The sequence below is a fragment of the Pempheris klunzingeri genome, chromosome 14 (genome assembly GCF_042242105.1).
Source record: "Pempheris klunzingeri isolate RE-2024b chromosome 14, fPemKlu1.hap1, whole genome shotgun sequence".
NCBI lineage: Eukaryota > Metazoa > Chordata > Actinopteri > Acropomatiformes > Pempheridae > Pempheris > Pempheris klunzingeri.
Window position 1 is genome coordinate 11,671,807 of NC_092025.1, and position 144,179 is coordinate 11,815,985.

At 40.7% G+C, this 144,179-nt stretch overlaps 2 protein-coding genes across 2 annotated transcripts; both read left to right on the plus strand.

The window, feature by feature from the left end:
• Positions 1–27,192: 27,192 nt before the first annotated feature.
• nrxn2a (neurexin 2a) lies at positions 27,193–114,123 on the plus strand. Its single transcript, XM_070843142.1, has 21 exons — positions 27,193–27,901; positions 28,918–28,938; positions 34,405–34,434; positions 34,675–34,686; positions 39,854–40,155; positions 45,574–45,735; positions 50,253–50,682; positions 51,372–51,755; positions 52,631–52,834; positions 56,171–56,197; positions 60,592–60,711; positions 60,800–61,181; positions 62,912–63,102; positions 63,768–63,941; positions 64,875–64,994; positions 98,727–98,908; positions 105,099–105,270; positions 108,285–108,374; positions 109,741–110,069; positions 112,020–112,104; positions 113,321–114,123. The coding sequence occupies exons 1-21, from the start codon at positions 27,199–27,201 to the stop codon at positions 114,121–114,123; spliced, it is 4,923 nt and encodes a 1,640-aa protein (XP_070699243.1). The 5' UTR covers positions 27,193–27,198.
• Positions 114,124–121,266: 7,143 nt separating this feature from the next.
• On the plus strand, positions 121,267–143,890 carry LOC139212798 (pecanex-like protein 3). Its single transcript, XM_070843330.1, has 35 exons — positions 121,267–121,746; positions 122,797–122,999; positions 123,090–123,195; positions 123,400–123,439; positions 123,618–123,713; positions 124,179–125,927; positions 129,301–129,430; positions 129,733–129,902; positions 130,471–130,528; positions 130,648–130,789; positions 130,940–131,097; positions 131,383–131,536; positions 132,325–132,357; positions 132,483–132,654; positions 132,827–132,937; positions 133,064–133,155; positions 133,252–133,361; positions 133,831–133,936; positions 134,033–134,125; positions 134,240–134,390; positions 134,930–135,074; positions 135,466–135,643; positions 135,898–136,006; positions 136,260–136,389; positions 136,499–136,557; positions 136,655–136,870; positions 137,352–137,605; positions 137,995–138,225; positions 138,720–138,823; positions 138,928–139,075; positions 139,176–139,406; positions 139,582–139,856; positions 139,950–140,119; positions 140,506–140,912; positions 142,086–143,890. Exons 1-35 carry the CDS (start codon positions 121,594–121,596, stop codon positions 142,239–142,241), a joined length of 6,840 nt encoding a protein of 2,279 aa, XP_070699431.1. The 5' UTR covers positions 121,267–121,593; the 3' UTR covers positions 142,242–143,890.
• The last annotated feature ends 289 nt before the right edge of the window (positions 143,891–144,179 follow it).

Consider the following 144,179-nt stretch of genomic DNA (forward strand, 5'->3'; position numbering starts at 1 on the left):
TTTCTCATCATACGGATGTTGCTCAATATTTTATTGCAATTGTGGATATGTATCTCTCTGCGCAACAGATGAGCACCTCTATTTCCTCTTGCAGGCCGCAGAGCTTCATTCTGTCTTAGACCAGAACAAAAATCAATAATTGCTCTAGACAGGTCACTGAAACACACATACACACAACTGTTTGGCAAGATGTTTTGGGGCCGAAATACTGCTGATGCTCACTATAAAAGCTTGTATTGGATAGAATATGACTGTATCCCAAAGGGAGGGGCAAAAGGATGATACCTGGGAGACTAAACATAATCATGTATCAGTGCATTAAAGTAAAACACACTTTTCTGTTCTATTTTTTTATTCTCTTTGCAATTTTTGATGTATTATAAGAAAATAGCTCAGCTTTGCAGGTCTCACCTTCTGAAAAGCACCTCTGACACACAATAGTCTACAGCTAGGCTAGCGGCTCTGTGAAGCTGTACTTCAGGACAGCGGTGCTTTGAACTGAACACCAATATCAGCATGCTGATGCTTAGCAGATGTAATGGTTACCATCTTCAGCACCATAGCTTAGAACACTTGCGAATCAGCAGTAAAATCTATGTATGGTGGAGGTTGATGGGAATGTTACTTGTCATTATGTCACTGCAAGTATTTGGACAAGTTGAATTTTTGATCTGATGGTGAAAAAAAATGAGGAAAAAAGAAAAATGAGAAGATCCCCAAAGTTGTCACAATAATTCCTCTTGGAAACACTAAATGTGTGTAGCCTACCATCTGGGCACCATGAACATCTGTACAAATGGTCATGGCGATCAATAGGTGTCAAGGCATTTCACCACCAATACAAAAATGGCAGCATCTTGACAGTGCAAGAGGAAGATTCAGAGGATAACTGTAGTCATTAGGATTCATCCTTTGGGGATGAATATCTGCGCAAATTCTAATATCAATCTATCCCAGGGGTGTCCAAACTACGGCCCGTGGTCCAATTTTCATTGGCCCGCAGAAAATTCTAAAAATGTATTGGAACACGGTCCACACATGGAACCTGCGCTGGACTGTGTTGTACTTCTTAGTCTCACCGCTAGGTGGAGTAACTGTCTTGAACGAGGCAGCTTCTCTATAAAATAAGTAATAGAAGAAGAAATTTGCTACAGGTGACCCAAAATGGCAGAATTAAGGAACGTAAGAGAGCAAGTGAGTGTAGAAAGTTTCAGACGCGGTGTGCGATGAGAGCACAGCTGATAACTAATGACGATCACTTTTGCATTATGGAGGAGCTGCTTGATGTTAGCAGTCTAAAGAGCAACACGACGGGTGAGGATGTTTTTGAAGCTGTGCCAGGTGCAGTTGGCATGATGGGACTTAAATGGGACGAGCTGTGTGGAGGTATGAAGGATGGGGCTCCAGCTGGGACAGGCGAGCGCAAAGGAATGGCCTCTACGGTGTCCGGCTAGGGGCAAGAAAGTGGAGGTAAGGCTGTTAATTCTCTGCAACTAATGGATAGATTCTATCCATTAGAATCATATTTAACCATATTTAATTTGGGTAAAAGTGGTTGACCGACTAGCAAACAGACAGACTCTCCATAAAACCATGAAACCACAGTGCTCACAAGGCTGAAAATGAGGCGACAGATGGCCAGAATTGACTGAGACCGCCTCACTTTTAAATGAAGATGAGTCTCTCAGGAGAAAGTTTTACTGTTCCTATGTAGTTTATGGATTGTTTTGAATAACAACTTGCTGAGCAAATCGACGAAAATACAGCAGAGATGGTGAGTGTATAATTCATGCTAAGTCACGTGAGCTGAATTGAAATCCATCCAATTAACACAGGATGTCAGCTTTTTGCTCAGAGTGTTTAACACATTTGTACCCACAACATGCTGTACGTGTGATGACTAAATCAAATCAAGTCTTTGATAGCTTACAGTTTGAAGGCTTTTTTTTTTTTTTTTTTCCCTCATTATGACTATTAACAACTAGCTGAGAGAGGAAACATTTCGCTTAACACAATCAAACTCAGACTTACAAATCAGAGCATGTAGTGTAACTGCATAACATAATCCTTGTTAGTCAAACCATGTACTCTGCACTGCCAAATAGTAACTCAGAGCCAACAATCACAGCTGAATCTTCGTACAGATATTGAAATGCAAGAGGCTGAGGAGAGATGCTGAAGCTAAGATAAGATGACGACAAGACAGGAAATTCACACCCACTTGATCTCTGTGCCAACTACCGGCAAACCATCCGTGGACATTTAACCTCTTAATTGTACATGAACTGTATTCTTCAGAGGAGAGTTTAAAACAACCAGCTCTCTGATGAGGACATTGTTTGGATTTCAGTGCTCCGTCTCTGCTATGTGACTGGCAGGCAGATGTGCTGTGGTTTTGGGATGGTTTGCTAAATTTCTAATTTATTAATTATAACCAAATAGGATGTATTAGCCCATTCTATCACATAAATAATGAGCTAAACTTTGAGCAACAGGCCATGATGAGAGATGTATCACAGATGAGCAGCATGTGTCACATGCAACAGTAGCTACGTAGAATATTAGTGGAACTGGTAAGCAGCACTGCCATCATGTCAGCTGTTTAAAGTTATTTTAAGCACAAGGATGAAAACAATATGCAAATGTATTATCAACAGCTCTGTTGTAGAAGAGGCAGGTTGCTTTATCAATATTGGTATCAGACATTAAAAAGCGATATGGAGCCATCCCTATTTTTAATATAAATATGTATTCATGTATGTAGCGTATACATGAATTACAGTCTGGATTGGTTACAGTCTGTCATTAGTGTATACTGTATGAAATCACATATTTACTGTATACATTTGGGATGCATGAAGTAGCCTATGGCGGAATAATAACTCAGCCACTGTTATTGAGACATTAATCTCAAACACTACTTGGTACATAAATTCATAGGTTTTTGTACACATATGAAAAAAATCTCCCAAAGTCCTCTATCATATTAGAATGAAAACCATGACTTCCCATCAGTGTTAAAATATAAACACTGGCATAGTGTTGATTTTTAGAAGTGAAGATTTTATGTAGCTGTAAAAGTATTCAACCCCATTTACTCATTCAGGCTGAATTGTTTTGCAGGCAAAAACATTTCAGAACATAAATAATTTATACGCCGTCCTCAGATTCGAGATTGCTTTGATTTTATCTCCCTTGCAAGGAAGGCTTAGACCCACACCGGTTCACCTTAACAAGCTTTTAAGGGGTTTGTATCAGTGAGTCACCTGTCACTGATTAGTAAAATATTCACTGATTTCACAGCAGATCCTACACAACAACATCGGTTCATGCACAGACCTTATATAGGACGGGGAGTGTAAAATCAGAGTTTTGAAAAGATAATATGATGTTTCTGGATGGTTTAGGACCCAAATAGAGCTCCGCTCATCTTTTACCACATGAATTCACTCAGGGTTGTTGATCAGGTCATCTGGAAGAGGTCTGTTAAGACCATACATAGAAAAACATCTTAGTTATTAACCTGTAGAATCATCCAGATACAGATACGCACATTTTTCCAGCATTACCAGAATAAAAGGTTTATGTTCTCCATGCAGCACCAGTCTTTTGTCCAACGTTTCTTTTTAAAATTTGTTTCCATCCATTTTGTTATATGTGTGTTAAATGTCTTATTTTTCACTTTATGCATTATGGAAAGCCTTTTGATTTGCTTTTTGGAATGAAATGCAGCCCTCTGTGTACAGTAAATAACCATTACTTGCTTCATGAATAACTTAGAGTTGAAGCATTAAGGGACCTTTCAGTGAGACACCCCCATCACAGACTGAGGGGGTGTCGAACAGAGAGGATTTCCCGTTTTACATGGAAGGGTTTCCCATTTCACATTCTCAACCGCTTTTTCCTGTAATTTGGTACATAAATGTGTCCCCACTCCCATGCCATTATTGTGATAGGGGAGATCGGGGGGTGGCTGCAGCACTTAAGGTTTCTGCCTTTGTACCTCTTGGGGCCATTTCAAATGGCAGACAGTTAAATTACAGATTAAGTTTCACTTAGATACCGTGCAAAGGTTTTAGGCAGGTGTGAAGAAATGCTATAAAGCAAGAACGCTTTCAAAAAGATAAAATTTTATTGTTTCTTTATCAATTTACAAAATACAAAGTGAGCGAACAGAAGAAAAATCAAATCAATGTTTGGTGTGACCACCCTTCGCCTTCAAAACAGCATCAATTACTCTAGATGCACACAGTTTGAGGGAACTCAGCAGGAAGGTTGTTCCAGTCATCTTGGAGAACTAGCCGCAGATCTTCTGTGGAGGTCGGCTGCCTCAGATCCTTCTGTCTCTTCATGTGATACCAGACAGACTGGATAATGTTGAGATCATGAGATCGGGACTCTGTGAGGGGGGCACACCATCACTTTCTGGACTCCTTGCTCTTCTTTACACTAAGATAGTTCCTAATGACATTGGATGCATGTTTGGGGTCGTGGTCCTGCAGCAGAATAAATTTGGGGCCAATCAGGGTCGGGGCAACCCTAATGGTTTTGCATGACGGACAAGTATCTGCCTGTTTTTCTCAGCACTGAAGACACCATTAATTCTGATCAAATTCCCAATTCCATTTGCAGAAATGCAGCCCAAAACTTGCAAGGACCACCAGCTTCACTGTTGCCTGCAGACACTCATTGTACCGCTCTGCAGCCCTTCAGAGAACAAACTGCCTTCTGCTACAGACAAATATTTCAAATTTTTCTCTGGACAGAGATAAAATTTGAAACATTTGACACCTGCTGCCATTTTTCTGCACCCCAGTTCTTGTTTTTGTATGCATGGTAGAGTAACATGGCCATATTTCCACATCGGAGGTTTGACGTTTTTGGCCAGACTCTCCAGATAGTAGATGGTTTCTGCTGGTTCTGAGCTGATGGTGGACTGGTGGACATGTTCTGATTTCAAAAGGAAGTAAGCATAATGTGTCATCATTTCATCTGCTGGCCGACCTCTGCTTCTACGGTCCTCAACGTTGCCCGTTTCTTTGTGCTTCTTCATGAGAGCTTGAACAGCACATCTTGAAACCCCAGTCTGCTCTGAAGTCTTTACCTGGGAGAGACCTCGCTGATGCAGTATAACCACATGTTCCACAGCTTCACGTTGCTGCTCCTCACCCAGTTTTAAGCCTCCTACAGCTGTTTCTGTTTCAGTTAATGACTGTGTTTCAACCTACATATGAAACTGATGATCATTAGCACCTGTTTGGTATAATTGGTTAATCATACACCTGAGTATGATCCTATAAAATCCCTGACTCTGTGCAAGTTTACCTAAAAGGATTGATGCTGTTTTGAAAGCAAAGGGTGGTGATTTAGATTTTTCTTCTTTTCGCTCACTTTGCATTTTGCAAATCGCTAAAAATAAACAATTAAATGTTATATCTCTGAAAGCATTCCTACTTTACAGCATTTCTTCACATCTGCCTTGTGCACAGTACCGTATATGTCATGTTCATTGCAAGAATTTGGGAGAATGTTCCAATAAACTATAAAATTGATGTGATTTTTGTTGAACTTCACATAAAACTTGAAACTCGAAATCATGAAAATCTTCCGAGATAAAACTTCCAATTAGTCAAAGTGAACGCGGCAGGCCACTGTGGGGAATTTAACAGCAACATGAGTCATTGAAGAAGAAGAATAGATTTGTTTCAGAAACGTGGTGCGGGTTCTGAGCAGCATCCCAGCAGCTGGTGACTCCTGCTTTCCTGCCTTGCTCATGGACATCAAATCATCAGCATAAAGGCAGAACCTGGTGGGGCGGATGATGGGGACCCGAACCTGTGTCACCACTGGGTCCCCCATCCTGTAAAATGAGATGCCACTCCTGTGCTGAGATGCTCCTTCTCCTGTGATCCTTGGGATGGAAAAATAAGAAAAGAAATAAAGAAATAATACACCTGCTTGACAACCACGGGTGATGAATCTGTGGTTAAACGCCATTTAATCCTCCATGGCAACGCTGCTGTTAGTTTGATGGGGAGCAGGATTGGTCAACAGCAGCTGACCGCGCCCTCAACCCATATAAGCTACCTACCAAACTATTACCATCCAGTGTCGGGGGGGAATGACGGCTCTGCTGCCGCTGCTGCTGCCGCTGCTGCTGCTGCTCTCGGTGCGGCGGAGGAGAGAAAGCATCTTTGTCTGTACGGAGGAGCTCCGGGCTTCCCTGGCTGCCTGCCTCCATCGACACAGCAACATCTAAAAGATAAGAAGACCATCCTCTCTGAAGACAGAGGTCGCATATTCATCTGCCGCATTCATCTCTGCTCAATTCAGGATCTTTCTTTTTTTTTTTCTTTCTTTCTTTTTTTTTTTATCTTCTTCTTCTTCTTGTGAACCACCTCTTTTGTGCTTGTGTTTGCCTGGCTGGAATAATCGAACCCCTCGCTGTCTCCATGTGTCGGATCGCCGGATGATACACAGGTAAATGACACCGCACACCTCCCACACAGAAGCGACCCCATGCACGGCTATTGTAATTAGGTTTAAAGCGTGCTGCGGTAGAAAGCTCCGGGATAAGCCTCTCTATCCGCGTCTGTGTGCCTTTTTTTTTCTTTTTTTTTTTTTTTTTTTTCAATGTCAGTGAATTGTTTGTGTTCCAATCTGGGGATGCTGGGCTGCTGCTCACCAATAATTAACACTTCTCGTGAGGTGCCTTTTTTTTTTTTTTGGAGATTTCACTTAATGTAGCCGGAGAAAATCACGTTACAAGGCAGCCGTCTTTGTTATCAGTGTTTTCAGACAGTTGAGGTGGGTGGAGGAGAGATATGGTTTCCAAATTCAACACGGTTGCGGATGAGGTCGCCTAATTGCGTGCCGGAAGACATGTCCTGTGGATGGGCTACAGCACATGCAGTGGTGGCTCTCCCTTAGAATAAAAGGCTGCAGCCCCGGCAGAAATATGGAAACGAGCTACATAACGTATTATTTGATGTTGCCAGATGCCACATGCTGGGCTGGCTTGGTATTTAATTTTATATTTATATATATTTATATATATATAAGTGAAGTTAAGGTGGTCTTTGAGTCATGCAGCATGCTGGGCCCCTGTCTCCGAACTGCTTGAGGTAGCCTATTTATTATTGAGAGGGATTTCATGTTCTGTGGCGAAGGATTGGGCAGTTTAAAGATAGGAAGGAGAGAGGCAGACAGAGAGGGAAACCGTAGGCTAGTTGAGTCAAGCAGCTGCCACATCATCCGCAACAAAGGGAGCTCCACCGTCAGCTCTGGATATTATCCTCAAATATTAGGGAGGATGGAGGGGGTGTGTGTGTGTGTGTGTGTGTGTGTGTGAGGGGGGTGAGTTGTGAGCAGGAGAGAAAAGGTTTCTTACCTGGGTGATAAGATGATGTTTGTTATAACCTGTATCCACGCCCCCATAGGAAGCTGCTGCCTCCACACAGCACATTATGTGGCACCAGTTCAGCAGGGTTGCCCACTGAGGAGGTGGTGTGGTTGGAATTAAAGCTTCCACAATACAGGATGTTTTTATAAAGACACAAATATCAGTCAGTCCTCCACAGTAATTTGCACCGTTGCATATCATAAGAGGATGAATTTGAGTGAACAGAGAGAGACAGTTTACTTAATCATTGCTTATTGCTCCTGGACCTTTCATATCATACTTTTATTTAAGGGTGTGTTTGTTTTATATTTCGCTTGAAATGGCACAATTGGCCTCAATGATCGGATGATTTTTTCATCAGGAGGCTGCCCAACGTTCAGAGCTACACACCTCATAAACATACTGCTGCCCTTCCTGCACCACCTCCAAACCTATTTGCTTTGCAAATTTTACTCCAACAGTAACACGAGGCATTTTGTTACTCAGTTCTTCGAGTAGGGAAACTGAAATCTTTTGTATGTATCCACAGAACAGGCAAGGGCGCCACTGTCTCAGATTTCCTGTTCAGCCGAGTTAGGTGACCACCTCTGCTGGGCTACTGTTGCACGCTATCCTGGTTTCAGCACCTCATTTGTGGACAGCACAGGAGTGTTGCGTCTCAGATCCGTTGCACGTTCTCTCATTACCACATGCTGTTTGGCTGCACTCTTAAATCCCCGCGGGTTGAGCTGACAGTCTCATTTAAATGCTTTTGCATTCTTTAGTAAGCCACTTGGTTTCCCTAAATGTGAGCCGAATTGACAGCAAGGAAGTCGTGGCTCAAAACATGAACAACCAACATATGCAGTGCTGAGCGTGACTTTTAGTGCATATGGTGTTGTTATGGTGATATTTCTAGGCAGCAATACAACGGCAGGGTGTGTCACAGTCTTGGCATTTTGTTTTCTTTTTGTTATACTGCATTTTATGTTCCCTCGGCCGTGCTTCATTTATAAGTGCAGCTCAATACAATTCACATGTTTATTTTTATGTCTTATTAGCTCTATTTTGACACAGGGAATGGAATTGCCAAGAATTTACTCACCACTCAGTATTTTTGGTGCCTTCAGTGACATCTTTACCACTCATTGCAATGATCTGACTCACAAGACATCTGTCTCGATTGCTGCTGCCATTAAGATTTAAAGGTTTGGGTAGGGTTAGCATTTTATAAAAGAAAATGGTGTCACCACTGCTACATCAATTAAAACAATACAGCCAGTTATAATGTCAAATAATATTACAATTCATTTGAGTGCTTTTAATAGAATTATTATAGAATTAAGCTGCATGGTACATCATGTTACTTACCATTCAGCTTAATGATTGAAAGTCTTTATGCCATTATGCCTTAAAGCTGCACTTATGTGACTTTAACATTAGCATGGCAGCTGCTGAGAATGAAAATGAAATGATATTTGGAATTAAGACTTCCCGCACAAAGCACCAGCCAGTATGCAAAGAGAGATGGATGATTAGATGACATGAAGGAGGAGACTGCTTGAAATAACGACAGGGCAGATTTGGGATGGTGTGTGTCTATGTGTGTCACAGCTCAATAGCTTCAGCATGGGTACTCGGGAAGTGGAAGGTTACAGATATTGTGTGGCATTGCGAATCGTGTCGCTTCCTCTCTATCATACCCCATCAAGGTCATATCCACAGACTGAAAGTGGTGGCCCTGGCCTTTTCCACTCCTGGCTCTGGCAGAGGAATGGGGCCTGCGGACCACTGCTGCTTCTAATCAGGGCTGACGCGTGACTCAGTTGCATGCCAGCTGCACAGCCAAACAGGGATTATGTCCCTGGATGGTGAAGACAAAAAAAAAAAAAAGGTCATTGTTGAGATCTTTGTCTCTCTACACCTTTGGCAAATTTGGGTTATTTAATTATTTGTGCATTATTTCTAATGAAAACGAAATATTAGGTAACTGGAATCCTGCACACAATACAAAGGCATACAGCTGGAGGCCTTATAGTCAGAGTTGTGACACCAGCAGCACACTCTTGGTTAAGTTGCAATCTGGGTCATTGTGCCACTTGCTTTTAAGAGTCGCTGGAAGGTTGTAAAACAGTGTTAAAGTCCTCATATGAACATTTCTAAAAATAAAAAAAAACATGCACACGCAGTGACAACCTATTGGGAAGGCTTGATTGACATTGTTATATACCTGTGAAATAATAGTCAGTGAAATTGCCGGTTATTTCCACCGCAGGTTGTACAGTAGGTGGAATGGGAGGGAAGGTGCTCTATAATTTTCTTTAAGTTGAATGCTTCTCAAGATTCAGCAAAGATACACTGGAGAGCCTTTCATACCGGGAGACACGGTGACAAAAATGTTTTTGAAAAGCTCAGATGTGGTTTATTAAATATGTGCATGACAAAAATGTACCAGATGAAATTATAGCTTGAGCCAGTGCACCCAATATGAAGAATGAATGAATCTGTGAAGTTTTTTTTGTATCTCCCTTTACCTGCATTTTTCATTGATGCATTGCTGCTCTACTGAAAATATCCTTTAGGTTGTTTCAGTGGGGCCAGGACAGTTCAGGATGTTGAATGAGGAGAAGCTCAAGCCTGTGATATTATTGGTTATGAGGTCAAGATCTAGCTCACATATGATAAGTCAGGGAGCAGCACATCTGGCCTCTTTCTTTCAGGAATATTGATGCAGCTGCTGCTTAACTGACAGCGTAACTGAAAAGCTTGTTTGTGTACAACAGAAACAAATAATTTCTCACGCAATTTACAGCAGACACAGCTTTTATATCGGATGGCTAAGGTTGACACCACAGTCTCCAATTAGCTTCTGGACTTCATTAAGATGCTATTGTAGACCAGTTATAACAACGAATGAAAGAAAGAAATGAAGTAATGCAAGGATTCATAATCACACATTTTAACATTGCACAGTTCGACCAAAATAGCATACAGAGTAATGAGTTCTTAGAGTGCAGATAAAAGCCCCTGAAGGTGATATTTATTCACTATTAGCAGTTTAAAAAAGCAGGTTTGTCTCTCTTTTCCATTCAGGTGTCTTTTGCACATTCAGAAGTGTTGCATTACATTGCAAATGCAAGAATTTCAACTCATCTATTGTTGTTACTGTGTGACAGAATGAGAAAAGGAAGCTGAAACTGCACTGTTAACCGAAATGTGCCCAGGCAGCATAATCAGCGCCCTTAGAGATATAAAACACAATATCACCCTGTCAGGATATACATTATGCAGTTATAGTGCTCAGATGACGGCAACGCAATGAGGCCCATATCTGCTACACAGAGCTGATACGGAAAATCCAGAGGTTCTAATGAATAACAACTGCTCTGTTTGCTCTAGTTACTGTATCATTTTGAATCTGCATTTTAGTGTCAGTGCAAGTAGCGCTGGGCAATGTGATACAGGACTGCATATTGTCTGGAAGTAACACAGTAACACTGTGATATGCTGTCTGTGTGTTCTCCTCATCGAAAAGGCTAAGCTACAGTTAAGTGGTCCAATATTGGGGAGCTTAGATGACCCTGACATTTCCTGAAATTTAAATGCTTTACTGTATACTGCAGTGTATACAACAGGGTGGATTAACGCTGCACTTTATCTGTGCATACGGCAATTTCTTCTGCTAAAACACTGGTGATGTGAGGAAGGTCAAACATTCAACTTGGCTGACTGTCAGCCTGATAATCCGCTCTATCGACATCACCTCAGCAGCCACTAACTTTGAAATTAAAATAATCCTGTCTGTGCTTTGGCCAGTTGAAATGTTTTGATTGAACTTGCATCAGATCTGTTGCCAGAGACTTCTGACGCCGCTGCCGAGGTCTTACACTATCTTAGTTGCAGATCGCTCAATGAATCTTTCTCTTTCATTCCAGACATTACTCTCACTGGCACAGGCGTTCATCTTTTTCGAGGTAATATCCACAGGACTCTTGCACAGAAGGCTTGTGAATAGGTCATGATGAAAGCTAGCTGGTGTGTTGGGCAAAGCAAGAGCGGAAAACCTGGTCAGCCATTGTAAACTGCATTATACTGTAAGCGCTGAGGTTAAAGGAGGGCAGCCCGGTGAGATTTCACTTCCCCTTCCTTATCGTGTCACATTAAGGCGGATGGCAGATTTACGTGCATGCAATTGATCAGTGAGTGGCATACCAGGCTGGGCGTGATTCAAGAGATTTTTAGCAGCTGCCTGGCTGTCCATCCATCACACTGATCTCTGCTGTGCTTGAACTAGGCCTGTCACACTTAGATGGCCAACTGACTGCAGCATGGGGGATGGTGTGGTAAACACTGGGACAGTCATTTATTTCAATTCACTGTGTGTCTGCAGGCACCTCTCATGGGGAACAGATTCATGCTAATTTGTTATAGTATGCATCGGAAATCTCATCTAATACTGTGTTGCAAAATCAATCTTATCCTTGCCCGAGGCTGCTTCATCTATAAAGGCGTTTCTCGGGTGTCCTACCTGTGTGAGGAGGCTCCATGCCGTATCAATGTCAGCATTCATTGGGTCTTAGTGGAGCTCTCTGATCCTGGCCAAGAAGCTGTTACCCAAGATTAACCCAGGATGTTCTGTTGCATAGCTGCTGAAGAGGGGATGTGTGTGTGTCTGTGTGTGTGTCTGTATGTATGTATGTGTGTGTGTGTGTGTGTGTGTATGTGTCTGTATGTATGTGTGTGTGTGTGTCTGTGTGTGTGTGTATATGTCTGTGAAAAGAAGAGAATCAGCGAGTAGGATGCTTGCTTGCACCCACTCTTGGTTTTGTCTGGTGGCATCCTCCTCAGGATGAGATGTGACAGCACTGGATGATCTAATCATGGATGTCATAGCATAGCTGCTTATTAACTGAGATTTCAAGGGCAAACATTTCCATCATTAGTAGTATGCTGTATGAATGGGCGAGCTCTATGAGCAAGTGCAGTGCTGAGTGATGCCTCCTGGTAATGTCACTTAAGCACAGGAGGGACTAGTTGTCTCATTAAATTTTTTGTGCATATATTTTAGGAAGTGTCTTTATGAGAAGCTAATTTATACAACATGCATTGATATGTGGTGTTATAGCCGAGGACGAAATCTCAGCAGCAACTGGAGTCTTCTTGGAGAGTTGGCAGGGAAGGAACTGTCATTTATGGTTAAAATCACTGCGGTTGCTTTAATGATGGTTATGTTTTAGAGTAGATGAATATTGGGAGTCCTGAAGAGGCAGTCTGAAAGATGTGCAAATTTATGAAATTTCACAGTTACAGAGGGGCTTCATTGATCTTTGATATTTGTCCTGTAAATGTTAACTCCTTGACTGTATATTCTCTTAGATAGATACACCACATATATATATTTTTTTTCACCAAGCAGTTTTTCATCTTTTAAAAGTGCCCTAGTGAGATGTTATCCCACGCTGACCGTGCGCTCACTGGTGTCAACTGACTAAATAATGTTGTCAATGTTTTAATTTTATCATTATAAATCATTTATTTTATTTGTTGTTATTCTATTTTCTTATTTCTACCGTTTACTGTCTACTGATGTTGATCTGATCACCTGCTTAGTCAGGAAGCATTTTGCTAAAATATCAAGCGCAGTAAGAGGTTACACTATATCATCAAAATTTAAAATGCATTTATGAGGCTAAAACATTTTCCCACTCATTTCCCCTTTGGCTTACCTATGTGTGATTGACAGCGTCTGACTAAATGGCGCTCCACGCCATCCTCTACCTGTCCACAAACATCACTCACGCCATTATGTGCTGAAACAGAGTAGAGTGGGTGGCTTATGGACAACTTCAGTCTTTCTTTTTAAAAAATAAAACAAAAAAAAAAAAAAACGACAAATAGTTCTATTTAGTGGCAGTTATGTTCTGTATGTAATCACCTTCCTTAATCAGTGAAGTATGAGTGAGTTGATTTAATGTTAGCGGTAGATACGCCAGGGCTAAGCTCTGTCTAATGGTGTTTGGGAGCCTTTGTGCCTCAGCTGAGCCCTATATAGCCACAACCCAACCTTCCCCTCCAAGTGTGATAAGGGTGGTGCTCTGATCCTGCTGGATTGGATGGAAACGGTGATTATAGCAGGTACATTTTGCAGCGTGTAAACGTATAAGCTGGTTGATGCTTGCTGTCTTGTCATTTAAATCATATTTTTGCTGTGGGAACCCAACCAAATTCTATCTGAGGAAGGCATTTCAAATGGTATTACAGCTATAGCTATGTAGCAGGCAGATGTGCATGCATTTTATCCTTTACTACGCCTACAGTACATTTACATTTATTTAATGAGGGTTGTGTGCACAGTACCATGTTTATGCTTGTAGCTAGTGTTATGTAGTTAGCTACCTAATTACCTGGCTTGCTGGTTTGTGAAAATGTCAGCTGTTACAATGCCCTGTGCCACTGAGAAAATGGAAAACTCCTGTTCTGTTGACATGCACTCCCTGTATGGCCTGCATACCGCTCCAGAAAGTAGATAGATACTTTAAATTGGTTGCTCTGTCTGAGTGGTTCGAGCCACTGCACCATATCTGCTCATATTTATCACAGTTAAATCTACAGGTGCAGTAAAAACACTGTTTTGCGCTGGACGCCTGTATCTGTGAGAGCTCTCTCAGCAAGACAAATTGTCAGTTTGTGAAGAAAAATAACACACACACACACACACACACACACACACACACACACACATATCTGCAGCACGACCATGGCTGCGAATGTTACCACAGGGTTTACACAGTTGTTACTGTTTGTCATGTACAATTAAAATCCACATTTTAAAAAGGCTACTTTCACGTCACTGATAAAAACAATTTGCGCAGCACACAGTGGGATTAGAGTGCAGGTGCAAAGATCTCATTTTCAGCACTGCAGCTATTAGAAGGGTTATATGTCTCTCTGTATGCCACATATAAATATTAGGATTTAAGCTGATGCAGAGATTTGCATTAACGGTCAAGAAGAGGATCAAGTGGATAATGAAGATTAGGATAATGATGGCTCTGATGATGATGGAAACTATGCGTCTGACACAGGGGTGATGACGCTGCTGAGGCAGCTGTTGTTATCTCTTGCAGCTGAAGTAAAATGCATTCAAAGTCTGTGAAGATATTATGCAGAAGAAATCACAACTTGAAGCAAATGTTTTACAGTTGGGTACGCTTTGAAGTGTATCTCATACTTGAGTTTGGTGCCAATACTAAAATTAGAAATTTTACAATCTTCATTTTGAAATTTAAATATGTTTTTTTGACAAAACCCTTTTTACTGAATTAAAAAAAAGTCCAAAAGTTATCATCTGACGCTAAACAACAAAATGAACAAGCGTGTTTTGCAAAAACCACAAGGGGCTATACAAGAGTAGTGCTGTCAATCAATTAAAAGAATTAATCGCTCAGTGCTGTGATTAAACATGATTTATTGCTTCTTTTCCCCTGGGAGTGAAGCTTGAGATGATGGATATTTAAAAGTAAAAAATCACTGAAATAATGTAGAATCCACATTAGATAATTATTTTTTTATTTCATATTCTTTATTGTTTGATAGCATCTTTTTTTAACTCTGAGCACAGATTTTCTGCTATGAACTGCAGATTTCAGATAAAACCATCAAGGCCATCAAAACTGACTGTAAGCTTAAAAGGCAGATTTCTTATATGCATTTACAGACATAATAGCAAAAACCCAGGCCTTTATGTCAAGGTTAAATTTCAAAACCATCAAGGCCATTAAAATTAGAAATCAGCTTAGAGGACAAGCATGTGCAAATGCAACACCTCCATAACATATGCCGTCTAATTTACAAAGAAAGACGGAGACAAACCACAGTGAGACCTGTAAGGCTGCAGTTCTGTCTACTGTCTGGTTGTCCCACAGACTTCTGAGTGTGCAAGTTCTGGAGCGCTAGGCCCAGTTCACAGACACAGTGAGGGAAACAAGCAGGGATGCACAGGAGACACAATGTGAACAGAAAACACAAGGAACGCTGGAGGCATGGGCGTGACTGTGACAACAGGTTTCGTGTGTGCCAGCAATGAAGCCAAAAAAAACCCAAAAAACAAATTAAAAATGTAGCAAAGTTTGAAGAAACTACAACTGCTGCATCTGGATGTGTCGTGGTGTGTTGGCTTGACAACAGCAGCGCAGCGACGGATGCAGCGGCTATAATCTGTCTTTCAACTTTACTGCTGAAATACGTATCGCCTGTGTCAGAAATACACGTAAAGGCATCGGAAAAAGAAGCATGGGGTTTTGGATTCAGAGCAGCGACGATCGCAGCTGCGAAGCAGAAGGTAAATAACGCGAAACCAGCTGAATTAATCGCATAAGTTTTTAGCACATTAAGTATTTCAATTAATTAGAAAATTACAGCGCTAATATTAAAGCCACTACAAACTCATTTCATTCAATAAGCAGATGCAGAAACACTGTCCACGGAGAAGGACAGAGCCATGGTAACAAGGCTTTTATCCTCTATTCAGCAATAACAATGGCCAGCTGCAAAACCTCATACTTTAATATTGACACCACTTAGGAGTAAATGAACTCAGCCAGCTCCTTCACCCCACCTGCCCATGAAGACACATTTACAGCAAAGAAAAATGAAATTTCATCTATTAGTAATTAAAGTTTCAAGTCTCACACCAACCACTGACATGAGTGCATGTCCATAATAAAAGAATGAGTTATTTACAATGAAGTTGTCTCCAAAAAAAGAACTGAGGAAAGGAAAGTAGAAGGAATAAAATGTAAGATTCATAAAGCCAAGAAAAGAAGAGAGTGTTGTTTGCAGCATGACATACATTTGAAGTCGGAACACTGCAATGTGGAAAAATATGGATCTCACCACTAGCATTGAGACCTGATAACTGTGAGTCAGACATCCACAGGATTCATGAAACGATGTACGTATGTTTCCGTTATGACATCCACAAGGTAATCAGGCTTTCCTTCATGTCGGGTGCAAAGGCGGTGGTGTTTACTACATGAACAACAATGCACAACAGAATGTACATGACACAAGTCAAGGTGGCACATGTGAAGAGTAGCAGCATCATCGTAGTGTTTCGTGCGCACACTGCTAGGAGGAAAACTGTATCAGATAATTGGATGACACTGAATTAAAAGCTGGCAGTGTTCGAAGTGCCAGCTGGCACTTGTGTGGCAGGTAATAAAGTGGAAAGGATCTCCCTTTAAGAATGTGCCCAGCAAATACATGCACCTGTATAAATAAATAGGCTTATTAGCCTTCTTGTTCATAGTTAGACGAGAAGGTTAATACGACACTCAATATCTGCATGAAATATGAAGCTGCAGCCAGGAGATGATTAGCTTAGCTTAGCATAAAGACTGCTAGTAGCCTGGCTCAAAGATTTTAAAAACGATGTCATCAAACAATGGCAATGCAAATAATCTGTAACGTCCTCTGACTTTTGGATGATGGAAGAGGTAAAGACCAAGGACCAAAGTCAAAGACGTCCTCAATTTTAAACCACAAAGTTACAGAAGTGAATATATCTCAGTCCAAAACATCTTTAACAAAGCATTTGTAATGTGGAGGTGCTGTTACCTAACAATGCCGTGAATGCTTGTCATTCTGTTCTATGTTTGCTTCCACTATACCGTCATGCTCGTCTTCTCCAACCATAAATCACCATCTTTCTAAAGTGCTTAGGAATTAAGCTGTGCTGCAAACAAACTGGCACATGATCATACAAACACAGTCAGGCAGCTTGACTTTTAATGTTAAATGATGTGGTCTTCTCCACAGAACTCCTAACCTGTAGTAGTGAGAGAGAAAAAAGAGGAAAGAATTGGGTCAACAAACAACATCCTTGACAAATTTCTGCTCGGCACAATCACAAATAACCTCGACTGACTGTTGTAAACAAATATTGAAAATTACTTTACACTGACCTTTGAAAGGATATAGACCTGCTATTCACCATGAAATCAAGTGTGGTTCAAGCCAAGATGTATTAAACCAGTGGAAATTCGTGAGACATTTGCTGTGCTTTTATCTGAAGAGCTGCGATAAAACCCACCGTATTAAAGAGATTATAGTGGCTGTATTTAAAGATATCTCAAAAATAATATTAACTTCATTTTTAGGGGTGGAAGTGTCTGTCTGTTTGTTGTTCAGTCCAACCACCACTTTGCTCCAGACTGAAATACCTAAACAGTTGTTGGATAGATTGCCATGAAATTTTGTACAGACATCTGTGGTCCCCAGAGGATGATTCCTACTGACTTTGGTGATTCCCCTGACCTTTCTGGTCGTGCCACCATGAGGTTGACATTTGTAGTTTTGAATGAAATGTCTCAGCCATTGCATGACTTGCCATGAAATTTGGTTCAGACATTCACCCACACCTCAGGTTGAATTTTAATCACGTTGCTGATCCTTTAACTTTTCATTTAGCTCCATCAATTAATTTGTCCCATGCTTTGGTTTTTGACTAAATACCTGCAATATAAAATCCTTTACAGTACCACTAGCCCCAGCTCTGCATTATGCTTAATTACTGTAGCAAATGTCTGCATGCTAACACCAAACTAGGATGATGAACGTGACGAACATAATTCCTGCTACATCAGCAGTTAGCATTGTGCTCAAAGTACCACTGTCTCTATGTACAGCTTCACAGAGCCACTAGCATGGCAGCAGACTCTTGTTATGACATTACCAGAATTAAATTATATATATATATATAATATATATATAAAGATGCTTTTGCCCCCCTCAATTTACATTCAGTATACAAACATTATTATTGACAAAGAGGAGATCCTGATGATGGAATAAACTGCCATCAGCATAGTCTTCGTTCTTTGTACCTCTTATTTCCTCTGCGTTACCTCCAGGTAGGAGCAGAGTGCAGGTGAGGGAGGGACTCTCTGCTTCGATATGCATCCTTTGCATTCACATTCAAAAATATTCAAATCTATTGATCAGCCTGAAAAACTAGTAAATACTTAATCATATCTACTGACCTTGCAAATACAGTGGATGGTGGACGATCACACACACACACACACACACTCACACACACACACAGCATGCTCCGCTCAGTAAACAGGCATGTAATCAAAATGCAGACATCACAGGCAGTGAGAACATATCAAAATACCAGGTGTAACTTGAAAGGGTGCAATTGTAACATTTATCATCCAAACTGCTTTTCTGGATTTTGATCACATTTTAAAACCCAGGCGCAAAGACACTTTTGTTGCTTTATCTTAGCGCTGTTAACATCTGACTTTTTTAGGTGGAAAAAATCTCACCTTACAAAGACTACAATATTTCACAGCTTCATGACATCTCCCCTTTTATTTTCAGTTCAATTACAATTGCAGCTAGAATTTTTGTATCACTCAAAGAAAACAGGGGATGCTGTGTCCTCCAGGTTCAGTTAAAATTCCCCAAATCTTTGGTGCCATTTGAAATGAGACAGCCTGCCCAATCTATTATGATTTATTCAGCCTTGAAATGTAGATTTCAAAAGAAGTGGATCCTGAAATGGACACAGCTTATAATAATGTAACCGACAGATCAGTCAAATGAGTTGTGTTGTATTGTGTGTGTGTGTGTATATATATATATATATATATATACACACACACATACATACATACATATACACACACACACACATATATATAAATATATATAGATATAGATAGATAGATATACATCTATATATATACATCTCTCTCTCTCTATATATATAGATATAGATATATAGATATAGAGAGATATAGATATATAGATATAGATATATAGATATATATGTATAGATATAGATATAGATATACACATATAATTCATTACACTGCATTTTGTTAATTTTGTGACCAAACTGAAAAACATTGTTTTCTACATTGTGATCGAGATCTTGTTTGTATGCTCATAACACAAGTTCAGCTGTAATTTATGGAAATTTACAGCCCATATATATATATATTTTTGTTATTATAAATGGTAGGTTGAGAATAAGAGGTTGAATGTCTCACACTTCGTTTGCATCCTAAGATAATTAAGTTCAAGAGAACCCCTTTTCCAGGCTGGTTAAGATTCACTTGGCATTGAGAACACACAGACAGAATTCATTCCAGCCTAAAACCCGGCAACAAGAGCTCACTGAGGCTGCTTTTATAGGCGCCCAGTAAACAGTAAGAAGCTTCAGCTGGGCCAGACTGAGGTAGCAGCTTGTTAGAGTGATCCCACACAGCTGAGCAGCCTTCTGTAGCTTTGCCCTGCATACTGCAGGGTGGAGGGCGGGTGCTGTCCTTGTAACTGTGCTGTAGGTCCCCAGGCACTATCAGTGTCTGAGTGACAACCCCATGCTGCCTTTCGCTCGCTTATGTTTGCGTGCATACCCTATTTATATATAGTCTACATTCAATGCTGCAGAATTTTTAATTCAACTGACCAGAAGCTTCTTACTTTATTTTATTTCCATTGTCCATGTATGGCATATGTTATTGTAAATGCTTTATATTATATTTATATCAAGAAGAGCAGTTTGAAACCCTTAAAGATATAGGCAGTATTTTAACAGTAATTGCTGTAATCATCAATCAATCTGCTGGTTGTTTTCTCAATTAATAATTTTGTCTTTAAATATCAAGAAATGGTGAAAAAATACAGATCACTGTTATACAACAATAACAATAATGATCATGACAATAAGAAAAATTACTTAAAAGAATAATCGATCATCATAATAGGCCTAGTTGTAGCAGCTCCAGAGTATTTATGAAGTGAGGTTGTGCTGTTTACAATCAGAACCTTTGTTCAAATCAATCTGATACTCCTTCAGAAATATTTTTAATTCACTCAGGCTGCTATATTCCTCCTAATTCCTCTGACCAATAGACAAATTATCACATGCATGTGTAAACTCCTGCTGGTTGTGTGACGTCGTGTGACGACTGAATATGGCGGTGTAAGAGGAACAAGAGGGTGGAGAAGAGTGCAGTACTCAGGGAAGACATATTGGGCACCTCCCTGGCACACATACTGTGACCTGCCAGTGAGATAGTGGATTATTCAGAACACATTTACGACATCAAACTGCTTAAACTCTGTGTTGGTGCTCATGGTTTTAACTTGATGGGCTTTTACAATTTCATGTCTGTCTGTCTGTATATCTCTATGTGCTATGTGCACACAATTCGACATAATGAAAAAGGATACTCAGTCACTTTCAAAGGTGGTTGGAAAGATTATTAGCATTCGTGCTGTACTTCATTACAATTTCTGCAAAGTCCGAACTATGCAAATCTCAAGTTAAATTGACAGTTTTTCCTTTGAAAGTCGAAATGCTGACATGCTGTGGAGTTAAGGTTTGGTGGAGAGCTCCACTCTCTTTGTCTGCTATGCATCAGTGCTCCTCGGTGTGCTGACCCAGGGTCTCCTATGGTCCCTCTGGAGGAGGACAAGCTGAAAACACCCAAGTGATTACAGAGTTACTCAGCTACATTCATGATGACTATCATTGGGTTTGTTATTTTAAATATTCATGACCAACTATCTTTGTACTCTACGTCTGCCCATAGAGCTGGAAAACGTGGATGTAATTAAGAGAGCTGAATGAACCCTATGTGTACTGTCTACTGGGGAACAAAGATTGAACATGAAGATGTAAATACACAATGAAGTGATCTGAAGGCAGAATACGTTTTTAACGGCTATCATCAATCCTTAATTACTAGCAGGACTCTTACATGCCCCTATACCTTATTCTCTCTAGAAATAAACGCATCTGTGTCTTTGGGCTATTTGATGAAGTCAATTCCCAGTTACACTCTGTAATTACTATAACGTGCAACTATACAGGTGCATAAATGATTAATCAAGAGACAGCACACAAAGAAAAAGGATTTTGTCATCAGCTCTCCGGTTAATGAAAGTGCGAGCTAAAAAAAAAAAAAGGAAAAGCTATCGAGAGTAAAATTTAATTTAAAAAAATGATTTAAAAGCATTTAAAAACATTTGATCTTGGAGACAAAGTTCCGATCCTGACGTATGGTGCCTTTAATCTCTAAGCCGAAGTTTCCATTAAAGAAAACGTCCCAGTGTATGTAGGTCAAGCCCATCTTTGTTCCACACCAAGTCAAATTAGATTTAATTTTTAAATTGGTTAATTAAAAGTGTGTATCATTACTGCAGTCATTGTTTCTGTCTAAGATTAATAGTAATAATTCTTACAGCTCTGCTCTCTTGACTCAACCAACCGTTCCATTTGTCTGTGAAGATACTTCTGTAAATCGTACAAAGGCCTGTGAACATGAGAAGCATAGATTAGAGTTATGAAACAGCAAGTATTTCTCTCAATATGATGAGAACATGAAGGTAAGAGATACAAGCTGTGTAAAGGTTACTGTTTGTCCAACTAAACTCAAAAATGATCCAGCAGCATCATAATCTCACAGTCAAGCCCACATTAAGCAGCATTTATGTATAACAGTAAGATTAAATCAAATTGCTGTTTGCTGTGAGTGGTATGCTTACACTATATCTGCCTTTAGCTCTGGCTGAGCCTCACTGCTCTCATCGACACTCCAAATAAACCTGTAGACAATCTTACACAAACTTCTTAGACTCAAACTTTAAATCTACTTGATCTATGAACATTTGGAAGATGGTACATAAATTGTACACCCATAAAGAATAGTGCCTCTCTGTGGTTTTGGGAAAATAAAAGTATTTATAAATATAAGTTCATAGGGCATCCTGGAAAATTTAGGGGGAAATCAGATAATTAATAACATTAATAACATTTCTATAGAAAGCTTATTGTAAAATTTAAGCGATCTGAGGCACAGTAACAGCTGATTTAATTAAGTTATTGATTTAATTAATCAAGAACTGTGTCTCACCCGTCAGAGAATAGAGGTTATTTCTGTAACATTCACTTTTAGGGGAGTTGATTAGATGCAGTAAAAGGGAATCGTACGCTCACATAAATGCAGTGCCCAAATGTTGTAGACATTTCTTTAGATAATGTGTTCCTCACCTTGGCAACAGCATCCCCAAATCAGGCCCCGTTTTGCTTGAGCTTCACTCAGACTATAAGCACTAAGGTTGAGGGGGTAAAAGATTACAGAAGTGTGGTGATAAGTCGTTACTTGTAGCACAACTTTTACTCGATGCACAGACCCGTGACAGACTCATACCTCTAGTAGATTGGGTGTGCATATTGAGTGCAGTTTTCCTTACGTCCGCTCCTATAGGCCTATTGGAATTGCTTTCATAGTCTTGTAGGCTCCATTTAGAGAATGACAGGGTATTCAACCTCCACCGGTCCTCTAATAGGAAAACTGATGGATGAAAAGAATAGAGCTAAAAAGCTTTGGGACAGTAACCATGGGTTACATTGGGTGCATATGCTGCATTCTGCCTCAGTTTAAGCCTAAAACCTGCTTGGGTAAACGGCAGGAAGAACTATTTCACAACGTTTGCAGCTCATTGAAGCATTAAACAGAATCCAATGCATGCAACAGAGGCATGCTGCAAGACAAGAAGACCTTGAGCTCTGTCTCTGAGACAGCATACTGTAAAATGCCTTTGCAACAAGAAATTATAGACCTCATATATGATCAAATCAAACCCACTCAGGCCAGAATATAGAATACATACAGAGTGCCACAGTGGCCCACAGAACCATTGTCACAATGGTGCACAGTCCATTGTAAGAGTTCATCATTGCCAGTATTGTCAGATTTATCAAGCATGATTCTTGTAGCTGAGTGAGTTTGTTATATCATTCACAGCCCACTTCCTGTTTTGCTCGTTCACCAGTTTAACCTCTTGATTCTACAGAGTAACACTTTAAGATCACCGCTGTGTTCAATGAAATGTTGGAGTATCACGCTACCATCCCTGTTGTTCAGTGTCAGCCAGGGATTCAAGCAAAAACTCCCATGTCCCCCTGTTCACTCCCTTCCCCTGCAACGTAAAGCCTGTGTGATATCTGCACACGCATAATCAGTAGCTGTTGAAACCTCCAGCCCCTCTGCCTGCCCCTCTGTCCTTCCCCAGGGTTGCAGGGTGACTCTTTGTAGCAGGGGCTCATTCATGCTCAGTCTCTTCAGCAGTGTGATGCTGGTCCTGAACAGACTGGCCCTGTAGATTTTCTGTTTAAGAGAATATATTGATGAGTGGAGGAAGTTGGATGATTTAAAATGGTATTAGGTATTCGGCATTTAACCAACGACAAGGCCGACAAATCTGCTTAAATTCCTAATTTTAGGTATCAGTGCTTTTTAATTGTGGAGGATACACAGATGCATGTATCTGGGAGGCTGGCAGGATTGGCACAGACGCCCAGTGAAATCAGATTAATTGGCCACCCCTGGTGTCCTCCCACCAGATACCGAGTTTGATGGGTAAATGGCCTGTTGTCTTTAATGAAGAAAGAGCATTTTACCAGTGAGAAAAGCCATTAAATGTAGAGGAGGCAATGTTGCTTTTCACAGTAACCAGCTTAAATGTAAACACCTTATTTACAAGTTGATCAGTAGTGGGGCCCATGTGAGCAGGGGAGCTGATGACCTCGGGTCCACACACACTGAGGGCCCTAATTTGAGCTCTCAACCACACATGTCATTGTATTGTCAATACTGGTACTGTACCAGTGATATCAATTCAGTAGGCTAAACAATGCTGTTAAAGCTGTTAAAGCAAAACTCCCTTTTGCCCTTCTGTAGTGGTGAGTTTTTGCAAATCTATAAAAATAGGAAAAGTAATTTCTAGATTACTGTGGTATAGATATATATTTCATTAAAAATCAGAAGTACTGAATCAACTAACATTTTTTTTTTTTTTTCATGTGCTGAGAAACGACATTGCCAGATGACATTGTTTCACAAAGCCTGCTTGGGAATTAAGCTTTTATATGTTTCATCTGCCCGCTGTGTGTTAATAGTCCCTGAGATATTTTGAGTGCTGGTGAAATTGATGCGAGCAAAAGAAGAAAAAAAAAACAAGAGTGGGAGTTGGTAAAGATAAAATGCAGCAGAAGAAAAAAGGATACAAACAAACCAATTGAGTTTTCAGTGGAGTTATTCAGTCAGTGTTTTGATAATTAGACCATAGCATCCCTGAGACGTTAAACAAATAGGTCCTGTAGTAACTGTAGGGATGTTGCAGGGGGCAGATTATGCTAGGTCATGGATGCATTGTTTAGATAAATGGCTTCTTCCAAATTAGCCCAAAATTAGGTTCGCTGACTCTGCTGTGCAGTTTGTGTGGCTCATAAGAATTAATGTTTATATAGACTATATCAAGCTCCTTTTTTTATCTCATATCTGACTGTCAGCTCATTGGGACCAGAAATAATCTTCTAGTAACACCTGTGAAACTGTCTATAAGTGCCTATATACAGTTGGCCATACTGCTGTGTCTCTTTCCTTTTTTTATATACAATAATAATAATAATGTGTTGCTGGTTCAACACAACCTAAAGTTCATTCGCCCTGCATATACAGCTGCGGTGGTTGTGAGAAGTATTTCACACACCACACCAGACCCTGGCAAATTGCAATTCATCCTGTGAGGAGGGTGTCAGTTTTTATGACCTTCACGACACAGCTATCCCCATGATAAACCCGTCTATCAGAAGGGTTTTCTCCCAGCCTGGGGCTTTCTGATACTTTTGGGGGAAACTTTGATTTATTTGGTGTGATGCACTTTTCCTTGCGACATCTACCTTTAGCGAATACGCGCAACTGTGGCAGTCGCTCATCAGCAGGAGACCCAACAGAGGCTGTAATTCCCTGCAGACTAACACATATTATATTCCTCTCTGTGACAGAGATGAAATTGGGCCAAACCTGCATGAATTGCTTCTGCTTCTGGTTGAGAAATGCCTATAAATGAGAAAGAACTCAGGTTAACCTAACATAAATATTATTTCTTGCTCTCAGACAAGCCCCTTTTTTGTGGTTTAATTCAAACCCTAGAGCTTTAACTTGACAAATGATTTACAGTAGTTTGTATTTATTGTAGAGTTATTGATGGAGTCTGAGTTGATCAATACCTTTATATGTAAACTGCTACAGTATCCGTATTTCTTTCTCTTTCTGAGGAGACGCAGTGACTTTGGTACAGTTTGTTAAACAACATTCATTGTATACACCCTCGTCTCTAAATCAAACGTATTTCGAGTTTGTTTAGATGTGTGATGTATGACATGCAGTACTGTATAAACTGTAGGCGTCATTGAGATCTACAGTGTTTCACTCTTTTGTGCAAATTGGCTGTAATATATTATAGCAGCTGATGAAGTAATCACACAGTGGTATTGCTCTTTTATGTGTTTTTAATAGGTTTTGGACAGCAGTGGAGTTCTTTGGCACAGAGGCAAACTGTAAGCTAATCAGACTGTGACTACACAGACAGTACTTGTCTGCAGAATAAATGTATTATCGGCCTTGTTCTCTGTAGGGGAATTACTCTTAATGAAAAGATAAATAAATGCCACCTTCACCTTGGGTACCAATTTTATCTTTGTCTTTTGTTTTAGAACATGTGCAGATTCCTCTAACACGACGCCACAAGATGATGCGGTCACCAGTTGTAGTTTTTTGCTCTTCTGAATGGTTATAATGCGCCAGAGCAGGTTCCCATTTCAGACACTGAAGACTGATGCAGAAATTTGGTTGTGTCTTTAGGCCTGGGAGGCACGCCCCCTTTTCTTATCTCAAAGTATAGCATTTTTTGTTTGTTTGTTTGTTTGTGTCTAACACAGACTGCATGTGTTGTTTGGCTGTAATGTCTTAGCTTGGGCCCAGAGAGCGCTGGGGGCTTAAGGCGCTCAACATCACTGAAGTTAGTGAGGCCATGGATTGTACCAAAACATCTGTGGGGGTGATTATGAAACAGACTTTTTTCCCCACCAGCACAGATCTCAGCAAACCAGTGAGGCCCTCTGTTTCCCTCTGTGCTTCAATGCAAAGACACAGAGTGGGGAGCCAGAGACTTTACTTGGCCCAAACATTGTATTGAGGGCCTGTTGTTGGAATCTCTGGGCTGTGGCCGTGATCTGTACAGCATGATTACGGCAGTCAACAACAAGTTGTTGGAAATAAGATATAAAATGTAAACCGTTGCTGAATGCAAAGTACCAAATTCTTGATAACCGTTAAATCCCTCTACAATTCTGATCTCCATGTTCCCTCTCTTCCATTTTAATGATTTGTTGGACTTTGTAATTATTTCCCATGTTATTCATAATGACTGTAAATTATTTACCTTTTTTTTTGTACAATCAATTCTTAGTAATCTTTCCAGGTATTCATTATGCACTCTTCTTTTATGTCTCAGGCAGCTGAGAAGAATGGAGGCAGTACCTAAGCTGCGTGCCTAGATAACCCATGGGGAACTGACAGGAACGGTGCTGGATGGAGGCCAAGACACTGGATGGCGAAGACGAGGAAGCACACAGTATTGTGGATCACTTGTGTTGTTTGTTCTCTTTCTCAGCCGATCCAAAGTAGATGCAAAGCATTCTGCAGTGTGCACCTCATTTGTTCACACTGTCACGTGTCACCAATGGAGAGATGGCAGAAAGAATCAGGATAGGCAGTCAAGGCTAAAGAAACTCTTTTACTGCACGTGGGAGTTGCAGTGTTATTTCTGCAAAATTTAGGGCGATAACAAAAGAGGTATAGACGCTCGATAACATTTCCTCCACGCAGCTCTGTTCGACTCATATAAATTAGTGACCACAGAGGAGGCAGTAGTTGTAGATAGTAACCATCATGGGCAGGTGTAAAGGCAAGGCTTCCTGGTTACTGTTGCTAGCTGGGTTGGTGTTAACAGGAATAGCTTTAGAATATGAGGGGGTCCCTGGTCAGTGGACACGCTATGCCCAGTGGGATGCCAAAGCAACAGGTGAGCTCAGCTTTATTCTGAAAACCAACATCAGCAAAGCCCTGGTGCTCTACCTGGATGACGGAGGGGACTGCGACTTCCTGGAGCTTCTAATTGCAGATGGGAGGCTCCAGTTGCGGTTCACCATCCATTGCGCTGAGCCCGCTTCCCTGCACACAGAGACGCGTATCAACGACCAGCGCTGGCACAGAATCCTTCTCTCCCGCAATTACAGAGAGACCAAGCTGGTGGTGGACAACGAGGAGAAAGCAGCTGAGGTGAAGTCCAAGAGAAAAGAGATGGTGGTGGCAAGTGACCTCTACGTAGGGGGAATCTCGCCTGATGTGCGTCTCTCTGCCCTGACGTCCAGCACTGTTAAATATGAGCCGCCATACGAAGGCCTTCTAGCCAATTTGAAAGTGGGGGAGGCGCTACCGGTGCTGCTGGATGGTCAAGCTGTTCATAGTGATTTGGAGTACATATGTGACTTACACTCTCCATGCAGCAACAAAGGCCTGTGCTCCGTCAGCCAAGGAGAGGTCCTCTGTGACTGTATCAACAGCAGCTACAGGGGAAGGTACTGCCATGAAGGTGAGAATAATGTCATCCCTCTTTTTGAAGCAATGTATATTCTTAGATTTTTTAAGTATATTTTGCTGTACGATTTGGGGATACAGACCTTATTTTTTGCAGTTAAATGTGTCGCTTTGTATGAGAATTAGGGCTTTTTGAGATGATGGATGCATGATGTTTGTTGTGCTGTCTTCCTCAGCCGCAGCCACTGTGGTAGCTGCCAGCTACAGGATAATGTTAAATGATGAATGCTAAAATGTAGTGTAACAATAGGAGAGGAGTCACAAAGTTAGTGCAGAGCAGAGGCATTACATGCAAAATCACTCTGTAATGTGACTTATAAAGTAACATCTATGTAACCTTTCACTCAGCCACTGTAAGCAAATGTCATACCAGACCACTTAATTATCTTACCTTTAGCTCTGTTTCGGTCACACTGGTGTGCATTGCACAATGACAAGTTGCGAAGGTTCACAAAGCAGAGTATTTTTTAACTGTGTAGTCCTTCATTATTTGTTTACCAAATAGGGGGATCCTGACAGGGGTTCCTTCATTTAAACAGTAGACTTTGAACCAGCATGCATTGTAACAGCTTATTGCTGATCTGTACACCTTTTGCAATATGGTAGCAGAGTATTGGAGTGGATATAAGAGAATATGGCTTTTGAATATCAGAATATCTGAAATTGTCTTTCCATCTGGCTCTTTTGGTTGCTATATTTAGCAAAAGCCCGACATCAAACTTGCACTGTAGCGTGACTCTGTTTATGATTACATGTTTATATGTCACAGGTGAGCTATTTATGTGATGCAATGCCACCACTATTGACAGAACAAACTCACATGCTGTGGCTGAAACGTGCCAGCCAACATGCATATTGTGGCGTGGAAAGAAGCAGAAAGGTTAAGCAAAACATGAAATATGTATCATCTGTGTTAGTTTAGATAGTGGAGAGGTCGTGGTTTAATACTTAATACCCTGTGGTCAACATTAAATATGTTTGTTTTTTTTTTGTTTTTTTATTCTCCTGCAGCTGTCCAGAAAGAAGTAGAAGGTAAGAGAATGAATTATATAATGAGCATAATGATGAGCATAATTTGTTTTTCCTGATGCTCTTATTTAGGAGGCCACAGCATCAGTGTGTGAGTGTGTCCGCTTATTATCAGATTGTTATTGTCAGTTTGGACTGCAGTTCTGACATCCAACAAATTAAGCTGAAAGGAGATATACTATCACTGGCCACGAGGTCACTAAGGGAAAAGCTCCTAACGTGCTGAATGCTCATTGTATATATAATCAGTGTGCTCAAGGTGACTGGAGAGGTCTGCAGAGTACGTGGGTGTTGCACAATATGGGGAGCATTCAAATACTGCATTACAGTGAAAATGACTGTAGAGATGCCTTGTTTGTTTATTTATAACTTCTTTTTCCTCTCTCTTCAGTGCATATTTTCCCAATCTAAGCTATGGTTTATTTAGTCAAAATGCCATTATATGCATTTATGCTCTATATGTGGATTAAACTCAAACATGGTGTCGTAAATTATAATATAATCTGCACAAGGATGTTTTTTATAGGTGCATTTAAAAATATTCTCCTCAGAGGAACAAATCTCCTTTGGCAGGAAATGAGACATCCCTCTCATTAGTGGCAACATTTTAACTGACCAGAATTAAACGGGATTGGTTTCTAATGAGGTGCACATACTGAATGTGAAATCAAGATTGAAAGCAAGGAGGGAAATTTGTTTAGTCTGCATCAGAGAGGAACATCCATCTCTCCAGTAAGGATTGCTGGTTCTGGTGAAAGTGCAGCCAACGGGCTCAGGAGACCAGCACAAGGTGCACTGAACCACTGCGCATTATAAATCACTGTTACAGACTCAAAATGCACCGACCCAGGCAGTCCTGTTTTCCGAAATCCTGCATCTGACACTTATGTCGGGCATATGACAGTAAAATAGACTGAAAATTGGAAATGTTATTGTCGTGTCATGTATAGTGGCTGTGCAGAGTGCAAGTGGAAAGCCATGAGTGTAGAATGGCTTTCATGACAACATACAGAAAACATATTCAGTAGCTCTGGTATACATAGACGATACATATTTTGGTATAGGTTCTCAACGCTGTGTTCAAAACAGCACATAAATTAGACGTAGTGGCTATCTGGTTGTACGCCTCAGTAATAGTTAATAGGTTTTGTCTCTGCAATATTTCCAAAAACAAGCACTAACCATTCTTAATAAGAGGAAAGATGGCATGGCTGTGCTCACAGAAAAAAAAAAAAAGCCAGGCATTATTAAATGACATGCTGCAAAGAGAGCACATCAGAATGTTTATTGGATTAAAGCTTGACATGGAGACAATCCCCAATGCAGAATGCATGAAAACAACGACAACAGCAAAATCACACTCACCAGATCCCTTTTTTCTATGCTTCATACTCCATGTGCTATTTGGCTGCAAGTCTTTGTTGTCCTTGCATCGACGGAAATAGACAAATCTATGCATTAGTTAAAGCGCTTCCTCCCCCCCTAGAGATGGCAAAGATGGTAACCCATATGCTATATTTGGTTTGGGCTGTGGGTTTTAAGTGGTGCAGGAATTATCTTTATTTGTCTGAGGAACTGCTTTAAGGCAGTGAAAACCTTTTTCACAGCAGGTGAGTCTTCTGAGTTGTTCATCTACAGTAAGCAGCACGTGGGCTCCCGTCGATCTGTGCGGACAAAGGCCATGGTGGGGCATGCTCTAATGCCAAAAGAGTGCAGCATCCTCTGATGTTTTGTGAGCAAAAAAACAGGTCTGTGAACGAGAGATAAGGACAGTCACCTCACAAGGCAGACGCAGAACGGAGACAAATCTCTCAAACGTATAGAAAAACCTTACACAGCGCACACATGCCAAGTGTAAACACATTGTCATTGTTTTGTTTTATTTTCCTTCAGATTTCCATGTGTAAGCACAGTTATGACACATTAAGAACTACAGGGTTGACAAAACAAGCATAGAAATCTTTTAAAGAAAGGACACAGCTGGTCCTGGTGGGCTTGCATCTTTCAGCAGCGGTGACCTTGGTCTAATCCCTCATTACAACAAGCTCCATAATACTGTACTTTTCATGGAAAAACAAATTTGGCAAATCCTAATCCTCGTGCAATGGCGCTTTCTTCTTAGATGCTCGCTAATTAATGTCACAATACTGACTGAGAGGTCCTTCAACATCTGCATTTTTCTTTTCACTGTATTTGCGTAATTAAAGTCACTTAGATTGCAGTGTTTACTTTGTTAGAAGTGATGACAAAAGTTCATAATGTCATAAGCAATTAGAAAACATGAATTAAAGATGTATTCTGCTTTTTTTTAGTAGTCCCGTGGCATTAATTCTCTTCTTCGTGTTATCAGTGGCAAATCCCAAACTGGTTAACTCCCAAATTTTGATAAATGATGCCATTTCATATCAATATGGAAAAATCCAACAAACAAAACAACTTTTACATAATTATTAAATATTTTAATGTTTGCAGTTATGTTGTACCTTAATACATAAATTAGTATCAGTAGTATAATTCCTCTCTGAAGCGATGTTTATTCACTCTAAAATGCTTTTTCATGCCTGGTAAAAGTATTTTATTTATACTAACATGGCAGCACTCTTAAGAATATTATTATTGGACTCATTGTATCTGTCGCAGTTTTCCCTTTGCTTACTTTTACTGGGCAAATCCACACTGAATCACGTACAACACTATGGGTACAAACCGCCATCATTCAGGTTTCAAACCGCCGCTAACACGCGTGGCCGGTCGTTCAACATGCTTGAAGGTTTGAAAACGAGTCGATTCATGATGGATTTACTCAAGTTCAGTAGATGTAGACGAGGGAAGGTGTTTGCACGCACCGCAAACACGTCACTAAAAAACAATAGTTGTTTATTAGTGATATTGTGTTAGCCCTTATGGAGTGTCATGATGAAAGAAAGGATCAACAACATCATCCGCAAGGTAAATCAGCCAATTCACAGATTCCAAACAGCCCTGATGAGAAAAATGGGCTTGTTATATAATGAGGCCAAGTCAAAGGGATCCTAAAAGCAACATGCTAACATTTTGTTAGAATGAGCTTCCATCTCCTGGTTATACATTTTTCTTGGCCCTGAAACTCATCTTATACTGTTAAGGTTTCCGCTTATTTAAAAATAGAAAACTGGTAGATTATTGGTAGGCGGTTTATTTTCATACAGGCTCTCCCCTCTAATGGGACTCTACATGTCCAGCCAGTTATCTCTGCATTTCCACACACTGAGATTTGGATGTGAGGCTCAGCCAAGTAGGACACTGCAGCCCCTATACAAGGGTAGCAGCAGCACCACTCCTCATCCAGTTTTCCTCACGCTTCTCGAATGGCAAATACGTAGGAAAACATTTCTTTGTTGGCTGAGGCACTTGTTAAGTGCTGCCTGCCCTGGCCGGTTTTTGGTCACCAGCATCAGTCTCCATTAGTCAGGGATGCAAGTGAGTTTTCCTCGCCCCAGAACTTGACAAAAATCAGAAGTGTGTGGAGTCATCATAGCTGTGAATTCTCAGAGTGAGAGGTTAGACTGGGCATTCCCCACTTGACGAAGCAATGGCCTCTGGCTTTGTGACTGCTTATTCTGGTTACTTGAGGAAACGTAGGCCCCCTCATGGACAGAAGACAGAGGAATGGAGAGAATTTACCAGATATTCTTCCTGCTGTCTGAGGTGGTGCTTGCTTCTGTCATGTCATACTTCTCCTGAGTGATGTGTTCTCTCCTTTATAGCAGAAGGATGGGCAGAATATACATTTACCAGAAAAAGATGAGCTCAGTTCCAGTCAGATCTTTGTGCGTTTTGTGAGTATGAGATCACCTGAGAGGTGGATGAATGGGTGCACACAGCAGCTCTTTGTCTGCTCTGTAGACAGGCTTGTAGTTGAATCCTGTCTAAGCAGAGGCTCAGTCACTGGCTGTGCAATGACACACTGTATCAAAAAGCCTACGTGTTGGCAGGCAGGGACCCTCCCAGGGGTAATCATGTCCATTCCACACCAAGAGTTGCAGCATGAACAGCTTTGTTCAGTGGAACGTGTGGAGGAGATTTGTGCAACAGCGACCTGCCCCTCATACGGCTTTACCTAATGATTGAACTGGGACTTGAACTGTGAACAAGTGACTTGCTGTATGAGTCTCACAGTGCACTGATGAGAGCTGTTTGTGCTGGCTGGCACTGCGGGGCTCTTGTTCTCAGCAGAAGTGTTTGCATTGTGTCATCCCTATCTCCTTTTTCGGCAAGAGAAGCAGGTGAGATATGCCGTACGATCTCTAGCTGAACTATTGAGATATTTGTGTGTGTGTTTCTCTGTTTCTTCAGGACATCGGAGTGAGAGACTTACTGTGGGCTGGTGGTGTGCACAAAAGTGAATCAAATTTGGCTTTGGTTGCCACAGTGTGTGCAGGCTGACCAGCTAAACACCATTGCCTGCAATTGCTCAACAATATCATATGACTAATAGGTTGCAGTCTATTTTCAATTTATGGTAGTTTTACTTTTATTCTTGTTCCCAATATGACTGTCAGAGAGTATTAGAGTGCTGTACTGTATGTGTTGGCTAATGCAGCTAGCACTGTGTTCAGCACATCAGCCATTGTATCGGGCTAACCCCTCCGCCTTCTACTTGACAGAATATGGAGGTGGGATGCGGCATGTTTTTCTTGGCTGACCTGCTTTATGATAGTTTATAGCCAGTGAGGCTTTAATGCAGTGCAACATTGGGTCACAGCCCCATTTAGCTTTTTTTTTCTTTGTGCTTTTTCAGAATGAAAAGGTTACATGTAGCAGATCATTAGGGGGCCCACCTGTTACATGATGGTTTTTATGCCATTGCATCAGCGTTCAACCTCGCGAACCTATTGAGCTCCATTAAGTGATAAATCCTCTGTGAAATAGTCAAAGTCGCTAACATTGGATAAGGAGTGGTGCCATTTCTGCCCTTTTGTAAAAGGCTGCCATATAGAGGGTTAAATAAGCTCATCTGGATGTACCATTTACATGCAAATATCAGTGTGTAGAGATGAGTGGCTAAGCCTATAGAGCCCTGATAGCGATCATAGAACTAGTGTTACCATGCGTAACATTTTTCATTAGGTGTCAGCAATAAAAAGCAGGATTTATGTGTATCTGATACATCTCGAACGCTGTCTGCATCAAGTAAACATACAGTATGTGTTCCATTTAGAAAAAAGCATCTGTGTGAGCAACTACCTATAAGGGTTGCACCGATCAAGATGTTTTTTTCTTTCCTTGCCTTCCCTTTCCTCCCTTGAGATGTTTGTCTGTTTTTAGTTTGATTTCCCCTTTCTATTTTAGTTTGAACTTTGACATCCGTACCTACCCCAGGATGTCTGTCACAAACTGCAGTCCAACATTGTGACAATGCTTTTGTTCTCCCAAACCTCTTTATGAACTTCCTGTTTTCGTATCCTTTTTTCTGTTCTTTCCCTCAAGGTCTGGCGCACCTGATGTTAAACCGCCAAGGTATGGGGTCTATTGGTTTGCTTTTCCTTCCCAGCCACCTGATCACAACATTACCCTTCCCCTGAAATCATTTTAGTTAACTGTGCTGCACTAATATTTCCTCTCCTCTTTTTTCATATACTTGCCTATTCGTTTTTGCTTCCTGTCATGTTATGCTCACTACTCACTCAATTTTTGTCCGTCAAACCCTTGTCCTGACCACTGACTGAGCTACTGGAACATCACCTTTGACCTCTGCAGTTTTTCGCCAAGGTAATGCATCTATGCTCATAGCATCTCTTCGGTTTGGTTTCATGGTGTTTTCAAAGGAAATAAGCAGGGGTCAAGAATAACGAATAAAGGGATCTCATGCCACAGATGTCTCACAGGTCCGCACAGAAGTGTATTGATTTTTCCTGTTGAAATAAGAAGAAGTATACACAAACATACTGTGTTATCAGAGGAATGTATTTATTTTTCGCATCCTCAAGGCTAAAGGCTAAATCTACAAGATACAACTGACTCCTCAAAAGCGTGATCATTGGGTTGTTTATGATCACTGATCAGCGGGTTGCAAATAACATTCCCTTCAAATGTGTTTGTGCTTATATGGATATTCAACACGTTGAAACTACTGGAATGTCAGAGTGAAGGAAATAGACTTCAAACCCCTGATGGGAGAGATGTTTTTACATAGGAGGTTTTTGCCAGTTAACAATTAAGAGTCAAGGATAGACACTACTGTGAGTCATAGCAATGCACACAGGGCTGTGATGTGCTGTATCATTTTGTACACTCTCTAAACTGCCTTTAACTCAAGTACTGAATAATACCTGAATTTTAATAGAGCTGCAGTACTGTGATGTAAAACCTTGGCAGACAAAACATTCATCCAGTGAAATCTTCAGTAAAACATTTGGACGTTACAGAAAAAGGGCATTCTGACTGAAAAATATGGGTGGCACTGACCTACATGAAGCCTGCTGTTTTTGTGCTTTGTGTTTTTTTGACACGATTCAGATGAAAGTCACCATCCTGTCTCCATTGCAATCTGTGTTGTCCCTAAACATAGAGACTTTGCTTTGATGATCTGCTCTGACAAAATAATACACTGCTCAAGTCCTCATTTTCTCATCAACAAAATGTTACTTAGACTATTATCTAGAGATAAAATATTCTTTTGTTTGAGTTTTGTAAACATCTTCACAGGGTTCTAGAAAACGGCTGGCATGACCAAAAACATTTTTGTTTTATTGTCGTTACAGTACCTGCAATGCTGACTCTATATCTAACTGCCATAGGATATCATTATAAATACTCAGCGGTTGCAAACTGAAATAGCTTTGTATGTCATCTTTGAATTATGTTACACCATGGAACGCAAATTGGTGATGAAAAAAGTGTGCGAGGCAGTATCCTGGGTGTTCTCATGTACATTTTTCTGGTGTAGGGCTGATAAGGCTAATATCGCAGTCATTTACAGTAGATGAAAAGGCTTAAGCGAGTACTTCACAGTATGATAAAAACCAGTTTCCTAGCCACTATAAATGGTGCAGCTTGAGGCAGTACATGACTGTGACATTATAGATTAAGGTCTGGATTTTTTGGTTACTCGCTTTTGGAGGAACTTGTTCGTGTACAGAAGTAGTAATCAGTCTTTACGAGGCCAAAAGATAATGTTCAATTTAAGCTCCTACTTTAATTGATGGGTATGCGGGCAGAGCAATGCAGTCGGCTATACTTTATACTGCCACTGCCTCAACACTGTCTGCTGTATTAGAATAACACTGCTATATCAAATATTTAGTGAGTCATACAGTAAGTGTGTCCTAAAGGCCAGCCACAATGTGATCCGTCATGAAATGAGGCCTAAATGTAATTGCTCGATTTCATGCATCAGTAACAAGAAGAAGTTGGTAATTGATTGTGGAATGAAGATTTGCAGAAGTAAGCCTCCAAGCAGTAATCAGGCATAGCACAGCTACAATTAGTAACAAAGTACTGTACATCTGACATCATGGAATATACATGAGGCATCAAAGTTTCATTTACCCATTTATCACAAACGTTTGTTATTGAATTTGACAATCTTCCAGCTTTAGCCTGAGGGGACAATGAGGAGAGAAGTCCGATTTCATCTGTATTTATTTTCCACAAATTACAAAACTGACCTACACCGCCATTGTCACTCTCTGGGAAGAGACTCAGAGTTTACAAATGAATTAAAGCTTTTTGCACACTTCAGGACAATCAGGACAATCAGGTGGGGCTAATTGTGTATGTGCTTCAGTCCCAGAATTCTTTGCTTCTGTGTACACTCAGATACTGTAAATGGGGCTGTTATTCAGGCACAGTTGCAGCTCGCAGAGGTTTACCACTGGTCTGGAGGCAGGTACGTGCCCCGCTATGCACACGTCTATACTGGCTTGGATGTAACTAGCCGACAACTAACTCCTCCACCCTGAAGAGATACAGTCAGCAACCGTCATCTGTGCCACAGGCTTTTGGTCCACTTTGAAATTAATCAGCTGTAAAGCTTAATATTAATGAGGAATCCACATGTTGGTGCAGCCACTGCAGCACAGTGTAATTGTATCAGAGACTGGAACAGGTGGGCTAATAGGAAATATTTGCAGATAATGTCTTCCCGCCTGATGGCAAAATCCTCTTCCTCTGCAGTGTTTGATGTGTACCATGCTGTAACAGTTAGCAGCTAATATATAGCTCCAGGCAGTACCTTTACAGATAATCCTTTTTGGACATGGGCATAGGGGCAACACCGGCTGCTATGGGCTATTTTAAAGCTAACTTCTCTAACGTTCAAGTGGCACCCAGGATGCTGTAGCTCCCTCCACATTTGTAGCTGCGCACTTGATTGGATTGGCCGTGAGCGGTGCTCCAAGGACCAACTAGTATCCTGAATGTAGAGGGTGCACATGGGGTGCAAGGATAGGAGATTGGATGACGTATAGTAAGACAGAGAGAGAGGGAGTGGTAGCACAAAGCAGCAAAATGTGACAATGAGAAGAGAGAAATGTAGAGATTGCTGTGCTGCCGTTATATTCTGCTGAGTTCTCTCTTTCTGTCGATACATTCGTTCGGCACAATTGTCTTAGAGCTGCAGCCAAGGTAGAAGGTTGATGGCTCTGTCCTCGGTCAGCTGCCACATGCAGAAAGTGCTAAACTGCTCCAGCAGCATCTCTAAGCTGGTGTACTGACTGCAGCCAGTGCCTCTGATGGCATTCCTCAGAGTTAGTGCCAGAGTCTATCTGATGTCAGAGCAAACACAGACAGTATTGCCTTTTTCACAAGTTGGTAAACATTGTTGCTGCAGACAGTGAGCCTCCGTCTTGGTTAGCAAGAAAGCAAAGATGTGGACCCAGTGCCTTTCTAGCCACCCACACACTGCCATTGATCTTCATTATAGAAAGCTGGTAATCACAGAAAGATGACAGCACAGGACATGCACAGGATATGAGCTGATCTCTTTGAGAAAACCGCCTTTATATATCAGATTAGGTAGCAGTGCCTGTGAGGTTGTCAACTGGACACGTAAGCACTTTTACTAAATTAGGCCACAACACTTCTGGTGTCCTATAAGCATTTTTCTAAACCACTATATGTTGCCTTCATTATATCGACTCTGCACCTGCACCTAGGTTTACATTTTACCTGCAACATCCATCAAACGCCAAACTTCACATTCAGGCTTGACAACAGCAGTTTAACAAGTTGCTGTCTACTCAGTAGCTGAGTAACTACACTGCTCAAACAATAGAGACTAATGGGACCACTGTTCCTGCTGGCTTTAAATTGGCCCTTGAGTTCAGAAGACATTTCCTGCACAAGCAAACATGGGCTTAAGGGACAGCTTATCCATCTAGAATAAAACAGCTTGTTCAGTAGCTTTGAGGCTGTAACTTAGAAGAGGGAAAGTGAAGGGGTGTCTATACTGTCTGAAATAGCCCATTCTTGAGTTCAAGAGCTGTGCTCTCCGGTCGTTAACATCACTCCTGTGGTTAAGTGAAGCAATGGTTAAAGGTCAGAAAGTAACAACCCAAAATTAAGAAGCAAAGTAAAATACAGTCTGTTTTATTATTCAGTAAACAGTAAGGCCGAGACAAATCCCACAGGACTAGTCTCCATATTCACAACAAAACATTCAACACAAAGCTTGTTTGACCTTTTGCCTTTTGTCACTGTGGTGTTGAGAGTTTGCTGCTGTTCCCGTTGAGGTTGTAGCACGTCTTCACAGTCTCAAGGTTTTGATTTTCCAAATTCATATTGTAATTTGTATTGTACACATGTTTACATGTGACTATCTATCTATCTATCTATCTATCTATCTATCTATCTATCTATCTATCTATCTATCTATCTATCTATCTATCTATCTATCTATCTATCTATCTATCTATCTATCTATCTATCTATCTATCTATCTATCTATCTATCTATCTATCATTAATTCATACAACTGTTGAATGGACTGTAATATCGAGAATAGTTTGGTATTATGCGTAGAGGTGTTTGTCACCAAAGGTACATTGATATGGTTCTCAGTGCAGTTTGTAAAAAGCTGTGTTGCTATAACATGTGGAATTACAAGTAATGATGAAGCAGACAAAAACCAACATCTTCCTTCTGCTCTGGTTAAACCTGAAAATTGCTTTTATTGGAACAGTTGGACAATTGTTTGAGCCAGACTTCACTGTGTATTTAACAAACTCACTGGAAATCCTTTGGACTGTGGGTGTGAATTAGATGTTTAGCCAACGGTGACACATTTATATTGGCATTTTTTAAATGTCACAGTAAAGGATAAAGCTGGCATTATTCTATACTGTTCTTATTGTCAACACATTTTATGAAAAAAGCAACAGCAATGATGCGTTAGTCTGTCTCTTCATACGCTTATTACAACTTCCCCACCTAGTTTGTGGCTCTCAGTTCCCATTTTTCCTACTAAAGATGTAAATTTTAACGGGTCACAAATACAATTTTTCTTATTAAATTCATCCAGTATAACACTGTGTCTGACAGCTGTGTTTGTATGGAGGTCTACAGAACAGAGGAACAGAGGCTTTGGCCACACAGACAGTACTTGCTAGTATGATCAGTTTATTGCTGGTTTTATAGGATTTCTTGACAGTAAGAAAAATGTAGAATATCACCGGGCATGATGTACAAACAGCACACAGTCATGTGATCAACATTTTGTAGCACATGTTAATAGCTCCACAAATGCATACATGGTCTGTTCAAGTCAGTTTTGGTAATAGTGAAATATTTACCGAACGATTCTGTACTGTATATTTTCTACTCATTTTAGATAGCCCTACCTATCCCAGCACGTTACTAAAATAGTGAATATACAGTACAAATGAATTACATTTGATGACTGAAACAATTATCTAAGATGCTTCTCCTCCCCTCTTAGGGCAGGAGGAGTCAGTGGCCACCTTCAAAGGCAATGAGTTCTTCAGCTACAACCTTTCCCAGACTCCCATTCAGAGCAGTTTGGACGAGATCACGCTGTCCTTCCGTACCCGGCAGAGGAACGGCCTGCTGCTTCACACAGGGAGGTCGGCTGACTATGTCAACCTGTCCCTGAGGAACGGAGCTCTGTGGCTGGTCATTAACCTGGGCTCTGGTGCTTTCGAGGCCCTGGTGGAACCTGCCAGTGGGAAGTTCAATGACTACGTCTGGCACGATGTCCGAGTGACACGCAACCGCCGCCAGGTATGTATACATCCACTGCCTGCGACTTCGACCGTGCTCGCTGCTTAAGTATGCAGATTTTATTAATGTATGCCATTACATCAGTAGCTGGTGGGAAGGACCGTCTTATACATCTTATACTGTAATTGAGAGTGTATCTTTTAGGTACACTAAATAAATATGTAATTATCTTTAACATTTGGATCAGATTCTCTTGAGGTCCAGGTAATAACAGTAATGTGAAAGGGGTTTGGGGACAATAGTCCACTATCAGTGTCAACACTATCAAATGTTGTTGTGGTTGCTGTCTAATAATGTCTAATATTTCTGCTCTGCTAGACGCCCTACCTTCCATTTCCCATGTTGTGATAGATATTAGAAGCTCATATCAGGTCATTGCCCTCTTTCTCATGAAATAGATTGCTTTGGTAGGAGTACTTTGATAATCAGACAACTAGCGTAGTTTTTTTCTGCACCAAGAAGATTACTGTAAAACTCTTTTTACCTCAGTGAAAGAAAGTCTACAGTATCCATAACACTTGTGTGTGCGGCAGTAGTGAGGACATCTGCGGAGCATGGTCTTTTTTCTACCTTTAGGGAGCAGTAATTGTCATACAGGTTTTGAACATAAAGTCAAAACCACATTCTCGTGGCTGCGTCCTCCAATGCAACTTTGCAGCAATGTCAGAGAGGTCAAGGCAATAAAGAGCAGAGCTTTAATATAATTAATAGAGCCATTGCATGTGCCCAATATTCTGCTGCTGTAGCCACTGTATTGTATTCCAGCCAAGTGCAACTCGGCCCTAAGGTTTCATATTCATTAATTTTGTCCACTGGACAAAGCACAGTGCTGAATTCCCAAACTAATTTCCAGACTGTCAGAATGTGTCTGTTACATTAAATGTTACCCTGCTGGCACTCTTATTTGACTGCAGTCATTCTACAATTAGTCCCATCACAAAGTACCTAAGAGCTCCTCTAAACACGGTTTTTATATTGACACTGAATGAATGTGTAATGTAAAAAAGTGTTGTGAAAAAGGGGTTGCTTGTCGCAATAAATGGGCAATTCCATTTCTACACTTCTCTGAAGTGTTTGCAAATTTTGTCATGCAACTCAGAATGCTAATGTTGCTCTTTTTCTGGGATATAAACAATTGTTTGCTAACACTTGAGCTACACCAACATGTCTGTCAGCTTGTAGTGAGGTTTACTCCCCTATAGCAGCCCATACAATAACTTTACTATATATCAGTGGGGGGCCGTTCATTTTACACCTGGGCCTTCAGTGGCGTCCTACCTGAATCAAACCACCTCTTAATACCATCATTATGACGTCACGGCTATAGAAACCTTCAATATTATACAGAAAGGCAGTATAACAGGACGTTGCATTGCAGACAGGTATCTCATGTTACGAGAATGAATGACATCACTAAAGCAAGAAACCCAATTAAAAGAATTCAACAAGTCACCAAACACTCTAACCACCGACTCGGCTCCAGACACAGAGTCGTTCAGTTGCCAGTACCAGGCATTCTCAGCAACACAATCTGCTCCTCGGAGCCTGTAAGCCAAGGGTACCGCTCGTAGTTGCTGACCTGAAAGTGGCGGACGAACCCTTTTCCCAGCTGGGACAGGCTCGCTAGCTTCGGGGTGGGTCAGCATTTCCTCAAAATGTCCAGCTTTTCTTGGAAAGTCCGCCTTGAAAATGGATTTCTAAGTAGATCTGCGACCAAATTAACATCTTCTCCTCCGTCAGCTATTGTGGGTTAAAAAAACTGCTATTAATACTTATGATTATGATAAAGTTTTAACTTGTGCAGATCGCTACAGATAAGAATTGCCAGCTTTGGCTAAGCTCTCTGACCAGCCAATCAGAGGACGTGAAAATACTAACGTCATCGTACGCCTGCTAGAAGGCCCTGGGGTCACCAACTCGAAATCTGATTGGTTAAAGCAACAGTTTCATTGCGATGTGTTTTAAGCTATGGGCGCCTGCACTTTTGATTCTGAAGGCCTCAGGGCAGATTTCTTTGAGCCTGGCAACACATGATGGCTGAAATATGATTGGATAAAAGCTCATATAGACATACACTGCTGGAAGCACCCTGGCCCAGAGACACAGAGACACGCTGTGAAATGAAGGGCATAGACTATTAGGAATAGTCTAAAATGATTAATGGGAAAATATTAAAACGTAAATCAGTGATTCTGAGTTTAGGCCAGCAGAGAAGGCCTTGCTGGCCCTGACGGCCCACCACTGCTATACATATATATATATATTTTACCACTTTTACAAATCTGCAGAAGAAAATGTGAATTTATGCTGAAAACTTTTTGTTTCCTGCATTAATTTGAGGAAGGTTACAGTCTCCTCATCGATCCACACAGATCAGATTTTTCGTCTGCAGCTACTTTTCATCTCCTTAGTGAAGTCACATGATTTATGTACATCATGATTAATTCATTATGTCTGTGTCCATTTGACTTTTTTACATTTTGCTGTTTTCGATACATCAACTTTTCCTCCTCAGTCAAGTGTAAAAACTTTTTTTGTGATATTTTGAGGGTTTTTTTGTTGTTGTTTTTTTCATTCGAAATTTTTCAGTCCTCGCGCTTCAGGTGTTTTTTATGAGCATATTGAAAATGGGCATGAAAACAGGTGGATGGAAACGCACCTTTTGTTCACTACCTACTCTGGTGCTGTATCAGTAGCGTACAATGGGATTTAAGAACTTCTTGGCTGAAACCAGCAAACAACATTTTGGCTACCAATATCAGTCCTAGAAAAACGCGCAGCCACACTAAGCTCTTTGACTAATATGCTAATATGTTCCGATTTATTCTTTCGACATCTTCATCAGATATACCTGACAATGCCAATGTCAATGCCAAAATTTCATAGCTGTGCTTCCTAAATGTTTTTGGAGCATCAACTCGCTGTGTCGGCACGCCTGTTGTGCTTCCGTCTGCCAATACACTTGGCACGTATTGGGAAGTGTGCACAATATGTTGACGCTCACAAATTGTATCAACTCAAGTAGAGCTCCTTTGAGCTGTGGTAACACTCTTACACTGGAAGAGCATTTTAAATAACGGTAGGGGGACACGTCACGCCACAAGATCCAACAAGATCCCTGTACTTCATTTCAAGCACAATAGTGAAACCTTAAAGAAACTTGGCTTCTGAAGGCAAAAGGAGTGCGAGCATTTTTGAGGCAAATAAAGCGTTTGCTTTGTAAATTTACCCGAACACTAACAAAACTAAACATATTCCTCTATACTGAGCTTTGCTGTGTGCAATGCATTTAAATGTTTGATTTCTTTGCTAAAGTGGGACTCATTTCGTATCTGACTCTCTCATCATCACCAATATATTCTAAACCTGTCACATTAACCTGCATATAAAGTTGCATCCTCCTCCCCATCTATTTCCTTACCCCGGCTTCCAGAAGAACGGCAATCCAATGCTTACAACGTCACTTATGCTTTCAGCCGTGCATTTGATCCCTGTGTAAATTGCTTTCCCCTCAGATAAGTTACCTCACTGACATGTAGATAGGGAGAACTGTAACTCCCTGGAGAGCGCTGGTGGAAACATTTTATTAGATCCGGTGGTGTTTTTCAGGCTAGAATTCCTCCTGTTACTATCTCCCCCTCCATCTGTCTTTTCTTTTACTGTCGTGGGCAAACTGATTGGTGCTCATTTTCTCCCCTTTTGTGACCCTTATTAATGATGCATCCACCTATTTATGAGCCTGTCGAGTACACACTAACATGTATACAGATTATCTTTCGCTCCTTATAAACACTCAAGTCAATTCTCACTCTAACTCTGCATTGTGATATATATGTTTATGGAGAAATATGATGAAAGATCGGTTTCTTAGTGCACAAGCCAAGACTGGAGCATGAATATTACCCTGCAGTGTGCCTCTAATTAATGATGTTTGTGCTTAATACAATAATTACCTTTCAATGCATTCATCCTTCACCTGTGATTTTAAAATGCTGGTGGAGTAACTATCTGAGGATATGGTGTAATGCTCATTATGACAAATTGGCCATGCTTTTCTAGACGTTCTGTGGAGTGAAAGAGAATACAGCATCAATCAATTTCCAGACATGAAAGCACTTCTTTAGTTTCTTGATGTGCAGTATCATCAACCCACAGTAAAGCCCCGCCATTGTCCACTGTCTAAGCCAAAGACACAGAAGGTTTCACCACTAGATGGACAGAAATCAATATCTGCCAGGAGCAGAGAATGGTGAGGCAGGACCTCGTTTTAGAGACCTGACACCTGAACATACCATGTCAGGTCCTTCTTTTGTCTCTTGTCCTCTCGCTTTCAACATACCTGTGATTTTACAAAATAAACTCTGCAGATTCCACAAAGTTAAATTCTCAAGATACAAAAGACTTTGGCTTGTAACAACCTGATTTTGAATGATTTGTTTTGTGCTTGCTTACTGAGGTCTGGCTGGGTGATTATGATCAATTTATTCTGAATGAGCTTTATCTACTTAGGTCGTGGTCTGTTGGATGTGGTGGTGGTGGATGTGCAGTTTTTAATCTATAATGATGTCCAGACATGTAGCTCAGTGTCACCTTCATCTTTGCTGTTTCAAAGTTAAATCTTAATCAAACACTATATTAATAAGTAAACATAGTGCAGGTGCATAAACACAGTGCAGGGGCTGTTTATTGCACTTTCCTCTCCTTACATGTGAATTAGTTTCTCTCCACTCAAGCCCTGCATTTTTAAAGGGTTTGTAATTACCCAGAAACATTAGAACAATTAGATTTTTTTAACATTGTTGGAGCTGTCATTTCTTAGTTTTAATTCAAAGTAGTTTTTTTTGCTGAAAATTGAAACATTTTCACTCACAAAGAAGTCGTAATTGTTTCCACTCCCCCAAAGTGGCAGCTGTTACCTTCATGCAGGCACGCATGTGCTGGCTGCTCATTGTCATGGCAACAGGCATATCCTATATTTTCTCCTATAGCACCATTCAGCAATTCATCTCCATTGTCTCAGTATACTGATGAGATTGATATGAGAATGAGCTTGTTTTGTTGCTGCGAGTATACAAGTAACATAGCCTGCCGTCTTGATATCTTTAATCTCAAATTAATTGAGTATACTGTAGCATTCATAGTGCTTTGGAGCCAAAATATCAGTGGAAGGCATATTTATGGTATATTGACTCCACTGCAATCCTGCTAATATATCAGAAACAGGGATCAGCTGAGATTAGTGAACCCCTCAAAGCTGTTCTTGTAATTGCCTTCAAGATCCAACATTAATGCAAGCTCTACTAGAATCAAGAAATTAAGCATGAAATAATTAGGCCGGTTCTTTCTGTTTGACTGAAAATCTCTCCATGTCTTGTCATTCATTTTTCTCACACCCTCCTCCTGCAATGGCTCCTCTAGGTGACGATCTTAGTGGATGGGATTCTCACCACCACCGGCTACACTCAGGAGGACTACACCATGCTGGGCTCTGATGATCTCTTCTACATAGGGGGCAGCCTAAACACGGCCGACCTGCCAGGCTCCCCGGTCAGCAACAACTTCATGGGCTGTCTCAAAGATGTGAGTACAGCTTGACCTCGGTCCCAGTAGAGGACTGGAAACATTATCCTACCCTCCTTAGATAGCGCTACCCCATCCTATAAGCACAGCATGTTGTGCATATAGAAAATCACCCCTCACATTTACATCGATTCTCCCGTTGTAGGGTATTTGAAGGAGAAACATTCAGATGGAAGGCTGCGCTGTGCAGAGCATTTATAGATTCCTACGGGAATCCCTTTGAGAACGCACTGTAGCACTAATATACATAAGAAACAGATGCATCCTCTGAACCCATCTTCATTCCTGAAATGCAATCTGAAGTCAGTTTTCCTCACTATTTCCATTTTTTTTAAAAAAGCTTTTTAAGTCATGCCTGTACCTGTCACATTGATTATCTTTAGCAAGCAAGTTAAGATAATTTATTCAGCAGTAAGGTTAGACAAAGCAGTGAATTGTGGGTTAATGCCCAATTTCAGCCTAGTCTTACAAATTTTTAATGAAGCGAACAATATTATTGAATAAATAAATAAATAAGTCATGTGCATTTAAAGGGATAGAAATGCTTTTTCCTACCGAGGAAGGATTAGGGGGAGACATGGCTAAAAGAAGGCTGTATAGTTTGAAATAAAATAGTGAAGTGGAAAATAGCATTCATGTCAGGGTAGCAGTTGGGTGCATAGCCTACATATTTTTAGGGGACAATACCAACTCAGACAAATAAGTTCTCCTCTGTCAGAGACGTGTGCAGCAAAATATATAAGACCATTTATTCCATAAATGCTTATAAACTGTTATTGGGCTCTGCTCTTGATCCCCATTAACTACAGCTGCATGGGATTCAGCTGGGAGTACAATGCACCAAGGACAGAAGAGACACATCACTTAGATACAGGATACACAAAATGCACAAGGCAAATAGAGGAGAAATAACCTGACTAAGCTGGTAACAACAGCGGCGCTTTGGAGTAAAGCATAACAAGCAGCTGATTTTAAAGACTGTCACATTGTCTTGTCAAAAGTGCATTGATGACTTATTATAATGTCGCTGGTGACTCTGTGGGCAGCACGGTGGTGCTGTGGTTAGCACTGTTGCCTCACAGGTTCAAATCCGATGGCCGGCAGGTTTGCAGTTTCAGCCTGTGATCTTTCTGTGTGGAGTTTGCATGTTCTCCTCATGCTTGCAGGGGTTTTCTCTGGGTACTCCGGCTTCCTCCCACAGTACAAAGACATGCAGGTTAGGTCAGTTGGTGAGTTTAAATTGCCCATTAGTGTGAGTGTGAGTGTGAATGGTTGTCTGCCTGTATGTGTTCTTTTCTTCTCATTGGCACTCACAGGTTTACCTGCCAAGTCCAAATCGCAAAGATGCGTGGTCACATGTATTTATGTTAGAGAACTGAAATCTTCAGACAGCAACAAATAATCTATGTTTCACAACTTAGTCCCATATGACACATAAATAGAGAAGTTACGGACAAATTCTTTACATTCATGATTTCTATGTCATGGATGGCACTGTCATTTGGCCGGTCTGTTGGTCCACCACTTTAGTCCAGAATGAAATATCTCCACAGCTGTTCGATGGATTGCTTTGAAATGTGAACAGACATCCATGGTTGCCCAAAGGATGTATCATACAGACCTTTATTTCCTCTTGCACCGTGAGGTTGACATGTGGTTTTGAGTGAAATATATGATGGATTGCTGTGAAATTTGCTACCTGCAAAACTAATGGCATTTCCGGCAGCCACAGTTGTACTTAACACATGCTAGCACTCTAGCTTAAATTCCAAACTAAGACAGTGAAACTGGCAGATTGGACGCATTAAACACCTGCAGGTTAGCATTGCCTTTGTGAGCATGTTAGCCTGCTGATGGTAGCATTTTGCTCAAAGCACCGCTGTGCATTAGTACAGCCCCAGAGAGCCCCTGGCATGCTGTAGACTTTTCATTTTAAATCTCATAGTCCACACAGTCTAATTTTGTCCATTAAACTCTGCAGTACAGATAAATGTGCATTTGTTTAAAAAAAAGTACATAACATCAACATTTTAAAGCAGCAAAGCAATAACTGAAGGATTTTTAGAATCTACATAACTACTCTGCAATATGAATACACTGAAATGAGAATTAGATGTTGTGTACGGACAGGTTATTGTCCCAGCACCACTGCCATTGCTGCAACCTCTGTTCTCTGGGCAATGTTGTTGGCTCATGGTGGTGTTTAGACCTCCTAGTGCTGAGCAGAGTCACACAGATCTACTGTACGCTTGCAGGGAGAGTATGACGGGACTAAGAGTCATCAAGATGGGATGACAAACTCAAAAGGTCCCAGAAAAGAGGGTGGCAGAAGCAAAGCTGATCAAATGGGATCAGGCTGGAGCCAGGTTCAGAGATGGGTCAGTTCCGAGCCAGAGGTTTGAGTTGGGTGATGAACTAGAGGAACAAAGGTTGAGGTGGTGAGTGGAAAGAATTCACACATACATATCCACCTTAATCCTTGTGGGAAAGAAAAATATTTGCAGTAGATCTATTTCGGGGGATATCTGTCTTATTGTATTGAATATAGAGAGTTTGGGCCATGACTAATCGCTCTAGATGTTACATGATAATAGATGCGAGTGCTGCAAGGGAGAGGCCATCAGGTTCATCAGGTACAGGAAAAATAATGGCCACTTTCAGACGTATGCCGCGACTACAACAGCTAGCAGAGAGAGATGAATTTGTCTTTGAAGTCACCAGCTTATTGCTCTGTAGTATCTGTGCCCACAGGATATCCCACACTGCATCATTAGGTTCCTCTGCTTTAAGGCTCAAAAAGATTGTTCCCAATGTGGTTATGAAGAATGTGCTCACACAGCTATTAGTAGCAGTGAAGGTCTTTATTCTCAGACTACTGTCATTCTTCACTACTTGAGCTTAAAAGACATGAGAACTGTTTCAATTGACAATAGAGGATCTTTATTCTTATGTCACTGCATGCTAGGCAATGCATGTTACATAGAACAGGCATCTGAATTGGTGAAATAGGATTCCATGTCCAGTATTGTCTTTTGGTTTACGTAATAGCCCCAACAGAGGTCACAGCCTGCTTTTTTTGTCAGCATCTATGTATTTTTGTCAAATGTGCTGCTCCAAGTTGTAACTGTTTTTGCTTTGTATAAGTAAAGTCTTGATTGACTGTCTCCCCCATTTAAAAATTGCCTGTTACACTAATTTCTCGATGGTCAGTTTCACCATCTGATTTCACTGCTTAATTAGTCACACTGAGGCACTGTGAAGTGTGATATTGGCTCAAATTGCCTCTCAGCTCTGCTGTTAGTCCTCTGTGCAGTGTGGTGTGTCACCTCAGGCAGTGACTGGCTGCAGAGTAGTGTGGCAGATAACAGTGGGCTGCGGGTGACTTACAGCTGATACAAAATGAGACAAGTATTGTTGTCTCCTGCTGTGCATATTGATGAACCCCAAAAAAAAAAGCAGCATAATGGAGTAACAGCACAAAGAGCTGCTAGCAAAGTAGACAAGTAAACAGGGTATTATATATCTTGTATTTAAGTATATGTCTTTAAAGGGTCTTGCAATTCTTGCTTTTTCCTTTTGATTGATCTGAAATATCAAATCAATAGCCAGACATCCATCAAAGACATAGGGAGATCTGTTGTACATTTAGTACAGCCATAGTTTCTCCATTTTTCAGCTGCTTCTGCACTGCATCATGAGCTTAGAGATGTTTATGCCCTTACATTTACTAAATGTGGCTCTTTAAATAATAAATTGTGTGCTATGCTTGTAAAGAATCGAGTCCACCTCTCCTCCACCCACCATCTCTGCTTGAGCTTGATTTTCTTCAATATAAACACGCATAACAGTTTATCATTGTGCAGGTCCTATGTCTGTGATTCCTCCTGTCCAAACGTAAGATTATTCCACTGTATGTTCCTGAGTGAGTCAGCAAAATATCTAAAATGTAACTTTTTACATTTGCATCCAAATCTAAATGTATTTCCCAATTTCACAAGCGTTTCATTTCTTGCTGCCGTCTTGTTTTCTCGTGACAATTTTGTAGTTAATGAAGAAGTTGTTTGGTAAACCTGAAAGCATCCAGATCAAAGACCAGGCTGATTGTTGGGGTTTTGAGGAAGAACCTCTTGTCTCACAAATAATTGAAAGCAGTCATCTTTTGAGTTTGAAAACCAGTCAAATGCAATGTGTTCAGTTGTGCGCGCTCCTTCTATCTCTGCACGGACATGCAGCACGAGTCAGAAGCGATTCTCAGTGAGACATGTGATTGATTTGATTGACGGCAAATGCTTCTACATCCGTATAATTAAGGTGCAAGTTTATTTGACAAAACTCAGGACATGAAATCAAATCTGAGCTCAAGGATGAGTCAACAATGTTTTCTGCTGCATGTCCCTGTGAAAGCTGCTGTGTTATATCGATTCTAGTATTTATTGATGAGTTATATTCAACCTTTGCACTGAATTTATTGCCGTCTCCAGCTGTCATCTCACCACGACATCTCTCTCATTTATTAGGTGGTCTACAAGAATAATGAGTTTAGACTGGAACTGTCACGGCTGGCTGAGCACCGAGACCCTAAGATTAGTATCCATGGTGACTTGATATTCAGCTGCGAGAATGTGGAAGCCCTGGAGCCGGTCACCTTCGACACGCCGTCTGCCTACTTGACATTGCCCAGGTGGAACACAAAGAAGACTGGCGCCATATCTTTTGACTTCCGCACCACAGAGCCCAGCGGCCTGCTGCTGTTCAGCCATGGCAGTCTGCAGGGTATACAGCCTGACAGGAAGCTCAGGGCCGACTTCTTCTCCATAGAGCTGCTGGATGGATTTCTCTACCTGGTCATGGATATGGGCTCTGGCAGCATCAAGATTAAAGCCAGTAACAAGAGGCTCGATGATGGCGAGTGGTGCCACGTGGACTTCCAGAGGAAAGGGCGCAACGGTAAGAGAATTATGTGTATCTGTGAAGGCAGGGGGAAGCCTTCTGTCTGCTTCTGTTACTGTGTTTCTCTGGTTTTAGCTGTGGAGGAAAAAAGGTTCCTAGCTGTGAAATCGCCATATGCCAGCATGGATAGAGTCACATAGGCATGCTCCTGTTATTTATTCACTGCAGTGAAACATGCATATATATTAGGTTTTAATTACAGTGCTATTTTTAGTTGCTGTAATCTATGTATGACATTTTGAAATCCGTGTTACTCTATTTCACAAGTGGCCAATTATACAGTCACCTACCTCAAATTGGGCCTTATTAGTACAATCCAAATGTCTGCCTTATTAGTAAAAACCAGAAAAATGCTCATAGTTCCTCCCCTATTTCTTCCTTCGCATTCCTATAAATACATTTCCTTTATTCTCAATCAGGGTGAGATTTGTCATTTATAATTCCTCACTTCCCCAGAGCAAGTTTTAGTTTTAGCTCCTGTGTTTGGCTCACAAAATCAACTTTTAAGTACTGGCAGTACAGCTTCTTAGTCCGCACTTTTTAAGAGAAGCAGTGACTAGTGCCCATTTCCACAATCTCACAGTTTGTTCTCACTTCTCACTTAGCACATCCCACACACACCTGTCTTCATTTTCTCAAACAAAAACATTGTATAAGTACAAGTTGACTCACTGCTTGCCCTACAGGCTTTATCTCCGTGAACAGCCAGAGCGTCCCCTTTTCTGCTAATGAAGGCAGCGAGATCCTTGACCTAGATGGGGACATGTATCTTGGTGGCTTACCAGAGGATCGCCAAGCCCTTATGCTCCCCCCTGAGGTGTGGACAGCGTCCCTCAGCATTGGCTACGTGGGCTGTGTGAGGGACCTCTTCATTGACGGACAGAGCCGAAACCTGTGGAGGCTGGCAGAGGTTCAGAGCGCCACAGGTGTCAGCAGCTTCTGCACCAAAGAGACTCATGTCAGGTGTGCCAGGGAAACATGCGCCAACGGTGGACACTGCAGGGAGGGCTGGAACCGCCACATTTGTGACTGCAACGGTACTGGCTACTTCGGTCTCAGCTGTGAGAAGGGTAAGAGTTTCTAAGAAAGATGGTAGTAGATGGAGAGGATATGTGACTTTAAAATGCTGCTGCAAAGCTTTTAACACACTTAGGCCAGTATTTTATTCATTAGCTTAGCTGTGTAGTGGCTGGAGAGTGCCTGCACAGATGGAGAAAAAATGTAGACATAAAGAAAATTCATCATCAGGGCTTAATGCTTAGGCCTTGAAACAATAATAATTTCATTTGCAATGGCAGTATGATCATCTATCTATCTATCATTTCTACATCTACATATATAATACCACATCTATTCAAATGAGAGCAGTGCTCTCAACACATCCACAAAGCAGTCTAGGTGACAATGACAGGACAAAAGACAATTCTGTTATTTTTCATTTATGCCATTCAAAAGTAAACTACGGTATTTTCTTACAGTATAGTGATTCATTAATGAATTGTTAGTATCGTGAGGCTGCCAGTACTGAGTGTTTCATTAGAAATGCAGTGCTGCTTCGGCAGGGTGATTTGGCCTGATTCACTCGGTGTTTACCATGCAGATGGTTTTCTCACAGAGAGGCCAAATTACACTCATCCATTGGCAGCTAATAATATGAGGGATATATGAAAATCCCCCTTCTATTGCACTATGATGGGTATAAATCCCTCAGAAATTTGATTGCTGCTGCAATCTCGCCTCTGTCTTCGTATGCTCCAGGCTTTTTCTGCCATCTGGTGCGACTGATGAAAACTGCAATCTGAAATTATATCATGCAGTACCTGAGATAAGCTAAAATAGAATCTGGGTTTCATTTCATAAATGCCACTTTGTGTTTTTAATTTAGTATTGTGATTCCCACTGGGCTTCAGTGTCCGGTAACACTTCCTCTTCCTGAAATCCATAGAGGCCACTACGGTGAGCTATGACGGCAGCATGTATCTGAAGGTGGTGTTGCCAAGGACGATACACACAGAGGCCGAGGATGTGTCCCTCCGCTTCATGTCCCAGAGGGCCTTTGGACTGCTGATGGCCACCACCTCTCAGCAGTCAGCGGACACCCTGCGTCTGGAGCTGGACGGAGGCAGAGTGAAGCTCACTGTGAACCTGGGTAATGCTGCTCTGGCAAATGCGAGCACATAATACCAGCTGACCTTTTAGGGCGTGTCACCTAGCTAGAGGTCTCATGATATTAGTTCTGTCTCCCATACCCATCTTCATACACAATAACTGCAGTTGCTTAAAAAAAGAATAAATACATCCCTTGATTCTTTTGTATGTTGCCAGAGTTTATCGCTTTTTTTTCATATGATGGTTGTGTCACATTTATCCTGAGCAGTTTTATTTAACTGGAGAATCAGTGAAATAAACTACAAATCAGTTTCAAATCAAATGATAACATAATTTAAGTTTTAGATCTAGTTATGCGACATACTTTTCAACAATTTTCTTTTTTTTTTATTTATTTGCTAAATATGCTTTGGTTTGCCTATATGAGGTATTGAAAACTATTTCTAACATCTGCTACAACAGCTATGTTGTTTCATTCAAAATTCCTTCCAACATAATAGTAATTGTAGAAAATTGGCAATTTAAAAAAATTATTGCAGATTAAAACTTGAACTTTCATATAAAGCCATGGTTTCATTCATCTTGCGTTTTAGAGAGAGATCCTTTGGGGTTTAAAGCAACAGTTGGCACCTTTTAGAGAATTGTCTTTTTCGCTGAAACTGTCACTATATCCTGACAGCAATACATGAGACGGGTAATCTTTGAAAAAAAGAGGTTCCTTTGATTCCAAAGCAGACTGGCTCAGTATGGCCCACGAGCTGTGGGCACCAGATTATGTACCACTGTACACCAGACCTGTTCAGCTGCCGAGGTCAGCCTGAGCGTGCACGACCGCCTCCCCTGTGGAGAGCTTTGGAGTCAGAACTGAACCACAGCAGAGAGGGAGGGGGAGGAAACTGGAAGTTGTACTCTTTCAAATCCTGAAGCAAAGTCCTCTCTCTTCTCAGTGTTACCAACTACTTTTTTAAAAGTGGTTGAACTATGGATGGATTGAAAGTAGTTTTACCTTTTTTGGAAAGGAGAAAATCAATACTACACTTGTATCTGGCCTTGATACATAAGACTATAGCTGGTAAGCTCAGAAAAAAAAAAAAAACCACCACCTCTTCAGTCCACTCGTAATATCTTTTTTCTTTAAATTTACCGCAAAAGTGCAAGTAGGAGAATTTGCAGTGTTGTGGGGGCTTACTGTATTTGTCAGACTATTTCTTGGCTGCACACAGTAACTTGTTTGAATCTCAGCTGCTTCCCTGGCAACAGCTCAGAGCCAACAAATAGTCAGATACATAACCCTGTAAACTGTCGTGTTTGCACTGGTTTTTGTTAGCTGACTGTAGCTTCATGTTTAACATGCAAATGTGATGCTAATATTGATTTTCTCACATAACCCTACTCCAGACAGAGCATAGAAATATTTCCCAAAACTTTTGCTTTAAGCCACGCATTGTTGACTGTCGACATTGTGTTTGTACAATATATCAGTGCCAGTGTGTCTTAACCACCAGGCCACTGAGGTGCTCAGACAGCACGCTTTTAGCACAATTATTTTTCAATTTTCACGAGGTAGAATGGAAGGCTAAAGAAAACAACAAGTATCAAACCATAACCATACGGCTGCTGGAGCACAGCAAAATGTGTATTTTTATACACCCGTAAGAGAAATATTATCCCATTGATAAAACATATCAAGAATGCAGCATCTACCATTTAAAAAGCCATGAAATAAACCTCAAGGGGTTTAATGCCTTTTTAAGCAACTGTAGGCGTGTATATTCCCCCTCTTTCTCTCTCTCCCTCTCTCTCTCTCCCTCTCTCTCCTTCCCTCTCTCTCTCTCTTTCTCTCTCTCAGTTCATCCAGTGGTCAGGTCCCATCTGACCATCTCGGCTCTTTCAGCCCTTCAATGGCTTGTCTGCAGTTCAAGGAGAAGGCAGTCAGAGACCAGATCCGTCATTACTCTGAGATATTACCACTTAGACTGCTCACACCGAATGTGACCGTCGTAGTTCCCTCCCCTCTCATTCACTGAATAGAGGGTGCCAGTAATGCACACACACACATATGCACACACTCACTCACACACACACACACGTACGCACGCACACCCACACACCCACACACCCACACAGATACCGGCAGCAGAAAGTCACTCTGGTCTCTGGCTGTCTGGATCCACTGCTCTGTGATGGTTGACAGCTCGAGAGCACTCCTCAGCCACATGACTTACACCAATATATTCATGTACAGTTGGATAAATCGGTTTTATTATTCAGAACATGCAAATGCTGAGTGGGTGAATCCATTTTGAGGCCAGAAATTTAAATGTTGCAGATGGATTTAGAAGATAATCACTGATGTAGACATGAGAAAACATTAGCAGTTTTTTTTTTTTTTTTCTCTCACAGTGTAAGGTTCATTGTGGCTGCAGGTTGTGCAAATCGCCCTTTTTCTCTGTGTGTAACTAGGAAAATATATGACCATCAAGCCTGCAGTGCAAGCAGGAGACTGGATTGTTTCAGTTGATATGTTCAGTTTGAATTTAAGAGTGAAGGCAGATCAAGGTTTGGGCTCTTGTGCAGAGGTGCATCAATACAGTAGAATACATTTTCCAGACCAGTCATTATCTTTTCAGTAGTATTAATCATTAATCAATCTCATTATTTTCTGCATCGTTTAAGAATGCATGCAGTCAATCCCAAACAAAACTTTGTAGTAATCCTATCACATATGGGCTATGTCTTAAAACTGAGATGATACTATACTGCATAATTCCAGTGATCACTATAATTCAAATGCTATTGTATTGTTCAGTAGCCACTCTCACCTGCTCATTGTATAACGCAGAATGCCTCTTTGGGTGGTTTATTTGGTTTCACATGGCTAATCTTCTACCAAATCTACCACAGGTTCCATTTTTTGGTATCTGCTTCAGACAATTTTCCTCACCCAGCCTGTTTGCTGTATTACCCCCACGTGTCAGTAAAACCATCGTGGTATCTCAAGCAGTAAAATTGGTTTACAGACGTAAATGTGATGTGAATGTAAGCCGCCTTATCAGAGCCGATAAGGATGCTAAAAATACTACTGGTACGCCTCTGTTGTTATGGTCAATAAAACTCTTATTGATCCCAACTTTGATCTGTTCTATCGTGCTTCCAGCAGTGCCAGACACATGCTGAGGTTTTCCTTTCACTCGCTGTTATAAACACTACAGGGAGGAAAGTGGCGGTTTAGACTCTCGAGGCTGTCCCCGGATGGTGGGCTCTGAAAAGCACTGAACTGTCTGCAGAATGTACCTTGAAGGATGTGAAATATTCTCCTCTTTTGTGCTGTTCTTTTTTTCTTTTAATCTCACCATCTCACTCTCTCTCTCACCAGATTGTATCAGGATAGACTGTAATCTCAGTAAGTGTCTCCTATGATTATTTACTGTACCATGATTTAGAGAACATGCACTGTGGTATAATCATATGCCTCTTGCTCTATTCCCTTATGAAACAGAACATGATTCATTTATTCCTCCCCACAATTCTCCTTGTTTGCTGTTGCTTTTATCCTCCACACAAGCATCATCACAAAGATAAGAACAAGAATGAGACTACACTGTGGCATGCAGTCGTACGGTTGATTATAATTGGATCTTTTTGCTCTACATTCATGAAATCCACATTTAAGTAGCACTTTAAATTATACATCTTCTCATTATTGCATTGTAATACTGTTGTAATCAAATGCAGCTAAATTTGACATACAGTAGTCTGCTGCTAATGAATCATTCATTTGCATGTGACTAATTTGCTCACATAGCTGATAATTGGGCACAGTTCAAGTACAATCAGCAATTATCTGTAGTGAGAAAAGCAATGTTCAGGCTTAGTTTAGAGAAAAATGCGATTTTGTTTCTGGATAATCACACTGCAGAGCCAGAGCTGAGATTAATTTAAAGGTTAGCCTGATATCTGATCAGTAGATGAGTATGAGGCAAGACTGTCAGCTATCAAACAGACTTGATTTTGCATAAATGTTGAAGCATCTGAGAGAGATTACAGTTTGTTGTTGCCAATTCTTCCAGTTTTTGATGAGCACATGTAGTGGAACATATTCTTTATAAGTAAATTAAATCAAATCAGATGTTAGTATTTGTGCTCTGAATCGAACTGCTCATCACGCCTCAACAGACACTTGTTATCTTCCTTTATGAAACCCTAAAAAGTTTTAATTGCACAAGGCACCCTTTACGAGATGTGCCAAAAAATGTAGAATGGCTAAATTGGATAAATGGAGGCCTATAAAATGTCTAAAATCCTTCAACAAGAAAAATGACTTCATATAAACAGTGACAACAAGACGAGACAAGACAAGAGCATCCATCAAATACCTTCCATGAACCACGAGCGAATATAATTTCACTGATTAAAAGGCAGATGAACGCCAAAGGCAGGTCTTCCTGTGTATCAACAGAATTGATTTTCAGGTATTCTCTACTCTTGTGAAATGGAGTGGTACTTTAGGTCGCACCGCAGTAATGTTGAAATTTATGATGTAGATTGTTGCTTTCACCTGATAGTGAGAGACAGGCAATTTAAGTTATGGTTACAGACTAGAGCGATGTGAGAAACAGATAAAAGCTATCGCCAGTGGAGAGGTGAACCTCTCGCTGATATAGATCATCCAATACAGCGGAGGCTTATAAAAGTTATCACTATAATCGAGTGTCTGCTGAAAGCTTGTTTCCACAACTCATGTATGAATAATTCCTGGATTCTCTAGACTAAAATGTTCATTTCTCAATGATTTACAGAGCAGTCCCAATATTAGTCATTATATTATTTATGCTTATTGTTGCTCTCCTGAGATGAAAGGAACCCATTGCAACAACTGTAGATGTACTCTCAAACATATTTTAACATTTGATTATGTACAATGTAAAAATCAATACCAACCAGTCTGCTGCAATTTTGTCTCATGTTAATCTATTGATCTGAGATGCTGATTTATTGGCTATACAGCAAAAAGGGACACTTTTACTCTAACAACAGATTTACATCACATACATGAGCCTAAATACCCCATTGCCTTGAATGGATTACATTGTTTTTCTCTGACCAAGGTGAGTAGTGTAGTTTTGCCTGGTTGTGTGTGTGTGTGTGTGTGTGTTTGTGTGTGTCACACGCTCCCAGTTAGACAGAAGTGACGTTTTCATGTAAACCAGTTCAATGTCCCATCTGTCAGATAACAATTCATTTTTAAATTGTTCATTGCACTCACTAGCAAGTCAAATAAAGAGTCAGATAAATAATGATGCTCACAGTGTAGAAAGCATTTTGAACATGGCTTATCTAAAAAAAAAAAAAGGCTGTTTATCTCCTCAGATACCTGCCCTAGAAATCACCCTCTCCACCAGCAGATGGCATTGTACCATCATGCACCATCCACAGAAAATATGTACTGTATGTGCACTCCTCTGTATGCAAAAGGAATCGCCTTCCTAATCAATTCTAATGTATGTACGCTATACCAGTGACCTCTGAAGAACTTAATACTACAGATGTGATGATGGATGGTTTGTTAATGGATTTATGGTTGACAACAGATAATGGAACCAATTTATAAATTGATGAATTATCTGCCTGAATGATTTAAAATTCATCGTTTAGTGCGTATTATCGTTGGGGAGAGTTACAGTTTGCACCATAGACTTACTGAGGGTTTTTTAAATACCCTTGTTTTGACCGCTTTAAAGGATCAGCTTACAAGTTGTTTGCAGAATGAAGAATTCAGATTTCTCAGGTGAGGTATCTCGCAAGTGTAGCTTATTTCAGGCGGAATCAAAGAGACAGCCCATCTGCAGCATCTGCTTGGAAGCTGTCAGTGGGAGGGTAATAGTTGTAAGAACAAATGTTGCTGCAGTGCTCTTGATTAATTCTCTGGAATCTGGGGAATAATGGTACACTACACACATTTGAAATTAGGCATTTGTTCTACAAAATTATAAAATTACCATAACATGCTTTGATTAACATGCACATCCTGCGTTCAAAGTCTCAGCTTGCACATAATGCTGACCTGTGTAACCACACCGTGTCTTTGAAGTTATCCTTGTTTGAAAATATTAATCAAATTCAATTTTAACTGAGGATCAAACTGGACAAAATACACCCTGTACATGTGCGGCTTGCTCCGGAGCCTGTGGAAGCTGAGCTTGTGAAACGAAGGTTCTTTGAAAGGAGCCTGCATTTCAAAGGGTTTACAGTCAGATGTCTGTGTGAATACATATTATATTCCACCATTTTGCAACCACTGCAGTGTTAGAGAGGGCTGACCATCACTGATATGAAACTCACACTGTACTGTCAGTTTGTACCTCATTTATTTTTTACTGAAACAAAATAAATTATGACCCCACTTTCAAATCAAACAGGACTATAACAAATAAAACTTCAAACTGTACAAGCGATATGAATTGTTTTTTACCAAAGGACTATTCCACCAATTTAGCATTGCACACAACAGTTTTAGAAGAAGATATCGCCTTTGTCATTCCACGCATTCATCTTCCTTGTCAGCACCTGCCTACATTACCCACAAAGCAACTTGATAGCTGACATTTCAGTCATAGATTCAGGTGTGTTATGCTTGCCACAAAGGCTACGACTGCAGGAACGTTAGTACTTTGCAAGACCAATAAACAGACTTTTTCTGTGTAAATGGAGATCCCATATAATATCTATCCAACAAAGATATGCCCTGCTGATAGCCACCTTAATACAGTAAAATACAAGACAATACTTCACTTTCCTCACAAAAAATGTCACTCTGTTTTTCTCCCCTGGTATTTGGCTGTTTGGTTTCAGACGCTGACATTAGCTAGCATGGATGTTCCCCTTTGAGAAGCACAGATAAGCTGGACAACCCCTTATATCCAACACTCCTCTGTCTCCTCTTTCATTACAGCAAATTTCTGTACCTCTGTTATTTCATGATATAGATTTACAAGGTAAACATTTCTGTTTTGTGTTGGACATGATTCCAGGAAGTGGTTTGTTTTTCATTATCCAGCTAAATCCATCAAATACAGAGGGAGAAGGATTTGACGCGATTGATCTGTCTGGTGTTCGTGCTCTATATTCAGCAGGTGTATGGTGGTATCATGCAGTGTGCTGTAAAGACACTTGATATGCAGCCCTGGACAAAGTCTCCAGTCGCATTTTATTTCCCTGAGGATGAAACAGTGAAGTGTTCGGAAACCAGTTGATGTTTTCCATTTATTGCCCTCTGTACGTCCCCTGTAATTCTCCTGCACCCTGAGCTCAATTAGACAGACAAACCCCTAAAGGCGCAGTCAGCTTAGGCATGGCCAATTAGTTTCCCAAGCGATGTCAGAACTCCTTTGAACTGCCGTGTCGGCCTGTTGCATAGGCGCTGATTCGGGATGACGGTGCTGCAGTGGCAAGCTTCTGCACTGTGACCTATTTTGAAACCAGCGAAAGAGGCAGAGGATAGTGCAGAAATTATGAAACTTAAAGCTGTATGTTTGAGCCAAGCCTGTAGATAATACCTAACATTTTTCCCCAGTAGACATCAATTAGATTACCCATGCTATTTCAGAGATAATTCTACACATCGGCCAGTTTCTTCATTTCATTACCCCTTTTAACTGCGTATTGAGAGAATGGAAATAAATATTAAATGTTGATAGCTGTATGTGCGAATGCTTCTCATGTTGAGAGCTTCATGTGGAAAGAGTTTATACTCAGTCGATGTGGTGTGATTGTCACTTGACGCTTTCCTCTTCTTAGGCAAGGGACCAGAGATACTCCTGGTAGGCGAGAAGATGAATGACAATGAGTGGCACACAGTTAACGCGGTGCGGCGTGGGAAGAATTTGCAGCTCTCTGTGGACAATGTGACGGTGGAAGGTATAGTGAGAATGAAGGAGCTGTGATTACTCAAAGGTGTAGATATTAAAAGGTATTTGCAATTTAAACTGCATCTCTTGCTCCCTAGGCTACATGACTGGTGCACACACCCGACTGGAGTTCAATAACATTGAGACAGGAATCATGACAGAGCGGCGTTTCATCTCTGTGATGCCTTCCAACTTCATTGGTCATCTGCAAGCTCTCTCCTTCAATGGGATGCACTATTTGGACCAGTGCAAGAACGGAGACATCTCCTACTGCGAACTGAATGCTCGATTCGGCATGAGGCACATTGTGGCCAATCCTGTAACTTTTCAAACCCAAGCCAGCTACTTGGCCTTCTCCACCTTGCAGGCCTATGCCTCCATGCACCTTTTCTTCCAGTTCAAGACCACCAGTCCCGATGGCCTGATACTTTACAACTCTGGGGATGGAAGTGACTTCATCGTGGTGGAGCTGGTCAAAGGGTAAGTGCTGGGGTAGTAGGATTGAACTATAGTCTACATATAGTCCAGGGCGAAGGAACAATAGAGGGGCTCTTTGTGACATGAGCCAACTGTTTATATATACCACATTTTGTACTTGTGTAATCTTTTATTACACTGCAACAATATTTTTCTTGCAAGTCTGAAGCCATATGAATAGTGATTTTCTGCTTTTCCTCTTTCTTGGGCTTATAATTACCTAATCATGATTCATATATCGAATCCATCAGCCTGCAGCACTGTAAAGAAATGCAAAATGGCTTTTAAATCATTTGTTCATCATGAATAATTTTGTTCAAGGGAAAGAAGAGTGCAAAAACAATAGCTGGCGTTAGCACAGCACCAGTGTCATTCCCGCACTCAGACCTACTTGAGCCCATTTGGCAGCAAATATGCTCCAGATGTTTTATTCATTGTAAATAATTTTCGGCACAGAGAGAAAGGTTGTCGAAACCTAGCGAGCAAAGCAACAATTGTAGCTTCCCTCTGTCAAACCTTTCACTGTCTTTCTCCCAGTAAGCAATTAGTCAGCAGGAGGCCTTGTTCAGCTTTAGAGCCTGCAGCAGAAGTTTGCACAGACAACACAGACAAAAAATGTCTTCCGACACTTCTGTCATAGTTTTCAGGCTGCTCAGTGTTATGTGTGAAACGTAGCAGCTTTTCCCTGTATGTTGCTTAGTTTTGATTCAAACAAGATTTAGTTTTTGACAGTGCACTTCCTACTGATCAAATTTAATATTGACACAGTGGTATGCCTTTAACCTTGCAGTTTGTGTCTACATAGATTTATTTGAACGTAAACAAAGCACTTACAACATTTCTGACTTCGAACCCCCTCCGTGGTGGTACAACAAAACAGACTGGTAGACAGGAGTGCAGTTGCATGGCCACGCATTTGAAACATGTATATCCCGCATACAGTGAGTTTGAATTATTTCATCACTTAAAACTCGTAATGCAAGTTCTTAAATGAAATGCTTTATTTATTTATTTAACCTTTATTTAAACAGGAATGGCCACATTCTCCCTTTTGCAAGGACACCCTGATTATAGTACATAAAAAACGAACATAAAAATATGAGAAAATAAGAAAATTACAGTACACATCAACAATTTTGACATCACATAAGCCAAGGACATCAACATAAAGGACACCATCAATTTTAAAGCAAACAAGTGCATTCACACTGCTCCATGTCAGTCAACAGAGATTTAAATTGATTGAAAGGGATTAGCTTGTCTAGTTCTGCAAGCTTCTGCAGATTGTTCCACTCGGATAGAGCATAATATTTAAAAGCTAGTTTTCCAATTTCGCTACTGACATGGAGATTTTCAAGGTCCAAATAATCTTGAGTCCTAGTGCAGTGTGTGGGTGACTTATAATTAAGAATACATGTAAGATACCCAGGGGGTTTGCCAAGAAGTGATTTGTCAATCAATAGGATACAGTGTCGTTCTCTTGTCGGTGCCACCCAACTTTCTCATACAGTAAACGATGATGCGGTCTAAAGACATCCTCAGTTATAAATGTAAGGGCAATGTAAGCAGAAGTAGACATTTTCCATGGTTTACCCAAGATCACTGTAGCATAAATCATATATAGTCTGTGGAGAAAAAATACTAAATTATAATAATAATAAATAAACTAAAAAAAAATAAACTAAACTACTAAATTAGGACTGCTGAATGTGAATATCTGCATTGTCCCGTAGGTACATTCACTATGTTTTTGACTTGGGAAATGGGCCGTCACTAATGAAGGGAAACTCTGACAAACCACTCAATGACAACCAGTGGCACAACGTGGTGATCTCCCGCGACAACAACAATGTGCACATCCTCAAGATTGATTTTCGCACTGTCACCCAACACGCCAATGGAGCCCGCAACCTGGATTTGAAAGGTAACTTATCTGGACACTCAGAAGTGTTTTATCAAAAGCCACAGTGAGTACTAACACAAGGCATTCAGTGTTTATGTTCGTTCTGTCAGAGTCTGTAAACGAGTAATTCAACCATATTACATAAATATTACACATTACATAAATGTAAAATCGGTATTTGGCATTGTTTTGTGTATATCCTTTATTCTTTGGTTGGAATGATTACAATATTCAATGATGAAATGTAACTTGTTATGACATTGTCAAAAAAATATGTTCATTCAATTTCATGTGTTTAAGTTCGTGCTTCTAAATGTTTTGACCTTCCTGTACATGAAGGGGGCAGAATATTAGAAACTACTCTGAATATATTGTAGTCCAGTAGAACACCACCACCAACTTTAACTTCAATGATAAAACTAGAATATACAGGCATCAAAAAAATAGACTTTATGACAGAACAGTTGTATTGGATTGTATTTCAAAGTGGCCACTCAGTATATATACTCATATTTGCACAATACCCTCCTACATGTTAATATTTTGGTGTTGTTTATTCGTATACTGATTCTTTTTATAAATAGTCATCTTATGTTTATGAGCATACACCAACATGCACTTGGCTGTGTCAAATAAAATAGTTTTGATTGATTGAATTTCTCTTGACCAACCCCTGCATCTCACAGGGGAGCTGTACATCGGTGGCGTTGGGAAGAGCATGTACAGCAGCCTGCCCAGGTTAATAGCATCCCGAGAAGGATACAAGGGCTGCCTGGCATCTGTGGACTTGAACGGAAGACTCCCTGACCTGCTGGCCGATGCCCTCCACAAGGTGGGGGAGGTGGAGCGCGGCTGTGGAGGTGAGACAGTGGGGGGGGGGGCACTGGGAAGAGTGAGATACCTGCGGATCATTCCTATGATCCTAATATTTCCGACCAGAAGCACAGAGTGGCTGCTCACTGAAAACTAATTAAAACACATTTGGCACAGATTTTACAGCTTTGTTTAATGCTCCATTATGATTGGCCAGTGAGCACGTTCTGCAATGTTATTATTTCTGATTACACACGCTAATATGTAATAATAACTCACTGCAGTTAAGAAGTCCAGCTGCAATTGTTCTTCTGTTGAGTTCTAATCAAAGAGGAAAGTACTCAGTAGAGCTGAGTTCTGCCAGCGCTTAATAATCTGAAATAATTTATCCAGGTAGTCGTTGCTTTTACAGGAAACTCTGCACAGGTTATGACAGAATAGTTATATAAGTGTACCCAAAGTTTGGCTTGAGGGTCACACTTGGATAAAGGTCATGGAGTCTACAAAATCAAAAGCGTCTTCCTCTTTGGACCATGAGTGTGCAAAGTCAGTTTTATATCAGTTTGAATTATCAGTGAGGTGATTAGCTGATTAGGAAATGACTGTGGCCTGATCTAGGTCTCTAAAATGAAGAATGATTAATGCTCCTCTCGAGGACAGTGACACAAACATAGACAGACAAAGCTGATCGCATTACTTCTGATCTTTGGCAGAAGTAATTAATAACCAGTAATCAGCTGCCTGATACGGTAGTTGTCTTAATTGCTTTGTTTAATTTGCTATGGGTGTCTGGCTGAACCTCCTTTCCTTGGGAGCACGTGGAAGGAATGAATAAAATCACTTTATATTTTCTGTCAAAATCTCCAGTCTAATTTTTTACCATTATGTATTCGCCGTTGTGCTATTTCTGCATAGTAGTGATGATGCATGAATAAAATGGAGAGAAGGCACCTGCAAAGTCTGCTGTCAAAACCCCGCAGGTCCCAGCACCACCTGCACAGAGGACTCCTGCCAACACCAGGGAGTGTGTTTGCAGCTGTGGGAGGGCTTCTCCTGTGACTGCACCATGACCACATACGGGGGGCCGTTCTGCAGTGACCGTAAGTGCAGCTTTATTACGCCTGAATGGGTAGAGTCATGAGGAAAGTCTACTTTTGTTTAAGTATTCCACCGGTCACTGCAGGGTAAATTAAGATAATGATCAGATCAAATAATTAAGGAATTGGCTTGGGGACACACTGAAAATTAAACAGTGTAAGCTTGTGTTCTTACATGAAAGATGGAATTTTTTTTTTCCACAACAACTTAGATCAGTGTTGGGAACACTGATGTACTTTGTTTTTGATGTAATGAACTTCGACTTTACACATTTATCAGGCCTTACAACTGCAAAACCACAGAAAACGACAGTACTTTGAAAACTTGTAGGAGCACATGTGATGTTCATTGTGACTGGATGCCCACTTTAAGCAAATTTCTAGGATCTGCAAGTTAATATTCTCTCTGAATGGAAATGAATGGAAACCAACGGCTGCCTCGAAGGTAGGTGATCAATCCAAAGACTCACGGTATGTTTGAAAAGTTATCAGCGGTGATGAAAAACATGAGTGATTTGTAATCAGTGGGTAAAGAATGCAAAAACATTTAAAAACAACAATGGCAAAATATTAATGATTGATCACTGGTGAGTCATATATGACGGCTTTTCTACTCCTGCAACAATAACTGGCTTTTGTTTGAGTGACACACTATTACTCACTGTTTATTTTACTTTCTCAGCACTAACATTGTGCAGTTTGAGTGCCATCTTGTACTGAATGTGATCTTGGCCCTATATTCATTGATAAGAAAATGTGCCTATAACATGTATACGTTTTACTACATCGTACTACATTTTACTACTTTTACTACATCGACGTGCTGTATTCCTGCCTTGAGGAACTGACTGCATGCTACTGCACAGGACACAGGGATGCCACCACTTTAGAAAAAACTCTAGTCCGGTCGCTGCTTCCACTTGAAAGAGCCCTCTATGTCCAAAAGAATAGACTAGACTTCTACCAGAAGCTTTTCGTACTTATAATAGCTCGAGATTAACATTAAGCTTATTGGTCCGGTGGTCATGGCGAGTTAAGCTTCATTTGCTACACAGTCATTTAGAATAACTGCAAGAATTGTGCCTTTGTGGTAATCATTATTGAAATGTGCTGGTTAGCAGTATTGTTTTAAGAGAGTAAAAGGACATTACACTCTAAAACCTCTGTAGATGGGGGGCATTTGAGGGAAATTTAATGATTACAGAGTGTGAAAAAGAATTCTTTACAGGGAATCAACCCCCAGACTTTTAAAGTACAGTATATGTGTCCTAATATGTACGATCTAAATATTTTGAGAAAAGGCAGTTATCTACTTTAGCTTGATATCTTAAAGCTACTCTCCTTTTTTCAACAAGTCGTCTCATTAATCTGGTTGTCTCCAATGTTACAAACTTACACACACAGCCAAATGTTCCTCTTACTGTAATCTATTGATCTAACCTGAGAATCAATAGTTTGTCCGCTGTAGTCTTTATCTATTACATCCCTTACTGTCCCAAGACCGTGTACCCGGATAAAATGGCACTGTTCAAGCTGCTTTTTGCTTTTGGCCGGACCAGGAGGGCAATATATTGGTTGACACAGGAGAGCTGCCCTAGTTTAGAGGTCTGTTGGTGCACATTGTACCATATTACAATTCAATACTATAAGATTAAAAATTCAGAAAACTTCCCACAACAGGTAAAACCCTGTCTGTTGCCCTTTATTATTGTTCCAGTAGAAACTAGGCACATCATTTTAAGAGGCTTATCAACCTCCTTTTTTGAGGAAAAAATGATTCCAATGCATTGATTTTGATTCAGTATCTCTTAAAATGAATGATTAATAACTTTGTTTATTATCATTTAATCACTAAGATTTGTAGACAGTGAGCTTTCTTATGTGCTGTTCCACACAAGTAATAGTCTTTGTCAGCTGTTACTTGTCAAAGCAGGACGAAGAAAAAAACCACGTTGTTGATCTTTATTAAACATGATAAAGATTCCTGTGAGGAGAGATTACATGTTGGTATGCAGTTGCTCAACCCCAATCAGGCATTCAAAGGACACACCATGAAAATGGTTCCCAACATCTAATGAAAAAGATCTTGCAATTTCTGTTTGACTTTCTGTATTTTCTGTAATTGCAGCTAGTTTGATGCACATCACATTGCCTTAGCCAGAATTTCAAATGGCTGCCTAAGGCTAAACCTTCACAGCACTCTCTCTGACAAGTTTTGCAGACATGAATGCATGTACAGTATCATTTAGTTACCAGAAACAGAGGCCGATCTGGCTGTTTGAATGATATTGAATGCAGATGTTGTTGATTTTAATGATGATGAATGGGGTGGCTCAGTCAATATGTGTTTAAAATGCTACAGTTGCCAAAAGCAAATATTTCCCATTTTATGTCCCACAAATTCACTCTGCTCTCGTACCAATTTGCCCTTAAATATGTTCTTATAACTATAAAAGGCCCTGAAAAAGACACACTGACTGTAAGATTATAGGGCCCTGTGAAACAGTGCTTTAAATAGAGTGATATCCACCCATGCAATTGCAGGGGGGGCTGCAGGATAAGTAGGATTCCTGAATTTACAATGATAATCAAACAATTACCAGCAAAAATAACATTTTTCAAGAAAAATGCTATTCCGTTGCAGCATTTTTGGTTTTCATCCAGCAGCGCTCAGGGAGGATTCTCAATCATGCGGGTGGTAAATGGCATGGCTGGCTGCTATCAAAGGTCAAACCAATACATCAATCCAACGCAGGGGAAATAACAAGCCTCATGTTTCACATTGAGTCATCATCAGAGACATTACAACAAATGGAAAATGTGACAATAATTTGGAAACACAAACAAATATGTAGGCTGGACAATGGTTTTGTATTGAGTTGGTTGTGCCGGTCTCATCCATGCCACAATCTGCTGCTTTGTTTATCTCACCAGCATTAAATGCTAACAAATAATCCTCCCACCTTTGCCTTCTTCCATGTCTGTGTACCAGCCCAGAAGGTCAGCTTCCACAACAGCATTAAAAAGAAAGGAGAGTGGTGTAATTTACTGATTTTTGACTGCGTGACTATCGTTCAAAACAGGAAACAAAGCAGAAGTGTGGAAGCTTTTCAGATAACTAAGATTTCTTATTTAGTTTGTGCCTCAGTGTCCTTATACATATACTGCAGGCAATTTACCAAGTGGGCTCCAAACACCTGTGCTAATTACCTCCAGGTCATTGTTTCATGGCTAAAGTCGCCGCAATATATAATGATGTTCTCTACTCAATTTTCAGCACTTCTTCTGTAAACATATGGAGAGTGTAATTGTTGTTTAACCTCTGCAGCTACAGATGATAGTTTGTGACTACCTGCTTCTGCTTGTGTGTATGTGTGTGTGCCTGCGTGCATGTGTGTGTACGTGCTTGCAAATGTGTTAGTGTATGTGTGTTACAGTGTATGTATTTCGAACTAGCCCAAGAAAATATCAGTACTAGCTCTGTCTAACAAAATACACAGCTCAGAACGGTTATTTCACTTTCAACTTTCATTTAGCCCATAAGAACCTATGACAACTGTGACTAATTCATTACTTATCATGACATGATATGAACAATACAGTGCTAAAACGCACAATGGGCAACCACTGATTTTGTCTTAATGTGACACAACAATTCTTCCGTGTTTTTCTCCAATTATCTTCTATGTCCTCCCACCTCCTCCTAACCAAGCCCACATATGCAGCCCACACATTTGACAAACATTTGAAATTCTACCTGACATGGTTTTACTTGAACAGCCATCAGCTATCTGCAGAGTGGAGCCCACCTTCTCCTTTAATTTGTAAGTCAACATTTCCTTTGAATTGGTTAATTCCCATGGAAGTAAGGCTGACTGTAAATTGAGCCTGTAGCCTCCAGGCATGCAGGCAAGGTACAGTAACACAGTGCGAGACAGCAGCTGTCTTCCTTTTCTGTTTCATATGGCAATTAGCAAGCATTGTATCTAGCTTTCATTTTATTTGTGCCAAAGCTACAATTGTTTTCTATTTCCTCAAAAGAGTTGGAAGCAGTTTGTATTATCCAGCAGGAGCTGTAATTATCAAGGGACTCTGTGCTGTAGGACAGGTGCAGAGGCTTTATGTAAATCTGTAAGCAGGTTGTATATACTATGAACTGTAATGTAGACGTCTCCATCTCCAGTTTTTAAAGATAATTTTATTGTTGTGCATATTTTTTGGAAATATTTAAGGTTCTTTCGGTTAATCAAAACAATTATGTATATGTGTGTAGTGCCAAAACATGGCGATGCACTACGCTGTAACTGTACTACGAAGTGTGACAACACTGGAAGTACAACTGCTCAGTCGAATTCCATTTTTCCTTTGACCTTCACTTCAGGTGGAGTCTGTCTCCATTATGAGTGTGTCCCAAATGCCACGAGGATAATCCAGGATAGAAGTAGAGACTTAATCTCGTGCCCCGGGACCAAGGCTCAAGAAAACACAGTGCTGTTCATAACATGGTGACCTACCCGAAGTAGACTCGTGAGAGACTTTTGAGTCTGGGCCATATAAAGTCAAGGGTCTTGGGATCAAGCAGACATGTCTCATGCAACATTAACGATCTTAACAAAAAAGGCCTCTTTGCTTTTGTGTCCACTCTGTGAGAAGCATAATCATTTTAAGGCTGACATAACCAATAATGTTAGTTGTGTATACAGACAGCATGTGCTTCCTTCCCTTGTAATCCATAATCCCTTAAAGCTGGGGTGGACAGTTTATTTTTGGTGTCATTTTGGTGTAAAAATATCCATAATAACCATTCTACATGCTGTAATTCAAGTGGTCTGAGAGCCTTCTTGGCTCCGTCTTCAGGCTCTAGAAACTTTAGCCCGTGATGGTAGACCTTGGCCAATCGCAGGGCCCTCACAGAGAGCATTCCTATTGGCTGAACAGATGTCCGTCCCTTCAGATGCCAGTGAAAGCGTGATTCAATGGCATAAAGTTCTGCAGAAAGAAATAAAAAGACAATCTGAAAGATAGTCTGGCAATAAATGCAAGTCAGTATCCACAAAGCATATCGGAGGTGGAGAGAACTTTGCGATGAAGCTGCTAACTTCATTATCCTGTCATATCTAAATGTGTTGCAGTGGATCATTAGCTTGGGTTGTGAATGTAATGTTATTATAAAACCTCTTATAATTCATACATATGTTGTGTTTGTAAATTTATCATTAAAGTAGGATATGTTGAATGTTACTAATTGTTTAGCTCCCTTTTAACTGTAATGTCAGGCTCGCGGCTGCGGCTAATTCGAGTTCATGTTTATTTAACGGCATCAGGATTACAATCATGATTGGGATGATTGAAGCTGCTCACTTCATTTTCCTGTAATATGTAAATGTGCTGCACTGGTTTGTTAGCTTGTGTACATAGATTTACCATGAAAGCAGGCGATCAGTGGCTTTGTTGAATATTGCTAATAGTTTAGCCTTCTGCTAACCGTTGCCTAAGGCTGTGGCTAATTCCAGTTCAAGTTAATGTACCCAACATTAGTGCATGGAACCACAGTATATCATCTGAAAGGGCCTCACAGGTCCACAAGTTAACGAAGAAAACAGGACTGTAATTCTCATGGCCTGTGCTCATGATGTGGTGGGAGGGGCGTTGGACAGAGAGTGGAGAGTTTCAGGAGGAGAGCTGTATTTTTCAATTTCCACATAACTGCCTCCCCCAGCTTTAAATGCAACTGATTTCGCAGATTTGCTGTATATAGATGTAAGGTCAAATGTGTTTCACGTCAATTTAGGGATTTCTTATTAGGATTTGTTGCCATTAAAGAGACCATATTGTGTTTGAAAGAGCTTGTATGAGAGAGTGGAGGGGCAGGTGCCTCCTGCAGCAATATTCATTTCCCAACACAGTCCCAACCACTCAGACATCAAATTCAGAACGGCTTACACAAATTGGTACATTAATTGAATCTTTGAAAGCCTGGATGGCAGAAATGATCATCTAATAACCCACTATACTTGACTGCACTGCATGCATGCAGGAGTTCATCATGATGGATTGTTTGACCTTTGGTTGATTCTCTGCAATTAACTTCAGGGGGTCAAGTCCTGACTGAGCTCAGCCTCCTGCTTGCTTGATATCACATACATGTAATGATTTCTCACCCACCAATACACAACATCCTACACTTCTTGCAAGTAAAAATATGGTGTCTGCTTAGTCTTTGTGCAGCTGTGGCCCAGTTCACTTTTAATCACACCCATTTTAAAGTGACTTCTAAAGTGTCTTCAGCATCTCAGCATCAAGACCCCTGAGGGCAATTAAAATACTTTGTGTGTTCTCTGGCTGCAGATAGACATGAGTTGGTCCTGCCATTAACTTTTCAAAGACATTGAAGGATCATAGGCTATTCTTTCTAAGGATGCATCATGAGTCATCTCTCTTTGTGTCTGATTTATCTTCATGATTTCAGTCAGTGTGGTGACATGCATGCCAGTATTTTTTAATCATCTAGTGAATTCGTGTAATTCATTTTGAGTCAGTTTGCATAGATTTTAAGCAAAAGTTTAGTTCTAATTTCAAATAGTGAAACGTGGTGTTAATAAAGCATGCGTCTATTGCATCTCCATTTTAATTTATCTGAAATAATGCTTCAAGTGATGTCTCTCAACGTAAGAGTGAAGGAGATAAAACAACTTGTGGTAGACTGTCCAGGGTGTACAGAGCAGATGGATGGATGGATGGACGGACTTCTTTTTAAAACAACATGCATAATTTATGCATTTACAAATCTTGCATTCTCCAGACATCTTATGAAGTTAGATCTTAGGATTTTTCCATTAATTGTCATTACCATCATTTTTGCCACCTGGCTTTGTCAGCTTTGGTCAACATTTAGACAGCGTTTCCCATAAATGACCATCTCTGCCAAATCTCTGCTCTTTGTGAGTCATATGGATACCCTGAGCCCAAGGCTGCTGGCGCAGCTCCCCACAGCTACATTATGGAGATAGAAAAGCTGAGCATTGTATAATTGACTGGCAGAGCTCACGGAGGTATAAAAGTGAACCTTTGACTTACAAGAAGCATTAATCTTTGATTCTGTGAATCTTTTCCAAAATAAAAATCACATAGACTCTTCCCCCAGCGAAATACACCACAGGTCAATGTCTGACCATTTTTACAGCTTTTTAGCCTTTTAGGCATGAGTGGAAAACTTTTGACATTTACAGAGATGTGAGAGGAAGTCAAGCACCTGAGGGAATAATGCATTATTCTGAGTTATTTTGGCTTCTCTGTCCTTGCAGTTTCTCACATTAAAACCGTCTTTGTTGTTTTATGTGTTGTATTTTAAGGGTTTTTTTTCTCTAAAGGGCAGTATTATATCATAGGATTTACTATGCAGATACCAAAAACACTAGTGAGTACTATAACTAAGTAACTAATCAGTAATCACACCGGACATTTTTCATTCTAGTCAGCAGTGTTTGATAGGACATTATACTGACTTAATCATAGTGACACTGACACACTGACTCATACTGTTTATTAAGCTAATAAGGAGTGAATGTGGTTACATGTGTAAAGAAAATATGATGCACCAACTGTGCGTGTTAGACTTTCAGAGAATGAATAAGACATTTGAGTTCATATGACCCAGTTATTTTTGATAAACAGCATTGGTAGGGCACAAAAATAGAGGGAAGGATTACTCAAATAGCTTGCTTCTACCAACGTACTTAACTGACACCATCAAATTTGCTGCTATTTGTGGCTGGTATTTAACAGAGCATGTTGTAACTGTTCAAACAGAGAGGACAAATTAGATCTCATCCGTCTGAGAATTCTTCTCCCTCAAATGTCAGAGGATGGCATTAAAAGAACTGAAAAGCGACTGAATAAAATAACCATTACTAGTTGAAATAAAAAACAAAGTGCTTCCTCAGTCATGTGACAAAACAGATGTAGCATTTAGACTATGTCACCTGACTTACAGCCATTCGTAGTTTCACAGTTTGGTATTAAATAAGAAATCATAAACAAGATATAAATCTCTAATTATACCAGTGCCACAGCAAATAATTCTTTCTGATTGGTCTGCACAAGTGTTTTTTATAATATTCTGTTTGCATCACAGTATACATTAAGTCTTCAATGCGGAGATCAAAATTCAAATATTTGAGTCGAATATTTGATTCATATTTTCTGTCCGTCTAATTATTTCAAACAAAACCTGTTGTCCCTGCGGTGTTTTTCTTTACTTTTCTTTTGTTATGTAAGACATCACGTAGGGTCCTATGGCATCTTGGCTGGTGAACGTTCAAGCACACGGGGCAGAGATTTCTACCAGCTCACCCAGTGTCATTTGAGACGCTCTGTTCACTAAACCTATTCATTAGCCTTCTCTCTGCAGAGTTTCAGAGCAATTGTGGTGAGTCTTGAAATGCTACCACCAGCAGACTCGATGGGATGCTACTTTTAGCTTCACTGACATAACACACAATGTCACAACAGGAAACATCCTGGCAGAGGAAACACCTGAACTGTGTGAGGTGTTAAAACCACCTGGACCAGGTATTACTAACAGAGCGCTCATGTCTTTCACAGTACGACTGGCTGGCGGTAGTCTCTTCTATCCTCACTGTTGTTTGTTGTTAAGATAGCAATGTTCTTTACTATCACTGCCCCTCAGCTATTGCAACCAGAAAACTGTAACTGAATGGATTTCTGTTCTGCTGGAAATGCTTGAAGTGCTCATGTTTTGTGCATCTTAATATGTTACTGTTCCTCTGGGTTACAATATTCAGACATTTGTAACATTTAACAAACCCAAATTTCACATCATGCTTTTATGTCTGAAAGGCAGCGCTGCACCGTGGGTTTCAATTGTTTTGCACTTCTGACCACACTCAGAAGTGGTAGCAAGGCACTAGAGTAAGATGTTACATCACCTCTTGTGTAGGAACAGTGTGCACCAAGGTGAACAGTATCTACTGCAGATTGCAGCAAAGATTCCCAGCCTCTATAGTCTTATTACTGTAACTGAATGTGTGTCTGCTTCCCTGGGGTTAAAACTGTGTTGAGCAATTTTGACACTCTGCTGATCTGCTAAAAACAGATGATAGCTGCATAAAGCTCAGAACAAAGGACGCATTGTACTAGCAGCCCGTTCACGTAACAGAGAGTAATTGGATTCAGTTGTTTAAACAAAAAATATTCAAGTATCTTGAAGTATGACAGCAACACTATTCCTCCATACATTTGAAATCACATTTGTAAACATACAACACCCAAATTTATCTGTTCAGTACAGTTGAAATTGTCTGCTCCTGAATATTATGAGCATTTATTTTAGATGCTCTAAACATTCTGCAGTCTAAAATATGTGAATCAACATTTATAGAGAGAAAATTGAACTTACTAGCACATAGTAACGGTGTCTTTTCTTCCTATTTAAGAATCTTTTACAGTATTATTGCATTGCACAGAAAAGAACATATTGTATGTAGGCATCACATTATTATTAGCTACATTGCTCTTCTACCTCATTTGATTCTTAAACAGTAATTTCCACCGCAAGTAATATCTTTTTGTCTTTCCACTTCTAACCATTAGATAAGCTCACGTTGTGCATGTGTTTTTCTTTTAGTCATGCTGGGGGGGGGCAGCAGCATTAAGGACGGTAATGCTGGTCAGTTGGTTGCTCCACTTTCATCTCGACTCATCTAGACATCTAGTTATCTCAACAACTAGTGTACGGATTTCCTTACAATATAGCTCAGACATTCACCTACATTCATCTAGCGCTATCACCACTTCAAATTTTCTATTTATCTTTTTTTTTTTTTTTTTATTTATTGAACAGAGAACATTTTACAATGTCATATAGTACAACATTTTCTATTTATCTTTGATAACTCATAGCCTAGTTCCCTTTATAAGAAACATTACTGTTCAGTCTCACAGAGGTGCTAGCATAGCTGCTGACTCTTGTTATTTTCAGGGTTAAGACTGAAGTTATATTTTTCACTACAAACAGTGTAAGTATCCAGTGCCTTAATGCTCTAGTCCACTAATTCCTCCCCTAGAATTTACAACATCAGCAACCGGTAATTAGCTCTTCACAAATATACCTGTTCACTACTTAAAGCCACTAAACACTGCCTCTTTGACCTCCTGCAACGTTCGGTCAAAGTGTCACGGATCAGGGTAATTTAATGCAAGCTGATGGCTCATTAGAATGCAAACAGACACAGGCGGTGCTAAGCTATGTTTAACAGATTGGAAAATACAAGCCACACTGCCAGTTTCACTCAGATATGCGACAGGTTATTTCATGATTAGTTATGGTCTCTTATGACTCACCCGGCAAACACTGACTGCTGGAGAAGGAGTTCAATCTTCTGCCAATGTCACACTGACTGACAGAGTTAGGAGAAATATCTGAACCTTTATAAAATACACTTCCCTCACTCTGTCCACCAGGGAGTTCAAACCACAGTTAGATTGTAGGTGAAGTTACAGGGTGCACTTTAACATCACTCTGCAGCAATTTTTCTTTAGCTCAACAACATCAAGCTGGATATTCTTGTTTACTATGTGACTATGTACTCATTTTAGGGGTTGTGACGGCTTTCGTCGGTATCCTACACATTGTGGATTTAATTCACTGTAGGTATTGCTGAGTTTATGACACGCAGTAATTACACTGACAGCATCTTCTGCAGAGCCTTTCCATTAGTGTATATACCATTTAAATGTTTAAATTTTACCAGCGGTTGTGTGTGTATCTCATATATTTCCTGGCATGTACATACCAGCCTGTGAGGTCCGTCCATAAGTAATTATTATCTTTATTATTAGGCATCTGGATCATAATCTGGCAAATGCAGGAAGATGTAACTTTGGCAGCTAGTGTATAACCTAGCATCGGTATCTTTGCACTGCTAAATAAAATATTTGATTGTTCAGGTAAATCAATCCTCTCCCTGGTCTTATTTTGCCTCATATAAGGCTTATTCAATAATTCTAAATTTCTTCACCCAGGAGTTCATCTGTGCCGAGAAGATGTTTTATTGCCATGAAACGGACACGTCTTGAGTGAGAGCACTCATTAAAGACTTATTCATTTTGTGCCTGTGATTTCAGTGTCATCTTCACACTTTGTATTAAATGCCTGCATTGTTAAAAGTAACTGACTTCATTCTGATGATGAAACCAGACTTAGTGTCAACATCCCTGACAGCTCCTTCAAGCAGAGAGTATTTATTTTATGACAGAAGTGCCAATTACAATACCTGGTAGCACTTGTGTATTTAAACAGAGCGTGCTGCTCGCTCTCTCTCCATCTCACTAAAGGGCTTAAAACATGTGAAACCATCAGTATAGTGCTTGCAGTAGAGTTCAGTAATTATCAAGTGAAAATAATAATCGGAATCAAATTATAATACAAAACTATACTTGACACTTGCCATCTCTTGAGTGTGTAAGCATGTGTAAGAACAATGTTAAGTTTGCAGAGGCGACGGGAGTGCAATTCACATTAAAAAAAAGTGAACAAGCTCTCTGTCTTTCAAATTAATTTAGTAATTTATGAAATAATATATATGCAAGCAACAGCAAGTTCGTAACAAGGCATGGCAATTTAGGCTACCAGCTCGGAGATGCCCCAGAAAAGATGTGCTTCTGGTTGGAAAGCAATTTTCACTATTTCCTAGCTGAGATTATGTGAATTAATAATGCAGGACGTGATTACTGGTTTATGACACAGTTACAGTAAGTCAGGCTATACGGTTTGTTATGTATGTAGCTTTCAGTTCAAATAATACATAAGTCCTACATTTAAAAGCTGGGAAGAAAAATCCAAAACAACTTTACTTTTTTCCCAAAGAAAAATAGTTTGTAAAGAAACTACATACATAATTACATTCTCCCGACTTCATTTCACTCTGTGTGTCACAGGCAGAATGAGGGGAAAGTGTCTTTGCAGCATCATAGGCAAACAATAAAACTGAAAGGTTCCCAGAAAAGACCTAGCAAGATGGCTGCATATCAGCCTGAAATAGATTTGGTGTGATGACCGATTTAAACAGCCATAGGCAGTTTCAGACTCCTTAATAACAAAGATAAGAGCTGGTCAGAAGGCTGCATCTTCAGCCAGAACAGAGTGTCATAGCCATAAAGGATCCATTTGCACCACAGAGGAGAGTTTCTTTTTACAATAATAGGCAATTTGTTAAAGAGGATATTTTGAAATAATACTCATATAAAGGCAGTTTATTAAAAGAAAGGTTTTTTTTTTTCAAAATTGCTTTGTCACTAACCAAAGAAGTAATCATAATATGCCTGCAGGTTAAGTAACCAAGTGCACATATAATTACGGCAATAAATGATGTAAAAGTGGGGTCAGGGGCTCGCCAAGAGGCTCGGTGCTTCTGCACACACTGAGTGTTGTGGGTGTGTAGAGGTACAAGATAGAGTATAAATTGTCTCACAGTGGCAGTAAGTGCCTCTGTTCATTCTCTCATTTCCAGGATGATATTCCCCAAAGAGTCTCTGAGACACTGTCCAGTTTGGAGACTAACATTATGCAAGGCTTGATTACCAAGTGGACAGCTCCCGCCTCAGTCTGACTGTCCCTCTGTGCCCCACTCTGCATGGGAACATGGTGGGTTTTATTTGACACCCAGACCACGCAGCAGCTGAGCCTCAGATGAATGCTAGTCTATGCCGGCTCCCAGGGGGAAGGCTGGGGCTTCCCAGTCCCTACTGCAGGGGCTGTGTGAGAGGAGAAAGGTTACATTCAGTTTACATCATAAAGGCTAGGCGCACACACAGAGGCCTTAAGATCCAGAGTCTGCCTCTCTCTGGCTTCGTTTCTGCCTCTCTGTCACTTAAACACCAACAGACACAGTGACACATTCACTTATACATCATTCACTCGCTGTTCCTCTCACAAAGTCAGAGCTTTCACTTTGTTTAGCGTGTGATAAATTATAACCCACTGTAATGAAGAATTTAGGAAGAGAGAGTGCATGCAATGCAGCTATGTCATTGTGGTTGTCTACATTATCCTTCGGCAAGCCTGTGTCTATACTTTGGCCTGTGTCTTCACAAAATCACATTGTTTTGAACTCAGCACCTGAATAGCAACAACTGGTAGCACAAGGAACTGCAGACTATACATCACTCTTGATATGTTTCAGCATAAGATGGATTTTTATACTTTTCCCTTCAGCCAGAGCAACTGGCTGCTGTCTTCAGCTGCTAGTGCTGCCTCTGTGGCCTGATAAAAGGACTAATCCTTCACTTTCCCCAACCCACTTCTGTAACCTACTAAAACTCAAAATCCACATAAGATTGTCATTCAGCAGATTAGTATTTGGAAGCATGGTGTAACAACGCAGTGAGACGGCTGCAGTGTTTTGCATTGTAACAGTCAGAGCCATTGTAAGTAGCCCATGTAATTAGCAGACCTGGAGATAAATAAAGTTATTTTACATGCATGTCAAATTTAGCAGCGACATGAAAGCCTACCTTGACTGACGAGGCGACGATGTCGCATGACCGATCCTCAACAAGAGTCTTTCAGGTCGCTGGAGCTGCAAATGTGATTCTGTTTGATGGTCAAAAATTCAGTTTATGTAAATTTCAGCAAATCCAAGGCAAGTTTATTTATATGGCACATTTCATTACAAGCACACTCTATGTGCTTCACAATAATGTGCTTGTGTAAAGCCTCTTGACATTAGACATCATGAGGCAATTTCCCCTAAAATGACCACTTATTTATTCTAATTCATTAATATTGTAATTGCAACAAAAAGGCAATAAAAAGGTGAAATTATGCAATTTGATCTCCCTTCATGGGTCAGTAGAAAGTTATTGTTTCTTGTCATTTTATCCATTATTGTACAGTCTAGATGCTGTGCAGCAGGAACTGTGCAACTGTGCTCCCTGATCTAGGACAACCCCACTGTATCTGCATGTACACAAGCTAGAGTTAATTTACAACAGAGTAACAATCTATGTGGGCTGGATCGTTTTTTTTTGTTTTTTTTTTACAGAAAGCAGACTTTCGCATTTGATATATATGCTTTGTAAATGCAGTGGTGATCTCTCTGTTCCTGTATCTCTCCTGCACACACAAACAAACTCTCCTTTGCCTGCCTTTTTTTTTATTTCTCTCAGTCTACCTCTTCTCTTTGTCATCTCCTCACTATTCCTGGCTCACTCTCTGGTCATTGTACAACAAAGCACCAGTCTCTGCATGCTCAGCAAAATAAAACCTTTACATTTTCTTCTTTGCTCCCAATTCATTTTGATAGATTGTTCAGTCACATTCCTCCATGTTCAATGAATAATAAAACGATCTGCTAAGCTTCCTTGCTTCCTTCCTATAGCGAAGAAAGATCCAGTCCCTTATACATCTTTCCATAGATGCAACTGTACTGCAGATAATGATATATTAATGATACATTTAAGTATTCATCTCTTATTTAAGAGTCTGTCCTCAACACACAAAGAGCGCTATTGTTGTTTGAGCAGTGATATAATACCACACATTCATTTGATTCAATAGTTTATATAGACTACACCAAAGCTAGTTAGGTTAATAAATAGTATCTATAGCAGCGTTTATTTGGTAGTACCTTCAGCCACATGCAATAAATACTCAACAGTAAAATGAAAACAAATTAATTCTTACAAAAGGAACAGTGCTGCTGCTGTGTTCGTTGCCTGAAGGATTGTCATGCATCTTTCACATACATAACAGGGAGGAAAAGAACTGCATGCTGATTTGTGCCCATTGCAGTGAGAGTCTATTCGCACCAGCATGTCTCATATCTTTATTATTGACAAGGGACACATGTGGGTCTAACTTTACTTTGCTGCAGGCTATCAGATAATTTCATTTCATAAATTCAATATATAACTATGCTAGATGCAGTGACACTGTGTGGTGTACCAGTGTGTGAAATATTTCGTAGATGGCCGCTGTCTTGTGCTAATAATAGTGAAAGACCTTCACACCCCAACTCGATTATTAATTTGGAGAGTTGGTTTGCCATGGAGCCACACTAAATAATCAGACACTGTGATACAAACAGTAAATAAACAGGCAAGGCAGCACAATCTAAATCTGTTCACAGTATTAAAAATGTTTGGTAATTTTCACTGTGCATCTGGATCTGGATCTAAGTTTTTTTTTGGTTGGTAGTTGCAGTGGTATCAGGGGTGTTTGGCAAGTTATGGCTGGATGGTTGCTTATCAGATCAGATCAGATTATTGTTAGGTGGTTACAGTGGCATTATGTGTGGTTGTTAAAGTGTTGTCGGGGGATGTTGACTGTTCCTCTCCACTATCAGCTTAATTCTTGCGGACCCTCCATGCAAGTATGCAAACAGGTTGAGGAGGACAGGATGGTTGGAATCAGCCGGAGGCAAAGAGAGACCAGCTTTGAAAGTTTCAGCACCACGGACAGAGACGAACAGAGCGATTAGTGATGAAATTCAATTGTGGTTTAACTAGCAGCAGTTCACCGCTACACTCCTTGTAAGGGGAATGCTTATAGCCTTGTGATGTTAAGTGCAACAGAAATATAATTTAGTTTGTGTCAATGGCCACACATACATGACTTTCTGGTAACAATTCAGTGCATCACATTTGAACACTACCACCAGTCAGTGAAGATGCAAAATGACAAGGTGCTCGAAAAACCTTTATTTACTGCTCATTTTTGAATAAACTATTGAGAACAAATTATATAGGAGCTGTTGAGTGGGTGAAGGAAGGGGTAATTTCAGACACAGCAGATGGTTTGAATGTTTTAGCACCACGGTGAGTGACAAAGAATCAGTATTTAAATGTTTCTCTCTGTTCCAGTGGCCAAATACAGCAATGACAGAAATAATGACCACCAAAGTACACGCAGTGTCATGTACAGAACTGCACTAAAGCCTAACTATTTGTTTCTTTGTGCATGGCCTAAGATTTCACCAACTTTCATTAAAATCCTTTTTTGAGATATTCTGCTAACAAAAAAAACAAAAAACTGGGCTAACATGACCTTGACAGGATTAATAATAAAAATCCAAGCTATAATAGAGGATTTTAAGATGAGAATAGGACATTTCTGTGTAGCCATAATAAGGTAATTTATTACAAATCTTTTGGACTTTTGAAAAGTCTTTTGAATAACAGATTTTCTAAATATGTATGGCACACATTTAAAGTAATATAGGTATGAATTTGTTTATCTTATTTACATTTTTCTTAATCAGGCATGGTAATCAAAATCAATTTCTTATTTACAATAAGGGCTTGGCAAATTTTCAAATGGTACAATGATACAAACTGAATTCATGATATCATTGTGCAACTTCCTGTGAGATTTTGTTTGGTAAGATGAGATGGCAGCGCAGCTTTCACAGTGATGGCCAACTTACTGATTTCCGAAATCTCTAGTCTAAGGATATCACACATAATCATTAATGAGGGGAATCATTAATGTATGAAGTTTCATTGAGTGATAACTTTGCGAGGAAACTAGATACTAAAAAGACATTAAAAAGGCAGGAACTCTGTGCCCAGGTTTCCACCAAACAGAAAATTAAGCCAAGGGTCTGGATAGAGTACAAATACAGCAAAAGCACACAAAAATCTCCATCGAAATCCACAAATTGCAGAACAGTATTTCTTGGCTGGCACACGTTATTTTACAAGGACTAAATCTATAATTGAATCTTAAATATGAAGAGGCTGTTTTGGAAAGCTTCAAGTATGTTTTCAATTTGCATTTATAGCAGCAATAAATACATCATCATTTCTGTCTGTGCTTTATTTAATGATGATTAGGAACAAGACGAGTACATCAATGGAAGTCAATGACAAAGACAGACCATCGTCTATGGCCAACTATCCTGCTGATGCTTTTTCAGGCTCAAATTTGGCTTCGGAGTGAAAATGCCGCAGCCAAAGCCATTGTATTAACCTGTGCTGTGACAGCCCACTGGCCTCTCAGTTTCTGGCTCAGGTTTTTAATTTTGAAGGCCTCGATTCAAGCAGCTCCTCTTGCACCCATTTCTTTTGCATCACTCCAAAACATTTTGGACCTGTGGTTGGTTCAAATTCAAGAGACTGTTGCTCTTTTCCTCTTCTTTGAGAGCTTTCTCCACATTGTAAGCATCGCTGCTCATCTTCCATTTCGGGAGGCAAGTTGAGGCTAGTAAGCTCAGCTAAACAAGCAAATGGAATCTATTTTTGCCTGCGCCATGCGCAGCCAACAATACGCGACCTACTGTCACTTGCGGTGTCTATTCAGTGGAGAGTGCACACAGTCTGCCAAGACACCAAAGTTGCTAAAAAAAAAGTGGAAAATCATGTTTAATCAAAGTGTGAATGTGGAGGAGAAAATGCTGCGTTAGTAAAGCTGTGCATCCAGACGCCCTCCTTAAACCACTGAACCCTGAACCTTTAGTGAAGCTAGATGTACCTGACCTCCTTTAGCACTGAAATATCCATGAGTTTACAAAAGCAGTTTAATATGTGAGCAGTTATTTTTCTGTTTCTGTCTTCTGTTGCTGCTACATTATTATCTGATTATTCTGTCAGCCATACAGTTCATACATATACGCTTCCACCTCTGCTGTGCATCTCAGTGCCCTCATATTTTTCTCTCTCTCCCTTCCTTGCACCATCGAAGCCAGGTTTATTTTAGGTGTTGTCGTTTTTAGCCTAATGAAATCAACCAAACATCACAACTGCAGGCCATGCCTTTCAGAGGATGCTCGCATTATGAGTAATTAATCTGAAAGTGCTATGATTAATCCTGCTACTTTACCCCCTGGGGCGAGACTGGATGTCTGTGAAAAATCTTCTCTCACAAATCCTCCTGAGAATAAACAGTGCACATTTAGGTTTCTTAAGTCTTTAAAACGCTGTACACGTCTTCTCACATCATGTCATTTACAAGTTTGCATGCCCCTTGACTAATTTTTCTACAAAGAAATTGAAACATTTTCTGTTTGTAGTTTAAAAACTATATATTATTCCATATAGGCAAAAATAATCTGATTATGTAAATGCATACAGATTTGTCAAACTGCTCTATAAGGTTCAAAATAGCCCTTAGGACAATATTAAAATGCAAATCAAAGGTTTATTGGACTTTCATCTAATTTTCACAATCCAAAAGAAAAGTCAACTGTAATTCACTGAAGAATGAAGCTCATCAAATATATCACTATACATCAAATGCATATTTGATCTATATCCTATCTGGTGTGTGTCAACCTGAAGAGCTGCGTAGGATGCCCATCTTATTAAATAACCAAGGACAACACAAGGTTACAATCACCTAGCCCAGCCCCCACCCACCCCCACCACCCTTGTTGTCCAGATAGCATGGCTTTCATCATGTTGAGCAACCCTCAAGCACATAAATTGATTAATGCAAGCCTTTCATTCTAGACAGCTCTCACCAAGATATCATCGCTGCCTCAAAAGATGCACACATGCTGGCGTGCCTGACAGTTCAAGTCACTGGCTATAAATCATCCCATGGCAACTTCTCGCACCCAGTCCTCGCAGCTACCGGGACTGAAAGGCAGGTTTTATTTGGACATGATTATGTGTAAGTCAGACAGGATTCCTAATTAAAATTATATGTCATGGCTGCTCTTACGTTAGCTGCGTGAAACTGAGCGGCTGAAGCTTAATAAGGCTGACTTCTCAGCTTCAGAGGAATATTTTCTCTGCTTGTCATTGTCTTGCCCCACCAAATATTCATTACTGTAAATGTGTCTACGTGTGATGGCCGGGCTGTGCTCTGCATCATCGCTATTGTCTGTTTGATTAAACTGGCGTGCACTCCCCAGCACGAAGACTTTCAGAGTAACGCGTAGAGGAGGATGCACATAAAGGATTTAAATCTCCCTGTGAGTCAGAGTGAAAGACGGACGTGACGAGATGTTTGGATTTATTTATGTTCATGAAAGCAGCAGATGAATGTCTCCATGCTGTTGGGCCATTTCAGAGTGTTATGCTCTCAGCCCTCCTCTGTTCTTTTTGTTCAATCAGCCTCACTCCTCAACACGCCCCACCCCCCCCCCACACACTCTCCTGCTTGAGTAATGGCCTGCGTCGACTTCTTGTCACTGAGAGGTGGTGCTGCATGGCTTGCCTCTGTCCTCCTGTTTCCATGCGTGTCCTCTCAACCGACTAGGCAATCCCAGCAGATATCTCTATCGACCGTGATTTAGCTGATATCGCTGCAGTCTCTCTTCCTCTCTCTCTACCCCCCCCCCTCCTGCAATCTCTCCTCCTCACCCCCTCCCTCTCTCTCTCTCTCTCTCTCTCTCTCTGTTCCTCCTGTTTGGCTCCATCTCCTCTACCTCCAATCCCTCCCCACTTTGTCTCTCCATTTCTGATAATGCGTTCATCCTCTCAAGTGTCAATATATTCCAATTCATCTCAGCATCACATTTCCCCACCCCCTCCCAAAAAAAAAAAAAAAAAAAAACCCCTGAGCAGCTCTGAAACTGTCAGAATACCTCTGAACTCAGATCAGTCATAGCTAGGAATAAGTTCTGCATGGTTAAGCAGCATGAGAGCAGGGAGCTACTGAGCTCCCTGACAGAGGGGTGACTTGTACACAGATATGAGGTGAAGGGATTGGAGGAAATTGATTTAGAGTGTAAAAAACAGTGAAGGTATGGCATCGCAGTGCCGGGAAAAGAGAGGCTTCAGGTTGAATTTCGATGCAGGATCTTGATTTCTGCAAGAGGGGATTTCATACCACAGCCTATAGCTTCCCGCAGCCTAAGCTGTATTCTCTCTTTTTGACAGGTATTTGTGTTTCTACCATTCATGCGCTCTTGAGTCTTTATGTTGGAAGCACGTCCATACCAATATCCTCGTGTTCACTCTGTACCAGCTCTGACAGCTCACCTAAATCAGGCTCCTCCTCTGCAGTATGATTCCTACGTGTTACTGCCAGGACCTGCAAGCCAGTGCGCTGTGAATCTCTAGCATGTATTTATGCACACAACCCATTTTCTTGCCTCACTATTTCTCTGTGTGTTTGCGCCGTGGCTACCTGTTTTCTCTTTCGCTGTCTCTTCCTGTCTCTCCCTCCCTCCTGCTATCGCTCACCCACCCTCTCTCTCTCTCTCTCTCTCTCTCTCTCTCTCTCCCCACCTCCCTCATTTGCTCACAGACTCTCTTTCTTAGACGCACACACACACACACACACACACGTACACACACACACATACACACACACATAGGCGCATGTTGTGCCTCGCTGGATCAGAGCCTCTGACTACAGTTTGCCTTCAGAAGGGCTCCTTTATCTCGCCTTCATTAGACCACAACTCCAAGCCAAGGTTATTTCTGCCGGGCTCCAGACTCTCCTGGAATTTCACCCATCCGGGATTCATTATGATACGACGGGGCTTTTTAATTAGCATAATTTTTGCTGCAGCAGTCCAAGGCGGCATCTCAGCCACCAAAGCCATCTCGTCCGAGGAGAGTCACCTGCCCTCCTCCAGAGACAGACGCACGCAGCTGTCACGTTAAGCGTCCTCAGCACAGAGGCAGCGCCGCCGATCCGGACGCGGTAACCGGAGAGGATAAAGGAGAGGAGGGGAAAAAAAGGAGCAGCAGTGAGGGGGGAAATGCAGCAGTGATCTTTACTGCATGAGACTGAGCAGGTGGAGAGCAGGAGCAGGAGCAGGAGCATACGTTGATGTGAAAAAGAGAGACAAGTGGCGGATCTCCGCCGCGCCAGAGGTTACCGTCCGCTGGATCCGCTGCGCCTGTGAGGGAGTGAATGAGGAGCCACTGAGAGATTATTTATTTATTTTCTGGATTTTCTCCTTTACCGTGCTGCTGCAGATACTGCTCCCTCTCTTCCACCCCCCGCTCTCTTTCTCTTTCTCTTTCTCTCCCCCTCCCTGTCTCTGTTCTCTCCCCTTTCCCTGGCTAAAGGGGAACAAAAGCTCTGGTTCCTGCATCACCCATCGTCGCCGCATCCTCACTTGCGCGTATTTTTTTTTTTCCTACCTCCTTGTCCTTTTTTTTTTTTTTTTTTTTGGCTTAATGAAATGATCCCGTTTCCCACGGACGCGTGTTGTGTTTTCTACTGCGGTGGAGGGGCACTTTCCTCAGTGGGCAGGCTCAGCTGCCCCCAAGCTCTACCTGTGGGCGATGGAGACTCTTATCAGAATTCTTGTCACATGAAGCTCCGTCCTGCCACTTTTCATGCCTAAATATCATGGTTGAGCAACATGCCTGTCTGAAATTACGGGTGGATTCATCTCCATTCTTTATTTGGATGTGTATCTTTTCTGCATTTTGGATCCACTCGGCTCACTTTCTGAAAAAATGTGCTCTAGGATGGTTTTCAATGAGGCTTTTCTGTGCAGTAGACATCTTGTCATTGCAAAATGTTAACCAAAAATAGATAAGTTCCTCAGCGTCCTCCACAAGAACATTTATTGGATTTTGACTGCTTTCTCAAAATCCATTTTTGGCTATTTTTGCTCACAAATTCAAAGGATATTTTTTCCATCATCTGCTAACTCCCTCGCCCAACGAGGGCTTATGAAATAAAATGGGCCCAGATTGCCAGTGAGATGCCCTGTGGTCTTCAAGTTGAACTGTCAGAGGCCAAAGCTCGGCCAACTTGTCTGTACTGGGCCCATGTGGATCTAATATACATGGGTAGACTCTTTGCAGCCGCCCCTGTGCTCGGACAGAGGAGCAGCTGGTCACGCTTTAGCCTAGGCATGGGCCTAAGTTATTGTTCAAGACTAGCCTTCTGGTTCGCTTTGCTAACTGTACTCCCCATCCAGACTGGAACAGCACGTGTGTCTTCTAGTCTCAGTACCACACACCATGTCCACCATTTTCACAATAAGCATGGCACCGTTCCTATTGCCATCAACAGGATGCCTTTTCTTACCAGAGGGGGCCATGGTAAGATATTTCCCTCCAACATTCTCAACTCTCTGTTTGCTGCCTCACTAATGCATCGTTTTTGCTTTTTTTGCACCAAAACTGAAGAGTCAGGAACAATCAGAATTAGATATAAGCATGCTTTTTGTTCCTGACATATTGAGTGCTTTGGTGTTTTAAAGGTAAAAAAAAAAAAAAAAAAAAAGATTTAGTTCTTTACATTGATGGCACCACTGGTGGCTCTTTTGTGACAGACAATGGGATAATGGATACTTTACTAACCATGGGTTTGCTGCAGCCTCTGTGCATCATTAAACCCCTTTATCTACCCATCAGCATCAGCAGTGGCTGCCCTTTCCCCATGTTGCTTTTCATGATGCTAACACGCCAGCAGAGCTGTGTTTTAATTCAGATGCACATCAATGGCGTAATGAATCATCATTGCAAATCTCTTTATCTTTTTCTATGAGGTTCTTGTTTGTTTAAGCAGCCTAATGCAGTCCCTGTAATGGAGATGGTTTTATGTCAAAGGTGATTGCTACAGTACACTATGATTAGTGGCTTGTCACAACAGAGGTAAAGCGATTATATGTATAAAGAGTGAGCAATGAAATAGAGACGATCTCTTTGGTGTTCCTTGTTTGCTTAGGATGTGGAACAATCATCACAGGATTTATGACAATTTTACCAACTTGGTGTAAAATCTGTCTCGATAATCTGTTCCACATTGTGCAATTTCATAAGATAGAGAATATCGTGTTCAGCTGAGGGATATAAAGCATTGACCCATCCTCCATAATCTACATCACATTGGCTACGCTACTTAAATTGGCTCCTTCAAACCGCTGACACCAGAGTCAGTGCTCCCTTTTACAGTATATTGCACTTTGAAATCTCTGTCCTAAGACTCACTTTTATGTCCTATAAAAAGAGGCCCAGTGGATTTGTAGTGTCTTTTTCACTGCGGCAGTTTTGTCAGTTGCAAAAGGGCCAAAAATGTGATGAATTACATCTGTGCTATTATAGCCATATCATTCTGGACTAGGCTTTTACAGGCACGGCACAGACTGTGATCAAACAGGCCTATAAAAAAAAACACTTCAAAGAACTCACTGATAAATTTTCAATTACCTCCATTGTAGATTTTGTACTGTAGGTTGTTCTGAAGTATGTGCTTCAGAGCAAGAAACGCAATTTACTGCAACAAAAATGATGCAGACAGTACTTGATATAAATGATCCCGACAGTGATGTCCACTCTGCCATAATGCACTGTGTAAAATGCATATGCAGATACTGTTAACAGTGATTGGCATAATGTTGAGTTATGTAACCGCCATCACAGATGCGTAAACCATTTAAAAAATAAGACCGACTTATTTTTCAAATGGTTTATGCTAACTGTCACAAATGCCTAAATGGTATCAACGGAGCTATAATTTCTGGACACTTGCTCTAATGTAACAGAAATTTCTGCGTTTATGTGTGTGTCAAGGCTAGCCAAAGACTTCTGGAGGCCCCTGGGCTATGGCTATTTATAGGCCACCTACCCTGCTGCAATGCCTCACACTCCTCATCCTAAACACAGGTTATTGTATGTATTGTTACACGGTACTGCCTACAGTATGTTTCATACGCACACACACACACATTTCCACGCAGACACAGGCAGGATCAAATAATGAGCATAAAATGATTTGATTATGTCTGTGAAGAGTCATCCAGGTCTCAGAATAGCAAGAGGCACAAAGCGAAATAACAGGATCAGTTGCCAGTGAATTAGTACTTAAAGGGTAATTTTACCCCCAACTCCGAGCATAACTCCACCAACTGCATAATTTTGAAAATGTTAAGATGTGGGGAAGCGGCTGAGGAGGCTAAGGAGGCATGGGGGCGTGGCTGTGTGAGATAAGAGTTGCATGACCATCTTGTTAAAGAAAAATGAAGAGCGACACAGAATTGCAAGGCACCTACACCACAGAGGTCTTTTCCCCTCCAGTATCACCTGCAGCTGATGTTAGCATGGTGGAGGACCGCGGTCCTGAGTCACATCACTTTGCCCTATCAATTCAAGCCATTGACTCTCAGTAATGCCCAAAGCCGGAGCTCTCAGCTGTCTCTCTTCAGAGAGAGAGCTCGGCTCTTTGCTGTGTCTCTCCGGAGCTCTTTCTTTCTGTATAGTGTAAACTTCTGTGAAGGGTGAGTGTCTGAGCGGCAACATAATGTCAACGTTATATAGAAGGTTAATATTGGCCAGCGCTCTATCTTACACCTCTAAATAGTAGAAACTCCTGTGAATGATGAGCCTTGATAGCCATAGATTTAAAAATGAGTGCCATTTCACGGAAATGGACGTTAACATTTATTTGAGTTCATTTGGTTTTTTTTTTAAAGTGCATTTCATTGACACGTCCCAACCAGTCAACTGTATCTAAGCATTGGCCTTTCAAGCTTCATGCTGATTTAAAATGGTAGATGGTGTGTTGAGCCAGTAAAGTCATCTTTTAGTTTACAGTTCAAAAAACACACTTAAGTGTGCAATGTTTAATCAGAGGAACGTGAAAGAATGTCAATTCCTCAGAGCTGTAACGATTAGTTGATTAATTGATTAGTCAATTATTGATCGCCAGAAAATTAATCGCCAACCATATTGATTGTTTAGATTGATTTTGAGCTCATTTTAAAGCACAAATGCTAAACATTCTCCAATGTGAATTTGAAGATTTTCTCTATTTTCTATCATTGTAAACATAATCTCTGAGTTTTGGAGAATGAAACAGACAAAACGAGTAATTTGAAGGCATCATCACAAATTCTGATAAATCGAGAAGGACATTTTCTGTAATTTCATAGGCTAAACAACACATTGATTAATTGAGAAAGCGATCGTCAGAATAATCGCCAATTGAAGTAATGAATTATTGTAGCACTTTGTTTTTTCGATTATTGAACACACTTGTTCAATAACCACGTGATGCAGCAACCCCACTCCAACACTCCAAGTACGAGACATGTCTCTTGGCTCAGTGGCCGTAAATCGGTGGATGAAAATTTAGTGAAGTATACTAACATAATGACATATGACACCTTATACGATAGACATGCACATTATAAGATTTCTGATGAAAAGTGCTTTTGCATCAAACCATCTGATGAAACATCCCCCAGTTTTTATTTCATCATTTTGAGACATTCACTGCAGCTCAGTCTGTTTGACAGTTTGAAAGTTATAGTAATAACTGCTTCAAAATTCTACTTTGATATCAAATAACACATTTCATTTTCTACACTTTCTGTGTAGCTTTTTGTTCAACCGGTCCTCAGATGAAGCCTTGACCTGCTCAGTTAAACCACCTCCTGCATCAGCAGTGACGTTACCCTGATCACAAAAACCTGCTGCATGTTTCCTCTTAATGTTGGTCTACACAAATTAGGCATCGTGTCTGGATTGTTATAAATGACTGTTTCCAGTCATGTGCCAAACAAAATACCCTGTATGAGTGCACCAGATATTAAAAGGACATTATTAAGAATGTTAACACATTGACTGAAGGATGTCTCATATCAGGAGAAGCCAAATCCCAACTTGGGACATATTATGTAACTAACATGCTTTCTGTCTTCCTCAGTATATACTCCGACCCTGCAGTGCCATGATAACTCAGAGGGTTTTGTGATTGCGTATAACCACCCTCAACTAGTTCTGGGCGGGCTTCTTAAATACGATGTTGTTTCACAGCACGTTTGGTCGAACTAACCCAATAACCACTGCACTGTGAGAGAGCTAGCCAATACTATAACCCTCAGGGCCAAAGACCTTGTATGCTCTCAGCTGGAATGCAAGAAAGATTGCACTGTAGCTGACCCTCATCGTGCTCCCAACACACCCGCATGTTCAACACACTCAGTGAAAATCTGCTGCACTTCATTCTCCAGGGCCTCCATGTTGGTGTAAGAACTGTCTGGCTGTGACGAGGCAAAGAGCAGCTAATGCTTCCAGAGAGCTGTCTCAAGTGGAGGAAATGGCTCAGTGAGCTTCTTTCATTGACGATATCTTTGAGTACTGTTCAATATTCAAAAACTGAATTGAACAGAAAGCATGTCATCCTTTGTTCAATGCATTAGGTGCAAAAAAAAAAGCTTGTTTGTCCAGTGTCTCACTGCAGTCAGACGTAACACAATGTTTATTTTTTCGCTACAAGAGCTGTAGATAGGGAAAGCAAAGGGACAGGGGTATCAGAAGGGCTATCAGAGAGGGCTCAATTTCCTCCAGGTCACATATTACATTACCCTCAAGGATGATAGCGAGGCAGGCCTGCACACACATACACATACAGTCATACATACACACAAGCAGTAAAACCAAACCACAAGAAAGTCACTTCCACAGCATGCAATTTATAACTGATACTACTATGTTATCATCGTCATCATCGTTGCTATTCTGTAACTCGATACAAATGTGTTGCTCGCACTTGTCATTCTGAGTTTTTGCCAAAAAGAGTGAGGGTGAAACAAGAGGACAAGGCAAAGCGTGGCATGTACGAGCAGAAATCTGAGACCAAGGTAACCACTGCTCTGCTCTGCTCTGCTCTGCTCTGCTCTGCTCTGCTCTGCTCTAGATCTGCAGCAAAGCAGAACAAACAGGAGAATGAAAATGTGAGCTGAAGAGAAGAAAGCACTTGCTGCAATAGATCAAAGATAAATGGATACACAAAAGAAATGCAAGGGCTGCATTCTTAGAAAAATAACCAGTGGTGGAAGAAGTACACCGATCCCTTACGCAAGTAAAAATACATATATCACATAGTAACTATATTGTATAAGTGCTAGTTGAATTTTGAAGTTAATGTTTCTGTGTTTTTTGTGGACATTAAGCACACTAAGTGGCATAGTCCTCAGTTAGGTTGCAGATGGATATGGGGGATGGTAAGAGACCAGCATTGTCTTGTAAACCTGCCGGTATACAACATTTCAAACAGGCATGAACACTTGAAAGCAATCAGTGAAATTAAGTACGATGGGCATGATGTTTACTGCATTAGGAATATATTTTTTTGTATATTTTTTTAAGACATATTGATATTAGGATTTTTGACTACTTTATGAAAATATACTGCAGCAACAGGAGGAAGACTTCTAATGTATAATTGCACCCATTTCACTAGATAGTCATGAAGTGGGACTGCAACATGACATGATAAAGTTATAACAGTCAATTTGTGATCAGATTTTTGGTGTTAGGTTTTGTTACATGCTGAAAATTGTACCTTCTCTGTGTAAAGGAGAGATGATTTAAGAAGAAAATATATAGGTAGATATAAAGCTGGCTTGTAAACACTACAGCAGAAGTGCTCCATCAAAAAGTGCTAGACTCTCCTACAATGATTGTACCTGTTGCAAAATGATTTTTAGGAGACCTCAATGTAGCCAAGTTGAAGACAAAGTGTAGGTCTGAGGATTGTGCAGTCAAGTTCTCAAGAAAATCATTTCTAGTTATAGTTTGGTCGGTTTTGCCAGTGTGCCAAATAACGTAATGCATGTTTCAGTATATAAGCAATATAGATGTTCCTATTACTGCATAGTATTGCATGTATGTTTATCTTAATATATACCTCAGAAATTAGAAAAAAAAAAATTAGATTTACCATTAAATACAAAGTCCCCTGTTCTTGTTACTATTAAAGTTGATAATTCTTAAAGTTGTAATCCTTAAGGTTTCAGTCCAAGTTGATTTGGTGACACTCGTCGTCGTGATAAGAGCAGGTGTGGTTTAACACTACAGCAAACATTCCTTGAGCAGCTACTTTGTCAGAAATACAACAAAGAACAACTGCTGCATCCGGCTACAGCCCAGACAAACAAAACCACGCTGGTTTGTTTTTAGAGACACATTTTTGGAAAAGCCACCTCTTGTTTTGCCAGTTGAATATTTTACAATGTGAAGCAACAGCAGTAGCAAAAGTTCAGTTTGCATTAGCAGTAACTTAAAAGAGTATTTGCATTTCATTCCTGTAACCTTGTCAAAACTGACTCAAAATCAATCCAGCAGAACCTGTAAACAGACTTATGTGTAAAACCGGTGGAGTTGTCCTTTAATATAGCTCTGACAAGTGAACAATGAATCCTAAAGCTGATATCAATGGGATAAAATTAAGCCGGATTTCATGCTGCATCATTTCCTGTGAAGGCAATTTAAGTCGGCAAGTGGAAATGGCGGACTCTGCCATAAACAATTAAGCTAGTATATTTTCAGGTTATCACTAAATGTAAATACATTGAATGGCTATTGCAGAAAAACATCTGACCAAAAATAACATGCGATGAATGCAATGTTTGAACACACAACTCTTTTGTGCTAATAAAATTATAGATCATATGGGGAAATAAGAAAAGACCACCTGACACAACAATACAAGTATTCCAGTTATAATGGCGTCATTAACTGTGAGATGTAAATGTGAAAAGCTGTAAAAAAAATAAAGGCCACAAGAAAACCTTGTGCATTACACTCTCGTCATAAAAGCTATTCTCATACATTTATGGGAAATGTCATTGTGACTCTGGCAACAGGAGGAGCATGAATGCAGTATTTCAAAATTGCATTAGAGTGGAAACAGTTTCACCAAGACCCAAATCATCAGAAATTTGAGTGGAAGAAAACCTTGACATTATTACAGAAGAAGGGGGTCGTTTGAGGCGCTCTGAGCTGCAAACGTTCAATTTGAGAACTGACGGTCTGGATACATTTTTCTGATAGGAGAAGAAACAGCAATTCAACCGTAACACAGCATGTCTGTATGTGCCAGCTGCATGTGCAGTTGTTTCAGATTCTCTGGATTTTCAGTGTGACTTTTGATTGATCAAAATGAATTGATTTGATTCCTGAGGTCTGTGCTCACCGCACTAAGTATATGGCGCCTCTTTCCAACTTGAAAGCCATATTTTTTAACTTGAAAACCGTAAGTCCTCTCTGTCTGGCCTTAGCCTGCACTATTCATTTTCATTATTTCACTGAGCTGTATTTAATAGACCATGGAAGGAGTGTGCCTCAGAAGTCATAAGTCACACGACAAATTCCGGCTTAATATCTCTCCATAACTCTCCGTTTCTGTAAAACTGCTCACAGTTTAGAGATCTATATGGGTTTATGCTCTTAACTGATCTGCTCTATTTTTCCAGTAAAGTGCCCTTGTTTCCTTACATAAATTATCTTTGCCTAATGCCTCCACAACATGCTATATACTGAGCTGTGCTTTTGTATTTTTGCCATGCTGGAGGCTGACAAGCCTTTCAGAAATTGCTATTGACTCTCAAATACCTTTTCCAACCATAGGTGCAATCAAGCATATATATGTACTCAGTAGGGTTCATAATAACTATTTATGTTTTAAATGACTGTGTGTTCCATTGATTTATGCTTATAGTCTTACAGCTGATATTAGTTGAAGTTTCTATTATTCATGATTATTTTTCTCACTCTGAAGTCATGATAATTAATATCATGAGAGCAAATACTCACTCAGGCCACAGGATCTTTCCCATTCTCTGCAACAGCAAGCTCAGGGGTCTGCGTTTCAAACCTTTTCACGTCCAAAGTGTTATGTGTGCTGGAAATTGTCCAGTGAAAGTGTCTCAGTGTATCTCAGTGTATTTTGCAAGTCCTATGAGCATGTTGCCTCGTCTCTTGCGTATTCAGCCTGGCTGAGAGCACAAATGAAAAGGACAGGATGTTTGAGTGGGTAGCAGGCATCTTGGCACAAACAAATAATCCATACTGTTACATTTGTTGTTTAGAAATCCATTAAGGCACGACAGCCAATCACAGTTCCTTTACAGAAATGTGTGAGCATCACTGTTGCTATTATAATGCCAGCACAGAGCAGATAAATCCTTAGTGTCACTGCATGATTCTGTTGACCAATGTTATGTATTAAACCAACAAAAGGGCTTTAATATGCTTACAATTGTTGCAGTGGAGGTTTAATACCACCCATATGATATCAGCGAACAATATAGTAGGCACCTTCAGTTTTACAATGCCTATGTACACTGTAATTAATCTTCAAGGTTCCCAACTAATAATGATGTGATGTACAGCACACATTTTGCAGCAGAGAATCTCCAAAGGGGGCTTATTATTGGAGCACAGATGCATTGTATGGCCATGAGAGAAGAGCAGAGCGCTCCCGTGAGATAGTCGGCAGAGAGAGGGAGCTGCTTCAAGAGAGAGAACTGGGATGTTTATAGTAATAAACTTAACAAGACTGATTTACTGCTTGCTTATTTTGACGTGGGTCTACCACAGAGAGAAAAGATGAGATGGGATGAGACAGAAGAGGGAGGCAGAAAGATGTAATGAAACGCTTTAGCGTTGTGACTAATGCAGAAGTTCCTACCGTCAATAGACAGATGCTCCCATGTCTTCCAGCAGGTACATTATTATTCCATATTTCACGATGCACATTACATGGTTGCATGTTACCCTTTATTCACCCTTTGACTCTCAATTTTTCTGCTCGTGTTTCCACGGCACTACACTAAACGTTACAATTTCCACGGCCATTAGGTGTTTGTAGTGAGGTGTTTCCTTGACAAGAGAAGAAAAAAAATTCTGACTTATCCATCTTGACATTTGCTAATACAGCAGTCCCTGAAAATCAAACGAATATGGACCAGAGACAATGTGATTAAACCAAAATTTAATGGATACAGAGATGTATCGTGCACAGAATTTTAATCCTCACACAACCAATTTTGTAATCTTACAACCGTCTTGATGACATGACCAAGGCACTACCACGTGTAAAATGGTGTTTAACATGTGATATTTCAAATGAAATGTATTGCATTACATTGCATTTCACATTAAAATCACATGCCTTCATTTGTCACATGCGAAACAGGAGCTACATGTATCTACATGGGCTATTTTCGCATGTGAATCAGTTTTCCACATTTAACTCGTGTTTCACATGTTATGAATCCACATGTGCTTTTTTTTTTGTTTAGTTTCTGTGCGGTCAAAATGGTCCAGTTTTTCTCTTCGTGACATTTTTTCTCAGGACATTGCCAAATGTAATATGTGTAATGATCTACCAAAACCAGTTTCTAGGGCTCCAAAATTGGGTACTGACAGTTCATGAGTTTTGAGTCTCCTGAGTATCATTTTAAATTGTTGTTTGGGGCTATGCTGCCTAGCGAAATTTGAAATGAGACCTGTTATTAAATTGTGTCTCAGGATATGGTGATTGACCGTATCATGGCTTGTCTGCTTGTCTGTTTGGTCTTACAGGAACAAGATTGTCAAATATTTGATATTTGTGTAGATATTGTGTATTCTGTACATCAAACATATAAGTGGTAGTATTTGACGCAGGGCTGTTTTATTAGAATTTAATAGATTGTACATGAGTTCATGATGTTGTGTCCATCCCCTATATTATGTTGGAGTTTCGGAACTAAATAAGTAATTACATTTGAAAATAAAAACAAAAATTCTGTGTAAAAAGCAAAAAGGCCTATAGTCTGTGAAACAGAAAGAAAATTAGCAGAAACGAGGCTCAGACTAAGAGGCCAGATGTAGATAACATTCACTGAAAGAAAGAAACAATAAAACCACTCACTGAGACTTCTTGATGCAACTAATGTCACCGATACACATTTGACTGCAAATTCCAGACATTAATTAAGATTACCTCTGTAAGAAATAATTTGGTTTGAAACAAACACTGTCAGGGAACTCGTCCTTTTTAATTAAATTCAAAGTCTGTACAAGGTGTTCTCAAGGCTTTAGAGTAAGTGTTTAATGTTAAGAAAGCATCCAACCAGAAGCCAGTCCCTGTCAGTGAGAAACCTTTGTGGTGAGTGCCCATTACACCGAGCAGAAGAGTCCTCAAGACTCCGAAATTGAGGCTACAATTTTGTTTCAAGTGTTTCTCTGTGCTTCACTTAAGAGGTTCGGGTATGGAAAAATATCTGTTGCAAAAACAATACTTGGGTTTCAGGTGATAAAACAAGCCAACAAAAATGACTATTAGTTATCTACCATTAAAGGTAATTGTTGTCTCTCCTGTACGCTGTATCATAATGACTCCAAATCATTTGTGGCGTAATGTTTTCATCTGAGGGCAGCAGTTTCTATTTGCAGTCAACACCTGCAAGCCTAACTCCTCTAAAAGAACATTCAAACAAGACAAACCTCTCTAAGAAAGCTGACTTAGATTTGACTCAACTCAGATTTGCACAGACAATATAAAATGGATTTTAGCTCTGATTTCGCTGTCCTCACACAGATGAAAGAAATTTGCTCATTTATATTTAATTAACAATCTGAGGTGTGTTGGAGTTTAAGAATAAATCATATTCTATCATGAAGAGGTGTCAGATTTACAAGCTGATCTACAAACAAATTTGAGACTTTTCTCAGGAATTTCTCAGCAATTCCAGCAAGACAAGTAACTGATTAACGCCTATATGCTTCACAAATCTAAAGGAGACAAGAATCTTTCTGAGAGCAGATGAGTAACTCACATGATGAAAGTTTAAGTAGACACTATTGCTCTGCCATCCATCTGCTAGATATTGTACGAGCAGATTGATGAATTTTATTCAGGTTTAGTTCTTTTTTTTAAACTGTCACTTCACATAAGTTGCTTAGCTTTTTCATATTTTATATTAAAGTGACTGTAAAAGCTCAAATGATCGTGTATCCCATATGTTTCCATCGGATCAGGTCTGTCAGAAATTGCAAGTGGAATATCCAGAGAAGATTTTACATGTATCAGCAATGATGAAGCTACAGGGTGAAAATATGTAAACAAATCTGGGCACCCACCTAGATAATAATAACCCCCCTAAAATATAAAGCGTGTATACACTTATACACAAGTGCTGTAATTACTTTGGTTGATGTTTGACTTTGAGATGAAGCATGTCAGATGAAGAGACCACGTGAATGATAATTACAGTAAATGATACATTTTTCATGCTAAGAAAAACTCAAGTGCCTTGCCTTGACTTTGGAGGCCATGTGCCCCTCAAAGAGGCATACATCATGTGCTCATTGACCTGACAAGACAAGCACGGGTGCTTTTTATGATGGATAATGTGAAATCCTGTTCAAAGCTGTGGATATAATCCATCCTGGATTATGTGCTAAATTAGGTGAATTCATTGCAGGGCAGAGCTATACCTTCAGTTTTGGATGACCATAGTGTCGGACCTGGTTTCAGCATAGATTCATGAAACTCATGAAAATAATATATATGTCTGTGATGCTGAACTGTTGCCATAAGTCTACATCTAGAAATGTAGAGCTTCATCATACTTTGTAAATTACGCTACTTAACTGTGATTTAAGAGTGAGGCAGACCTCTTTCATAAATCTCTCCTCCTTCCTCCCCGTTTTGAGCTTCTGTCTGCATCCTGCGTTATTTTGAAAAATGAAAGATAGTGTGTGTGTGTGTGTTCAGTGCAGTGGGGTGGAGAGGGTTGGACTGGCTGTGGTTTGGTGAGAGAAGAAATAAATCCTCATCCTCATCCTGGGGATGGTACTTTAAGTATTAGAAATAACAACTACTGTTCAGAGTTGTTGTCCTTGAAGACAGCCACATGTCCAACTAAACACCAGCTGATCATTTTAACTGCAAGAACACAGATTTAGTCAGATAAATATTGGTACAAAGCAATAACACTCATTCTGCCTATTTGCAGCTTAAAGGAGTTACTGATTAATGCCTCTGACTGCTGCCTGTCTACTTTCTGTCTCTGTTCCCAGCTGGGACCACATATATCTTCGGGAAAGGAGGGGCTCTCATCACATTCACCTGGGCCCCCAATGAGCGGCCGAGCACCCGAGCCGACCGGTTAGCCGTGGGCTTCAGCACTCAGCAGAAGGACGCCATCCTTGTGCGAGTGGAGAGCACCCATGGGCTCGGAGACTATCTTCAGCTGCACATAGTAAGGATGGGAAGCAGAGTTTGGGGTATTACGTATAAATGACATAAAACACCAGGAAACTGGTGGAGTATCTTAGATTTATAGTATATAAAATGGATTTTAGCTCTGTGTTTTGCTGTGAAACCAGGAGGCTACTTCCATCCTGTAGAAATGTAGGGATGAATAAAGATGGTCAGAGGTGTTTCACTTCCTTTCAGGTTTATCAACAAAACGACTCATACCAACTGCATCCTGCATCCATAAGCTCAAAATCATGTACTTGAGGGAAAACATGATGAGGCACAAATTACACATCATAACAGTGTGGTATTCAGTGAGGCTACGTGTCATTATGGATCTTAAGAAGCATTATGATTTTAAGTTAAAAAAAAAAAAAGAAAGAAAGAAAAATCAGTAAGATCTCAAGATCCTTAGATGTCATGACAATCAGGGCAATGTGAAGTGAAGCTAACTGGTACAGTGGAAATTAGTTTGTCTGAAAACACAAGATAACATTTAACATTTACTAAACTAAACATTTATATAATTGTCTAATTTTTTCTGTTGATATTTAAATGGCTCTGCAGTCATTTTGGGTGAGCACGACAGAAAGAAGGGTGTCATACAAGAAAATATCACTATTTCAGCCATTAGTACAAAGAGGCTTGCAGGTGGAATACTGATGGTGCAATCTTGATTAAATGAAATGAAAACTAAATTAGTATAGATAAACTTCTCACAGTATGATCTATTTTTAAAGTTTTAACATGACTGTGCCATTATTCTAACTTGGCACTAAAAAACATCAGACAGAGTTTGTCACAGCTTGTACGATTCACTGATTAATGGCAGTCCAAATGTTGAGATAAAATAGGAACAAACAGATTCCGGCCACAAGAAGGAGGTACAATAAAGCACGAGTCAGTAAATTGGGAGATATTTTCTGGAGATAAAAACGCTTGTTTGTCGGTGGAACCAAGCAGCTACCAACAACTGTGTTTTTTTTCTGGAGGGAAATCAGCCTTCTTAGCATGTAACAAGACAGATGTGCCGTGATGAAGACCAGAGGGGAGATCTGTTGAGAAACGTCTGCGAGTGGTGTAATAATTAAAATCACACCTGTTGTCAAAGCACGGGACAAAAATCGCAACCAGAGTCAGACCCTCATTAGCAGACACTTTGTTCTAACCACCATTTTAAAACCACTTAATTGCAGGCAAAAATATCTCCAAATATATTTTGGGAAAATCCATGAAGAGTATTTAAGATATTAAAAATATTTAAAAAAATACATAAACATAAAAGTTGCGCATAGGCAAAACATGGATGCATGTCAAAGAAAAGACAACATTGACAGCATCCTGACAAAAAAAATGAAAGACAAAACGGAATAGAAAAAATTCAAACCATCTCCTCATCATTCCCCTCAATATTTTCCAAAGCATTGCACTGTTTTTGTGATGATCAGATATTGAAAACATGAGGTGATTGCTGTGAATCAAAGATGACATCACACTCGTTGCATTAATATTGTTAGCGTCTTCAAGCCCAATGCAGTAACTAAGATTTAGTCCATTGCCTTCACCATTGAAAGCTGTTTTATTTAACTGTGGCCTCCAAAAGAGGGAAGCTAAGGTAGAGTGACTGCATGGACACTGAGGCTGAAGCAAACATGTATTGTGTAACATTTAACAAGACATGTTTGTATTTGAGTTGTTTTGAGAGTTTGACAGCCGTCCTTAATAATTCCTAGACATGTCTGGCACAAAAATCCTCCCCTGGATGTTTTTCAAATCAACTCATTTAAATTGTATTTCCAGTTTTAAAAGTGTGAAACTGACCTTGCCAACCTTGGACTATTACTAGTAAATGCAAAGACTGCTGCACGAGTTCAAAGCCAGCTGAAAAGATTTTTTCCCAGCATCTGCCAAGTCCTTGCACCCTGACAGATTGCTTACTTTGACACCTTATTACTGCTCAGCGTTGGGTACCAAAAAAAGAGTTTAGAGGGTGTTGAGGTTGTCTTTTTTGGTTTCTCTAACTGAGCTTCATAATATCAACACCCTCCTGATTGTAGAGCTCAAACTTATCTTCTCTTCCAATTTATATATGTGTCTTGTGTCCGCATTCTGCTTCCTTCATCTGCAGGCCCATTGAAGAAGAGTAAGACTGTGAAAACTAGGTGAAGACAAAGGGAAGCAGTGCATTGGTCAAAATAACGCTGGCCACAAGGGAGATTTGAAAATAGGAATGGCAGCAATGATATATGAGTTTTATATGCTACAGGGATTTGGGGTTTTCAGATGAGATGCCTGAGAACAGAATTCATTCCATATAATCTTCCTCGGATATCAATATGATCAATAATCGCAGTGGAACGGTGTAAATCATCCAATGAGGGGTCAAAAGTCATCACTATGAAACAACTTTAAGATAAATCATGATCAATGTGAGCAACACATATGAACAGGTCATTTTCATTGTGTTTGAAATACAATAATGAACAAATATGACTATATATATTTATAATAGCTGCAAATGTAGCCTCTGATTGTCAGCACTTTAACACATTAAAACTCCATACGTAACAAAACAAACATTCCTTACTTGCAGAGAAGATTTCTGCATTAATATGGTCACATGGCTGACTGAATCTGTACCTCTGAGGATGGTACGTACGCGGGCTTCAAAGAGCAGTTACTCAAACCAGCGGCATATTCACAAGAGAGTGCATTAGAGAAGTTCATGGTACTTTCAGAGGGTCATGTTTTTAATCAGTGACTAAAAGATAGAAAGAAAAAAAAGGAGATCCGTTGTGCTAAATGATGACAATTAGAAATGCTACACAGCAGAGCTTCAAACTACAGGACAACGGATGCTAAAGTTATACAGTAACCTCATGTGGTTTGGGTGGACCTCTGCGATTACATAAGATTTCTTATGCATTTTAATAGTGCATCAAAAGAGCAATAGTGGCTCCAGTGATTTGGCTCATAAAATTATATTCTTAATATATTCTGAAAGTCTTTCTTCATAAATATTCTGCGTTCTATGTAGGAAACGCTTCACTCATGAATGCGTATATTTCAAAGGCAGAGCTCCACCTGCCTTCATGCTGCGCTTCACACATATTTGAATTCTTCATTTCAAATTTATGATAAATAATATAGGTGCAAATCTGACTCTATGCGCTATAGAATTGATTTAATGTTTTGCTTGTTTGTTTTTGTTTTGTCACCACTGAAATTAATTTTACACTGATAACTAGGTATATTCAGGTAGAACCCATTCTAGAGAAAATATGTGTCTTTGATCAGTTGGAAAATGTGTAAGAGTTCAAAGGAATTACAAATCAGCAGATGGAGCAGTTTGAGGTTTTTTCATTATTTATAATGATTTGTCATTTCCATCCAGCAGTCTCCGTCAAAAGGAAGGAACTAGAAGCTTGTTTCATAAGCAGGATTCAAAAAGTCCCTTTACAATATATTTACTCAGTTCCTTTTATGTTAGCCATGCACACCTAATGACTGTGCTGAGTATGATGAAGAGACATTTCCTCTGTGAATAGGAAAGATAAGAAGTCTCTGAATTCCCAACCCTATAGATACAAACTCCCACCTGCCTCTGAGGAGTACCGAGTAAACGTCTCTAATGCTGAGAAAGACAGTTGGCTGCTAACAAACGGAGACAGACAGATATGCTTGTCTCTTTAAAAGAATCATGATCTCTCCACTCTATTCTATGTTTAAAAATGTATGAGATGGCAGTGGTGTCTCTTCATAGAAGAAGTGTCAACGCCATGGTCTTTTTTGGTTTTCTTTTTCACCTCATCAAAGATGAATCCTTACAATAATCAGTCCTTTTTCCTCTAATATGAATTAGAGGATGCTGCTGCTCAGATGAGAATTGAAATCCCACACTTAAAGTGGGAACAGGGAATGCTCAAAGGAAATGCTTCCTCCATCAGAGGCGGTGTGAAAGCAGCAAGGTGGGAGACTGCCTGGCTTTTGAGGATGCCTGAACTAGCTTTATACTAAAAAACATGGCCATGAAGTAGTCTCTTGCCAAGGCCAAGGTTTTGTTTACCAAAATGGGGTTGCGGCGGTGTTGCTTTGCCAGCTGTCAAAAGATGTTCTGGGACTGTTTTGTAATTGTGCTCAAAGATTGAGCTAGCAAAATAGAAGCCACACTCTTGTTGAAGCCATGTGAAGTCCCCTGCAGGCTGTTTGTGGCCCTGGAGATGTTAGTTGTTGTCCAGAGGACAACAGAGGGCTGAATTTGACCTGAGGCTGCACTACCTCATAGCTGCCTCATGAAAACTCATTGTTTGACAACTAATTAGCTCTGCGTGTACAAAATAGAAGTAAACAACAGATATTTGTTTTGAACAATATAATACATATGAATTGTAGTGGAAATGTATATAATATATATACTGTATATGAATATTTAATATCTAAGGAGATAATAGTTTCACAGCATACAAGGTCTAATAGCTTGCTGATTCCCATTAACCTACAGTAACACTGACCTTAATTAACTCACAGATTTATAGTGAGTAACTGTGAGTGGGTAGACATTTGTCATAAAGACATTTCATCTTTCTGTTTTTACTTGTGTCAATCTGATTATCCAGCTGTAGTTCATGTGTCACAATTCAGTCACACATAGTACCTCCTCCTGGGTTCATGATTACAAAATTCAGAAGATAACAAGGATCTGTTTGGAGATAGATCTACTTTGTATAAAATAAGAGAGAGTTGGTTTCTCAAGCTTACAATTATACTATTAATGGGACGTCCAAGGTCTCTGAGGACACTTAACACTTCTGTGCTTAACACCAACTGTGTCAGCATGAATAATTATTTCAAATTCAAAAGGTCTCCAGAAGGATTTTACATATGATTAGGGGGAGAGAGCAAAGCTCTGAGACAGGCTCTACATCACACAATAGCAGCTACCATCAAGGCAAGAAAAGAGGTATTTCCGTCTACACATTTGAATTTCTGATCGCTCTGTCAGTGATGTAATATTGGAAGTTTGAGGAAAAAAAAGGAGCGATCAGTTATACTGAATAGCACATGCCAGTAAATAAGCCGTGGAAGTCAGTTCAGACATTAAAGCCAGAGCGACCAAGTGCAATGCAAGACCCGCAGTGGAAGATATTTATAGACATCATGTCTATAAGACCAGTAAATGTTGAGCACTTGATGTGCAATGCAGGACCAGCAGTCTGCCAGATTAAACACCACACCAGCCAATTTCACTGTTTACCTCTCCTCTCTGGCTGAAGGTGTGATATAGTGAAACCAGCTGCTGCAGTTGAGGTTGTTTGAATAAAATCTGCAGACTCTTTGTCTTTGATAGCAGACAGCTTAGATACAAATGATACAGAGGGGGAGACGGGGCTACACATCGCTTACTATTAATGTTATGTAATGGTAGTGAGGTTTTACCCATGTGCACAACATGCTATCATGTGAGACATACTGCACAACGTAGTTTAATCACTTGACTGCCAAAAAATTACGCTGAGGATTGCTGACCTTTTAAAGCTACGCCTAACCTTCAGCTTGACAAAATGTGTTCTGTGTCATACTGTAATGACTGACGAGCCCTCCACATGTAGGATGTTATTTGTATTTTCATCGTAGTTACAAAGGTTATTGCAGTCTAATAGATCGGCAGCAGAGTTAAAGGGTACTCTGTGTACACCTTTAGATTTGTGTGCTGTTCTTCACAGTGTTTCTTCCATTAGCATTTTGACCTTGTGTTGCATTCCAAAAGAGTGCAAGGCAGCGGATGTACAAAGGCCAGACAGCCACCAAGACCCCGCACAGTTTATTTCCAATGTTTCTTATTAGTGCCACCCAAAGGCTGGCTTAAGAAGCAGCCTTGATCTTTGAGGGAGGTTGGCAGGAGCAGGGAGAGGCAGGCAGGAAGAGAAGTTGGTCAACCAAAAGAGAGGCAGCAGGATTCTGTCAAAAGTGATCCACATCAGGAAACCTGAGCTGGCTGCTGAGGGAGAATGGTGCTGAACCCTAAAGAAAGAGCTAGACATACTGTCCATGTCACCAAGGACAAGCTGATACGCTCAAGGAAAACTCTATAGTCTGCACATTTTGAGTAGATGATATATGAAATATTTTCAATTCGACAGTCTTGTCATGTATTTCATGCTTCACATATATTCTTTGTTTTTCACCTGCAGGATCAAGGGAAAATCGGTGTTATCTTCAACGTGGGGACAGATGACATCACCATCGATGAGCCTGCTGTCATAGTAAATGACGGCAAGTACCATGTTGTACGCTTCACACGCAGCGGTGGCAATGCCACTCTCCAGGTGGACAATCATCCAGTCATTGAGCGTTATCCACCAGGTAAGACTGATGTGACAAACTGTGTGGTTATATGAGTCACAGACAGATGGCATGGAGCATCAGAGAGAATTGCATGTCTGCCTATCAAACGTATCATCTTCGAGTGAGCAGTTGTGAAATGTACTGTTTGCAAAAAACTGATTGGCAATTTGCCCAGTGGCTTATTTTAATTTGGTTTTCCTGTCCAGTCATTTCATCGCTCTGTAAGCTATCTATTAAGGTGCAACACGCATACAAATGGCCATCCCACATTGCCTCAACAATATAATGATCTGAAATTGATGCATTTGCCTCAAGCTGCCTTGCTAAGTATATGTAGCAATGAAAGAATTTTCATCAGCCGCCGACATTTTTGCAGACAGACAGGTGGGGAAGGATGGAGCAGATGAGAAAAAGATCTTAATGTAATTTGAATTAAAGCAGCATTTTTTTCCTCACTCTTCCTCTAAAATTGGTTTTTCATGAGTATATTAAGGATATGCATATGTGGCCCTAGTGGGATTTTCTAGATGTTTCTGAAAGACATAATACTTAGGTGGCTCAAGTACTATATAAGCCTAATGTAGTCTTTATCTATTTATTGTTAATATACCAAACTCTGTTCCAGGTCCAAAGAGACAGTGTTGTAAGGGCGAATACATTTCTATTAATTCAGCTGACAAATTCTTGTTAACATCAAGAATTCTTTAGTGAACGTTGTTAAAGTCACATCCATCTGTCCACTGGTGAACACAGCAACATCATGGTGTCTGTTGTACATAGACAGATTGATGAATTTGGCTGAATTCATACTGTAGTCTGTCAATTAAAAAGCTCAGCTCTATAATGACCGTGTCACATATGCACTTTATATTTAAATTTTATGTTGTGTTTGGTGTCCGCTTAACTGTCAGATGCTGTACACAGACATAAACATAGCAGTTGATTACCCCGCCTGTGGATAAAAGCGTTACATTATCTCAGTATATATTTCAGGTGTCATTATGTCCAAAGCAACACATAAAATTATCCATTTTATAATTGGAAACAAATTTTATTGATACATTTCAGTCCGGGTTATGGTGTTCAAATACATATATGGCATGGCATGTTAAATGCTGAGTAGATGAGATAATGAACAAAATACAGAATGTACAAACACACAAGGAGACGATACATCAAAGCAGCCAAAAATTTAATGAGACACAAATTTTCACACTCCAAAAGGTTTAAAGCTCACCGACGTACACATACTCAGTATACACAGAGACCAAAAAAAAAAACCAAAAACATACATAATGTGTTCACGACCGGCTGTGCTGTTCTGAACCAATCAACCAATTAACCTTATTTAGTGCAGGTGCACCAGCTGGCGTAGCGGGTGGAAACCAAGTCCCCTCTCCGTCTCCAGCTGGTGCTCAAAGCACACACACATGCTGGACCGGCACATAAATCGTGTAACATTGATCGCCATACGTGTCGTGTGCACGCTGTTTGTCTGCTCCTGCTCAGTAATCAGTGGTTTTTGAAACATTTCTAATGGTAAATGACAAAAATGCATTGCGGCAATCGTAAACAAGGGTACTTTAGCTGTAAAGTGTACACAATGCACACAGGTGAGCATTAAGAGTGCAGGAAAACATAACTGATCTTTTGTGGATTTGAATGGACAGTAAACAACATGAAGTGAAGCATGAAATACAACGTTTTCTGTCACACTTCCCGTAGCTCTCCAAAGGCTCAATGAAAGTGCAGCTTCACTTATTTTAAAACCTGCTGCATATTAAAGCTTTCATTAAAAACAGGGTCTAGGTAAGCTTCACTTTAACTGTCATGCGCTGTCATGTACTGTGCCTCCTTTTCCGTGTTGCGCTGTAATCCTAATCCTTTTTATCCATTCATTACTATCCCATGTCCAACAACATGGCTTTAAACTGTTATTTGTATTATATTTATAATATGTGGGTTAAACATCTTTTCAGATAACCTATCAATAAGAAATTCTCCATGGAACGAGGTACCCTATACGTGTACTACTTTACAAACAATGTCAGCAAGAATTTACTAGGTGTGAAATAACCTTGTGGCTGATGATTGATCTAAATTCCTCAGTGCCAAGATCAGTACAAGAACAAATGCAAACTATATATGGCACTAACAATAACTGGGCTCTCGTAGATTTTACCGTCTCTTAAGTTTGTATCATATAGTACATTTCCTGTAGTAGTTTTCGTTTGATTAATTACCCTCCTGTGTTTGCATGTGTTAAATAGAGAGCTGAAGTCCTGCCCCACTTGAGAGCAGCTTCTGTCCCATTAGCCCTGATTCCACAACATAGTTTTGCATAAACAAAGCGTTCCAAAAACTGAAATGAGGTATTGGTGTAAGAGCTAAATGTTTATCCACTACTGGGCTTGTTAATAAAGACATAACCAAGAATTTAACAACAACAGCTCCCATGAGTTTTTATATAGACGTGCTGTAAAAACACATCGTATATCACGTATTATATCATAAAAAATACATTGTGGAACAGACATGGGGTGAGACTTTGGCTCTCTCTTGTCAAATTCAAAGGCTAATATGTGTTTCTACTGTACAGAATGTCTATGACTGTCTAAATGCAACTAAAAGCAACTGTTTTCTTGACTGTCTTTGTTGAAGTGGCTGATTTGTTAATGATATTTTATGCTTACCTGAATTAACCTCTTTTTTTTTGCACAGTACATAAAATGATTTGACAGTTGACTGTAATTGATATTTACTGAAGATTATGCTTTGCTTAAAAAATAGCTAAATAACACTAACTAGTGTAGTATATTATAAATAGCCTAAACGTTACTCTAATTAGCATTAACGCTGTTACTCGTAATAACTAGATAACACTAAGTAAAGCACAAGTTTCTTTTAACTCTCAGCTGGGTTAAAATTGATAACTTGTTAAACTTGTTAGCCATTATAACACTGTTTCTAACCATGTGATCTTTCAGCTTGCAGACTTTAACCTTTAATCTGTCTCTCCAAATTCTTTGAAGGACACTATGATAATGAACGACTGGCTATTGCTAGACAAAGAATCCCATACAGACTTGGTCGGGTAGTTGACGAGTGGCTACTCGATAAAGGTAAAAATTAATTGATTAATCAATTAATCCTTGAGATAACTACTAAATAGTCTGTCCCCATGAGAGGTGCAGTGCCCGAAGACAAGGGTGACAAGGATCAAGTTACCCAGATGTATACTTCCATTTTAATTGGAATAACGATTGGCTATGAATTTTGATGACGGCAACATACCTTCAAGTGGAATTCAAAATAAGCATTGAAGCAAAGGTACAGCATACTAGCCATTTACTCTTTGTCATCCTTACACTTTGTGGAAAAGCTGCACCTTAACAAAGATTTTAAACCAATTAACTAAAAACACATAATCCTTGTCTAACCCTCTATCGCCCCCCCCCCCCTTAACCACTGTGTGTAATTAGATACTGTGTGTAATTATTCTACATAAAAATCATTAAAGTGCTGTGTAATATTTACACTAACATCAGCGAAACTAACATGTGACATAATTTGACCAGGCTTCGTTCCTCTGAAACTGAAAATAACAAAATAAAAAAATAATTCCTGGATGTGACCACACCAAATGAGCTTCTTTTTCCTTTCTTGTTTTCCCTGCTTGTATTACCCACCTTGCACTGCTACAACCACGGCAGACTCCCAGGCTGAAGTTTTTTTGCTGCGACAAAACAGCCCTGACAGCCTGTTAAAGTAGATCACTGTTTGCAGCCATTAAGTTTGCTAATAAGTATTCCCCTGAGATGGGCCCATTACTGCAGTGCTCCTCCTCTGATGTAACACTGCTTATCAGTGAGGCTGCTGACAATGGTGCTGTGATATCATTGCCCCTTTCAAGAGGTGAAACAATTGGACTGGTGAGAGCGCAGAGCAGGGCATGTTTCACCGGCCTAATGGCTGATGATGTCAATGGTGGGAGGGATGTTTAGCTTTTACTGTCATTTAACTTCACTCAGTCTGAAGTATGGTGAGACTGCTTATAATAATTTGTCCATGTGTGTATGAAGCCGTGAGATAGGCAACGCATCCTTGCACCATCTGTTCTGGAGCTAAGAGATAAATAAATCCTTTTTTCCCCTACAGACAGTTTGCTAACTCAGTGATAATTCAAAATGACTCTCTATCCTATCAAAACACATAAATAGGCACCTAAATAAAGACTTTAAGCCTCATCTGATGGTTGTAACCTGCATGTGTAAAGTCTAAATTATAAACTAACCTTCCCCTTTTAAAGTTAACATCTAAATCAAATTTGAAAGAAATCAGTAACTTTCAATGTCACAATCACTAAAGCCTACCTGGTTCAAATGATGTTCCTGTGCAAGCTCTCACGAATGACTTCTCTATGTCTGCTCTACCCTCATCTCCCTTCTTCCGCCTCTTTTCTTTGTCTGTGTCTCTGTCTAACTTTAGGGAGACAGTTGACCATCTTTAACAGCCAGGCAGCCATTAAAATTGGCGGTCATGACAAGGGTCGGCCCTTCCAGGGTCAGATTTCAGGGCTGTACTACAATGGTCTCCAGGTGCTCAAACTGGCAGCAGAAAATGATCCCAGCGTGCAGGTGGAGGGAAACCTGCGTCTGGTCGGGGACTCGCTCTCTGTGCTGACCACCGACACCACATCCGCCACCCCGCTGGCGGTGTCCGATATGTCTACCACAATCATGGAAACCACCACCACTATGGCTACCACCACCACACGTCGGCAGCGGTCACCCAGCTTGAGGGAGAGCATCTCAAAGGTCAGAGAGAGTAGAAAGGAATATTTGAAGAGAGATAGATGCTAATTTATTGGTTAATTGGTTTATACCATAGATGAAGGCTGCTGTCACCACCTATTAATAACAGTATATCTTTGTGTCATTTTTAATGACTTCTTATAGTTGCACATATTTTAATACACATTTAGATGAATTTCTTTATGCGTACCTTGACCAAATAATTTTAAGCAAATAAGAGAGCTAAAAGTAGAATGATTCTCTGTTATGCTAAACTGTACAGGTGTAGAATAGGGCACCTGAATCCTCCATGCTTGTTCTCTTCCAATGTCACTTTTTCATTTCTGTTTATAGTTGGAGGTCATCCATTATGTTTGTGTTAATAAGCACATTGAAATTACATTTCTAATACCACATCCTGTAGAAATGAAAGGACACAATCACATAACCAAGGCCAAGCAGATAATGCGTCTGATTCGTCCGTTCCTCTCTACACTTGCGATTGCCATGGCACTTAACTTTTGAAAAAACGGAGCTCTAGTTCCTTCATTAAAATTTTAAATGTTTAATTGAAAGCAAAATAACAGAAATCCTTAAACTGGCTTCTTTTTCTGATTTTAAGGTCATTCATATGTGAAGAGCTCAGTGTGAGAGGAAGATGAACTCCGATGTGTAATGTGCAGGGGTTGAATTGATTATGAAACTCTTTGAAAGTAGAGCTGTTTAGATTTTTTTTTATTGGTGATCCAGACAAAAGATGCAGTTGAGGTTCAAGTAAAAACACACCACATAGGAGTTTCCAGCAGTAATTACCTCGTTAGATATGCTTGTGCAACACAGATACTGCCTATGTTTCTAACACAACTCAGACTCAGGATTCTAATCCAATGAAATCATTATAACCAAATTTGTCAAATTCATTACAAATAGATTAAATGTAATATGCATTATTTATTAGAGCAAAATGCTGCATAAATCCATTTAAATTGATTGTGTGCATGGCATCTTACAACATTTTTGGTCCTACCTATCTGATTTAGAACTCATCACATAATTCACTTTATTTCCCAGTGCTCAAGGATGATAATAACATTAATGCTTTAATATATTTTATAACTAGTACAGCTATGCAAATAAGACTTTTTATATTTGAAGAGCAGATTTTCACACTTTGAGCAGTCACAATACTGCATCCAGACTGGTGAACGCTACCAGCCCCCATTTCAAATGGGTTGATTTTAATCCAAATGCTGCAAACCTGCCAAACTGGAAGGATTTCAGCATTGCACTTGGAGTACTGAGGTTTCAAAGACCCCCCCCCCCCTTACACACACACACACACACACACACACACACACACACACACAACCCCCTCCCACCCCAGCCCCCTCTCTCTGCCTCTCCTAATAAAAAATACAGAGTGCATTTTTTTAATTACATTTCTCTTGTCCAGTTTTTCTAAAATTGCCTTCACTGTATTTTCAATTTATCTAAGTAATCCATTAGTGAATCATCTATTCCTCACTCTGCTCAGGTATTCTGTGTCCATTGTGCACCCTAAAATCCAATTTAAACATATTGAGGCACTGATTTACCATGTGAGGATTTTTTTCCAGTAATAGTATAAAATAATTGCACAAAAAGCAAAGTATATATGGAATAAAATAGAAACATGTTCAACATTTATCTTGCTGAGAATTCACTCTCAATCAGTGCTGCTCTTATTTTGTTTGTAAACACAAAGTCAGCCACAGGGGTGAAGGACAAAAAGCAGCTGCATATGGCCCCATTTTGGATCCGTGGTCTTGCTGGTGCTGCTCCGAGCAAGAGCGCCGAAACGGTTCAGTGCTGCACACTGCAGTTTCTCCTCAAACAGGACAGCCTGCAAACACATTCATAAAAAAGTGAGCTCAAATCTAGATGATGGCAGCTTTGTTGACTTGAGTTGGTAAAAACAGCACATTTTCCTTTCAGCCGCAGAACTCTGATGATATTTTGGTGGCTTCAGCCGAGTGTCCAAGTGATGATGAGGACCTAGAAGAGTGTGAACCAGGAACAGGTGGGTCAGCCATGGCAAAAAGATGGGAGTACAGCTCTTATCCAAGTGCTAGTGATGTCACTTTAACCCAAGATTGTAGACTCACTTGTCGTTCTTTTCAAATTGTCAAGTCTCCCTTTCCAGTTTCATGTTTCTGCAGCTATCAAACACTCATTCATTCTGTCAATCAGCTGTCTACATTTGGATAGTTACACACTCAACAAGCCTCAATTCATCCTGTATGTTAAGCTTTGAAGTCATGTCTGTAGCTCACTGATTAGGATGGAAGAAAATCTTTTCCAAGTGTCCTGCAGTCATTAAGAGTGGACAGCAGACAGGAGCTCAGGCTTGTGACAGAAACAAGCTGTGGAACGTAAGAAGGAGCCTGCCCTTATTATGGGTGCCTCAATTATTAATATGACCTTATCAGAATTGTTTGTTGTTGACCGGCCCTGCAAAGTGTGACTCAAATAATGATGAGAGGGAACCTGGCAGCCATAAATAACCAAACACTGCAATATTCCTCCACAACCAGAGGACATTCAGACCTCAGAGTCAGCTCACAGTAAAATGTCACAGCTCAGAAGTACATATATATACACACACACACATATTTAAGTATATATAATTGTACTGGACACACATGTTGCTTTCAGCCAGCCACAATATTTCCCACGTGATAAAATAACCTGTCTGTGATTTCTCTTGTCACTCCTTAACCTCTGCCTACAGATGTGCATACAGCAGCATGGCAATTTAATTTACTGTTCTTTTGTTTGTTGTGTGTCTGTTATATGCTCTTCATTCAGCTGCCGCCTTTCATGGGTCATCTTGTAATGTTTGTGTCTACATGTGAGCTCTTTAATGTTCTTGCTGTATTGTATCATATTTTCTTCTTAAATATTGAAACATTCTTAACCTGCACACCCACACATTGGCTCCATGTAAGAATCGTTCAAGAACAACGTCATGGTGTAATTTGTTTTTCTCTTCGTGTGCCAAATTGATTTAAAGTTGATTTAAATAACCTCATGTAATAGAAATCAGCATAATGAATGTGATCACTGAATGATTTTACCGATAAACCAGCTAATATTAGTGTTATTCTTCAGTAATATTCTACAGTATGAGCAGATTGTGTCTCTGTCTGCTTTAATGAGCACAACTTTTAAGTTTGAGTTTCAATTTTAATGCTGTTCTAATTTAGGATCCCCTACCTTTTCTGTTTCCTTTCTAGGAGGTGAATTAGTGTTGCCTATTATAACAGTGGATTCCCTTGAGCCCCCATCCATCGCCACCCGTTACCCCGTCATCCCTCCTCCTCCTACCCTCCTATCCCCACTCGAAACCACCAAAGAGTCCCTGATACTCCCTCCTCACCCTTCCTGCCCCCCGGACCAGGAGGACTGTGGTGACCCTGTGGAGGTCTCGGCCTTCGGCTCCGGGGAGATGACGGAATCAGATGACGAGGACTTTTACAATAATAACTCCCCCATGGTCACTGACAGGACAGTCCTTCCTCCACCTCCCACCACTGGTGAGGGGAGAGTCCAGAAACCCCGCCCCTTACCTCCTTATGTTCCCACCACCAACCCTGACCAGCTCCACATTCCCGCAGGCAAAATGAACACCCGTGACCAGGTGCTTCTGCCCCCTGCTCCTCCATCCTCCCGAAACACACCGGGACTAACTTACCCCCCCAATTTTCCCCATGTGCCCACAGCCAACCCCACAGCCTCTGATGAAAAGAGCCAGCCCGGTGCCGTGGAGGTGATCAGGGAGTCCAGTAGCACCACGGGGATGGTGGTTGGTATCGTGGCTGCTGCTGCTCTCTGCATTCTTATCCTCCTCTATGCCATGTACAAGTACCGCAACCGGGACGAGGGCTCCTACCAGACAGACCAGAGCCACAATTTTGCCAACAATTCCACTCTGGAGGGCAACGGAGCAGTGGTCAAAGACAAAAGCACAGCAACAGCCTCTGTGGCCAAGGCAATCACAAAGGGCAAAAAGAACAAAGACAAAGAATATTACGTCTGAGAACGGAGAGATGGCCAGTGTGGACTGAGACAAGAGGATGACAGAGGATGTTTTCGTTTCGCTGCCCAATTTTGTCAGGTCGACCATCAGAGAAACATCACAGGCCACAAAAAACAGCGGCACAGAGCTGCTGTATCTTGCTTTTAACAGTTTTCCTTAAAAGTCAAGTTTGCCCAGCTTCTATTAGTGATAAAATCCTCATCTACGGCACAAGATCTGACTCATCCTCTGTGTCACAGTGTGCACTCAGTGTGCATTCACCAATTCTTTGTCAGCGTGTCATTTTTTATGTTTTTAACAATCTAGGAAGAGGCATATCCACTTTGGCTTTGTATATAGCATGGTACAGTGAAGAAAGTGCTGAGAACATTCGGACAGACTTGCCTAAATGTTTTCTTTGTACTTCTTGTAATGCTCTATCTCAAGTCTCAATGTCCCCATTATGATATATGAGGCAGAACAAGCCAGTTATTGAATTTATATGGTAGATGAACAGAGAGCACCCCAGTAATTCTGACTACACTCAAAAGGAAAGCCTTTATTTTGGATGAGACATCATCTCTGCAGCCTTCATGTTGTTAAGTGGTTTTAAAACTCCCCAGTCACTCTGCCTCTGTCCACAGGAGATGGTATTATGTTGCTGGTGCAGTATCACAAAATGAAGCATGATATTTAGCTCTCCTGGTGAAAAATGCAGCATTTTAAAGGGATTATTAAATGACCCAGCATACTCCGGCCAATGAACCTTACTGTATGATGGATCAGAAACATTATTTATGTGAGATATCACAGTCAGTTTGCCATGCCATCCCAAGTAGGGATAATTGTTAACAAGTCAGTCTACACCAGTAAAGGTATTTCTCTGTAAACATTGCTTGTATGTACATATAGAGGTTAGCAGATTGAAAAAGCATTGTGTTCGCAGGGGAATAGGTATGAAGAAGGAAAAGCCCCACCACACAGCTTTCACCGCGATATCTGGAGCCCGAACTTCACAGGAATATGGGGGATCACAGAATCACATTTGAGGAGGTATTTCCTCTTGGAAAAGGAGAACCAGCCCGCCTCACCAGAGGCTCGCTCTCTCTTGATCTTTTCCTTTCTCAAAACTGTCATGGGATAATTCAAAAGCACACAGAAAATGTAAACATATCTTTGAGACATAGATATTCCTTGTAAAGCAGCCAAACATGTATTGTTTCTTTTTTTTTTATCAGTTACTAAAAGACTATTCTATGAGATGAATAATTGAAGGTTTGTGAATTGTATTGATATTTCTCTGATATTTCGATGTATCTTGTTACCACTCCTCTTAACACATTACATTTTAGATTGCCTTTTACTTAAATCCAGACAAAAAGCACACTTTCCTCTGATAGCTGCAAATATCTTTTGTTTTTGCATTATTTACAGTTCACATTATGCAGAGAAAAACACAAGGATGGAACAAACAAATGTTTTGTTGCATTGTGCATTTTATATGTGCTGAATCTGTTACTCAATGGATCTGATAATATAAAGCCATTTTCTGTGTTGAGTTATGTCTACATTTACTTATTCATGCTCTGTGATTTACTGTTCTTTTTTATGAAAGTGCCATTCAACATGAGCTGCTCAGCGCTCAGAAAATACTCCATTCCTCACTCATTGCTATTGTATAGTGTTCATGTGAAATGGATCTTAATATGTGTACAGAACGTGGATAAAGATGAAAATACACTTGATTATATACTTTGTACACACCTGTGTTGTGTGTTGCTTCTTGGAGAGTCACAAAAATGCGCTTTACTTGCCTTTTATTACTGACTTCAAACATTATAGGACATGCACACTTAACATAATGTAGTTTCTAGGTCAGTTGATTCAGAGATAACTGACATGAATTAAAGATTTCAGGTAGCGGTTATGGTATAAATCAGGTTAAAGTATGTAATCGCGAGTGGCCCCAAATTTTCAAATATTAATGCAATGTACTGATCACATCAATCTATCGACTGGTGATTAAGCTTTTGGATTTGTAAATCTTTTGGGATGTAAAAAAACAATGAATTCACAATGATGTAATTGTACAAAGATCACACTTTGTTAACAAGACAAGTTAACATGATTAACATGAACAAACTGCGTTTCACACAAATTGCAGGTCATGATGTGTTTTAAAAATGTGTCTTACACTTGAGTTTCATCATCATCTACTTTCACTCTTCCCTCTCTCTTGCTCACTCTCTCACTTTTCGGGGCACATAGTTCTGGTGTGCTAGTAATCCCTGGATGTCCATTATTTAATAAGAAATTAAATGTGAAAAGTGTTTTTAATGCACCCTGCGCTACTGCTGCTGTCTAGTTCAGGTCTCCATTAAAAGACTGATTTCTTAGAGCCACTGGTGATCCTCACCACAGTGCGATAGGTTCAGGTGTAGCTCATGGCAACTGTTGAAAGTGACATCACTTGAGAAACTTAGCCTGGGCTTGGAAACTTCAATCTTTTAGCAGAAAACCTTGTGGCATCATTTGAAAGATGTGGGCGTCTACCGTACCTCCACCTCTGATGCACCAGTGTTGATAATTCTTTCTTTTCCATCTGTCTCTTGTAAGTCTCCCATACTTACGGAGGTGAAATACTAAAATGGCTAAAGTTCTTCTTTAATATGTAGAGAAAGTCTAGATTCTGCAGCTGTTGTGAACGTCAGCCATCACAGAGTGACACAACAGATCAATAATGACATTGACGGTAAGTACTTGTTGTCCAGAATATGTTTCATTATACATATGAATTGTTTACAGCAGAAAATTGTATCCAATCGACAAAAACAATCTAATTATCCAAAGGTACCCGAATTGCTTTGTCTACTGAACTGCTGATTTCTGGTAAAAAATGAAGCACTCAACATAACATCTTCAACCATTTCTTGGATAAAGACAATCATCTGTTGTAAAACATTTAGTGTTATTTGACTACCCCCTGCTGAGAACATAAGGAACTGAAAGATGGAGAGAAAGAGAGCGAGATCCACATGACTGAACACCAGAGTGATGTGATGTATAGGCTATAATTACCCTCACAAGACCAGCCATCAATTGTTCTACGAGAGCAGATGAGGTATATCACAAAAGACAAGAATTTAAAGGGATTGTATTTCAAGCCAGCAGGGTCAGCCGTCCCATTAGCCTGTTTGTGCTGAGACTGATGGGGAATAATCCTGTGGGCTAAGTGAGAAGCAGTGTCAGTGCAGGTCTAGTGTAGGTGAGGTCTGATCTGTGCTGACGTTGGGTATCAAGGAGGGTGGTTACGGGATACGATAAGCCTCCGCTGAGCATTGCTGAGATGCCACAAGCCTAATTCAACAAAACAGCTATGACAAGAGGAGCCTAGATGACAACTGCTATGTCATCTCTGCTATGACCTACCTCTGCCCCTCTAACATCCAAGCCAGGTTTTCTTCATGCCGTAAGTATTTAGCTTTATTTCTGGGCTTATGTTTCGCTAATCCCTGCTATTTGTAAAATATACTTTAGGTTCAAGGTTGTTATGAATTAAAGTACATTGTTGGTTTAAGCTAAATGTGTGCGTGAAGATATACCAATTATGCAAGAGCCTCTAACAATCTGAATATTTTTACATTTCCTGAGCATTCAGTAATGACCTCTCAGGTTCATTAAGACTATACTGTACTGTATACTGTACTATACTATGTGTGTTTTTGGCTGAATTTATCAGAATAGTACATTTTCAGTGTGTTTTATAGCTTCTTCTTGAACTTTTGACCTTTGGGGCCAAGGAGAGCACTGTCAAGTTCCCACAATCATGATGTTAGCTCATGTACTATCTTTCATTTAACTGGCTTCTTGTGTACAAGTTTCATCATTGCTAGATTCGATTTCTGTTCAGGGTTTAAAGCATATCCAGTGTGGGCCCTTAGGCAATGTCCATGGTGGTATTAGCCTACATCAAGATGAGACGAGTTATACAAGAGCCAGAGTGGCTCAGATGATGCCTGGGTCAACAAGGTCCACATCAGGTGTGGGGAACCAGGGCAGCCTGATGAGAAATGGGCTACTGAAATGAAACAGAGGTGGACAAGGCACTTAGTTCAAGATCAATAGAAACAGGGCTCTACTACACTAGACAGGACCCCAGGTGCAAGCTGTGCAGAGTGTAAGATGCAGGCAGGAACAGCATGCATGGGACGCCATAACCAAGTGGCTGACATCGTGTACAGGAACATCTGCACTGAGCGTGGAGTCCCAAAGTGGTTGAGAATGATCGAGCTAAGATCCTGTGGGACTGGCAATGGCTAACCAACCTGACATCTTGTTGATTGACAAACAGAAGAAGACAGTGATGATAAGATGTAGCGATCCCGAAGGACAGCAACATCAAGAAGAAGGAAAAAGACAGTAGCACCAGTGGTCACAGCCCCCAGAGCAGAGTGGCTCCAGCAGGTACAACATCTATGGTCTCGGTCCAGAACAGTTAAGATACTAATACCAGAACCTTCAAACTCACAGGCCTCTGGTAAAGGACACTACCACCCGAGGGAGGATGGTGAAAAGGGTAATTTTTATATGTTTATGTTTGTACATAGTAGTTGTTTAGGTTTATCTTTGTTCAGCTTTGTTGTCCTTGTTTTTAGCTGTATGTCTATTTATTTGCAAGTACATTGAGAGCAAAAATAAAAATTCCTTGTATTTGTACACATACTTGATGTGATTTACACAAATACAAGAGAAATCATTTGACATCTATTTTGGAATATATACAGTAGGCTGGAGAGCTTGAGCTTGAGAATGTGACTCTGGTTTACAGTTGCCAATTGAAAATTTTAACTTGCTTTCACAAGACATGGTAGGTGTTGTACATGCCCTCAGAAGTTAAATAGGTAATTTCTCTAATAGTATTATCATTCCTTCCCTGTGTAAAACTGTCAAATCCTAAAGAGGATGGGGTCTAAGGCTTTAATCTGGCTCATTTGGACATCCAGTCAATGACTGTTGAATGCAAAGCAACCTTTTGAATTCCACAAAAAAGGATAAAAAATTATTCAGAAATCCAACAGTGGGACACAACAGAAAACAGAAAAACACTGTAAAAGGTTATTTCTAAAAAGACTTAAGACTTAAACCTTCTTTGGGGCTTTTGTGAGGTCAATAATCTTCTATCACTGATAAACACAAAACTCAAGAGACTGGATAAACAAGATTTAGAAACATTCCCCAGCTTTATTGATAACCTTCAGATTCAAACAACAGTAACATAAAAGAATATAGTACAGTAATACAAGTCTAAAGGACAAATAGAGGAAATGAAATAGAAATAGAGTTATGAAATACAAAATAATAATAATAGTAACTTAAAAAATGAAAAGGGAATGAGCAAGAAGCTTTTCTTCAATTAATTTAAAATAATAACAGTTTTAACAGATTAACAGTGGCATTAGTTATTTTAGGTTTCAAATATTGTTTTGCTATCTATTGCTTTATTGTTCAGCTTGGAGAGAGAACTGTAATTAGATTAGATTAGAAATGATTAATAATATAAAACTGGTCCATTTCAGTCTAGGTGTGAGGGATTTGCCAAAAACACAAATGTGAAAAATAAAAGAGAAGAAGAATACTCTCCCCATGACGTCAGTGCATGCGGCCAATCAGCGCCATGGGAATCTCTCTCGTTCTCTGTGCGTGCGTGCGTGCGTGTGTGTCAACTAGTTGTTAGCTAGCGCTAGCTACCCAGTTAGCTAGCTTGTTGAAACATTTGAACACAGACACCGATTATGCCAAGAAACAGCTGTCGTTCATCATGAGAGAGGACCTCCGCTTCCGATCTACGTCTGTCAGCCTTTAATGCCAAAGAGGATGAGGGGCTTTCAGAAAACAATGATAAGTTAGCCAACGCCAACAAAAAGTGAAGCTACAGTTTTTGGACAGGCGAGTGCCCTGCTCGCTAGCATCCCGAGGAGGAAAGCTCTGAGATTTTACAAGGACTGGATGCGGAAGGAGGATATGAGGCAAGCTGGACAGCTAATGCTAATTGTAAGCTATGCTGGGATCCAACTGTGGAAAACATTTCACTGTGAGCACAATTATCAAATGTTTCAAGCTAACCTAAGCTAACATTGGCTATTTACGAACAACTAACGCTAACCTAGCGACCAGCGGCTGAGCTAACTTGTTGTAGGCTCGTGTTAAATTTGCCCAGTTAACGACAGGGACATTACCCAGGTTGTAGTGCTGATATATGCGGCCTAGCATTAGCCGGCAACTAGCGTCAAGCAATGTAATGATGTTTAATGTTTGTCAGCCAGTTTGCAGTTGTGCGCCGCTGCCATCGATTATTATTATCGTTTTCAGAGAGGTGATTGAAGGTGGTGGCGGATGATCAGGTCGAAATTTACCGATCATAGATGCACAGACATATTCGTAAGCTAGGCTAAATTGAGTGTTAGCCTGCTAATGTCAATCAGAAAACTTAATCTAGCTGGCACAGCATTGGCCTGGACATGAAAATGGGGAGTTTTAAGCTATGTCATCCTGTGTGAGATTTGAAAATATTTTTTAACAACCACGTTATGTAGCTAGCTTCACTGTTGCTTTGGCTTGGTTAGAGGACATCCACTGAGAAATGTTACACTCATTGTAATCATTGTAGTGCGTGCCAGTGTCATCTTAAGTCATTCTTACCTTCGCTTATACTGATCAGTTAATGTGTTACAGCTCTACCGTGGTGGCTGGTCAAACGATTGTTACGGTGATGAAATGAAGAAGTTATGGATGATAATCATATTTACTGTTTGACTCAGCACAAACATTGTCCCATTTATCTTGTAATGTTTTGCTAAATTCATTGAAGACGAGCTGGAAATCAAGAGGAAGCTATTGCTTCATAATCATCATGTGGAATTTAAGGAAGTATTAACAGTTAAAACAAACTAGATACTTGAAGTTGCTTATCTCCATAACTTATATGTGCACATGGACAGCTGACCGATTTCTACAACAATTTAGCATATTGTGTTTTTCAGTGTAATTTTATTGAATGGGTGGGTGCCCAGCATTCATTTTTTTTCCCCCAACTGGAAGCAATGTTTGAAATGTAGCTTCATATAAGGAAACAACTCAGTTTTGATCTTTCTTGCAGATGAATGTTTTTTCATACATTCAGTGGGTTACCAATGTGCCAAAAAGTCACTCTACTGATTACCCAGCAAGGATTAGGCTAGAGTGTGGCAACGTTGGTGCAGGGAGAGAGCACATACTGGCACAAGAATATGCAAGGACTCTTGACCTCAACTGAAGTATACATATCCAAGACGCAGAACTATTTTCCTTGATGAAACAGTCTTGGTTAACCTGCCATCCCCAATGGAAGTGCCATCATAGACACAAGATACTGTGGCTCGAACTGCTGCACAGTTTTATGAGCTACAGCCTCGGAGGAAGCATTTTAGCTTTTGGTTGAACCTGAAGGTGGAGATGGGTTCCCAAGCTCTTCAGATACTGCGGCAGGGCGTGTGGGCTTCACTCACAGGAGGCTGGTATGTGGACCCCCATCAGAGCACGTTCTCTAACTGCTTCCACCTCTACCTTTGGATATTTCTTCTGGCCTTCCCCTTTCTGCTGTACATGGTAAGCATATTTTCCACAGTAGGTTGACCACTAATTTATCAAATGTCATCAAACAGAATTGATTTAATCTTCAAGTCATGACAGCTGTACATGGGATTTACTCAATACATGGTTGACACAGTAAGTGAAGGAGAAGCCATAGAATGACCTCATATTTAATTCTCTAACAATGCAAACTGCATGAGAGATTATACAAACTTGTTCCAGTACTGCAGCATTCACAAAATGAGATAGCATTTAAAGGGAAACAATAATTGATATAAGCTATGTTAATGCTCAGCCTCCAACTTCATGATGAGATCTGAGTGACAGCAGTACCCAGGAATCCAACAGGTCAAGCAACATAAGTGCTCAGACAAGTTGACCGGTTTGATACAAATCCCCGGTTTAACCCAGTCATCAGAAGTAAAAATGAAAGGGAATCCATCTAAATGTACATTTTAAACATTCTTTGTAACTGTAAAACTGTGTGCATGTAAAACAGCAGCAAGTTAAGTCATAGTTGGACCAAGAAGTTTGCAAGATCTTATGTACATTCACAACTGATAGTGCAGGTAATAGCATTAACATTTGCCTTCAACCTCAGTTCCAAATAAGTCTTGAAACAATACGGGAAAACTGTGGATTTATTTCAAATCTACCTGAAAGTATGTGCTTGTGCTCTACACTCATTTGTGTTGCATAGTTGGTGCATTATGGACAATAGGAATGGTGAAATATTCATTAATGAAGCCACACCCTAAAATAACCTTTTAAATTGCATTAATACTTAGTCTAATGTTTGAATGTTAAAGCCTCATTTCTGTTTTTGTTAAGAAATTATTTTATAGTACAGCTGTCTTTGAGCTTCCTCTATGAAATGAGCAAAGGGAATTTGCTTTCATCATGATAATTACATAGCACTTTTATTAGTCTGTATTTTTGGGGATTCACAATATGCCAGCAAATATCAATTAATTCCTTGCACTCATCCCTTGAAATGGACTGCATTGCTTCATTTTCATATATTGGTCACAGTTACTGAATTTTGTTCTTTTTGCTCCCTCTCAGGCTCTTCCTCCAAGCTTGGTGGTAGCAGGCATGTACTCTGCTGTGGTAGCGGTCTTTTTCACAGCCATTAAGGTGGTGAACTACCGGCTTCATGCAATGTTCGACCTTGGGGAGATTGTGGAGAAGAAGCAGGCCTCACTCACGGCTGAAGGCCAAAAGACAGAAGATGGGGACGAAGGTTCAGGCGCCCATGATCAGCACAGGTAAGGAGATGTTTTTGGAGAACAGAATTTGGAGCAGAGGTATGAAATGTCAACTCCTTTTAATTTTCTTTATGTGTAACGTCTTCACAGGGATAGTCATGTCGGTGTAGAGATGACGGTGTTTCGGAAGGTCAACTCCACACCCCCAGTGCGTTGTAGCTCCCAGCACTCCCTGTTTGGACTGAACCAGGTCTCGGTGAGGATTATGATATCTGATAGTAGCTTGCAGACTTCATTCTTCTCCCTCCATCATTTCTACATATTAGAAAATGTTTTGTTTTTAACTTCCTATGTCAAATGTGCCTGAAACGATCATTTAGAATATCTTTTTTAGGTCCCCTGACAGTCAGTAGGATAAACCATTTTAATGCCTTAACTGTGTATTGTCCCTGTTCTTCAGGAGTTCTTGCCCCAGCTGGAGGATACAGGGGGCACTAAGGGTAAGTACCTGAACTCTATGTTTTCATACAGCATACCAGAATTAACAAGTTTGTAATTAAAAGTCACATATGTATAATAGACTGTCCTCATACAAGTTAAATTTATGAGTCATATCGGTGTTGCTTTAGTCTGGGTTGAATATGCACTTCTTGAGTGATTTCCTTCCTTTACTCTCAGATATCAAAGAACTAATGAGGGAACAAGGAAGCAATAATGTGATTGTTACGTCAGCTCATCGTGAGATCCTTCGTCAGAGTTCCCAGGACACCATTAGTAAGTGTGCTGCTGTTCAGTGACCAGAAACAAGCATCATACACACTAATCATTGTCTAATCCTGCTTGTAGGAGCCCAGACTATAAGCATACCAATACTGTTGACAGTCCAATGTAGGCATGGTTCTTATATCTACCAGGATGGATGGTAGTACATGCATCTAAATTTATAATAAAAGAATGGAAAAGCAGCTCTGGGTCCTGAGGAGCAAAATAGACCTTTTTTGACTTGTCAAAGTAGGAAAATCACAGTCCCAGTAAGTTGTCACAATACACCATCATGCACTATGTCATTACCCAGAAACTAAATGGAATCCAGTCCTCATTCCTTTGAATATTTACACCTGTGCTTTTCCTACTATGACAAGTCAAAATGTCCTCTGTGAAAAAGCCCCATTTAAAACTTCTGTGTTGTTGCCCTCCAAAGTGCATTTCAATCTGATTTTGGTCCGTCTTACTTTACAGGGTCGCCCAGTGTGGTTCAGTCCTGCATTGTTGCTGCTCTGAGAGGGGACTTCCCTGGTCTTATGGGAGTATCTGGACTGTCGGCTGGATTTGGAGAACCTGGAGACTGCTTGTCTATCCCCCCTTCCCCCTCCAGTCAAGAAGATGGAGGCGAGAAAGAACAGTTGCAGGAGGTGGAGGAGTTGCCAGAACAACTGTCCCAACAGAGTCCCGAGGACAATGGTTTGGGGGCTTATTCTCCTCTTGGCCCCTCTGCTGAATCGGAGAGCCTGGGAGACACTCCGCTTAGCCCTCTTATAAAGAGCAGCTTAAGTGAGGAGCTGAGTGAAAATCTCCTGGGTTTGGGCCTTGACCCTGTGGCATTTGCACCTGGGACTGAGCACCCAGGCAGCCGCAGTGGGGTGGCACTAGCTGCCGGATCCACGGACAGCTGTTTCAGTGCAGGTGGAGCCACAACAGACCGCGAGACGCTAAGCACTGTTAGCAGTTACCGCAGTGAAAAAACTGATTCCACTCAGCTGGAAAGTCCTTCATTCAGCCAGCCGCGGCCTACAGATGGACAGGCTTCTGCCTCAGCACCAGCGATGGGCTCTAACACCCCCAGGCCCACAGACGATGCAGCAGGACAGGGTGGCAGTGATACTGACAACCTGTCAGACAGTGTGCTACTACGTTCCCCTTCCAAAGAATTCTCCCTCAGCCAGGGGCTAGATAGGACACTTGTTGAAGGAGAGGATTTGCCCCCCGTACTCTGTGATATTGCACAGCCCCCTCCACTGCAGAACTCTTCCCCTTCGAGTAGTGGCCACTCAGAGGTTTGTGATTTAGATAGAATTGTCCAAGGTCCTCCTCTACCCCCACCTCGGCAGGCCAATTCAGTGCCCTCAGGGCTGGCCCTGGGTCTAGTGTGTTCTGAGCCTGCTTTGCCCATATCCTCTACCCCCTTTTTACTGCCTGACCAGCCTGCTCTGCAAGCCCAGCAGGTTGTGCGCCCTAAAGACTTAAAGCTGCTGCGGGCCAGCGGCAGTAGCGTGGGGCACAGGCCAGGCCGAAGGAAAGCTCCACGAAGGCGAGCTGGAGCTGGAAGCAGTAGTTTTGACTGTGGCTCTTACAGGCGTCACCACAATCATAGACAACACAGAGATTACATCCCAGTGCGCAACCGACTGGGCGCCAAGGCTTACAGTGAAAGTTTGTTTGAGGATTCCAGCGACGAGGACGATGGCAGTGACATGAGTGCTGGTTCTAGTCTAGGCTCTCAGCGCCGATACAGCTCCGATGATGACGACGACGACGATGATGACTCAAGTTCCTCTACCTCCTGCTACTCCCCAGACCTCGCTAACACTGGCATTACATCCCCGCTCCCTCCTGCTGCTCAACTGCCCACTCCAAGGGAAGGGGATTTACCTGAAACTGCTGGCCCCTCACATTCTCGTGCTGCTCAGCGCTCCTCTAGCACAGCCAGTGCTAAGACTCATGCAAGAGTGCTAAGTATGGATGGGGCAGGCGGAGGCCAGAGCAGCACGGCGGCTCTGCCTTCTACCCTGCTTACGATGCCCTCCACCTCCACCCCTGCACCTCGCACTCTCACCATCTCTAAGTCTGATCTGGAAGCTCGCACTATCCACACTGACGGCTTCCCTGGGTCTCATCATCATCGGCTGGATTCTCTGGGAGGCTCTTGGACTGGCAACCAGATGGGCTGGAGGGCAGAAGAGTTGGTTGAAGAGGGAGCTGTGGGAGGAGGTGAGTTGGTGTAACCTTATAATCCAGAATGTGTGCTTTTGTTAAATGGCCTCCAAGTTTTTGGTACAGGTGAGCCTTGGAATACAGCAGTGTTTTCAATATGTTTTCAAGTATCAAGTAAATGAAGAAAAGTAACTAGTCTTGGGACGAGAAAATATGAAACTGAACTAACAACCAAAGGCAACTTAAGACAGCTCAAACTTGCTGCTTGACACAGACCTCAACTCTGAACAAATTTGCTTAATTTAAAGAGTGTGATTTAGCGTCTAAATCATTTTTAAGGCAAATCTGAGTCACAAATATGAAAGAAAACATTTAATTGACTGACCTCACATCAGCGCTAACTTTCATATTGTGTCTCATCTTAAATGTGAAGCAGATTTTAAGATGAGGAAAAAGGAGCTACCTGACTACTTTTTTGTATGTATTTTTTTTATGTGTTGGTAACAGAGAACAAACATTTCCAGTGACATCAGGGCATGCATGCTTTTGGAGACAGTAGTTACTTTTATGTCTGGAGAGGTAGAGACTATATTTTGGTCATCTAAAGATGCCAGAAGACCGAACAACTTTTAGTAACAAGCAGTGTTGTAGGTATAGCCCAGAACCCACGTTAATAACTGTGGCTGTATAAGCAAAAAAGTTGAAATGGTGACAACATTGAGAAGTGTGCGGTCTTTGGCAGATACTGGATTTAATGTGAAAACAGAGAATCGCTGTTCTTTTCTGTACTGTTTGGCATCGCCACTGATGTGGAGGCAGGAGAAACAGAACCAGCTAAGGGGTTGCTACGCCCCCAACGCAGTACAGGTCACTTTGTTTTGAACCTCCTCTTACCAGTGTGCCAGACTCTACCAGGAGCTTGCATTGCTCTTGGGCAGTGATGCCTTTGATTCATTGGAACACATGAGTGACGAACCCCTGCAAAGTAGTGATCCAAGGAAAGGACCATGAAGGAAGTTGTGTTTCCATGACCACTTACAGGGCTGCCTGTCCAGTTATTTCTAACAAGTCAGTATGTGCTTTAAGAATTCAAGAATTCAAAGAAGCAATAAGCATTACTTACTTTGTTGTAACGTAAGTAGTAGTAATACCAAACTGAAGATATCTTAACTCAATGGTTTATTTAAAATGATTTTCTCAAAATAGAGAAGATATGACATAAGAGGTAAAACACATCACTGGAAAAATTACAGTGTAACACAAGATTATAGAATAGAAAACATTGATTTAGATCTATCGTATTAGGTCGTTATTTACCTTTCAAGGCAGCTGGATTTGCGAGATTAGCATCACAGTAATGTCCATCCAGTTGAGGTGTTTGTGGCCGAAACACAAGGGTTCGGACCACTCAGGGTAAACTACAGGCGGGGTTAAGGTGTGATGGTAGCGAGAAACAATAGTGGCGGCTCCTAAAGAGGTCAGCGCAGATGCTGCTAAAGCATCAGTTATATATGAACTGAAGAGTATTTCTTCCCTGACAGAGAACAGCTCTCCCGACTGGCTTCTGCAAGTGTTTTAACTATGTTATATGGTTTGTTGATCTGATTTTACACTATGTTGCAGCGTTAACTGAACAGCTTACAAGAGAGAGACACAAATTACCACCTCAACAAAGCACCATGAGTTACACCTACCTAAAAGTAATGCAATGTAATACAAAATCCTAGGACAAACAAACAAAGGTTATAAAGTTTAGTTTCTCTGTTGAAGCTGTTTTTACAGAGGTGCTGATTCAACATTATGGTCATTTTATTGTCAGGTGTTGCTACTATTTTGTCCACTCCTTTTATATTCATGAGATCAGGCTAAAGTAAGACAAGTGTACATGCTCCACAATTATCATACAGTTGAGTCTACTCCTCTCTAAAACAGTTTCAATTAAAACTCACAGAGGTTTGATATGTTGCAGGACTGTTGTTTTAGCTACAAGCACCAAATAATTGAGTGTATATGACACAAACTGTATGACTCTGTTTGTGTTGGTGTGTGTGTGTGGCAGCGTTTATAAATATACTTATACAGTACTGTGTATGCGTACTGTGCAAAAGTTGTTGGTAGGTGTGAAGAAATGCTGTAAAGTAAGAATTCTTTCAAAAATATGAAATGCAGTTGTTTGTTTTTATCGATTTACAAATTGCAAAGTGAGCGAAGAGAAAAAGAAATCTAAATCAAATCAATATTTGGTGTGACCACCCTTTGCCTTCAAAACAGCATCAATCAGTCTGTACTGTATATTTATTCTGTCTCTTGGAATTAGCCCTGTGGAAGATTAATGGTAAAAAAATCCACCAAATGTGCACATTTCACCAAAAAAATTCCTGCACTGTCAAACATTTTACATAAATCCCCTTTCTCTAGTGAGACTGAACACTGTAAGTCACACGTCTAAGACAGTCGTTCTGATGAGGCCGCGTTCCCTATTTGGACCTGTTTTTCTCTGTGATGAAACGGAGCCAAATGGGCTTAAAACTCAGAATCTGAGCCAGAAAATAAAGATATTCAAATTTAGGTAAAGTCAAAACAACGTAGATGCAATTCACAACAGAGCTGATGGCAAGATGATGTAATTTTCACCTATTAAGATACAAATTGCAGGAACACACTAAAGGCAGTTGAGGATAAAACGGGATCAGGAATGCGCGTCCAAAATTGTAGAAATTACAGGATGCAGGACGTGTTTAACTGATAGAAACAAAATTAAACAACACTCAAGACTTGTTTTTTGAGTTTCACACCAGAATCAGAATCAACAAATTAATCAATCAAATGTAATCTAATCCATCAGATTACAAGACAAATCAAATGAATTTAAACACATCTTTAAACATGTTTATATTAATGGTAGTGTTCTGCCTGCAGTGTATTATAGTATAGTCTGCTCTGCCAGTATTAGAGGAAATTAATACACTGTAATTAGAAATATTATGAAGCTTAAAGGGCAGCATCTCACTCCGCCTCCACTAACCTGAATATAGTAATTAAATTCTAATTATCTGAGGTAATCACTAACACAGCTTATTCTATTACTCTACATTTGACCATCTACACATTAATGTATCATTGAGCCATACTCTCGGTTTTAACATGGATTTTATTATTCCTGGATAAATGTAGAGCAAGCTGAGCTTTATTGTAGCTGAGCTTCACTCATCTTGGGATATAAAATTGCACAATGTCTCATCAGAGAGTAATTTAGGATACTTGTTTGTCAATGTCTGCAGTGTGTAACTACATTTTAAATGCTGTAATCCAGTAGTAGGCTAATTTTAGATGCTGATATCCATTTTTGATGATAATGGGGCCTTTTATGCTGTACACTGACACTGTAATGCAAGCCGTTGCATTGATGTAACTGATAACCCTTTTCTAGCCATGGCTCCAGAGGATGGGGGCAAACATGACTCAGTCAGCAGTGTGAAGAGGACCCAGGCCATCCGCAGGAGACACAATGCTGGGAGCAACCCTACACCGCCCCCGTCCACCATGGGATCCCCTCCCAGGTTAGTTGACTAAGCAGAGCTGAGTGAGGGTTATAGGTGAAGGCTTTATTTGCCTCTGTCTCTACCCACTAAGGCTGCAGTTCCTGCCACTGTGTTTTAGAGAAAATGTTTCCAGGGGATTTGCCATAAAATGAATATTCTCACAAAGTGTTGGAAAAATTAATAATAAAACGGTAATTAGTTGAAACTACCACTCAGGCAATAAGCCAGCTTCATCAGGTTTAATGCTGCTAAAATTACACCTTAAAGCTACTGTTAGACGATGTTGTTGAACACATTTTTATCTGTTTTTGTTCCTATAGCCTTCAGGACCTCCAACGGGCTCGGACCTCCTCTCATTCACGCACCCGCACGCTTCCCTCAGCCTTACAGTTCGCCTCCTCACTCCTGCTGCCCCGCAGTGGCATCCACGAGGCCTCCACCTTCGACGACACATCAGAGGGTGCAGTGCACTATTTCTACGACGAGAGTGGTGAGTCAGCGGCATGAAAGTAGTAGTTGAACACTTTGGGAAACATGCTCATTTGCTTTCATGTTGAGAGGTAAATGAGAGTATCGATGCCACTATCATGTCGGTTCTTAAAATATAGGTTACAGCTGGGAGACAGTTGGCTTTGCTTAAGGACTGGATGCAGGGGGAAAGAGCCATACTTAAACATGCTAGCAAAATAGGATTATTGAATTGTTTTGGGTGCTTTATTTCTATGATAATGTCTGTCAGGCTTTTACTAGGGATAAATAAGGAAAGTTTTTGCATCTGTCAAGAACAGAAAACAAAACAAACTTCAAAATGAAATTCATGGACACTACCTGCACAGGATACACAAGACCTGCAATGTTTTTCTTCTGCTTTTGAGGTTTTTTTTGTTTGTTTGTTCTCCATCAAGATTCCCTCCTTGCTTCTATGTTTATTAACTTATGTTAAGTGGAAATGTGGGGGACAAAAACAGAAATGCCTCATCTGTTAGTTCTACAAACGTGTCTGTGGATTGTTCCCCGTTGAAAATATTCCATTTCGGTTTCTTTCTGTTGTGTAACAGGTGTGAAGAGATCCTACACATTTGGACCTGCCGGAGGCGGTTATGAGGATCCAGTTCAGTAAGTCATAAGGTTTTTATTACCAGGTTGCCTTTTTTTCATGACTGTAAGAGTTAATTTGCTGTTATAAAACCATGACTAAAAGCTACAGTTAAAGCAGTAAAATGTCATGCTTGCAGGGAAAGGGAGAGACAGTCCCAGTCCTCAAGCTTCACCTCCACTGAGGTCCAGGAAGGGGCACCAGTCCTGTCCATGCTCCAGCCCAGACCTGTGGTTTTACAGGGCATGCAGGTGCGCAGGGTGCCTCTGGAAATGCCTGAGGTTAGCAGCCTTTGATATTTGATGTGGCAGATTCTTCCAGGTAGAAATGCATTTAAATAAGTCAGGACTCTCTCCCTCAGAGGAAACTATCACAAGCTTTGTTGTTTTTTCTTTTACATTCATCACTCATTTCTCGCCTCAAAATTCTAGTTTGATCTGGATCACGAGTCTCTACAAGAGTCCCAGGAAAACACTTTGATGATCGAGGAGAAAGCCAAACCCAAACAGTACTACCGCTTTTGGGTGCTGCCCGGGAAGTGGCTGAGGGTTCGATATGATCGACTAGCTCTTCTCGCCTTACTGGACAGGTGACCCAGACTGTTGGAGTAGAGGAGAGATGATAGTCTGTTTAGTTCTTTCCAAAACACAGCACAATATTTTGTACTTGGTTGTCCTTGACATCATCGATTAATGCATGCTGTAATAATGTGTGTCAGTTGTTTTGAGTTCTCTGGCTTCAAAATTTAGGCAGATTGACAAAAGTTCATTTGTGTCGACCAGTTCCTCTCACCAAAAATGAAGTATAAGAACAGTAAATCTAAACACATTTGTTAAGCTGTCCAAACATTGATTTTTCTGCTTTCTGTTGCCAGGAATCGCCGTGTGGGAGAGAACGTGTTTGCTGTGGTGCTGGCCAGTCTGGTGGCCTTCTTGGGGTTCCTACTGCTGCTGCAGGGCTTTTTCAGGGACATCTGGGTCTTCCAGTTCTGCCTGGTCATTGCCAGCTGCCAGTACTCTTTACTGAAGGTACTTTACCTCTGGATTTATTTCAGCTAAAAGGATCTCATCCTGTTTTTTTATTTAGTTAGATGTTATTGATCTTGTGGCTTAAGATGGGCAGTGACTGCATTATTTTATTGCTGTTCCTACACTTTTAATCACAGCTAAAACGTACAGTCGATCAGTCACAACAGGGGCACTCACACTGAACTAAACACAGAATAGTGTTTGGTTTTGTCTGTTGACAATAACAATAATTTATATCAAAAAGTTGGCTGCATCCTCAAAAATATTAACAAAAAAGAGGAAGGTAGCATTTCTTTGTGTTCTACTGTGAATGGAAATAAATAGATGTTCAGACCACTGTTAAGTTGTCAGAAGACTACGTGGTCTGTCTGTTTTGCAGTGAAGTAGAGTTTTATTTGTATTACACACAGCCTCCGTCTACAGTGTTCACAACATTTAAAATACTCCTCCAATAATATTAAAACCGGCTCACTACAGCTCATAATAGACACTTTGATAGCAGCTAAGTGGGAAATTTAAGAGCAGAAATGCTCAAACTGCAAGACAGCCGACGGAATTTTCAGACATGCCAGAAATCCGTTCAGTCGTTGGACAGCCAGATTGTTGATCGTTAGGGCAATTAATCAGGCGTTGTGTCAGCACCACTCAAACTGACCATCAAACTATAACAAATGTGGCAGAAATTCTGCTCAATCCTTTCTGTTATTTTTTGGGGGGGGGATTTAAAATAGAAAATGTAGCAAAATGTGAAGCCTGTGAAGCTTAATTCCCGTGCCTCTTCGTTTTAGAGTGTACAACCAGATGCAGCATCTCCCATGCACGTGAGTACTGGTTTTTTCATCTTGTTATATTCTGAAGTGTATTTTATAGCACAAACCAAAGCAAAGCCTTTCACTCTGTTACTGTAGTGTGACTGTAGCTGGTCTTTCTGTCTGTGATTTAACAGGGCCATAACTGGATCATTGTGTACAGTCGGCCGGTCTACTTCTGCTTGTGCTGTGTGATGATCTGGATCTTTGACCTATCTGGGCGCTCTGGCAGCCTACAACCCTTCTCCCTCTACGGTGTCACCTTCTTCTCTGCACACTTCCTGCTTTGTGTCAGGGACATGCTCATTGGTTAGTAGTCAAATATGGACCTTCACATCAGCATTGTACCAGATGTCCACCTCAACAGTGTCAATATTTTATATTGGAGTGAGAAGTTTCACAGAGTTGATAAATCTTCAGTTGTGTTGTGTGCTTCACTTTTTTGGCTTTTTACATTTTTTTTTCCTCTTTTCTCCAACAGTGTTTGCCTTGTGTTTCCCGGTCATTTTCCTGTTTGGGTTGCTACCTCAGGTCAATACTTTTGTGATGTGTCTGCTGGAGCAGATCGACATGCACATTTTTGGTGGAACTGGTAAGAACATGTCTACATGGACATGATGATGACGATGATGATGATGAATACCTTGTCAGGAAAGTGTGCACATGATCATTTGCGATTCAGTTCTTCCTGATCTTCGCTCTGTGTCTCTCTTCTCAGCCACTACCAGCCCTCTCTCATCTCTGTTCAGCCTCATACGCAGCATGCTGGTGGCTGCTCTGCTGTATGGATTTTGCCTCGGTGCTATCAACGTAAGTGGAACACAGACACTCTATGTCTTTGTGTGATGTTTCTGTTTTACAGATTCTGATCAGTGTAGGAATTAATATCATTTTTGGTTTTTTTAGGCACCGTGGGGGGATGCCCATGTGCCAGTACTGTTCTCTGTGTTTTGTGGCCTACTCCTGGCCTTATCCTACCACCTCAGCCGCCAAAGCAGCGACCCCACCATCCTATGGTCAGTATTTTGTGTTTCATACTGTCAGTAATGGCTTTGGAGCATTGAAAATCTTGTTTTTACATCCATGATACAGTTAACAATTACATGTAGCCATGGCAAGTCAATGAACGCACCTTTTTTTTACACACTGCAAAAAACAAGTGTAATATTTTGTGTCAAATCTGTTTCTTGTTAATTATTTTGTATACACAGGAGGCTTTTCTGTTGTCAACCTCTACATAAACCACGTAATGGGTAGCGCTATCGTGCAATTTTCTTTTGTTTTGACATGCATATTTAGAGTAAGAATGTAATGGGCCCTGCATGCTGCCAAAACACAGAGACCTGCATACAGAATTGTGCCTAAACTCATCCTGTGGAGACACTGACACAAAGTTTTCACTGCACAGCATGTGTAGCCTTTGATGCTACATGTCAGCTTTTTGTTGTAGTTCTCATAATTCCTTTTGGTGTTTTCTTCCATCAGGTCGCTGGTCCGGTCTAAGTTATTCCCAGAGCTGGAGAACCGAATACCAGAAGAGCCCCCTGTTGAGATCAAGGACCCTCTTCCTGAGAAGCTGCGTAACTCTGTGGTAAAGATCACAGCCCACTTTCCTGCAAAATTTTACTTTTGATTTCATTGTGTCAGTACTTCTAAAGTCTTGTGCCTTCTCACTGTGTGTTTGTAGAAAGAGATCCTTCATTCGGACCTCGTCATGTGTCCCCTCATGGCTGTGATTACCTTCGCCATCAGTGCCAGCACAGTTTTCATCGCTCTTCAGGTTAGTTGGAACAGGGTTTATGATTCTTTTCTTTCAACACATTTCTCAGAAGGTTTTAGCGAAAAAAAACGGATTTCCCAAGCTCATTTTCCTCTTCTTGTCGTCAATCCACAGCCCGCTCTTAGCTTCGTCTTGTACATCCTGGCCGGAGTTGTAGGCTTTATTACACACTATCTCCTGCCTCAGCTCCGCAAGCAGCTGCCATGGTTCTGCCTGGCTCACCCTGTCCTCCGCTCCAGAGAGTACAGCCAGTTTGAGGTTCGAGGTGAGTGTGGCGCTGTTTACATACGCAGGAGTTAGCATGGCGAAGTGTCTACTCGACTGAACTATTTGAAAGTGGAATACAGCAAGAAAGCAGCATTGAGTGAATGAAAAAAGTAAACTAATGTCTCTTTACAGAGTCCAACGACATGGACTAAGAATCAATAAATCAACACTAGTACTTAAGTAGCTGAATTTAAACTAAAAGAGCTACAGTAGAGCTTTATTTTTTATCTGTTTTTATGTAAAATAACTTAGCAGTGCATTCATGATATTCCTGCCTGCCTCCTCCTGTACACCTTCCATCCAGGCATCATATTTCTTCTGGCGCTGATCCATCTCCAGTATTTAATAACAGCCAGGGATGTCAGAAATACTGCCCAATGTATAAATATCTTTTTAAAAGTTTTTCAGTTTAAATCATTTTTCTGCCAGATTTATTTCCCAGCTGTGAACGGCTTTAGGGGGAACATGAAGAGGCAAAGCTAGAGTTTGGACTCCTCAACAAGTGTGTAAGATCGTTTTGCTTTCTGTTTGCCCCAGATGCTGCTCAGCTGATGTGGTTTGAGAAGTTGTATGCGTGGCTTCAGTGTGTGGAGAAATATTTCATCTACCCAGCCGTGGTGCTTAACTCCCTAACAACAGAAGCTCAAACTGTGGGTCAGAGGCATAAAGAGCTGGACATCTAGTAAGCCTTTCCTCATTCTGTCTCCAAACTGTTAAACATCCATACATTACATTGTTCTCCATCTCTGCTCCCCGGGGATGTGTGCTGTTAGCTGTGTGTTGAAACTGTTGAATATAAAATTAGTAGACATCCTGAACCATCCCCAGGTGTATTGCTTTCTTCAGGTTGTGCTCTGTGGCCCAAGATGCATAAAACATATCCTGTCAGTTTTTCTTGTTTCCCCTCTTCAACCCATAAGCCAGCCAGTCTGTATAGTATTTTACTTAAAGGGAAACTGTAACACACGCAGGCAGCCACTTGCACCTGGGTTTTGTAGATCTCCTGTCACTCCTGACTCTGTGGTTTTAGCTGTGTATGCCACTGATTTCTCTCTCGCTGTCTCTTTCTCCAGCAGCCGAGCTCTCTTCATCTCAGTAGCAGGCATGAAGTTGCTGCGTTCGTCCTTCTGTGCACCGTCGCAGCAGTACGTCACGCTGTGCTTCACCACACTCTTCTTCCACTTTGACTATCCACACTTCTCGGAGACCTTCCTCATCGACTACTACTTCATGTCCATTCTGTTCAGCAAGGTTAGGATGCGCACCCTGTCATCTCTTAATAATTCATTTTGATCATACTCGAGCAGCAATTTATTGTGCACACTAGTCAGCTTGATGTTAGTGACTTAACAGCAGGCTAATAAGCAGAATTACTGCCCTCTCTGGTTGAAAGTCACAAGCCTGTTTTACCTCTCTGGTGCGCCTGTAGTCAATGTACCAACTGTGCAGTCACATGAATACAGCTGCTTTTTTTTGTTTAATGTTTTTGTCCTTTAAATTCTCAGATGTGGGACCTGCTGTACAAGCTGCGCTTTGTGTTGACTTACATCGCCCCCTGGCAGATCACCTGGGGCTCAGCCTTCCACGCCTTTGCTCAACCCTTTGCCGTGCCCCGTATCCTTCACTTTTTCAATATTTATAATGTCGTGTCCACTTTATGGTATAATGCAGTCTAATACAACAACAGCACACAATTGCATTATTGTACAGGTGTTGTTATTACGCCCCCCCCGTTGACACACGGTATGCACATTTCCAGAATAAGTCACCAGGACTGTGGAGGAACGTTATAAGTACCAATTTGTTTTTTGTTGTTGTTTGTTTGTTTTTTTTGGCAATGAAATGCCCTTAACTCATATTACATCAGACTCTGCTGTGCTCTTTGTTCAGGCCATCTTCTCTGCCATCTTTTCCACCCCTCTAAATCCTGTCCTAGGCAGTGCTGTGTTTGTCACCTCGTACACCAGACCTGTAAAATTCTGGGAACGAGACTACAAGTATGTTTTTGAAAAAATAAATCAATGTGCAAGTGTGAAATTACATTTCATAAAGTCCAAATATGAAGTATGTCCGTTCAGTTCTGATGCTAGCTTGTAATGTTTGCAGCACCAAGAGAGTCGATCATTCCAACACCAGACTTGCCACTCAGTTAGACCGCAACCCAGGTATACCGTAACATCATGTCACCATCTAATTATCGCTATTTGACTCGTATTTAGTTTTGTTCTGTAACTATGGTGATGGTTTCTTCTTTTCTTTAAGGTGCTGATGACAACAATCTGAACTCGATTTTCTACGAGCACCTGACGCGCTCACTGCAGCACAGCCTGTGTGGAGACCTACTGCTCGGCCGCTGGGGCAACTACACCACAGGCGACTGCTTCATCCTCGCCTCAGACTACCTCAACGCTCTCGTGCACATCATCGAGATCGGCAACGGCCTGGTCACCTTCCAGCTGAGGGGTCTAGAGTTCAGAGGTCAGCGGCAGGGGAGGTTGGGGGCTGACAATGTTTGTAGCTTGTATTTTGAATGGTATTGCTCATCTGTACCTACATTTCTTAATTTTGGTTTGATATTACTGTTTGTGCCGGTTCTTATAGTATATTTTTATTCCTCTGGGAAAAAAAGACAAGTTTCTTGGCTGCAGCTTTACTTTACATTTGTTAAGGACTAAGAAAGATAGATGTTGTGCGTCACTCTTTAATGAGGTTGTCACTTTCCAATAAAGCAGGGCTTTATAATCTAAAATTATAATCTGAGTTTAATTTGTTTTGATTTTTATGCACACACAGTAGATGTCTATTCTTGTAGATGAGTATTTATTCCAGTAATATCATGCAAAGTTATTTTTAAATGCAAATTTACTAAACTTAGTGTCACAGAGTGACACTTGACAGCTATATACAAGAAAGCTATTTGCTCACGCAGCTGATCCTCATCTGCTTCACATCTGTTCAGGTACCTACTGTCAGCAGAGGGAGGTGGAGGCCATCACCGAGGGGGTAGAAGAGGATGAGGGCTGCTGCTGCTGTGAACCCGGTCACCTTCCCCACATGTTGTCATTCAATGCCGCCTTCGGACAGCGCTGGCTGGCCTGGGAGGTGGCGGCCACCAAGTACGTGCTAGAGGGCTACAGCATCAGCGACAACAACGCAGCCTCCATGCTGCAAGTATTCGACCTCCGTAAGATCCTCATCACATATTATGTCAAGGTAAGATCACACGCTTTGTGTTATAACATCAGCATTTAACCTGGAGACGTGCCTATTTTTTAGATGCTGAAGACTCCTCTGCATGTCTGCACTTTAGCAAATATTTACATGTCCGATCGCTGTAATAGAATATGTGATTTCCTGTTCACATTGCTTTTACATTCACTGTAGCCCGATTGAGCCCAGACAAATAACAAGAGGACAGCAATTCATTTTTAATTCTAAAGATCCAGTTGCATTGTGTGAAGTGTACACTGATTGCATCAACTCTCTCTTGCAGTTGGCCTGCTGTATTAAAATGATAACTGAAATGGCAGCCCGTGGACTCGATGCTAAAAGCTGTTGATGGTTAAATAAGCTGGGTGTTGTTTGTTTGATCCCTCCAACAGAGCATCATCTACTATGTGAGTCGATCCTCTAAGCTGGAAGAATGGCTGAATAATGAGACGATTCAGGAGGCTCTGCGGCCGTGTCTGGGGCCTAACTACGTTGACAGTGACCCCACCTTCAACCTGAACATCGATGAGGACTATGACCACAGGGCCTCCGGCATTACCCCCTCCTCCTTCTGCATGATTTACCTGGACTGGATTCAGTATTGCAACAGCAGACGTCAAACGGTGAGACTCTCCACAACATTTCCGAAGGGATTCCCACCAGGGGTTGTTCTCGTTCTTGTTGGTTTGTTTTTCTCTGCAAATCAAGAAATGAGTTTGAACCTTTGGAATTTGAAATGCGAGAAAGACGTTACAAAGGAAAAATGAAGAGATTAGATGGGGTTCTGCATTTACTTAGTTAATGAAGGCAGAAGCTGCTTGTTTTGTCTGAATATGTTACCCTTTTCAGCTCTACAGATAACTAATATGACAGATGGTACCATCCATATTCATGCTTAGTCTCTGGGGTTTTGTTGTCCTCATTATTTACAAAATAAAAGAAATTTCTAAAAGTAAAAAAGAGACAGAAAGTGGCAGTTATATTGTTTATCTAACTATTGTTTATTTGAGGGATCACAGTCAGTATTTAAAGAACTCTTTCTGGTCCAGCCTGCGTAACATTTGTAAAACACGTACAATATTTCATCATTTATCTTGACCTCTTTATTGTGTTGTAGCCTGTGACATGTGAAAGAGACTCTCCACTTGTCAACCTCTGTTTTGGGCTGTGTATCCTGGGAAGAAGAGCTCTGGGCACGGCCTCCCACAGCATGTCTGCAAGGTAAGACCACCATGTCTCTCAGTGCGGCCAATGGCGCATGTCACTACCTGTGCATTTGCCAGCAATATGCAAGAGTTATCGGTTGTTGTTTATCCGTTTGACAGCTTGGAGCCATTTCTCTATGGCCTTCATGCGCTTTTCAAGGGAGACTTTCGCATCACGTCTCCCAGGGATGAATGGGTATTTGCAGATATGGATTTGCTGAATCGAGTCGTGGCACCGGGAGTGCGGATGTCCCTTAAATTGCATCAGGTAGCATTTCTCAACAAGGAAAAAACTAACCCTGAGGTTAAAATAATGATTGCTATTGTCCCTGAACTGAGACCAACCCTGTAATCTGCCTTTACCCCAGGACCACTTTACATCTCCGGATGAGTATGAGGATCCTATGGTTCTGTATGACGCCATCACTGCCAATGAGGAGAAGATGTTGATTTCTCACGAGGGCGACCCTGTGTGGCGCAGCGCTATTCTAGCAAACATGCCTTCACTGCTGGCACTGCGCCATATTATGGACGACGGCAGCGACGAGTACAAGATCATCATGCTTAACAAGAGGTTCCTCAGCTTCAGAGTCATCAAGGTCACAGCTCTTCCTGTTTATTACTCGATGTTGTAGTTTTTGTTGTATATACGTTGTTTAATCTTTCTTTTTTCTATTAAATTCAGCTGATGCACACAATGGTTTTTCTCACAAATCAGATAAGGGTTAAAGCTGTTTTTATGTATCCTGTTCACCTCTGTACTGCCCCCTACAGGTGAATAGAGAGTGTGTGCGTGGACTGTGGGCTGGGCAACAGCAGGAGCTGGTTTTCCTGCGTAATCGTAACCCAGAGCGTGGCAGCATTCAAAACGCCAAACAGGCCCTGAGGAATATGATTAACTCCTCATGTGACCAGCCCATTGGGTACCCCATCTACGTGTCCCCCCTCACCACCTCATATGCTGGGGGGCACAGCCAGCTCCGGTCTGTGTGGGGAGGACCTGTCAGCCCACACAACATTTACACCTGGCTCATCAGCAGCTGGGACAGGTACATGGGCTAAACGTCCGGTGATAAATGTTATTCACAGTGATGTATTAGATGTGTATGCTCTAATACATATGCTAATATGTCTCTCCGTAGGTTACAGAAGGGTTGTGGCGCTGGCTGCAACAGCGGAGGAAACATTGAGGACTCAGACTGTGGAGGCGGCTCCACTTCGATCTCCACCAACCCAGCCGTTCACACCACCCAGAGTACACCAGCCTCCAGCCTTCCCCAGCCGCACATCACCACTGTCCAGCCCTCCATGGGTAAGACCTTAAACCAACCTCAGCCACATGAGGTGATGCTCGGGGAGCTGACCCCTGTCTGTGTTCAAGGATAGTCTCTAATGTCTGCTGTGGGTGGCCTGCCTTGTGTAGGAGCTAAAGTGAAGGTGTTAGTCTCTGGGTTTCCTATACACAGCGGTCTCGAGTAACAAAGTTGTATTAGGCTGCTGATGTAGCTAAACTTCTTTTACTTTGATGTCATAACATTCAACTATGCTTGCTTGTGGTCAAAAAGTGTGGCTGGACAAAGAGTTGGAGCGAATTGTTAAAACAATTCATGGCTTTGCATGGCTGTACTGCAAGCTGACTCATTTTCTTTTGATATTTTTGGCTAAATGGCTGAATGAAATGCCCTTTTTGCATTTTAGGTACAGACAACCCTGTAGGTCCAACCCAGAACTGGCCTCACCACCCCCAACCTCTCCCATTAGCTCTGCTCAGCCAATCAGAGGGCAGGATGGAGGCAGGACTGCTCTCATCTCTACAGCGTACATCCTCCATCCAGGGGCTCCTGGGCCAGCAGCTGTCCAGCTCCCAGCTCTCCTTCAGCGGCTCTGTGGCTCCGCCTCCTCTGCCGGGCCCAGAGCGCTTCTGCCCGGCGAGCCTCCTGGAGAACTCGAGCCACAGAGCAGGCCAGCGGGCTGGCCTGGGCCAGGGCAGCGGACTACACTATGAGAGCCACTTTGGCAAGTGGAGTTTTTCAGGCAGGAAGGGCTTTAATGGACCAGCTGCAGTGGAGGGGGAAGGAGGAACAGTACAGACCATACGCACACAGGTGAGGAGGCCGTCTGTTTGTGTACTGTTCTCTCATATGTCATTTTTGTCAGGGTCACCAGCCGTAGAACAAAGTGGAGCTTATTGACCAAGGGCATAAAGAGGTTAATCTTTGGATTGGTTAGCATTTACATTTGAACCAGTGCTGGTACCCAGCAGAACTTTTTTTGGGTAACTATCTCTGTAACAATAAAAATGTAGTTTCACAATTAAAAAACAAGACGAAACTCATCCGAACACATGCGACTGCTTTGGGCTCGCCACTGCATGTTGGACTTGATGAAGCTGCAGTCTTACTCCCTCTGTTCCCCTCTAACATATTCTTTAGCCTACTCTCTCACCCAGATGTGTGCTCACTTACTGAAATTTGGCGAGGGACTTGGGAGTTGGTAATTCACACATGATTTGGTCGGTACCCAGAAAAGTAGAGAGTAGCCAACCCCCGTGCCACTATACCTCTAATATCATCATATAAGGTCATATAGTGTGGTTCCAGCTTCTCTAATGTAGCTGATTTAGTGTTTTCCTGGTCTTTTGGGCTGTTGTTCAGACTACTATTACAATTTGCTTGATTTTTTTAATTTATTTATTTTATAGACCAAATGATTCATTATGTAATCAAGAAAGCAATTGGAGGATTACTCAGTATTGAAAATAATCATTTGTTGCAATCTTACTCCTTTGCCTTCATGTGTTATTAACAGAATGTTAATCATTTTTAATTATACAAAATAGGGCTGTATCAGGCTGTAACAGTAACCAACAGTATGAGTCTTGTACCAATCTACTGAATATCATATTGCATGCACTATTTTAAAGCACTTGAGTTGCTAATGACTCCAATTCAGAGAGGCAAAGAGCTGTAACAGTTTGTAAATGAGAGGTTCACCAGTGTCACAGTTGAGGAACACAAGCAGGAAGTGGGCCTGAAGTACACAATGGTTTGTCAAATTATGATCAAAAGTCCTCATTGTACCTGTGTGAATTACACTTCACCTGATTTGCTTTTGTTTGGACGCTGATATTGCTGCTTGCTACAACATGTTGTTTGCTGTTTTATATCATTTTATATCAAATTTTACCTGTTTGGTCAGTGGAGACATGTTGATGATAAATATATCAAATCAACTTAAATATCTTAGCAAATATTTAATATCAGTTTTATCTTTTTCAGCCTACTCCTCCTGCACCCCTACAAGAGGCCAGTCTGACACAAGATCCTCTGGGAGCCACTCAGACGATGGATCCGAACCTGCTGACTGCAGGGTTGGAACCATCGTCGCCCCGAGAGGAATCCACGGAGCTGCCTTTACTTGAGCACCTGCACTGAGTCTGCACTGGGAGACCCTGAGTGACATTCTCTGCAGTGAAAGCACACTGCGGTCGAACCTGGACCGGACTGGGCTCGGCCCGCCCAGACCAGACTCATTCCAGCCTTCGGCACTCATTCCATCAACCACCATGTAACTAAGTGCAACCGCAATTTGTAAATCCTCTAATGACCCACTGCAATACTGGATAGATCTGGTTATACAAACATCACCCTTCTCAGCCAAAGGAGTCAAACATCTGATAGCATGCCGAGCTGATGCACGTCAGATCGTGAAATAACCTGTTAATTCCAAAGTCAGCTTTCATCATGACTCGTAGGGCCTGATGATATACTCATTTTTAACACTTTTTCTGACAAAGGCACACAGTGTCTCTATGGACAACCTTTTGGTTGGAACAGTAGTGACAGGCCAGAAAGGCCAGTGCAATTATAAGGGATATTTTGCTTGAGGATTGATTATTTTTCTATACTGGAGAATAGAGGATCGCCTCTGACTGTCTCTCACTTGACGCCTGCAGCAGCAGTTTTTTTGCATAACCAATAAAAAAAAATTTAAAAAAAAGATCCTACAGTAAGTTGCTGTATGTGCAGGTGAAGGATATGTGGAAACCATGATAAGCCTTGTTTTGTTTTCCCCCATTTTATCACGCTCACCAGACCTTCAGTTGTGTGTCAATATTTAACAAAACATATTGGCCAATTTCAGGAGCCTCCACTTCCTCTTCTTCCCTGCACATTAAACATATTCAACAACAACAACAACAAAAAAACAACACATCCCACCAAAACTGTCATCTTTGTCCTCTGGCCTGTTTCCTACAGAGGTGCCTGACAACATCAACACTCAACAGGTCTGTCTTGGAGCAAGTTTCAGGGAAAAAAAACAAAAACAAAAACAACTCCCTTCCATCCCAGCCAACATGTGGTGCTTTTACCGCTAGTTTACAGTCTATTTAGGCCTGGACATGAGTCCTGAATCTGACTAGCAACACAGAGATGTGGGATGACTTCGGACAGAGCTGGCGCGCATGGATCCGGATCAAGCGGAGAGTGATTCCAATCTGTGAAAACCGTGCTGATCACAAACCTACGAACTTGGAGTGTTAGAAACGTAAAGCCTTTTTTCTTTTTGTTTTGTTGAGTGGAATGTCCCTTTTTTTTTTTTTTTTTTTGTTTTTACTTGAAGAATCACACGTTCCTCAGTGTTAAAGGTTCACTGAGTTTGTTTTCTTTGGATGACCGATCAATGACGCCCTCTCTGATCAGATCCACTCAGCTCATGACTTTCTCGATAGCAGGGACCCAGGCTGCTTTGTGTTGGGAGCTGTTTTCTTTGCCTGCAGTACGGCCCCTCCCATTACTATACTACTGCTTCTGCATCTCCTGCTACTACTAATATACCCACTACTACTGCTGTTCTACAACAGGTAAATCCAGCGTTTTAGTTGGAAATAAACAAAGTTGAATAAATACTGAAAGCAAAGGTGGAATATTTATTTGATTAATATTGTCTTACAGATATCTTTAACGGGGTTTGTCAATATGGTGTGCTGATGTATCAAATTGGAAATCTGCCTTCTGTCAACTGTAACCCCCACCCCTCCCTCAATTTATTTGGTGTCATCACATTCGTATCATCTCACCAATGGCTGTCTTTTTTTAAAGTGTGTAACATAACTGGAAGTATTCCTCAGAAGTCACTTTAAGTTGGTTTCTTTCCCACTCTTGCACTCGTTTTGTTCCACTCCTGTGAAACACTGATGGAGGGTTGAGGTAGATCATGCAACATGAAAAAGAAGCTGGCAGTCGGCCACATTCGGCCCCAAATGTTTCCCCAGGTCCAGTGGCTTTGTCCCCCGCGTGCCCAGGCGTCTGCAGTGGTTGAATGATTCTGAAATAAGCCCATGCCACAGGATTAATCATTGTACCAGAAGA

Coding starts and splice junctions, on each gene's coding strand:
- LOC139212798 (XM_070843330.1), top strand. CDS start 121,594: ATGGGTTCCCAAGCTCTTCAGATACTGCGGCAGGGCGTGTGGGCTTCA. Junction 129,431..129,732: donor ACCATGGGATCCCCTCCCAG/GTTAGTTGACTA, acceptor TTGTTCCTATAG/CCTTCAGGACCTCCAACGGG. Junction 129,903..130,470: donor CTATTTCTACGACGAGAGTG/GTGAGTCAGCGG, acceptor GTTGTGTAACAG/GTGTGAAGAGATCCTACACA.
- nrxn2a (XM_070843142.1), top strand. CDS start 27,199: ATGGGCAGGTGTAAAGGCAAGGCTTCCTGGTTACTGTTGCTAGCTGGG. Junction 27,902..28,917: donor GGGAAGGTACTGCCATGAAG/GTGAGAATAATG, acceptor ATTCTCCTGCAG/CTGTCCAGAAAGAAGTAGAA. Junction 63,103..63,767: donor CCGCAACCTGGATTTGAAAG/GTAACTTATCTG, acceptor TGCATCTCACAG/GGGAGCTGTACATCGGTGGC.